The sequence below is a fragment of the Bubalus bubalis genome, chromosome 17 (assembly GCF_019923935.1).
Source record: "Bubalus bubalis isolate 160015118507 breed Murrah chromosome 17, NDDB_SH_1, whole genome shotgun sequence".
NCBI classification, from domain to species: domain Eukaryota; kingdom Metazoa; phylum Chordata; class Mammalia; order Artiodactyla; family Bovidae; genus Bubalus; species Bubalus bubalis.
Window position 1 is genome coordinate 28,866,240 of NC_059173.1, and position 121,896 is coordinate 28,988,135.

At 40.7% G+C, this 121,896-nt stretch overlaps 1 protein-coding gene across 7 annotated transcripts; it reads left to right on the top strand.

The window, feature by feature from the left end:
- The first annotated feature begins 46,673 nt into the window (after positions 1-46,673).
- Positions 46,674-112,172, top strand: GUCY1A1 (guanylate cyclase 1 soluble subunit alpha 1). Of its 7 annotated transcripts, none has more exons than XM_006078216.4 (10): positions 46,674-46,935; positions 73,926-74,069; positions 77,782-78,173; positions 84,852-84,913; positions 89,464-89,522; positions 90,851-91,560; positions 93,580-94,065; positions 97,767-97,910; positions 103,206-103,360; positions 110,294-112,172. In XM_006078216.4, the coding sequence occupies exons 3-10, from the start codon at positions 77,916-77,918 to the stop codon at positions 110,493-110,495; spliced, it is 2,076 nt and encodes a 691-aa protein (XP_006078278.2). In that variant the 5' UTR covers positions 46,674-46,935; positions 73,926-74,069; positions 77,782-77,915; the 3' UTR covers positions 110,496-112,172. The 7 variants fall into 7 exon arrangements, with proteins under 7 accessions (XP_006078278.2, XP_006078281.2, XP_006078277.2 ...); XM_006078215.4 differs by lacking the exon at positions 46,674-46,935 and adding an exon at positions 46,987-47,369; XM_006078217.4 differs by lacking the exon at positions 46,674-46,935 and adding an exon at positions 46,987-47,176.
- Positions 112,173-121,896: the final 9,724 nt, after the last annotated feature.

Sequence of the window (121,896 nt, forward strand, 5' to 3'; positions counted from 1 at the left end):
TAATTTGCTCTGCAAATATGATATGAGATCAATGAATCTTTCTGGCATTCTGATATTTTCCTTCTGGAATAGAGATAATATCACTCATTTCTGGGCATGTGGTTTTGTGGAAATTTCATCATGATAAAGAAACACTGGGCTGGAGGAAGCACAGGCTAGAATCAAGATTGCCAGGAGAAATATCCATAACTTCAGATATGCAGATGACACCACCCATATGGCAGAAAGTGAAGAAGAACTAAAGAGCCTCTTTATGAAAGTGAAAGAGGAGAGTGAAAAAGTTGGCTTAAAGCTCAACATTCAGAAAACTAAGATCATGGCATCCGGTCCCATCACTTCATGGGAAATAGATAGGGAAACAGTGGCAACAAGTGGCTGACTTTATTTTTCTGGGCTCCAAAAATCACTGCAGATGATGATTGCAGCCATAAAATTAAAAGACACTTACTCCTTGGAAGGAAAGTTATGACCAATCTAGATAGCATATTAAAAAGCAGAGATGTTACTTTGCCAACAAAGGTCTGTCTAGTCAAGGCTATGGTTTTTCCTGTGGTCATGTATGGATGTAAGAGTTGGACTATAAAGAAGCTGAGTGCAGAAGGATTGCTGCTTTTGAACTGTGGTGTTGGAGAAGACTCTTGAGAGTCCCTTGGACTGCAAAGAGATCCAACCAGTCCATTCTAAAGGAGATCAGTCCTGGGTGTTCATTGGAAGGACTGATGTTGAAGCTGAAACTCCAGTACTTTGGCCACCTCATGCAAAGAGCTGACTCACTAGAAAAGACCCTGATGCTGGGAAAGATTGAGGACAGGAGGAGAAGGGGATGACAGAGGATGAGATGATTGGATGGTATCACCGACTCAATGGACATGGGTTTGGGTGGACTCCAGGAGTTGGTAATGGACAGGGAAGCCTGGCGTGCTGCGGTTCATGGGGTCGCAAAGAGTCGGACACGACTGAGCGACTGAACTGAACTGAAACCATATTTTGAAAATGCCTACTTATTTATGTATTTTTGTCTGTGCTAGGTTTTCACTGCTGTGCGAGTGCTTTCTCTAGTTGCGGTGAGCGGGGCCTACTCTCTAGTTGTGGTATGAGGGCTTCTCGTTGCAGCAGCTTCTTTTATTGCAGAGCACAGACTTTAGGCATGTGGGCTCCATAGTTGTGGTACACAGCCTCAGTTGCCCCAAGGCATGGGGAGTGTTCCCAGACCAGTGATTGAACCCATGTTCCCTGCATTGACAGGCAGGTTCTTAATAATTAGACCAGTAGGGAAATCCTCTATATTTCTGAGAGAGTATTAAATCATAGCTAATCACTAGCTTGGAATCATACAAAATGGCAATTTTTCCTTTTTCTCCCCATTTTATTTCCTTGACCTAATTTGGTCAAATAATAGCACACTTTTAAAAATATTCAGTTCTCAGAAAATAAAAGCTCTTGAAGGATGTAAAAAAAAATGTGTCCATGCATGAAACAAACCACTCAAAGCTGGTGCACTGGGACAACCCAGAGGTATGGATGGGGAGCGAAGTGAGAGAGGGGTTCAGGATAGGGGGGACACATGTATACCCATCCTGATTCATGTCGATGTATGGCAAAAACCATTACAGTATTGTAAAGTACTTAGCCTCCAATTAAAATAAATTAATTAATTAAAAAAAACTGTGTTCAATCTCAAAATTCTTCAAAATCATATACAAGACCTTTAAGTAATTTTTTTAGTTTCAAATACATTTACAATTATGTGTGTGATCATATTCACTGCTGTGCTGTGCTTAGCTGTTCAGTAGTGTCTGACTCTTTGTGACCCCGTGGACTGTAGCCCACCAGGCTCCTCTCTGTCCATGGGGATTCTCCAGGCAAGATTACTGGAGTGGGCTGTCATGCTCTCCTCCAGGTGATCTTCCCAACCCAGGGATGAAACCCAGTTCTCCCACATTAGAGGAGGGTTCTTTACCACCTGAGCCACCAGGGAAGCCCAAGAATACTAGAATGGGTAGTCTATCCCTTCTTCAGGGGTTCTTCCCGACCCAGGAATTGAACTGGGATCTCCTGTATATCAGGCAGATTCTTTAGCAGCTGAACTACTAGGGAAGCCCATGATAGTATCAGTTCAGTTCAGTCACTCAGTTGTTTCTTTATTTTTGCAACCCCATGAACTACAGCATGCCAGGTTTCCCTGTCCATCACCAACTCCTGGAGCCTACTCAAACTCATATCCATTATGTTGGTGATGCCATCCAACCATCTCATCCTGTCGTCCCCTTCTCCCCTGCCTTCTATCTTTCCCAGCATCAGGGTCTTTTCCAAGGAGTCAGTTCTTCGCATCCGTGGCCAAAGTATTGGAGTTTCAGCTTCAGCATCAGTCCTTCCAATGAATATTCAGGAATGATTTCCTTTAGGATGGACTGGTTGGATCTCCTTGCAGTCCAAGGGACTCTCAAGAGTCTTCTCCAACACCACAGTTCAAAAGCATCAATTCTTCTGCACTCAGCTTTCTTTATAGTCCAACTCTCACATCCATACATGACTACTGGAAAAACCATAGTTTTGACTAGATGGACCTTTGTTGGCAAAGTAATGTCTCTGCTTTTTAATATGCTGTCTAGGTTGGTCACAGCTTTTCTTCCAAGGAGCAAGCATGTTTTAATTTCATGGCTGCAATCACCATCTGCAGTGATTTTGGAGTCCCCCAAAATGAAATCTCTCACTATTTCCATTGTTTCCCCATGTATTTCCCATGAAGTTATAGGACCAGATGCCATGATCTTAGTTTTCTGAATATTGAACTTTAAGCAAACTTTTTCACTCTCTTCTTTCACTTTCATCAAGAGGTTCTTTAGTTCTTCTTTGCTTTCTGCCATAAGGGTGGTGTCATCTGCATATCTGAGGTTATTGATATTTCTCCCAGGCAATCTTGATTCCAGCTTGTGCTTGATTCAGTCCAGCGATTCTCATGATGTACTCCACATATAAATTAAATAAGCAGGGTGACAATATACAGCCTTGACATACTCCTTTCCCTATTTGGAACCAGTCTGTTGTTCCATGTCCACTTCTAACTGCTGCTTCTTGACCAGCATACAGATTTCTCAGGAGGCAGGTCAGGTGGTCTGGTATTCCCATCTCTTTCAGAATTTTCCACAGTTTCTTGTGATCCACACAGTCAAAGGCTTTGGCATAGTCAATAGAGAAGTAGATGTTTTTCCAGTATTCTCTTGCTTTTTCAATGATCCAACAGATGTTGGCAATTTGATCTCTGATTCCTCTGGCTTTTCTAAATCCAGCTTGAACATCTGAAGTTCATAGTTCACATACTGTTGAAGCCTGGCTTGGAGAATTTTGAGCATTACTTTGCTAGCGTGTGAGAGGAGTGCAATTGCACAGTAGTTTGACCATTCTATGGCATTGCCTTTCTTTGGGATTGTAATGTAAACTGACCTTTTCCAGTCCTGTGGCCACTGCTGAGTTTTCCAAATCTTCTGGCATATTGAGTGAAGCATTTTAACAGCATCTTCTTTTAGGATTTGAAATAGCTCAACTGGAATTCCATCACCTCCACTAGCTTTGTTCATAGTGATGCTTCCTAAGGCCCACTTGACTTCACATTCCAGGATGTCTGGCTATAGGTGATCACACCATCATGGTTATCTGGGTCATGAAGATCTTTTTTGTATAGTTCTGTGTATTCTTGCCAGCTCTTCTTAATAGCTTTTGCTTCTGTTAGGTCCATACCATTTCTGTCCTTTATTGTGCCCATCTTTGCATGAAGTATTCCCTTAGTATCTCTAATTTTTATGAAGATATCTCTAGTCTTTCTCATTCTATTGTTTCCCTCTATTTCTTTGAATTGATCACTGAAGAAGGCTTTCTTCTTCTTCTCAGTGAAAAAGACATCTATTTTGGGTATTAGTTCTAGAGGGTCTTGTAGGTCTTCATAAAACCATTCAACTTCAGCTTCTTCAACATTACTGGTCGGGGCATAGAGTTGGATTACTGTGATATTGAATGGTTTGCCTTGGAAACAGAGATCATTCTGTTGTTTTTGAGATTGCCTCCAAGTACTGCATTTCAGACTCTTTTGTTGAGTATGATGGCTACTCCATTTCTTCTAAGGGCTTCTTGCCCACAGTAGTAGATATAATGGTCATCTGAGTTAAATTCACTCATTCCAGTCCATTTTAGTTTGCTGATTCTTAAAATGTCGATATTCACTCTTGACACCTCCCGTTTGACCACTTCCAATTTGTCTTCAACCATTGTCATGGTTCGTATGCAATATTGCTCTTTATAGCCTCAGACTTTACTTCCATCACCAGTCACATCCACAACTGGGTGTTGTTTTTGCTTTGGCTCCATCTCTTTATTCTCCACTGATCTCCAGTAGCATACTGGGGACCTATCGACCTGGGGAGTTCATCTTTCAGTGTCCTATCTTTTTGCCTTTTCATACTGTTCATGGGGTTCTCAAGGCAAGAATCCTGAAGTGGCTTGCCATTCCCTTCTCCAGTGGACCACGTTTTGTCAGCCCTCTCCACCACGACCCATTGTCTCAGGTGGCCCTACCCAGCATGGCTCACAGTTTCATTGAGTCAGACAAGGCTGTGGTCCATGTGATCAGATTGGTTAGTTTTCTGTGACTGTATTCCATGAGAGTATTTATATATATATATTAATTTAATGCCAAAAGCATCCTACTAAAAGGTGAGCATTCCATGCTAGATGCAGAGACTTTTTAATGTTAATTGGTTTAGTAAACAAAGTTCACAATTTTGTAGAGATAAAGAGATTACTACTGATTCCATCCCTGGAATTTTCTTGTAGTTAGTTGAACTATAGAAACTAGTTACATATAAGTCATATAATGAAGCTATTTTCTAAGATGCCATCATCCATTCATTTATTACCTTGCTCATCAGTATTTGTTGAGTAGTTGATATGTACTAGGGATAGAATCGGTGAAGGCAATGGCACCCCACTCCAGTACTCTTGCCTGGAAAATCCTATGGCGGAGGAGCCTGGTAGGCTGCAGTCCATGGGGTCGCTAAGAGTCGGACACGACTGAGCGACTTCACCTTCACTTTTCACTTTCATGCATTGGAGAAGGAAATGGCAACCCACTCCAGTGTTCTTGCCTGGAGAATTCCAGGGACGGGGGAGCTTGGTGGGCTGCAGTCTATGGGGTCACACAGAGTCGGACACGAACTGAAGTGACTTAGCAGTAGCAGCAGCAGGGATAGAATAGTGAGCCCATCAGACAGACTAGGGGCTCCGTAAAGCCATAGAGTCCACTCTGTGTACATGTCCATGTATGTTGACCTATTTGTTAAGAAATTAACTGAAAAAATTAATGTTCCCTTTTAGGGTTTGCCTTATTTTAGATTCTACAATTTGATCACTTTCTTTTTCATATTCCTTGGACTTTAGAGTTTCATTACTTCAAATTAATTCAAAATATATTTGAAACATAAAAGCAAACAAGTCTTTTTATGGAAATGCTAAAGCAATGTTTTATAAATTTGTTTAGAACTGTGAAATTTGCTTACCATCTCCCACATGATATGGCCCATTTATCTATGGTAACAGCAATGGAAAAAAATTAAAGCTATTCTATATTTAACCATATTGTCTCCAATGCTATATGTGACCAAAATATGATTTCTGACGGAAATATAAATGAGCTCTGCTAAAATATGTCAAGAGATCTAATCAGTACATTAAATAATACTTTTCATACACTAGGTGGGAATATTTTCCTCACGCAAGGTAGGGAGTTTTTAGATGTCAAATGTGTTTCACCATTTAAAAAGAACTGATAAAAATTACCCTCCTAAACAATAATTATCCTGCTTTCATTGATGTTTGGGTTATTTCAACAGTAAGTTAATGGCGGAAATTTTTTTTTCCTGATGAAATATAATTTATTAATATCTCAGTTGTGGTGTTGGTACAAATGAGGAAGATGATAGGAAGATAGTAGTAAAAACCCATTACATTATAACTTAATGTTTGTAACTTATTCTATTTTTTTCAGTGGCTGTAATGCTTCCATTTTCCACCCCAGTCACCCACTCCACCAACACTTTGTTACGTGTTTGTTGATCTAACCCAGCTCTGCTGTGTCTGGTTTTCTCACAGTGATATTTGAACCCCACCACTCACATATGCACATCCTCTCCATAACCACATTTGAAGACCATAATGCTTGCAAATTTCTTAAACTTGTCTGTATTATGCCCCTCTTTAATTCACTAGCTACTCATTCCTTGACCTCTACAATGAAACAACTAACCTTCCACAGACCATTGAATCTGACCCCTACAAGATCATCAAAGACTCTTCATCCTTAAACATACCTTTCCTCCATCCTTGCCACCCCCATTGCTAGGCTCCCAGAAATAATATGAAGTCACCCTGTGTGTCAGACAAGGGGCTTTGTTGCAACAGAAACTAGTGCTGGCCATCTGTATCTAGTAGGATAGAGAGGTGGTGTGCCATGATCAAGTGGAATTCATTCCAGAGATGCAGTGGTGGATGGATCTGCAAAGCAGTCATGTGATGCACCAGGTTAACAAAACAGAGAAAAAAATCATGATCATTACAAGAGATGCAGAAAAAGCATTGAACAAAATTGAGCATACATTGATGAGAAAGACTCCTAATAAAGCAGGTGTAGAGAGCAGTACCTCCACATTGTAAAGTCATTGGATGGCCAGCCCACCCAAGAGGACTGCTCTCTTGATTTCTGTGCATCTCCTGCCCAACCAGTCCATGTGCAACATCCACCCACTCATATGACTGACCTTCCCTTTAAATCATGGAGCCCAAATCAGTAACTGTCTATGTGCTTTCCCCCAACCCCTCGTCCCCAGCTAGTTATTGATCCACTATGATAGTGGATCAATGAGAAACATCCCCCGCTGTTGGTCCTTAGCATGAGGGACTGTGAGGGGCATTTTGCTCTGCTGTTTCCCTGGAAACCCCTTAGCCAACCTGATGTCAATTTCCCCTGTAACTGGGTACTTGCTTCTCCCCCAGTAGCAAAGACTGTGGCCATTTTCTGTCCTGCGCAGTGTCTGCAGCACACTGCGGGGTGTTGCTCCAGGGCCTTGCTTCAGACATGAAAGATTCCCCACCCATTAAATCATTGATGTCTCTGTCACTGACTCCAGACTCTTTCTTTGGTCTCAAGGCTGGGCTTGCAGGCATGTGGCATACAGTTCAAACTTCATATATGATGAGCCACTGTTAAGCTGTGGTTTTTCCAATAGTCATGTATGGATGTGAGAGTTGGACCATAAACAAGGCTGAGCACTGAAGAATTGATGCCTTTGAACTGTGGTGTTGGAGAAGACTCTTGAGAGTCCCTTGGACTGCAAAGAGATCAAATCAGTCAATCCTAAAGGAAATCAACCCTGAATATTCATTGGAAGGACTGATGCTGAAGCTGAAGCTCCAATACTTTGGCCACCAAAGTATTGATGCAAAGAGCTGACTCACTGGAAAAGACCCTGAAGCTGGGAAAAATTGAAGGCAGGAGGAGAAGGGGATGACAGAGGACAAGATGGTTGGATGGCATCACTGACTCAATGGGTATGAATTTGAGCAAGCTCTGGGAGTTGGTGAAGTAGAGGGAAGCCTGGTGTGTTGCAGTTCATGGGGTCATAAAGAGTTGGAAACAACTGAGAAACTGAACAACAAAAAGAAAAAAAGGAAAACATTCCTCTTTACAATTACATCCACAAAAGCAAAGCAAAATACCTAGGAATAAATTTAAGCAGGAAGTGAAAGACATTTATATTGAAAACTATAAGACATTAATGAAGGAAATTGAAGAACACACAAATAAATGGAAAGAAATTTTCTGTTCATGGGCTGAAAGAATTAATATTGTTAAAATGTCCATACTTACAAAAGCAATCTACAGACTCAATATAATTGTTATCAAAATTCCAAGAGCATTTTTCATAGAAATAGAACAAATAATTATAAAATTAGGATGAAACCAAATATTTAGTAATTAACAAATTAGTTAACAAGTTTACTAAACAAATTACTAAATTACTTAACAAATTACTAATTACTTAACAAATTATTAAAGTAACAAATTTAGTAATTAACAAATATTTAGTAATTAACATAGTATGTTATTGGCATTAAAAAAAGACACATAGATCAATAGAACAGAAAGAGATCTTGGAAATAAACCCACTCATAAGTGATCAATTAATTTATGATAAAGAAGAATATACAATGGAGAAAGGACAGTTTCTTCAATAAATTTTTTTGGGAAAACTGGACAACCACATGTAAAAAAATGAAACTCAAGCCACTATCTTATACAATACACAAGAATTAACTCAAAATGGATTTAAGACCTGATTATAAGCCCCCAAATCATGAAACTCCTAGAAGAAAACATAGAAGGAAAGCTCCTTGACATAAGCCTTACAATAATTTTTTGAATCTGACATCAAAATCAAAAGAAACAAGAGCAAAAATAAACAAGTGGGGTTGCAGAGGAAACAACAGAATGAAAAGGCAACCGACTTCATGGCAGAAAATGTTTGCAAACCATATATCTGATTAGGGCCTAATAGCCAAAAGACATAAAGAACCCATACAACTCAATAGCAACAAACAATTTGATCTTAAAATGGGCAGGAGATCTGAATAGACCTTTTTCCAAAGGCCAACAGAGAGATGGCCAACAGGTACATGAAAAGATGCTGTACATCATTAATCATCAGGAAAACGCAAATCAAAACTACAATGAAATATCACTTCACACATATTGGAATGGTTATTATCAAAAAGACAAAAAATAAAAAGTGTCGGCCAGGATGTGGAGAAAATGTAACTCTCGTGCACTGTTGGTGGACATGTAAATTGGGGGAGCCACTATGGAAAACAGTATGAAGGTTCCTCAAACAATTGCAAATGGAACTGCCATGTGATTCAGCAATTCAAATTCTGGGTATTTATCTGAAGAAAATGAAAATACTAACTCAAAAAGATACATGCATCCCCATGTTCACTGCAGCACTATTTCCAAAGTCTAAGACATGGAAGCAACCTAAGTGTCCATCAATGGAGAAGTGGATAAAGAAGATGTGGTAAATTTATACATACACATATATACATACAATGGAATATTATTCAGATATAAAAAAGAATGAAATCTTGCTATTGGTGACAACATTGAGGTCCTTATGTTAAGTGAAATAAGGCAGCAGACAGAGAGAGACAAGCACCAGTATCATAAGATCTGTCTTACATGTGGAATTTAAAAACAAACAAAACAAAATCAACACCAAACCCAAGGTCCTAGATACAGGGAACAGATTGGTGGTGGCCAGAGGCTGGGGTGGGGTAGGAGAAAAAGGTGAAGGGGATCAAAGGACAAAAAGAAATAAGAAGATAAGATAAAAAAACAGATAAATCATTCATATATGTTACTTGTAATCCACCTTAGAAGTTGCAGAAACACACCAATATATTAAGTACCACAGAAAAGTAAACAAAGAACTAATGAGTTAAAACTCAGATTATTAATTAGTCTTTTCCTAAGAAAAATAGTTTCCAGCCAGTGGGGGCCTCGTGGGCCGTGGGAAGCTGATGAGAACATGTCCTTGTGGCTGGAGCTGTTGTGCCTACACAGCAGACACCTTGCAAAGCTCAGCCTCCAAGCTTCTCCAGGAAGATGTCAGTCTCGTCTCCTCACATAAAAGCAAAATTCTCCCAGCCTACATCTTTTATCAACCCTAATGGTTCTTCTTCTTCTCATCTCTTTTTAAAAAATCTCCACTGCCTGACAGATATTTCCACTTGGATGAATTACTGTCATCCCAAATTCAATATGTTTAAACTTAAATGCATACTCTTCCCTCTCCTCTTTCCAAAGAAACCTTAATGCCACGTTATCCCAAGGACATCTGTACAGCTAGCCTTTTACCAGGCTGAAAACTGTTAGTTATTTTTAATTCTCAGTACACTCCTGTTCTGGTTCCTATGTTCTCTTCCAACTTGTCCAACTGAGATATCAGTTTATTTAATTTACTATCCATTAGTGACCTCGCGTGCAGAAAGCCTGGGCTTTGCAACAGGTCCCCTGCTAAGTTTCACTTAAAATGTCAACAATAGTAAGTCCGATGAGGTTAAAAAACTATTTGAGAAATAGTCACTGTTAATAGAAAAAAGGTAAAGAAAGAGAGAGGGAAGGAAGGAAAGAGGGAAGAAAAGAGAGAAGGAAGGAAGTAGAGAGGGAGAGAAAGAAGGAAGGAAGGAAAGGAGAAGGAAAGGAAGGAAGGAGGAAAGCAAGGGAAGAAAAGGAAAGATAAGATATGTAAATAAAAGACCACTCAATAAAACTTGGGAGAACTGGTTCTCCTTGTACTAGTTAGCTCCAGTAAACCAATAAACACTGTTGGTTTTCAGTAACTTGAGATGGGGGTGTTAGTCTGTGTGGCATGAGATCTTTCCAGTCCTGACACTTTATGACTTTTCTTCAGAAATCCCTGTTTTCTAGTTTGCAATCCTCAAGCTAGATTAAGAGAGAGCCCTGGAGTCAAGTAGAGACCTCAGCAGGCCTTGAGAGGTGCTCAGGTTACTAGGGGGGTGCCAGAGAGCATGCAATTCCCCAGTGTCCCCATCCTAAGAAATCAGGACCTACGATGCTAAGCCAGGGTCGGCTGCAGAACCTGAGAGGCTTGGTCAAGGATAAGATAGGGCATCTCTTGTCCATGGCTACTAGGTGTGGTGGAGAGAGAAGGGTAACCCAGGACAGCATCTTAGGAAGACTGAGTCAAAGCCAACCAGACCACCAAACAAATCTAAACCATCTAAAGGGCTGGGGCATCCATCCAAGACATGGAAACAACCTAAGTGCCCATTGGCAGATAAGTGAATAAAGATGTGCTGCATGTGTACAATGGGATATTACTCAGCCATAAAAAAGAAGGAAATAAGGCCACTTACAGCAACATGGACGCAACTGGAGATTATCATACTAAGTGAAGTAAGTCAGACAGAGAAAGGTAAATACCATATGATATCACTTACATGTGGAGTCTAAAATATGACACAAGTGAACTTACCTGTGAAACAGAAACAAACTTGCAGACGCAGAGAACAGACTTGTGGTTGCTAAGGGGGAAGGGGTCAGTGAGGAGTGGAGTGGGAGTTTGGGACCAGCAGTGGTAAACTATTTCATATTGCACAGACAGTGGATAAACAACAAGGTCCGACTGCATAGCATAAGGAACTATACTCATATCCTATGATAGATCATAATGGAAAAGAATATTAAGAAGTTTATTTATATAGCTGAATCACTGTACTGTACAGAAGAAATGGACACAACATAGTAAATCAACTATACTGTAATTTAAAAAACAAAGGACTTAGGCAGACAGGAGAAAAACATATTGGGTTGGTCAAAAAATTCGTTCCGGTTTTTCTGTAAGATGTTGTGGGGAAACCCAAATGAACTTTTTGGTCAATCCAATATATGAAGCAGAGAAAAATTCTAGAAATTTTCTCTCATGAGAATTTTGTCAAAGGATGATCATGTCCTCTGGCTAAAACTCTGACCTGGCTCTGTCTCTCTGTGTGTGTATATGTGTATGTGTGTGCATGTATTTCTCTGTCTCTTTGTGTCTGTGTGTGAATGCTAGTTTGAAAGGAGGATGAAAGGTTAAAGATAAAAAAGCAATTGGGCTAAAATATGAATGAGATATTATATAATGAATGTGAGTATATGTAAATTATTCTGGTAATGTTTTCAAGACATTTGATAATGAAGGAAAAATATAAGTAACAGTCAGAAGAGGGTATAGATTGAAAATAAATATTTATTGAGAATCTATTATGTCTATATGTTGCTTCTAAAGAGTCAGCAACATATTAAACAAACCTGGACCTCAAACTGTGCCATGATTTTAATGTAAAACTAAAATTACCACAATGCCAGACTTAAATTATCCTGCTTAGCATCTTCGCTAAAAACCACACAGACTAAAGAAGAAAGCATGTACACCAGACGAGTTAGGAAAGACTGTGATTTGCCAAGCCTTCTGTGAAGCTCCTGCAGGTTTGCCTGAAACTTGGTGACACCCCCGCTCCCACCTCACGCTGGTGGAGGAGGATGAACTTGCCCTTTCAGGCTGTGGAGTGGTCACTGGGTATGACCACAATGACAACGAACACATTCAGGGGATTCATGGGACAAAGATGTAGTTGAGGCTATAATATACCAATAAAACACTCCTCCCAGCTCTGTTCTTTGCAAATGTGTGAGGACAGAAAGTGAGGCCAGTATAGGTTGGAGGTCAAAGGTGGCAGGTTTTCCTCTTAGCTCTCCATCTATCACTGCAGCAAAAATCCCCAAGTACCACTGTGCTCAACAATGGCAACTCTGAAGCTGAAAACCTTCCACAGATTCATATTGATCTGTGGCAGAACCAATACAATATTGTAAAGTAATTAGCCTCCAATTAAAATAAATAAGTTTAAATTAAGAAAAAAAGATTTGCATGTGAGAACAGGTTTACTCTTTTCTGTTTTTTTTTTTTTTTTTTAAATTGAACTATAGTTGGTTTTTAGGAGAAGGTAATGGCACCCAACTCCAGTACTCTTGCCTGGAAAATCCCATGGACGGAGGAGCCTGGTAGGCTGCAGTCCACAGGGTTGCTAAGAGTTGAACATGAATGAGCGATTTCACTTTCACTTTCATGCATTGGAGAAGGAAATGGCAACCCACTCCAGTGTTCTTGCCTTGAGAATCCCAGGGACCGGGGAGTCTGGTGGGCTGCCGTCTCTGGGGTCGCACAGAGTTGGACATGACTGAAGCGACTTAGCATTAGCATTAGCATAGTTGGTTTACACTGTAGTGTTAGTTTTAGGTATACAGCAAAGTGACTCAGCTATACATACATATGTATCTATTTTTTCCAGATTCTTTTCCCTTGTTGGTTATTACATACTATTGTAGAGTTCCCTGTGTTACACAGTAGGTGTTTGTTGCCTCTCTGTTTTATATTTAGTAGTGTGTATATGTTAATCCCAAGGTCCCAATTTTTCCCTCCCCCTTTTACCCTTTGGCAATCATAATGATACAAATGAACTTATATACAAAACAGAAATAGATCCACAGATCTAGTTTACTCTTGACTACTTTTCCTCCATTTATTATTTCTCATTCATTCATACAACCTAGCTATTGTGTAAAATTTATGCTCTGCTGCTGCTGCTGCTGCTGCTAAGTCGCTTCAGTCGTGTACGACTCTGTGCGACCCCATAGACGGCAGCCCACCAGGCTTCCCAGTCCTAAGAAATAGAAATAAAGTGGTTAAAAAAAAAGAAAGGGGCCCTGGGCTCACAGAGCCTACCATCCAGGAGGAGATACAGACAATGACCAAATCATTGCAATGCAGTGAATGTTACTATTATGGGAAGTGCTATAGAAACACAAAAGGTGCACCCAGTCGAGGAGTGAGAAATCGATTTTGAAGAGAATGACACTTCAGATGAGACAATGAGTTAGCTGAAGCGAGAAGAAGACTCTTGCAGAAACATGCATCAGTGAAAGCAGGCTAAATCATGCTGACAGAGCAAAAGAGATCTGCAGGTCTCAGTGGTTTATGTGTCCCTCATGGGTTGGCTGCAACTCTGAGACAGGCTGGGACCTGGGACCCTTTGCTGTAGTGCTTGCACCTGGACAAAAATCTCCTCAAGCAACAAAATACAAAGAAACTATAAGGGACTAAAAATAACTGTCATGGGCAGTTGGGGCAAATTATGGACAGCAAGATACAAAAAAGACCAAAAAAATCCAACAGCTGCTTCTGAAGAGCCTGGAGCAAAAGGAGGAGATTGGGAGCAAAAGCAGGATACTATACAAGCTGTCTGCACTAAGCCATCCCTCCCACCTGAACCCTGGACACACCCCTCCCCTCACCCCATGTGAGGAACCAGTTTGACCCCTCTTGGGAAGTGAGCAAGGGAACTTTTACCTGTTCTTGCTCTCCCAAATGCAGCAGGGACCCCAATAAATCCTTGCCTAAATTTCTTGTCTGGCCTCTAGTCAATTTCTACTGATTTGGGAAGGGCAAGCATCCCATTTGGTATCAGCTCTGCTCTGCTCTCTACTTTCTTTCTCTAAGACATGAGTTGACAGGTCCTTCTTCATCTGGGCCATCACTTGTCTTACGGCAGAAGGCAGACATCCTGTTGAAGCACAGAGCTACTATCCCAAAGTGAGATGTGCCACTTCTGCTTACACTTCACTGGGCAAAGCAAATCATGTGGCCAAGTCCACAAGGTCAGGGTGTGTAATTCCCAAAGGGCACGGCAGGAAACCGCACTATGAACTGGACTTGGTAGTAGAAGACTGAGACCATCCATCAATGTTGTAAACAAAGGGACAGACCGGTCATTGAAGTGGTGCAGTCTCAGAGTTCACTGGTTGTCATGCTCCGTGATCTTAGATGGTGAAATGGAAAGTGACAAGGCAAGAGCTGGGACAGACAAGCTCCACAGGCCGCCTTAGAGAGAGGATTTCATCACAAACGCTCTGGGAGCCTTTGCTGGCTGCTTGGACTGTGGAAACTCTATTGGAGAGAAGTCAGATTGATGGAAGTGTGGACATTAAGCCAGGTGAAAATGTACAAAACCTGAATAAACGCAGTAGGAAAAAGATAATAGAATTTAAGGGGTGTTTGGAAAATTGAATCAGCAGTGGTTGGAGAACTCTTGTATATGAGAGATTAACACCAGAACATGAAAGGAGACAGCCAAGTTTTGTTCAATTCCCAGAAGAGGGGTCTCAAGCCCAACATAGAAACACAGAGCGGGGTCAGGCTAGGGAACAAGATGGTAAATCGCATTTGGGGACTTTTGATTCTGGCTCTTGGAAGCCATTCCAGCAAAGGTATCAGTGAGTCAGGACATATTTAGGTCTAAGGTTATGGAAGAAGAGAAATCTGAGCTAGAGGTGTACAGAGTTCATCAGGATACAGGCATGAACTGAGCTGAATGGCTGGCCTCACCCAGATGCTGTGTGAAAGAAGAGGGGAAAGGATGGAAGAAGGCAGCACAACAAAAACACCTTTCCAGCTGAGATTTTCTAGCCCTTTATTAAACACACACTTTCCAGACTTCTATTTCTCTGTCTTAGAGGAAGTGCTCTCATTCCCAAAGAAAAATTTGGGACAGGTTTTCCCACTATTCTCAACATAGCATGATCAGAAGGACAATTAAACCACAAATGAGGCAACTTGGGTTCCAATTTTCAGCTTTGCTCATAGCAACCATGTGTCTGTGTTGTTCAGTTGATAAGTTGTGTCTGACTCTTTGAGGACCCATGAACTGCAGCACATCAGGCTTCCCTGTCCTTCACTAAGTCCCAGAGTTTGCTCAAACTCAATTCGATTGAGTTAGTGATGCCATCCAACTATCTCATCCTCTGTAGTCCCCTTCTCCTCTTGACCTCAATCTTTTCCAACATCAGGATCTTTTCCAATGAGTTGGCTCTTTGCATCAGATGGCCAAAGTATTGGAGCTTCAGCTTCAGCATCAGTCCTTCCAGTGAGCATTCAGGGTTGATGTTCTTGAGGACTGACTTGGGAAATACCTTATTCAGCAGTGTCTGAACTTTCTTATCCTGAAACAAGGGTGTTAACACCTCAGCTCCCTCCTGAAGGAGCTTGTCAGGGCTGGGAAAGCTACATAGTACAGGTGAAAGCTCCTTGAAACTTGAAGTGCCTTTTAAACACAAGTTGGCGTTATACCATTCACCCGAGGAGGGGAAATTCCAAGATCTATTTTGAGATCTCATAAAATATGAAGGAAATAGAAAGTCTTTTGCCAAATCTCATAAAAGCAAAATTGACAACATTTTTGACATGACTCATTCTTCTCTTGAAAACCAACTATCAGATAAGGGTCGGCTCCTTTCAAATAGAAATTTATGGAAAACAGCACTTGTAAGAAATCTTGTTGGACTGAGATTGCTATTGTTTCACATTGCTCATTTTTGAGGTGTCTGTTATTATTTACACATGATTTAGCCTGTAGCCCTGACCACAACCCTAATATTTGTATTTTCCCCTTCAGGAAGATACATTTAAATGGTAGCAAAATATTTAAGTTTTCCAATTATGTCACCAAATTTTTAGTGATCTTTTTTTATGGAGCTCTCAGTATTAACCAAAACTTTTGAATACCCACATACTTAGATGAAGATTAATTCTAGAAGATTTCTCTAGAGATGTGAATTAGAGTGTTTCCACTGCCAACGGTCCAGTGAATGTGTTTTCTATAACTGACATTTTCAAACAGTAATTATATCCCCTTTCCAACGCTTTTTATTTATTTAGATTAGAGTAAACTTCATTGTCATTGCTTGTGTTTTGTTCTTGTAAACTCCTATTTAAATCACTGTAGTGCCTTCTATCCAAGCAGGTTATGGGAAATTTTGGACTTTTGGTTGTAGGTCAAGTGTTATTTTAAAGACTCTGTCAAGAGTGGGAGCTTGTGCTTCAGCTTACTATAGTTTTTTATTTTCACAACCAAAAAGTGTTCCAAATGTGAAAACATGATAAAATTCATCATATACCACAAGAACTATCACAATTTAGAGAGAAAAAGAATTTCACTACACATTTAATTAAGTTTCTTTAAGCTTTAAATGTTAAAAACATGCTTGGTGCATATACACAATAGAATTTGTTTGGTCCTTGAGTTAATTTGTAAGCTATAATATACAAGCTGGATGGGTAATAAATGTTAGGTATATAGAGCATTAATCACCACACTCACCCCAAACATCACTATCATTTTATATGTTCTCAGTCAGTCCTTAGAATTTTTCTCAACACGATGCTCTGGGAAACCACATCCAGTTACTTACCTGTTTGCCACCCTGAGGCCAGAAGTCTTCACAGGTGATAAATACCAATAGTCAAATGTATTTCATCCTACTTTATCTACAGTAGATGTATCTGGTATGCAAATTTTATCTTTGAATATAAAAAATCTTCCATAGAACTTAACCTATGCTATAAGCACTAAAGCTATAGGCAACTACCTATTTTTTTTTTACAGGTATTATCACTACTTATGGAATAATAAATTATGACTCTCCTACTACTACTGTCTCTGTCACTCTTTGCTACTATCCCAAATGATGAAGTATTTGCTAACTGTTAATCACTAATGACTATTTAGCAATCATTCCTACACTCATTTCAAATAAACTGTGAATTTAGAAAGGAAAGAGTAAGTTGATTTTAAATCTTATGCAAACCTTTGTTTTATCACTTCCATGACTACAGTCTATTTTCTCAAATCTCAGCTAATCTTTTCATTACTGTTTGTAAAGCAGTAGTAAAATGGACATTTATTGTGCACTAATGTGGAAAGTTATCATTATTCTTCCAGAGCACATCCTATGCCTCTTATTGAGAGGCATTTTCCTTTTTCACATTCCACTGGACTCTTCCAAATGAAAGTCCCCTAACTGCATTGTAAAATTGCACCATGTAGCTCTTGATATCATGCAGATGTGTGTTGACAAAATAGCTACTTCAAACTTTGTGCGTGGCCTTAAAAAAAGTGCTTTAATGACTAGGAAAGGAGATTTGTTCAAGAAAACAAGTTGACGGTAAGCAGCTGTTCCTGTTTTATACATTCCATCTGTTGGACCACATTTTCTATCTGTCCCCTTTTCAAGTCAAATCTTCAACAGATTCATCTTAGTCATTCATCTAATAGTAAATGTCTGGTTTGGTACAGTTTTGAGACTTGTAACAAGCTAGTTGGTGAGTTTTACCCTGTACCCCTGGTGGGGAGCCTTTGGCAACTTGACTGTAGTACACAGTTCTTACCTGACGGCATGAAATCAGTTTCCAAGTGCTAAGGAAAAGGCAATAATATATCATTGTCTATAGCACAGCAAAGAGATCTTAAAAATACAGTTTGGGTAAAAACATATCCAAAAATATTGGCTTCAGAAGTGTGTCTGGTATCAGCACATAGTATGTCTCTTTGTAGACAGCCCACACTTAAAACTCACTTTAAATCAACTGAATAAGTCTTTGATGGCTAATTATAAAAGGTTCTTTATATTAAAAAAACCTAACATAAATTGCTATTTGTTGATTTTTATTGTGTATTTGCTGGGTTTTATTATATATTTTTATTGTGTATTTTTGCTGGGGTGTAATTGTGACTGTATACTCATTAAAATATACTTAGACTGCACAAATTACTAGTCATACTACTTACATTGGATAATCTTACAGTGCCATAGAAAGTACTCTATTGCTTCAGAAAGGCTCATAATTCACGGGTTACATCACAGCATTGTCAGTCTCTCCTGAATAATCACATGTCTCAAATGAGAATTAAAATGACTTATGCTGTGATTGTGTGGCCTTGATAATTACCAAAGAGCCTAAGGGGTCTAATTTCCATGACTGAAGCATATTGATGGGGGCGGGAATGAATGTTCCTGCTCTTTGAACCAGAAATCAATGATTTGAGGTTTTCTAAATTAATTATATGACATGTTGTTAAGATTTTATTAGATAATAATAGAACTAGTGAAATGTCAGTCCATTTAAACAAAGAGCTATTTAAAATGTAAAAGTTTTAATATATTCACAGATATAGATGAGTAGACCACAGTTGACAATTTGAGTTCCTCTCAAGAATATTTTCATCAGGGGCTTCCCTGGTGGCCCAGTGGTAAAGAATCTGTCTGCCACTGCAGGAGACACAGGTTCAGTCCCTGATCTGGAAAGATCCCGCATGCCACAGATCAGATAAGCCTATGCACCAAAACTACTGAGCCTGTGCTCTAGAGCCCAGAAGCTGCAACTACTGAGCCCATGTGCCCTAGAACCCAAAAGAAGCCACTGCAAGGGGAAGCCTGCACTGAAACTAGGGAGTAACCCCTGCTCGCCACAACTAGAGAAAAGCCTGTGTAGTACAGCCAGAAATAAATAAATAAAATTTCAAAAAAGAATATTATTATCAAAAATAATAGAAAATGAATCTACTGAATGAACTTAGAACCATCTGGAATCCAATATTGGCAAAGCAGTGATCAGTAACTTGGTATTGACATGTCACATAATACTCCCACGAGGTCACAGAAACTCTGTGATCTTGAGGTAAAATGTACATTTGAAGGGCACATGTGACTGAGAGTCTGGGGGTCTTGCAACTTGACAATATTTAGCAGCTCTGAGCACCTGTAAAAAAAAGGCTTGATATCAATGCTTTGATCAGTAGTTTTGATGACAGAAAATGAGACAGTATAACCATGATATGACTCTTGACTGTATGTCAAGATTGTCCCTCAGTTTGTTAAGATTTACTCAGTTTTATTCAGAGAACTTCTAAGCCATGATTTGTCAAGATCCAGTTTTTAAAAATTTTTTTAAATAAATTATTTTATTGATGTATAGTTGATTTACAATGCTGTGCTGATTTCTACTGTAGAGCAAGGTGATTCAGTTGTACATATATGTATACATTCTTTCTCACATTCTTTTCCGTTATGGTTTATTACAGGGTATTGAATAGAGTTCCCTGTGCTATACAATAGTTCCTTGTTGTTTATACATTCTATACATAATAGTTTGCAAGTCAAGATCAGTTTTGAAGTGTTTTCAAAATTTTAGTTTTCAGCAGAGCAATCAAGAATGTGTGATTTGCTTGAAAAATAAATGATAGTAGATCCTAGAGTCAACTTTCTCCCTATAGCATTGCAGTGTTTGCTTGAGTAGAAGGTGAGGAATGACATCAGAGTGAGCATCTTAAGGCCCTGTGAGCTGGCACCCTCTCTGGTCTGAACCTCCTTCCTACTAGACTCATGACAATGAGTGGCTTGGGGCACATCATTCTCTGTGTGGGGCAGACAAAGAAAACCATCTTTACTCTGAAGAATGAATTGGACCCTCAATTTCAGACCAGTCAAGGGAGCTCAGACCTCAAAGAACTTGTAGTCAGGGAGTATGTGCATGCTAAGCCACTCAGTTGTGTCCTACTCTTTCTGATCCCATGAACTGTAGCCCCCCAGGCTCTTCTGTCCATGGGATTCTCCAGGCAAGAATACTGAAGTGGGTAGCCATTCCCTTCTCCAGGGAATCTCCCCAACCTAGGGATTGAACCTGCCTGCATTGCAGGCAGATTCTTTTACCTTCTGAGCCACCAGGGAAGCCTAAGGAGTAGACAGGTGTACACAAAATACTACAATAAAGTATCTTAAGTCTTAAAAATTCATATGAACAAAACAGACAAAACTCAAATTGCATTCAGCGTTTGGGCATGGGAAGGGAAGACCTCACACATGAGAGGAAGTGAAAGCAGGCAAGGGGAGGGGGTGGGATCTAGGACAGTGCCAACACCACTCTTGGCTTCTCTAATCTCAAGGGTAAGAAAAAATCTCCATGGAAGGGTCTGCAAGGCGCTGAGGCTGGAGCTTGCTCACAGCAGAGCCAACTTTACCTGCATCCCGGAGCTGGAGATGCCTCCTGGGGAGAATGGATGTACAGGAGAGTCTGGTGCAGCAGGGGTCCCGAACGGATACACAGACAACAGAATGTGGCCTCTGATCTCTCCCTGGACCACAGGTCAGAGACAGAGGAATTTGTTCTTGTGCATTGCCAAGGCCACCATTTCTCTACTTGGTCTTTTTAATCTATTCTTTACTTCATTCTAATCTCTTCTTTATTCCTTTCAGTCTCCACATCAGCTACACTCATCTGCTTTCAGTCCTTCAGACTTGCTGTTTCCTGTTCTCAGGGATCTCGCATATATTGTTCCTTCTGTAGGAAATCCCCTTCCTTCCCTGACACTCCATCCAGTTCCCATGCACCCTCCATATCTCAACTCCAGCTTCACTCCCTCTGACCACATCTCCACCTCTCACCTGCACCTGCAAAGATCAGATTCTCATATTTCTTTGTACTTTCCTTTTATAGCACTTGGCTTGTTTCTAACTACAGGGCTGTGGGCAAAATCTTAAACAGTTTTGCTCATCACGGTATTTTGTTAATATGTAGCTAGACTCTATTTAATAAATAAAAAGTATTATTAAATCCATCTGAAAAGGTTGTCTTTGAGAACACTCCCCTACCCTCTTGTGTTTACTTCTGTGATATCCCCCATATCTGAACCTTAGCATGAAATTCTCAACCAGATGTTTTATTCATTTTCCATTGCACCTTCTCTTCTATAATCTCAAGCATCCAAAGAAAAATAATCTTAGCTTTTTTAAGAGTAAGACTTTAGGGAAAAACCCTTAGTGTCCACTTTTCATCTTTGCTATTCTTTTGATATATCTAACTTGACAGTTATAAAAATTTTCTTCTGAGAAAGAAAAGTGCTATGAACTGCTGGCCCTTTTAATGTGGGGCATAGGAAATTTCTGTTATAAACAGAGGAAGTCAGATGTTTCCTTTTCCACAACTTCTAAGAAAATTATTATTGTTAACATCTATTCCCACCTAGGAATAAAAGGAATTTAATATAAATCCAAGAAAATTCCTCATCACAGAAATAGATTTGCTTCATCTAGAGAAACAGAGGTCAAACCACATTCTCATCAACTTGATGGGAATATTTGCAGTTGGTACACAAGACAGAGAAGCATAATTTAATTATTGATAAGAAATACCATTTGCTGGTAATGTAAGAACATGATTTTATGTTTATCAAATATTTGAATCTTGTAATAATAATAGTGAGTCTCTATAGATGAAATGATGGCCTTAAAGTCAAACACTTGTCCAAGTCAAACTGTAGCTGCCTGAGTCTTCCCATGTAACTTATAGTCTAAACCAGAATTTCTGAGAGTACAGAGGATACTACAAGTAACTGAAATTATGCAACTTTTGACATGTTTATTTTTTCGAGTAAGACAGCAGTAGTATATTATGGAGACATGCATTCAAAAAAAATGTCTATTTTCTTTTTTAAGCAACTAATTAATTAATTTTGGCTGTGCTGGGTCTTTGTTGCTGCACATGAGCTTTCTCTAGTTGTGGCAAGCAGAAACTACTCTCTGGCTGCAGGGCATGGGCTTCTCATTGCAGTGGCTTCTCTTGCTGCAGGGCGTGGGCTGTAGGACGCACAGGCTTCAGTCGTTGTGTTGTGCAGCCTCAGTAGTCACAGCACATGGGCTTGGTTGTTCCACAGCATGTGGGATCTTCCTGGACCTGAGATCATAGAGCACTCCTCCTCTCCATGTTACCACAAAACCAACAGGGCTCTTGTATAGCTGAAATTTGCTGCAAAATGCAGACTCTCTCTGAAGCCCAGAATCAAGAGATTAAAAACAAGAACACTGAAGGAATTTGAAGCCTCTTGCACCTACAGCTCAAGTAAATATCAAGAAAATCCCAATGCTTCTCATAACAAAACTTCTCAGATTAAAGGCCTATTTCCTTCCATTTCTACTAGTCAATACAAAATGTCCATCTTTCTCCAGAAAATGACAAGGCATGCCAAAAGCAAGAAGAGACATGATCTGAAGAAACAAATGAAGCATCAGAAGCAGACTCAGATATGACACAGATGTTGGAATCATCAGGCAAGGAATTTAAAGTAAGTAAAATTAGTAAGTTCAGGTCTCTAATGAAGAGAGGACAATGTGTAAGAACAGATGGGTAATGTAAGCAGAGAGATGGGAACTCTAAGACACAGTCAAAAGGGGATACAAATTAACTTATCTACAAAACAGAAATAGAGTCAAGGATGTAGAAAACATCTGTGGTTACCAAGGGTAAGCAGGGGTAAGCAGCGGGAGGGATAAATTGGGAGACTGGGGTTGACGTATACACATGTATGCATGCTCAGTCATGTCTGGCTCTGGCGACCCCATGGACTGTAGCCCTCCAGGCTTCTTTGTCCACGGGATTTTTCACGCAAGAATACTGGAGTGGGTTGCCATCTCCTCCTCCCAAGGATCTTCCTGACCCAGGGATCTAAACCATGTCTCCTGTGTTTTCCACATAGGCAGGTGAATTCCTTACCAATGAGCCACCTGGGAACCCCTGACATATACACACTACTATATATAAAATAGGTAACTAATAAGGACCTGCCGTATAGTGCAGGGAACTCAACTCAATGCTCTGTAATGACCTCTATGGGAAAAGAACTAGAAAAAGAATTGATATATGTATACATATAATTGATTCACTTTGCTATACACCTGAAAGTATACTAGCACATACTAGTGTACTGTATATAGCACACCTTTGCAAATCAACCATGCTCCAATAAAGATTTTTTAAAAAAGAAATTGTAGAAGTCAAAAAAGTACAACAGAAATGAATGCTTTTGACTAATTTTTTTTTTTTAGTAGAATATGACTCAGTCAAGGAAAGAATCAGGAAATATGAAGACACATCAGTGGGATCTTTAAAGCCAAAATGCAAAGACAAAGAAAGAACAACAACAAAAAAGAATAGAACACTTAAGAACTATGGGGAAATTTAAGAATGTAAAACATGTGTATAATTGAAGTACCAGAAGGAGAAAAAAAGAGAGCAGAGCAGAAGAAATATATAAGTAATAATGGTGGAGAACTTCCTAAAATTAATGACAGACACTAAAGCACTGATACAGAAAGTTTGGAGAACATCAGGCAGAAGAAATTCCAAAAAAGCTCCACTTAGGGCAATGGCACCCCACTCCAGTACTCTTGCCTGGAAAATCCCATGGATGGAGAAGCCTGGTAGGCTGCAGTCCATGAGGTTGCTAAGAGTTGGACATGACTGAGCGACTTCACTTTGACTTTTCACTTTCATGCATTGGAGAAGGAAATGGCAACCCACTCCAGTGTTCTTGCCTGGAGAATCCCAGGGACGCTGGAGCCTGGTGGGCTGCCATCTATGGGGTCGCGCAGAGTCGGACACAACTGAAGTGACTTAGCAGCAGCAGCAGCAGCAGCAGACACATAATACTCAAGCTGCAAAAATACAAAGAAAAAGAAAAAATCTTTAAAGACATTGGAGGAAGGGAAAAAATGCTGTCTGAAAAAGAATAAGGGTAAGAATCACATTGCACTTCTCATGAGAAACTGCAAGAAGAAACAGGAGTAAGATAACATGTTAAAAGAAAAAAAAATCCTGTAAGCTAGAATTATACATACAGCAAAATTAACTTTTGTAAGTGAAGGAAAAAGGACAAACAAAAACTGAAGATATCCACTGCAAACAGACCTGCCCAGTAAAAAATGTGAAAAGAAATTTTTCAGAAAGAAAGAAAATTCTAAGGTCAGAAACTTAGATCTACTTAAAAAAAGGAAGTGCTAGAGAAAGAATCAAGGTATTTTTCTTTTTCTTATTTTAATTTATTTAAAATACCACTGCTTTTTAAAGGAACAATAGTAGGATATATTGAGTGTTTATATCTTATGTTTAATGTTAAGTGTCATGAATGACATAATGTCATAGGGATGGGAAGGAGAATTGGAAATATTTTGTTATAAGTTACTAATACCACATATGAATCAATGTAGTATTATTTGAAGGATAACAGATTAGTTAAAAAGTAGTAAAACAAACAAACAAAAAACCCTTGAGGACGGCACTCATTTTTATAAAGACAAGTATAACTGATACACTAAGATAAGAGATAAAATGAAGTCATGTAAAAATGTTCATTAAGCCAGAGAAGACAGAAAACAGGAGAAGAAAAGAAACAATGAATGCATGCAATGAATGGAAAACAGTTACAAATTTGGTGGATATTAATCTGACTATATCAATAAACACCTTAAGTATAAATTGTATAGATATAATAAGACACACAGATTGTATAGTGGATTAAAAAAGACTCAATTATACATCATCTATGAGAAACCCACTTTAAATATAAAAAACGGATGCTAAAAACAAAGCAATGAGGAAAGAAATACCATGGTAACACCAATCAAAAGAAAACTGTAGCAGCTGAATTAATCTAAGAGCAAGCCGACTTCAGCACAAGGAAAACTATCAAGCATCTAGGGTGGATTTTGACAAGCATAAGAAAATGAATATCAAAAAGTAATGCATATTGCAATGAACTTGAAAGGAGGGAAAGTAGAGAAAATCAAATCAAAAGCTGGTCATTTGAAAATACAATTAAAATTGATAAATCTCAGTCAGCCTAATAAATAAAAAATAGAGAAGACACATATTACACATTTCAGAAATGAGAGAAGGGCTGTCATTATTGCTTTCATGGACATTAAAGAGTGATAAAAGAATGTTATGAACAACTCTATGCCCATAAATTTGATAATTTAGATGAAATTCCTTGAAAGACATAAATTACCAAAATTCACACAAGGAAAAATAGATGAGCTGAATAGACATATAGGTATCAAAGAAATCAAATTTAAAAATGAGTAACTTTCCAGAAAATAAATCACCAGACCCTGATGGTTTCACTGGTGATTTGTACCAATCATTTAAGGAATACATAATAATATTCTATATAGCTTTCTAGGAAAATAGGAGCAGAAGGAACATCTCCTAATTCATCCTATGAAGCCAATATTAACCTAATATTAAAACCAAGTAGACGTTACAAAAAAGGAAAACTACTGACTAAAGTGTGTAGTATGGAAAGGAAGAGGCTGAATGATAGGATTTTGGGGAAAAAATAAGATATCTTATAAAAACTAAGGGAATATGAATACACTATGGAATTACATAATAATTTATCAATATTGACTTACTATTGTTGTTGTTCAGTCATGTCCCACTCTTTGCGACCCTGTGGACATGCCAGCCTTTCCTGTCCTTCACTATCTCCCAAAGTTTGCTCAAACTCATGTCCATTGAGTCGGTGATGCCATCCAATCATCTCATCCTCTGTCATCCTCTTATCCTCCTGCCTTCAATCCTTCCCAGCTTCAGGGTCTTTTCCAGTGAATTGGCTCTTTGGATCAGGTGGCCAAAGTACTGGAGCTTCAGCATCAGTCCTTCCAATGAATATTCAGGCTTGATTTCCTTTGGGGTTTTTGACGTCTTTGATCTCTTTGCTGTCCAAAGGACTCTCAAGAATCTTCTCCAGCACCACAGTTTGAAAGCATCAATTTTTCAGCGTTCAGCCTTTTTTATGGTCCAACTCTCACATCCATACGTAACTACTGGAAAAACCATAGCTTTGACTGGATGAATCTTTGTCGCAAAGTGATGTCTCTGCTTTTCAATATGCTGTCTAGGTTTGTCATAGTTTTTCTTCCAAGGAACATCTTTTTTAATTTCATGGCTGCAATCTCTGTCCACAGTGATTTTAGAGCCTAAGAAAATAAAGCCTGTCACTGATTCCATAATTGGCTTATTAATTATATCAAATGTATGATATTAATGTAAGATATAAAATCATAGGAGAAACTGAATGTGGGGTATATAGAAATTCTGTGTTCTAATTTGAATTTTTCTATAAATATAAAACTTTTTAAAAATAAAAGTATTTAAAAATAAAGTTTCACTCTATAAAAGAGTATTAAGAGAATAAACAGGTGAGTATATTTACTTCTTATGACAAACATGGTTTATAACTATAAGTGAAGAAGTAAACTTTTTTAAAAAATTACATTCAACACAGAGAGTGAAGGAAAATGAAGAAACAGAGGAATGTATTTCAAATGAAAGAACAGATAAAACCTCAGAAAAAGACACTACTGAAGTGGAGATAAGTGATTTACCTGATAAATTGTTCAAAGGGTGCAAACGTCTAGTATTTACAAAATAAATGTCACAATGTATTGCAGAGTTACTATAGTTAGTGATTCTGTCTTTTGTATTTGAAAGGTGCCAAGAGAGTAAGATTTAAAAGTTCTCATCACAATTTATTTGTTATTATACAAATATTATGTTGTATAAATTGATACAGCCACTATGGAGAACAATATGGAAGTTCCTTTAAAAAAAAATAAAAATAGAGCCACCATATGACCCTGCAATTTCACTCCTGGGCATATATCCAAAGAAAAACATGATCTGAAAGCTTACATGCATCCCAGTATTCATTGCAGCACTGTTTACAGCAGCCAAGACATGGAAGTAACCTAAGTATCCATGGAGAGAGGACTGGATAAAGAAGATGTTGTACATATATACAATGGAATATTACTCACTCATTAAAAAGAATGAAATAATACAATTTGCAGCAACATGGATGGACCTAGAGAGTGTTGTACTGAGTGAAATAAGTCAGCTAGAGAAGGAGACATATTGTATGACATCTCTCATATGTGGAATCTAAAAAGAAATGATACAAATGATCTTACTTACAAAACAGAAAGAGACTCACAGACTTACAAAGCCAACTTATGGTTGCCTGAGGGGAATGGATAGTTAGGGAGTTTGGGGAAGTCATGTACACACTGGTATATTCAAAATGGAAAATCAAGAAGGACCTATTGTATAGCACATGGAACTCTACTCAATGTTATGTGCCAGCTTGGATAGGAGGGGGGCTTGTGGGAAAATGGATACATGAAAATGTATGACTGAGTTTCTTCACTGTTCATCTGAAACTATCATAACATTGTTAATTGAATATACCCCAATACAAAATAAAAAGTTTAAAGTTTGAAAAAAAAAAACAAAAGCATTATGTTGTACACCTGAAACAAATACACTGCTACATGTCAATTATGTCTCAAATGAAAAACAAAGGAGTACAATATAAATGTTACAAAGATTCTCACCAAGTTCAGGAGAACAATGGGTGAACAAAGTGAGAACTTCAACAAAGAGGTAGAAAATAAAGGAAAATACCAACTTGAAGTCCCAGAGCTGGAGAATACAATATCTGAACTGGAAAACACAGTAGAGGGCTCAACAGCAAACCAGATAAAACAGAAGGAAGGGCCAGTGAACTGGAAGACAGGGCAATGGAATTCATTCAATCAGAATGGCAGAAAAAAAAAAAAAGATTGAACGAGTGAAGATAGCATAAAGGACTTAAGTGGTGTAGCTCAAAGCCCTTGAAAATACTGAAAAAAAATTCACATAATAGGAATGTTATTTGCCTCTTTTAGGAAACAGGATTAAAATAAAATAGGTTATTGACATAAAATATGGAATAAGTATAAATTAAACTTGTTTTGTGCACACAGATATAGAAATATTTTCTAGCCTACACAAAAGGCGATCTTTACCCAGTGCTTTCTTTACTTGTGCTCAGAGAACTAGCACAAGTGCTGAAAGTGTCTGTTTCTGGGGTTTGACCCTCTTTTCTCAACCTAACTTTAATCAGGGTTAAGTTATACAAAATTAAGTATTTGAATTTAGAATTTTAATTTCTACTTAATAGATGACCCCATCCTTAAGTTTATGGAAGCATATTTCTAGCACATATGGAAGAAGTGAAAAAGAAGATTCTTTTCTGAATTTTATCCTCTCTACGATGTTAATATGATCTCAGGTTATAACAGCAAGAGTGAAAGAGATGAGCTAGGCTCATCCGCATCCCATATGGAAGGGAAGCTTAGACAGGAGATATTAGAAAGCTTATAATCTTCAAACAGATTATAACTGCTGCATGTGTGACTGCTGCATGTCAAGCTGATAACCATAAAATAGGTGTAAATAAGGGCTCACAAGGAAAATTAAGAGTTTTTTGAAAAGTCACTTCAAGCACACATTATATATTGGAAGCTAATGAGCTTCTGAGAAAGGTAATAGCCTGCAGCATTCCAAATTAGAGCAGTCTTACTACTGAAGCGTCCCTGGTGGCTCAGAGGTAAAGAATCCCGCCTGCCAATACATGAGACATGGGCTTGATCCCAGAGTCAGGAAGATCCCCTGGAGGAGGAAATGGTAACCCACTCCAGTATTGCAGTATTCTTGCCTAAGAAATCCTATGGACAGAGAAGCCTGTCAGGCTACAGTCCATGGGGCCACAAAAGAGTTGGATACAACTTAGAGACCAAACAACAACAAATACTACTGATGCAACAAAAGGAAAAATTACAATCAAGTAAAATATGTAAACTAGAAACACTGATCATATGTTAACAGTTAATCTGCTGCATGTGATTCACCAGGACTGTGTCTGCTGTTCCACTTACTCAACCACACAGCCATGTTAGTTGCTCATGTTCTTTGTTATCGCTTCCCTGATATCTATAGAAATGATTGGTATTGATAACTTCTCTTCCTTAATATTAGGGAAAAGTCGTACCCTCTCAATGTCTCTCTCTCCTTTCACTGACCCACAATTATGGCTCCAAACACACAAAAGTCCATTCTCCAGAGAATATATACTGTTCCTACTGTACATCATGACTCTGATCTTGTAAAGAGGAATAGAGGCCCCTCACGATAAAACTTGAGGGAAAACACATTGAGAAAAGATGTGCAGCAACCGACAGTGCTGAAGAGCCTATGGGTGAGGTGAGCGGAGGCTCAGTGTTCAGTAAAGTTCTTTTTACTGAGAACACATGTGTGTGTGCAGGAGGGTGGAGGGTGCAGGAGGAGCGGTCTTGATGGAGAAGGAAACAGTCAGAGACAATCTGCAAGCAGGAATTCTTGTTCCATTCTTGCTCTCCCAACATCATTATTATTAGCACACTCTCCATTCTCATAAATGATGCAGTTTAGACAATAAATCATTCTGTCAGCCTAGGATCAGTCACCAAGTCTCAGTTTTTGAGTAACTTAATGCAGCCAAGATTTTTTGTCTACTAATGATGCCTGCCTTATTTTACTACTTTCCTATACTTAAGTTTATATCAAATATGTTAAATTATTTTTCATTGTAAATTATTTCCATATTTTAGCTGACAATTCCTAACATCCTTAAAATTATCCCAATCTATGCACCAGTCTCACCTTGCATGAAGAAAGGAAAATTGAGACACAGCAACTTTACCATTATGATTCTGTTTTCCCATCTAGCAACAATGTTCTAGTATACCACATTTCTAGTTACTTTAATTTACTCATTTTAACTCCCCAGAGATTACAATCATAATGTACAGAAAGAAAGAGAGAAAGAAGGAGAGAAAGCACATAAGTAAATATAACAAGGTTCCTGCTGCTCCACTATGATGAAAATAATTAACTTGACTTGCTAACTAACTTATTAAAAGTGCCTGGACATGGCTTCTAGGCTAAAATTATTGTTATGCAAAAGCCATCAGTCTCAGAAGATTCTTATATTTTTTTTATCTTAAATTAGATTAAAAACAAACAACAAGAGCAGGTACAAAGTACTTGGGTATTCTTTATAGCGTTTGTTGAATTAGTAAAGATAATATAAAACCATTATTAAAGAGTATGAATATAGTTGTGAACTTTCTTATAAGCTTTTTTTCTTGCCTTCTTGATTCCCTTTGTTATAATTATCTAACAATTATGTGTGACCCTTTAAGCAGTTTCTGTGTGTGTGTGTGTGTCTGTGTGTGTGTGTGTGTGTGTGTTTTCACTGTCAGTATTGTTTGGTAGGTTGTTATTACAATAAGAAATTAACTTCTTTTTCTTTTAAAGTACATCATGAGTCAAAAAAGGAATCTGAATCAAGCACTAAGCTCTTTATTTTCTGAAATTTGAGAATACATACCTTAAAAAACACCAGAGAATGCAGTGATATCTTCATCTTCATTTCTCTCGACACCAAGCCACCTCTCACCCATCCACCTGCTCAGCAAACATCTGGGAGCCCTGTTCTGTGTCAGGCACTGTGCTGGGTGCCGCACGAATCTACAAGATTACCCAACCTCTCTGAGCTGCAATTTCCTAGTCCATAAAATTGGAATTGTAATTTAACTTCCACAGAAAATTACTAGACAATCTGGAAATCCCAAATTAAGCTTATCAACTATCTGAAATGACTCATGACCCTCTGTGGGTTCCTACACACCGTCCAAGTATTTCTATTATATTCTGTATATCTATTTTGCAATTATTTTTCAATGTCTTTTCAGCCCATAGACTGTAAACTCCAGGAGGGACTATAATTAGGTAACACCTCTTAAAATTCACAGCGGTTAGGTTACTAGGCAACTAAAATATTATTGAATCAAGTGAAATAATTAACTAATTGATTGAAGCATTACCTTTAAATGGCATTTGTTGTCTCATGAAATGGTAGACTATATGTTTAAATGTGTGAACTTAATTAATAAATGTGAAATGTAATTGATTGAACTAATGTAATTGATGAACTAATGTGTCTATCACTCTCAACGTCTTGAGCTTTCTCAGTCTACTAATCAGCCCAAAAGGGGACCCCCCAGAGCTGCCTTTCCTCTCACTCACCTTCCCACAGTGTTCTTCTGCAACCTGCTCTTTTTCTAATACCATCTTGCTATGGCCAAACTCAGAACTGGTGGATTTATTTACAACTTAGATGAGCAAAGTCAATATCCTATAAAATATATTGTATGTGGGAAAAGGTTAAAAACATACTGGTGTGATGTTTGCAATAATGTTTTCAAGCTATGTTGTTAGGCCAGATGTTTTGTCATCAGTCCTGCCCTTTGCTACCGTCTCTTTAGCAACACAAGCAGGGAACTTGGAAACCACGGATCTCAGAATCCTTTCCAACAGTCTTGAGATTGGATTCTGAGTTCACTGGAGGTTTAGCCAGCAGAGAGAAGGAGCGTCTCTGGTCCCCTGGGCAGCAGCGGACACAGAGGGACTTAGTCCCCCACGTGCAGGCAGCTGGCATCACCAACACCTTCCTCTGATCCCCACACTCCTCGCCAAGGTCTTCATACAGCTCTGTCTAAAATGCATCAGGTGATTTCCGTTTTCCTGAAAAGAAACAATCTGACATAGTGTTCATAATAAAACATATATTTTATACCTGAGATATTAAAACGATGGCATTGGTCAGACAGTGGCTTCTCTTCCCTCCCACCTCTCCACCCTGTGTCCATCGTCTTTCTCTGCTTTATTTTTCTCACACCACACACCACCATCTGATGACCTACATTTTTTGTTAATATTTTTAATTGTCCTTCATAGTGGAAACACCATGACAACAAAGGTCTTTGTTTTACAGATTGTTAAGTCTCCAGTTTCTAGAACAGTGCCTGCTGTGTGATTGTTTTTCTACCAAAATATTTTAATGAATGGGTGATTCTGAGGGAACACTTTTTATTCCGGAGAGAATTTGTGTTTGCTTCTACCAGGCTCCTGCAGTCTTCCCAACTCAGGATCACTTTTAAATTCAAGGTTCCACCTGCGGAGTTTCAAGCCACTGAATATGTATGAATTTCTGAGCTGAAACTGTGGACATGCAGGCTTCAGATCAGGAAAACTCAGGAGAGACTGTCTTCTCTAGGTTCTAAGCCAACACTGAGGAGAAAATGCACCCCCACCGTGCAAGACTTCTATTGTGGTATCACTTCCTATCTGTGCTTGTTCTGTCTTGTCCCCCTGTTCGAGCTCCCAGGCCCTCGCCCACAGCGTCAGGTGATGTCAGGTGATGAACTCCCAGGAACTCCTGCTACTACTGTGCTTGCTATCAGTGAGGCCCTTTTTTCCCCTCTCTGTTCCTCGCTTCAGTTTGTTACCCTTTCTAAACATCCAGCTTAAACCCTAAAATCCCATTCTAATTTTACCCAGCGTCATCAGCAGTTCTCTACCAGGGAGGGCTTCTCTGCATGTCTGCCCCCGTGTTGGAAAGGGGAGGCCCTTTTAATTGCTTGCATTATTTCTATAATCAGACCAAAATAGATCCTCTGGAAAGGAAGAAGAATCTGGTAAGACACTACTTCTCGTAGGTAATATTGTCAACTGTTTAAACACTGTATTTTATAAATATAAGAGCAGCAGCCATAACTGTCATTTTCATAAAGTGAGATTTCAACAAGTCTGCCTCTGCATAATCCGCCTTTTCTTTATGTCAAAACAGAGTTCTCTTTACTCTGAAATTCAGATCGTTTTCTTGTTTTGAACCAGGGCTCAAGATATGCCTTTGGGGCCCATCCAGCCAGATGATCCCTTAAGAGCATCTTAGTCTCCTTGGATGCCTTTTGTAGCTTTCAGATCTATGTCTTTCGTGTTTCCCAGAAGAAGAAGCAAACATTTATGAGCGAGACTCAAAGGAAACATCTTGTCTTTGCAAGTAAAGTGAAAACCAAAAGCACCAGTGATATCCATTCCTTAGATATTTCTGACATAAACTCATCAGCTCACTGGTTCAATACATCCTCAGGGTGAGGATCCTTTGTTGGAATAATGATCAAGGCATACTCCCATGAGACTGCTCAGGAAGAGGCATATTATTTTTGTCATGCCATATTTTGTGGTTTTAAATTATAAAATAAAATATAGGAAGCAGAAAAAGTTTTTAAAAATTTTTAATTAAATTTATTTTTAATTGAAGGACAATTGCTTTACAGTATTGTGTTGGTTTCTGCCAAACATCAACTTGAATCAGCCATAGGTATACATATGTCCATTCCCTCTTTAACCTCTCTCCCACCTTCCTCCCCATCCTACCCCTCTAGGTTGTCAGAGAGTCCCGGTTAGAGTTCCCTGAGTCATACCGTAAATTCCCACTGGCTATCTATTTTACATATGGTAGTGTGTATGTTTTCATATTATTCTCTCCATTTGCTCCACCCTTTCCTTTCTTCCCCTAACCCGTATCCATAAGTCATTTTCTCTATGTCTGTGTCTCCATTGCTGCTCTGCAAATAGGTTCATCAGTACCGTCTTTCTAGATGCCATATGTATGTGTTAGTGTATGCTATTTTTCTCTTTCTGACTTACTTCACTCTGTATAATAGGCTCTAGGTTCATTCACCTCATTAGAACTGACTCAAATGTGGTCCTTTTTATGGCTAAGTAATACTCCATTGTGTATGTGTACCACAGCTTATTTATCCACTCATCTGTTGATGGACTTCTAGGTTGCTTCCATGTCCTAGCTACAGTAAATAGTGCTGTAATGAATGGTGGAATACATGTGTCTTTTTCAATTTTGTTTTCCTTAGGGTATATGCCTAGGAGTGGGATTGCTGGGTCATATGATAGTTTAGTCCTAGTTTTTTAAGGAATCTCCATACTCTGAAAGCAGAGGAAATTTTATCTGTTACAATATTTGAAAGGAGACAGGGCATGTTACTGACTAGAATATTCTTTTTGTTCCTTTTACCAAAAAAGCAATGTTGAAAATGTGTTTTTCTGCATAGATGGCTCTCTTTCCTGTAGGTTAGTATGTCATATTGGTTTGGAATGTTCCTCTTAAAACTTAAGGGCTCAAATGGAGATGCAGACTTAGAGAACAGACTTATGGATGTGGGATGAGGTGGAGAGGAGAGGGTGTGATGAATGGAGAAAGTAGCATGGAAACATATACATTACCATATGTGAAATAGACAGCCAATGGGAATTTGCTGTATGACTCAGGAAACTCACACCAGGGCTCTATGACAACCCAGGGGTGGGATGGAGAGGGAAGCAGGAGGGAGTTGTAAGAGGGAGGGGACATATGTATATCTATGGCTGATTCATGTTGATGTTTGGCAGAAACCAATACAGTACTCTAAACCAATTATCCTTCAATTAAAAATAAATAAATTAAAAAAAACTGAAGGGCTCAAAGATTCTCCTGTATTCATATTTACATAAAAACCTCTTCTCATTTGGATTAAATGCATTCCTCTAAAAGTGTTATTCTTTTAAGGCTGTGATTTTTTAAAACTCCATTTCAATTCAGCTTTACAGGACCCCCTGAAATCGGGAGATGCCCAGCCTGGTAAGGAATATGCTTCACCTGTAGGAGTTGTGGGTTTTTTTTCAAAGACCACTGACCAGACATGGCAGATGCTAAGGAATTTTCAGCTTTTTGTCAAAGCCTTATTTTCTAATATGCCTTGCCATGAAAGGAAGCTGGGACAAGTCAAGCTTTGGTAACATTTGAATAATTGGGATAAGATTACCTGAGTGTGATTGCCTTAATATTTTCTTTTATAAGCAGCTTTATTAATATACTTCCAGTGCTTTGTCTACTTGTTTCAGGAATCTTCCTTTCTCTCCTTCCTCCCTCCCTCCCTCCCTTCCTTCCTTTCTTTCTTCCCTCTATGTCTGAATCAGCGTCTCCTCTCTTTCATTCTATAAATGCATAAATAAATGGAAACTCATTATTACACCAATTTAGTTAACTATTCCATTAGGACATAAAGCTTGTTAAAGATGTCTCCACAGCTCACATGCAGCTTAAACTAGCTTCAAACAAGGAAATTAAGGGAGTATAATAAACAGTTTGAAGTGCCAATGTTGAAAATCCTATTGCATAACAGTGTCGGGAATGTGTACCCACCCAGGGACTTCTTCACTAAGACATCTTTACTGCCATGAAATATTCAGTGTTTCTGATTGTGACCCTCAACAGCAGAATGATCTATAGGTGTTTGTTAAAATGTAGGTTCCTGGGACCTGCAAGTACCCAGAGAATCAGATTTCATCAGACTGAGCTGGGCTTCTTTGTCTTGCACAATTAGCAAGCTCTTTGCAAGATGGCCAGAGGGATTCACCAGAGGAGGCAATGGCACCCCACTCCAGTACTCTTGCCTGGAAAATCCCATGGATGGAGGAGCCTGATAGGCTGCAGTCCATGGGGTCACTAAGAGTCGGACACGACTGAGCGACTTCACTTTCACTTTTCACTTTCATGCATTGGAGAAGGAAATGGCAGCCCACTCCAGTGTTCTTGCCTGGAGAATCCCAGGGAAGGGGGAGCCTGGTGGGCTGCCATCTATGGGGTTGCACAGAGTCGGACAGGCCTGAAGCGACTTAGCAGCAGCAGCAGAGGGATTCACACTCTGGTTTTAGAACTAGGCCACCTGAGTCTGAGCCCTGCTTTTGCCACTTGCTACTTGTGGATTTAGGGGAAATTGGTTAATTTCCCTATACTTCAATTTTCTCGTATGTAAAGTAGATATAACAGTACTCACCTCAAAGGATTCCTGGAGGAAAAGAATGACCTAACACATAGAGTGCTTGGAACAGTGTCTAATATATAATTACATCCTACAGTGCAATCTACTATGATTCTTTCCTGACGATTAACATTTACAACCCCAGAAAATAATTCAATCATCCTTCTTTAAATAACTTTGAAAGTTGTTGATGTTGTTTTCAGCTCTCATTTTAAAGCCAGCTTTATTGAAATAAGTGTGTGTGCGTGCTAAGTCACTTCAGTCATGTGCAATTCTTTGTGACCCTATGGACTGTAGCCACCCATGCTCCTCTGTCCAGGGGATTCTCCAGGCAAGAATGCTGGAGTGGGTTGCTGTGCTCCTCCAGGGGAATCTTCCAGACTCAGCGACTGAACCCACATCTCTTACATCTCCTGCATTGGCAGGTAGTTTCTTTACTACTAGCACCACGTGTACATATAATAAAACACCCATTTTTAGTGCAAAGTTCAATGAATTTTGATAAATACATACACCCTCATCTTCTCCACCACAATCATGATGTGGAACATTTCCATCAGCCAGAAAGTACCTTCTGCCCCTTTATTGGCAATTCCCAACCCTGGGTCTAGGCAACCAGGGTCTGCCCTCTGTCTCTATAGATTGGTTTTACCTTTCCTAGAATTTCATATAAATGGAAACATGACACATGTACTCTTTTTTGCCTGTTTTTCTTCTTTTTTCCTCAGCCTCGTTTCTGTGATTCATCTGTGTTGCTGTCTAGATTAGTAGTTTCTTTTCTGCTACTGAGCTGTGTTTTATTTTATGGATGTACTGTAAGTTGCTCATCCACCCATTTGTTACTGGGCATTTGAGTTGTTTCCTATTTGGGGTTACTATAAGTAACTCAAGTAACCCTTTTGTTGGCAGCTAGTTTCATTTTTCTATTTAAAAATGACTAAAGTCAAGGACTCAGAAAATATTCTGTCTTCACATGATCAATTTTGGAAAACCTTGAAGACTTGTAAGAGCAGGGTGTGGTGTGAGGGACTAAGCTGGGAAAGAAAGAGCAATGTGGAAAACTAAGTGTTAATTTTTTTTTTTTTTTTTTAATTTATGTGGCCACATCATGCAGCATGTGGGATCTTAGTTCTCCAAGCAGGGATCAAACCCAGTCTCTTGGCCATGAAAGGGTAGAGTCCTAACCACTTGAATTTCCCTAAGTGTATTTTTTAACTAAGTTAGAATAAAAGCTTTACCTTAGCTGTGGACTCCTTTTTTCTTTATGGACAACATATCTTTGTGTGACTGAACTATTCTTTTTAAATCTGTCAAGTTTTGCTCATATGAAATATCTTTTACTTATTTTTTACAAATATCTTTACATAACACGTGCTGTGCTTAGTTGCTTAGTCATGTCTGACTCTTTGCAATCCAACATAGTTACACTCAATAAATACCTTTGAACTAGTTTGCCAAAGTTTATTTTGCAGTATTCATTAGCCCATTTATCTTAGGACCTTTTTCTGTCACTGTTTCTATCTTATGTTTTCCTCTCAGTTTCCTGTGCAGTGGTAAGTTATTCCTGTGAGGGAAGCATTTTAAAAGCAGCATTAAATATGTTGAGATCCATAAAAGAACATTTTGGCCTCCTTTTGGAGCACAAACAATTTATGAATAGCAGTGTTATGTAATGATATCAGAGCTAAAAGAGTCAATATAATTAATACTCTGGGACATAAAATTAAAATACAGGGATCTGTTGTGTTAATACATTTAGCAGATTTTTCAAATATGAGAATTAACGAAACCTCTCAGGATTGCCAAAGCACGAGGACATCACTGTTTACCTAGAAGAGAATGGCGTGGTATCCAGATAAGCTTAGGATTTCCCAAATCACCAAGTCCTGGTTCCTTTCTGCTTAATGGTTCTTCCTTTAAGTGGTCTCTTTCCTTTCACATTTTCCAATAAGCAGCAAGAGAAACCAGCCTGTTCCTTCAACACATTGCTTAGAAATTGCCTTTGGTGAATATCCAAATTCATTGGTGCCACATAAACTGCAGCCGACAATGCTGCTGACGTCTGCCACTGTATAAGGATTTCCTTTCCTCCATTTTCTGATAACGGGTTCATTTCCATCTGTGCCTTCCCTGGCAGTACTTTTGCCAGCAGATTATTCATGATGTGCTAGGAATTCTCTCAGATTATGGAGGCTTTCTCTGCCCTGCTTCTGACTCCTCACTAGCAGAGTTAACAGTCATATGTTTACTAACAGTACTGTAAGCTTAAAAATATTCACAGCCTAAGACAGAATTATACTGTATTCAACAGAAATTTTTAGGGCTTGAGCCTGGGAGGCAGCATCTCAAGAAACCCTGAAAGAACTTCTCTGAGGAGGCAAGGGGAGGAACCAGGTTATACAGAGGTTTGGCAACAAAGCGCAGGTAGTCTGAACATCAAAAGATTATTGCTAATTAAAGAAAATCAGATATCCCAAGTCAAGGGATTTAGTGCTTTTCTATGTATGGGAAGATGCAAGAGCCTGGGTTCACTGAAATCATTCAGTGAACCGTCTAGGGCACCTCAGCTGTCTGGGGCCTATGTCCTGTGCTTTCCTCTGGGCTCACCAGCTATGGTGGCTGCAATCACTGAGGATTGTGACATCCTTTGTTTACTGACATTCCAGGAAATATTCCACTTCTCAAGACATTCCAAGCAACCTAGGCTTTTTAAAAAATCATGCTCCACAAAATTCTTCCCGTCTTGCCCTACTCCAAAGCTACTTTACATTTTGGGGATTTGTTACAGCAGGATCCCAATCCTGCTGGGACCAAAATCGGTATTAGTTTCCCGTTGCTACTATAATGAAAAGCCACAAATCTAGTTATTTAAAAGAATGGGCATGCATTACCTAATATTTCTGGAAGTCAGAAGTCTGAAACGGGTCTCACTGGGCTAGAATCAAAGTGTGTATGTGGCTGCTGCTTCTCTGGAGGCTCTTGGGGAGAAAGGGTTTTCCAGCTTCATCCTTGTCCAGAGGCTGGACACATCTGTTGGCTACTCACGCCTCTCCATCTACAAAGCCAGTCATTCTGGTCAAGAGTTTCTCATGCTGCTTCCCTCTGACTCTTTCTGATGAGGACACTGACACATTTGCCTCTATCTTTCATTTGTAAGGACCCTTGTGATTATACTAGGCTCACACAGATCATCTGGGATGATTTCCCATCTCAAGGTCAGTTGGTTACAATCCTAATTCTATGTGCAACCTTAGGGAGAAGGGGGCGGCAGAGGATGAGATGGTTAGATAGCATCTCCTCCATAATGGACATGAATCTGAGCAAATTGGGGAGCTAGTGAAGGAGAGGGGAGACTGGCAGGCTGCAGTCTATGGATTCACACGAGTTGGACATGACTTAGTGACTGAACAACAGCAACAAAACTCCCCCTTGCCACGTGCCGTAATCTATTCACAGGGTTCAGGGATCAGGAGGTGGCATTTTGGGGCCAAGACCAGAGTGACAGGTATGGGGTGCATTATTCTGCTGACCAGACTACTCTAATGTTAACAAACATCATTGTTTTGAGAAAGTAGAATGAACAATATTTCTGTCATCCTTGAAGATCCCCTGGAGTAGGAAATGGCAACGCACTCCAGTATCCTAGACTGGAGAATTCCATGGACAGAATTCTACAGACCATGGGGTCACAAAGAGTCAGAGGCAACTGAGAGACTGCTGCTGCTGCTGCCACTTCAGTCGTGTCTGACTCTGTGCGACCCCATAGACGGCAGCACACCAGGTTCCCCCATCCCTGGGATTCTCTAGGCAAGAACACTGGAGTGGGTTGCCATTTCCTTCTCCAATGCATGAAAGTGAAAAGTGAAAGTGAAGTCATTCAGTCGTGCCCAACCCTCAGCGACCCTATGGACTGCAGCCTACCAGTCTCCTCCGTCCAGGGGATTTTCCAGGCAAGAGTACTGGAGTGGGGTGCCATTGCCTTCTCTGCCTAAGAGACTAACACTTTCATTTTTTAACTTTTGGAATCCCCAAACCCACATTGCTTCATGAATGTCTATAACAGGGCCAGAAATTTAGGGACTCTGACCTCATGCTGTTCCACTTTCTTTAATTAAAACCTCACATTGCAAAAGTTACATGGATGCTAACATGGTCCCAACCATCACAAGTTACCTGGTATCTAACCAGGTGCATTTCAAACACATTGAAGGTAAAGGACCTTAAGGAGGAAAAAAGAATAATAGAGAGGAAAAAATATAATGAAGTTTGACAATTTACCTTGATAAACGGTACAGCCAGTGCTTTGCTTGCTAAAAAATAAAGAGAAGTTCTGCTTCTGAAATATTTTTAAAAAGTACATGTGCACTAGTACCCAGTTTCCTCACATTTCTCCCTCCTGCCCCCACCTGCTTTTCTCTAAATCCCCCTTGGCTTGTGAACTTGTGGTTCTGGTTTATGAACTAGACCAAGAAGCCAAAGAGATGAATTCTTCAGTCGCAGTACTGTTAATTTGAACTGAATGGTAATATAATGTCCCAGATAAAAAGGAAAAACACTGGTTATAAAAATCCCCAGGTTTAAACAGATTCATAAAACCCATTTCCAGGTCGAGCACACTTAATGAGCTGACTGCAGACCAGTGCTTCCAAAACTGTAATATGCATATGAGTTAACTAGGATTTGTTCAATAAAAGTTCTGATTCAGGTTTGGGGTGAGACCTGAGAACTATATTTCTTTTCTGTTGTTTGTTTTAGTCAAGTTTTATTTTATCTATTTTTGAATATTTATTTATTCATTTATTTATTTGGCTGCACTGAGTCTTAGTTGTGGCATATGGGATCTAGTTCCCTGGCCAGGGATTGACCCTAGGCCCCTTCATTGACAGAGTGGACTCAGCCTCTGGATCACCAGGGAAGTCCCTGAAGCCTGTATTTCTGACAAGATCACAGGTCATGGTGTGGCTGCTGATTCACAGACCACGCTCTGAGTAGCAAGGAGTTAGACGGCATCTGACTATCATTGTCATTTGCAAGTGTGAAAAGAATACACAGTTGAATGCTTGTGTGCTGTTGCCAATTGTGCAAACAGGGGAAACAAAGCATCTTGAGAAGAAAATTTTGATCTTTTCTGCCTGAGAGACAGTTACCCGGAAGTTGTTTTAAATCGAATACTTGTCCTTGTTAATATTTTGATGAAGTTGTCATGACGACTTTCCTGTGCTCAATAAAGTGAAAACAAGTAGGTTTTAAACTACACATCATCTATAAGAAAGAACTGATCTCAAAGATGATGAAATAGTCAGGTGTTAATTTATCCACTTAAGGATAATTTTACTGAACCCCTACTGCAAATCATGTTCATTTCTGGGCACTTAGGCTGGAAAGATGTCTTCCCTAACATCAAGGAATTCTTGGTAAGTTTTCAGGGCACATCAGTCATTCAGATTAGAGAATGTCTTTCATCAGCCTTCAGTGGTTCCTGTACCTTTTGCTTTTTCACACACCCCACAGAGAATAGGGCCACAAGCAGACTTCCTTTTATTACACTTCCCTTTATTGCATTTTTTTCTACAGCTTGAAGTTTTGTGACAACTCTGCATCAAGCAAGTCCATCTGAGCCATTTCCCCAACAGTATTTACTCATTTCATGTCTGTGTCACATTTTGGTAATTTCAAAGATTTTCCTGATTATTTTATTTGATATGTGATTTTTTAAAAGATATTTTTTATGTGAACCATTTTGAAAATCTTTATTGAACTTGTTACAGTATTGCTTCTGATTTATATTTTGATTTTTTGGCCCTAAAGCATGTGGGATTTTGGCCCCAGAGCTCCCTGGCTAAGGATGGAACCCCTACCCCCTGCACTGGAAGAAGTCTTAACTGCTGGGCTGCCAGGGAAGTCCTTCAGTGATCTTTGATTTTACTACTAAGACTTGCAGAAGACTGACAGATGGTTGGCATTTTTTAGCAACAAAGCATTTTTTTAGTCAAGGCAGATACATTGTGTTTAGACATATTGCTATTGCACACCTCATAGACTACTGTGTAGTGTACACCTAGCTTTTATATGCACGGTTGTTCAGTCATTCAGTCGTGTCCAACTCTCTGTAACCCTGTGAACTGCAGCATGCCAGGCTTCCCTGTTCTTCACTATCTCCCTGAGTTTGCTCAAACTCATGTCCACTGAGTCAGTGATACCATCCAACCATCTCATCCTTTGATGCCCCCTTCTCCTCTTGCCCTCAGTCTTTTCCAGCATCAGGATCTTTTCCGGTAAGTTGGCTCTTTGCATCAGGTGGCCAAAGTATTGGAGCTTCAGCTTCAGCATCAGTCCTTCCTATGAACATTCAGGATTCACTTCTGTTAGGATTGGCTGGTTTGATCTCCTTGCAGCCCAAGGGACTCTCAAGAGTCTTCTCCAGCACCACAATTCAAAAGCATCAGTTCTTCAGTGCTCAACCTTCTTTATGGTCCAACTCTCACATCCCTACATGACTACTGGAAAAACCATAGCTTTGACTATAAGAAACTTTGTTGGCAAAGGGATGTCTCTGCTTTTTAATACACTGTCTAAATTTGTCATAGCTTTTCTTCCAAGAAGCAAGCGTCTTTTAATTTTCATGGCTGTGGTCACCATTTGCAGTGATTTTGGAGACCAAGAAAATAAAGTCTGCCATCGTTTCCATTGTTTCCCTATCTATTTGCCATAAAGTGATGGAACTGGATTCATGATTTTCGTTTTTTGAATGTTGAGTTTTAGGCCAGCTTTTTCACTCTCCTCTTTCAACTTCATCAAGAGGCTCTTTAGTTCCTCTTCACTTTCTGCTGTTAAAATGGTATCATCTGCATATCTGAGGTTGCTGATATTTCTCTGGGCAAACTTGATTCCAGCTTGTGCTTCATCCAACCCAGCATTTCACATGATGTACTCTGCATATAAGTTAAATAAGCAGGGTGACAATATACAGCCTTGACATACTCCTTCCCCAATTTGGAACCAGCCAGTTGTTCTGTGTCTGGTTCTAACTGTTGCTTCTTAATCCGCATACAGGTTTATCAGGAGGCAGGTAAAGTGAAAGTGAAAGTCACTCAGTCATGTCCGACTCTGTGATCCCATTCTCCCTGCCAGAATACTGGAGTGGGTAGCCTATCCCTTCTCCAGCTGATCTTCCCAACCTAGGAATCGAACCAGAGTCTCCTGCATTGCAGGCAGATTCTTTACCAACTGAGCTATTTAGGGAAGGTGGTCTGGTAGTCCCATCTCTTCAAGAATATTCCAGTTTATTGTGATCTACATAGTCAAAGGCTTTCGCATAGTCAATGAAGCAGAAGTAGATTAAAAAAAATTATTTTGCTTTTTCTATGATCCAGCAGATATTGGTAATTTGATCTCTGGTTCCTCTGCCTTTTCTAAATCCAGTTTGTGTATTTATTTGGAAGTTCTTGGTTCATGTACTGCTGAAGCCTAGCTTGAAGGATTTTGAGCATAATCTTGCTAGCATGTGCAATGAGTGCAACTGTACAGTAATTTGAACATTCTTTGGCATTACTTTTCTTTGGGATTGGAATGAGCACTGACATTTTCCAGTCCTGTGGCCACTGCTGAGTTTTGCTGGCATACCGAGTGCAGCACTTTAACAGCATCATATTTTATATGCACTAGGAAAAAAATTCATGTGACTCGCCTTATTGTGATATTTGCTTTATTTTGGTGGCCTGGAACTGAATCTAGAATGTCTGAGGAACTGCCTGCACAGGACCCTCTCTAGCTGAGAGCTAACTTTGGTGAAACTGAGTAGGTCCTGGTAGAAAGGACTGAGGTAAATGTAATCCTTCCTAAAGAGTTTGTGTCTTAGGATGGTAAAGGCACAAGTGAATGAGTTAAGCAAGTCATAATCCAAGATGCAGAGGCATTACTTTGCAAATAAAGGTCCATCTAGTCAAAGCTATGATTTTTCCAGTATTCATGTATGGATGTGAGAGTTGGACTATAAAGAAAGCTGAGTGCTGAAGAATTGATGCTTTTGAACTGTGGTGTTGGAGAAGACTCTTCAGAGTCCCTTGGACTGCAAGGAGATCCAACCAGTCCATTCTGAAGATCAGCCCTGGGATTTCTTTGGAAGGAATGATGCTAAAGCTGAAACTCCAATCTTTGGCCACCTGATGCAAAGAACTGACTCATTGGAAAAGACCCTGATGCTGGGAAAGATTGAAGGCAGGAGGAGAAGGATATGACAGAGGATGAGATGGTTGGATGGCATCACCAACTCGATGGAGTTTGAGCAAGCTCGGGAGTTGGTGATGGAAAGGGAAGCCTGGCATGCTGCAGTCCATGGGGTCGCAAAGAGTCCGATACGACTGAGCAACTGAACTGAACTGAATCCAAGATGAAGGCATGTTGAGAAGAGTAATGCCAGTAGAAGAAAACAAACAACAACAACAAACAATAGGTTTTATACAACCCTACAATGTATGACAACTAGAGATGGACAAATGAGACCATCTGAACTCAACTTATTCTTCTACCTCATTTGCCTATACTTTCTCTCTTTTTCTTTCTTTCTTTTTTTTTTTTTTTTTTTTGATGTACTCTGGAAATGGCACCACTTCCTTTTTATTTAAAAATTTTTTTTAAATTGAAGTTGGTTTACAATGTTGTGTTAATTTCTGCTATACAGCAAAGTGATTCAGTTTTATATGTACATAGTGGCTCAGATGGTAAAGAATCTGCCTGCAATGTGGGAGACCTGGAGAAGATCCCCTGGAGAAGGGAATGGCAACCCACTCTGGTGTTGCCTAGAGAATTCCACGGACAGAGGAGCCTAGCCGGCTACAGTCCATAGAGTCACAAAATGTTGGACACAACTGAGGAACTAACACTTTGACTTTTTTCACATATATATATAATATTATGTTTTTTCATATTCTTTTCCATGATGGTTTATCACAGGATACTGAATATAGTTCCCTGTGCTAAAGAGTTGGACCTTGGTGTTTATCCATTCTACATGTAATAGTTTGTATATGCTTGCTAATCCCCAACTCCCAGTCCATCCTTTCCCTCTCCCCCACCTTTGGCAATCACAAGTCTGTTTTCTATGTCCTTGAGTCTGTTTGTGTTTCACAGATAAGTTCATTTGTGTCATATTTTAGATTCCACATATAAGTGATATCATGTGGTATTTATCTTTCTCTGTTTGACTTACTTCACTTAGTATGATAATCTCTAGTTGCATCCATGTTGCTGCAAATGGCATTATTTCATTCTTTTTTATGGCTGAGTAATATCCTACTGTATATATGTACCACATCTTCCTTATCCACTCATCTACAACATCTAGGTTGTTTCCCTGTCTTGGCTATTGTAAACAGCGCTGCATTGAACACTGGGGTGCACGTATCTTTTTGAATTATAGTTTTGTTTGGATATATGCCCAGGAATGGAATAGCTGGATCATATAGTAGTTCTATTTTTAGTTTTTTAGGGAAACTCCATATGGAGTTTGTTCTTCAAAGTGGCTCTACCAATTTATATTCCCACCAACAGTGTAGGAGGATTCCCTTTTCTCTACACCCTCTCCAGCATTTATTATTTATAGACTTTTTAAATGATGGCCGTTCTGGCCAGTGTGTTCATTGATCTCTTTTTGAACATCAGGGTCCTATCTTCCCACCGCCAGGCCTTCACTCACAAGTTTGCCTCTGCCTGAAAAACAGAAAAGACAAAACTTTCTTTATCTTTTCTCAAATATGACCTACCCTGTAGGGCCTATCTCTAATAGTGTTCTGTTGCAAAGTATTTCTCCTGTCAGAAGATCTCTCTTCTTCCTCTGAGTTTTCAAATCATTAACTTTATATTTCCTAAAATAGCATGAGCTCCCCTTTCAACTATGTGTTACTGGGTATTTCTTCTTGTGTTTCCTCCTAGGTCTTAAATTCTAAGTACTCTTGGACAAAAGCTATTTTGACCCAAGAGATTATCAAGTATTGCAAGTAGAGAAATAGAAGGTTCCAGAGACAGCAGAACCAAAAAACACAAACTTACAGGTCTGGACTTTTCCCCAATACTAAGACAAATTTTAGTTAAATGCATTTTTTCTAATTTAAATGTCTTCTTAGTTTGACTGATGTTTGCCATGAGAACAGCATAGTTGTCAAGGTTGGGAGATGAGTCTAAAATGAACGGACTAGGTGGGTAAGTTTGGGGAGAAATATTAATATAAGAACTGGAGATAACCATAAACAATCTATCTTAGAGTTCCTGGGTTTGAAGAAAGATCGCATAATAATCATGATTAATTATGAATTCAAAATGAAACAGCATAATGAGTTTTTCTTTTAGTCAGAAAGGTGACTAAAAACATTTATATAAGAACTTATTTTTCTGTGTTGGAATACATACACACACACACACACCCTGCACACCCACCAAACAGAACTAAATGTACCAAACCAAGCAGAATCAGGACCTTACTGGAAAGATGTAAATACTCTGCAACAGTAGAACTGCATTTGCAAAGGAGTCGATCGGCGTTAACCTGAGAACCAGGGCACGAAAACCATCCACGCAGACATCAATTTCCAGCAGAAATGCTGGAGTTTCTAACTACGGAGAACTACAGTTTTTCCGGCCCAGTGCACAGCATAAAATATATATTTTTAAGTGGGCCAAATTTTCCTTGCGTTCCCTCCCTCTTTTTCCTTTCTCCTCGTTTGTCCCCAACCCCTAGTGTCTGTCACTACACAGGAACTGCTGGGAAAGCTATTGGGCGGCTGGAGGACTCAGTTCCCCGGCCCTAGTCGGGTCGTCGTGGTGGGTGGGACTCAGTACGGAGCTGATTTTCCACGATCTGGTTTCACTGCAGTTTTTCTCCACTCTGGCTGCTAGACTCCGGGCAAAAAGCAGGGAGTCGCCTTGGGGAACCCTCCCACCCCACCCCTCAAGGCGACCGACCGACTCCTGCGAGGAGGGCGCGCCGCGAGCGGACAGAGGCCTCGAGTGACCTCACCATGGTGCGTTTCAGCCTCTACTTTCTTTTTCAGTCTTTCGTTGCAGGGAAGGGGAGGGGTTCCAAAAAGAAGTCAAAGGCAGCAGGGAGAGGCTGTAAGGGATCCTTGGGGCGGGGGGAGAGAGAGAGAGAAAGAGATGGAGACGCTGGGAGAGACCCAGGCTGGAGCTGGCTGAGCGTGGGCGCAGCGCGGGAACCGGGTCTGCAGCGCTTTGCGCCTGCCCCGCCTGTTGAGCAGGAGCCGAGTAAGCGCTGGCTGTGGGGAAATCGGTGCAGGGACCCGCAGGTGCCGCCGCCGGGTCTCATCTCCCGCCCACCGCCCCCTCACCCCCCACCCCTGCCGCCCACTCTCCTGCGTTGGCAGCGAGGATCTGCTAGGTGCGCCCGGGAGCTACCGGCGATCCCAGAACGCAGCCCCGAGGTCTGGGACGCAGCCGAGTAAGTGGTCGCCGTGTGCCCGCGCGGGTCAGGGCTGCCAGGGGAGCGGCCCTCTCCGCGGCCCCCGGCCCAGGCCTATCCCCCTACCCTTTGGGAAGACTTCCTGAGCTCCCAGCTGTCTAGCCCTGGGGCCGGCCGGGTTCCCACGCCAAGGAGGAGCGAGGGCGCAAAGAAGACGGCGCCCGGGGCAGCTCAGGGCCCGGGGGACCCGCGGCGGCCGAGGGCGGAAGGCCAGCTGTGGGTGGGCGCCGGGCCTCGCCGAACTGGCGGCTGCGCTCCAGGGGCCCTGGCGTGAGAACGCCGGGAGCCGGGAGCCGCTCTCCCACGGCCCGGGCGCCGGGGGATCGGAGCCCTCAGAGTGAGGCCGCGCTGCGCGGGTGCGCGGTTCGCGCTCCTACGGGGCGGGAAGCTGCGATCCGGTATAGCTTAGCGGGGCCGCCCTCAAACTTCCACGGGGGCTGCCGGGGCTCCACCGAGGAGTGAATGTGCGTGCGCGCGTGTGTGTCTGTGCATGTTTGTCGGGGTGTGTGTTCGCGTGTGTTTGTGAGCGCGCGTGTCTGTGTCGGGGTGCCCGCTCGCGCGTGTGTTAATTGCTGCTTGGGGTGTGTGATTTCCACTGTGATTTGGGGGAGCAGTGAGCAGGGGTCTGCGTCTCCGTGCCCGGAGCCCGTCTTGGATGGGCTGAGCAGCCTCGCGGGGGCACTTGTGCGGAGGCTGCTTTGCACTGTGGTCACGTGGTTTCAGGCTATGGATTCCCTGCGTCTTCTTTTGCTCCCTCACTTCACAGGGTTGTGCCTTCCTTTTACACTTGGTTAACAGTGTGTATCTTCCGAAGTAAACCAGAAGGTTGAACGTGTCGCTTAATTGCGGCAGTGCATCTTGGTTTCCAACATATTGAACCCCTTAGGAATTTTAAGAAGAACAGGTCATAAAACATAGTTCTAAATTAGAGCTTCATTTATAACGTATCAGAGTCTGTTGTGTGATGGTGATTTTATTAAATGTTTACCTCTTCACTAGAACTGCTCTTAGGAGGAACATCTTTGATCCTCTGATGACACATGGGTAAGCGTTGGAGTCTTCAAGTGATGGATATAGATTTTTATATCTTGGTTCATAGTGTAATACTAATCTGTTGCTTTTCCTAAAACGGCTGTTTTTGTTTTGTTTCTTCAGGAGTTGTCATTTCCGGTACTATATTATGAAGAGTGGTAAAAGTCAATAATGGCAACAATATAACAAAAATATGAATGTCTAAAATTTCAAAGCAAATCTTAACTTGTCAAAAAGCCATGCAAACTTTATTAGGCATTTGGGGAGGTTGCCGGTGTAGTCTGCACTCTGTTCAGTTATTACACAGCTTGGTTTGTGGATTGCTTCCCGGGGTCTAGAAATTTTACTTAAACATTTGAGTCGCTGCATTTTAAGGGAGATAACCCGGGGTTCTCAGGTAATTTAAAGTGATTTTCGACCCAATAGAAAAATAAAAACCATAGAGTTAAATAAGCTATTCTTTTCATGTTAAAACAGCAGGCTTTTTGCATAAAGCCTGTGTAGGAAAATTCTAGAATAATTAAATATTGTTACAGTAATTAAGCATCTCACATAAAACAGACACACTTGTATATTTTAAAATGTATCTGTTAGGAAACTTAAGTAGCTTAAGTTTATTTAATAGAAATTTGTAATTAATAGATGGCTACCTTCTGCTGCTTCTTGTGCTGTAAGATCTTTTTTTCAGTGCATGACAGAGAAAAAAGGAATTTTATTTTTCTCTCATTGAAACCCAACACAAATATAATGGAAAGTACTTATGCATGGTACAGTGTTTTATAATGTATGAATATAAGAAGCACCTTAAAGGTCTGCTACAAGGTACCTGGGTATAAAATAACATGTTCAAGGTACTTTTTTGTCATTCTTGAGAACATAGAAGGAGATGCAGCTTCACAAGGCTTGGTCCTCATATCTCTTATAACTACGGTTTATTAAGTGATCTTATGTTAAGACATTATTTTGAAAAACTTTAAATCAATCAAGATTGGATTAAAAATATCGGATTAAAATTGGATTAATTAATTGGAATTAATTGGATTAATTAAAATTGGATTTAATCCAATATTAGATTAATAAGTAAAGAAGTAAGTGAATTCAAATTGTTATTTCCCTTATGAATGTCAGATTTGCCAGGAAGTTGCTTAGCTTCCTTTTATTTGCTAGGAAATAAAACTTTTATGTCATTGATTTTTATACCACTTAATTATAAATATTTACCCAAGCAACTTTTGTTAAATGTTACTATTTATTACTTTTTTGCGTATTTGTGGAAACATATTTTTCTTTCTAAAATATCAGTGGTTTCACTGGTTTTTCATCTCTAGCCTTCTAGATGTTTTCAGTAAGCATTTGTTAGGTGGCTGGGCAGTAGTTTTGGTTAGGTCTCTCCCTCTTGATACAAGAAGAGTTTTTTTTGGCATTTTTAGGTCTTTAGATGAATAAATTTAGCCACTCATAGACTAGTTGACTCATCTGACACTAGAGTAATCTTTTGGCTTTCCTGACTTACATATGCTTCTTCTGTTTTTCTCAAACAGTTTGGAAGTGTCTGACCTAGTTTGTTTCTCTGTCCCCTGAGTGTAGGCCAATAGGCTTGCGCTTCCCATAGCCTTGAGGCTTATAGAGTATGAACAGAAGTATTTGCTAGGAGTGAGGGGTTTTAGGCCAGTCACCACCAGCAGCAGTAGTTTATAAAACTGGAGGGACGCTGGGCCAGGTACCCCTGTGGGCACACCCCCTCACCTGGCACCCCCCCACACAAATGTGATTGTCAACTGCTTGTAGTTGCTTTCCTGGAATTCTTTCTGTTAATAATCTTTTGTTATTATTATTATTAAAATAAACCCTCCCTTGCAGAAAATCAAAGGCAACTCAAGTTAATTCACTCACCACCTCCTCCTTCTCACCACAGTAGGAATTAGTAAGAAGCCCAAAGAAGACAATGGCTTTGGGAGCGAGCACTCTGGGAGAGGGGTCTGGGCAGACCAAGGAAAGCTTCTTCATTCTGAATTTTTTCCAGGTCTGACATAATTCTATTTGCCTTTTCGCTGTGTTGCCTTACATCAAAAATACCCATTCAGACAGGTAACCAGACAGAGAAAGACATTTATCATGTGATGTCACTTATATGTGGAATCTAAAAAGCTGATACAAAGGAACTTATTTACAAACCAGAAATAGGCCCACAGACACAGAAAACAAACCTATGGTTACCAAAGCAGAGAAGGGAAAGGATAAATTAGGGGTTTAGGATTAAAATATAAAACTACTACATATATATTATATATATATATAATATATATATAAAGTAGGTAAACAATGGAGACCTACTGTATAGCACAGGGAATTATACTCAATGTTTTGTAATAAATTATAAGGGGAAAAGTGTCTGAAAAAGAATATACCTACATATATGTGTGTGTGTGTGTCTGTGTATAACTGATCACTGTGCTGTACACCTGAAACTGAGACAGCTTTGCAAATAAACTATACTCCAATTTAAAAAAATACCTGTTTATATATCTGCATCACTACCAAACTCAAATCACTCTCAGGCTATTCATCCTTGGATTCAAGATGCCTGGCACATGGTGGGTGCCTAATAAGCTTAATTGTGTTATCTTCATAATTATTTTTTCTTCTTCATAGTTATCGATTCAAGTTTTTTGATGCGTTGGTGCTGTGGGTATTTGGTTTGGGAATACTGTCTCTGGATTAGCATCTGTCTTGTGAGGAGCCTGCAGGAAAGAACACTGCTATGCTTTTTTCCCATGGGGCTTGCAGCTGGTTCAGAGCTGCTTGTAACTGCTCATTCACCACTGCCCAACTACCTTTTGTCTTTCTAAGTTTACACCATTTACCCTCTCCCCATGACCTGTGCTTATTGACTTCCTGAACATTCCACTTTCCTTGGGAATCTACACTAACTGAGGATTTGTTTTCTAAACTTTGACCAAATGTGATCGCCTATAACTTAATTCAGCATCTAAGCATTGGATCCACAGGACTGCAGTCCACCTCCCTGGGCCTTTCTGCCCAGCTGAAGAAGCTGAGCATTTCATATTCTTTTTCTGACCTCAACCCCTTGTCCTTCCGATAAGCCCTTTTACTCAAAACCACTTACACCCTCCTCTCCGGTGACTATTCCTTAGCCATTTCCAATTTTCTCAGGTTTTTCTGTCTTTACTCAGTGCAATGATTTTGGCAAGAAATGTCAGCTGTGCTCCATTCCTCTGCTTTCTTGCTGCTAGACCTCTTAGCTCTTGATTCCCACCAACTTCAGCTTCAGGGGTGATTAATAGCTCTAGGCAGTTATTTTATTCTTTCTTGGATAATTCCTATCAATTTCTCCATGAGACATGTGGCAGAGTTTTCCAGTCCAAATTATCTTTAGTTTTTTCATTCTTAGCAGGTAACCTTATTTCCAAATTCAAGGTGAATATTAAGATTGATTTAGCAAGCTCCTTATGAAGATTTATCTTGAATGTGGAAGGCATTCCTTTATTTGACCTGTTCTGAGCATAATAATTCTTTTCTTATATTGAGCTATACTATTTGCCTTTATAATATTCATATCCAAATTTTTACCTTTTAGAGTACTTATACAGAAAGCTTTCATATATAATATTTGAGACATGTATGGCTTCCCTGGTAACTCAGTTGGTAAAGAATCCACCTGCAATGCAGAAGACCCTGGTTCAATTCATGGGCCAGGAAGATCTGCTGGAGAAGGGATAGGCTACCCACTCCAGTATTCTTGGACTTCCCTGATGGCTCAGATGGCAAAAGAATCCACCTGAAATATGGGAGACCTGGGTTTGATCCCTGGGTTGGGAAGATCCCCTGGAGAAGGGAACAGTATTCTGGCCTGGAGCATTCCATGGATTGTATAGTCCATGGGATCACAAAGAGTTGGACATGAGATCTCTATGGTAATGTTCATTTTCTTCAACTCACCCTTAATTGGCATAGTTTGAGTATCTTATTATCATCAGGGAATTTCTCCTTTGGGTGCATTCCTGTTTTTCTGAAAGTGTGGTCCTGAGAGCTGAAGCAAGATGAAAGGACTAACATAATTAATCTCTTCTAAATACCATATGGTAAATCATACTAAAATCAAATCTGCTGTCTCTTCCCCTGTATTTTTTGCATCCATACTACACTGTTTAATTAGGCATCTTTTTGCATTCTCCTCTGCACGTATACTTCTTTTCCTCAGTTTGCACATTTGGCCACTAAATGTGGGACTTTAAAAAATAGTTACTGCAACTAAATACAATCTTTACCTTTAGTTAGCCTATTGTTCCAGAGGGTCAGGATATTTTTGGATTTTAATTCAATGAGACAGGCTAGCTATTCTTCTTCATTTAGAGGCATGAGCAGATTTAATCAGGATACAATTAATACCTTCTTCCAATACCTGTACAGAATGGAGAACGGGCAGAACATTTAGCCCCAGATGCCTCTCCTCACGAGTGCCTGAATTAATCAGCCATCTTTAGAAGGCTGTTCATGTTGTGTTATGGTCAAGTAACTCATTCATCAGAGTTTACAGTCCTTTGTGTGGCCCGAGTGGGTATATTCTGTGACAGACTTGATCAGATTCCTTGCTGGTGTGCATTTCCACTTTCTGCAGACTAGCTGTCAAGTAAACCTGTAAAAACAGGAGGAAATAACCCCTAGGCTCCTCTGTAATGATGGGTTCCTTTGTCTCCCTAGCTGGTAGGTAGCAATGCTTCACATTTTGGGTGTGTACAGACCATAATGTTGAGAATCTCCTGGGAGTAGAGCCTGGAATCAGTGTCAAGTGCTCTTGGCTATAAAGTTGGTGGAATCCGCCTTCTGTATTTTGAGAATTGAGACCATGGCCAGATTCCTTGCTCTCTATCAACCCTTCCTTCATCATAATGTTTTAAAAGATGATTTTAACTGTTCCCTTATCACATCCACACACGCTTTCAGTACTTTGTGGTGAGATTTTTCCAAATTAATGGATTTAAACTCTTTCGGAATATTTAACTTCATACTCTTGCTTGGACCTTAAATTTGTTACTTTGATTTTTGTCTTGCTTTTGCCAGGATGATGATATTTTCTTGAAGAGCTGAGATGAAACCATACCAGCATCCGGTAGTTCTGCCTGTCAGTCAGGTCGCATCGTTTGAATATCTTTGCCGCCAGCAATCAGTGTGCTCTTCCTACAGCTAAAGAACACGGTTAGCACTTCTGTATCTGGCAATAAGAATGAGAATTGAAAGAACATTTTTTGAATTTGTGATTTTTCACAACACATGATTTTTCGAAAGCTTCAGCTTACTTTATGTTTTAGGACACACTTTTCTGAGGTTAGTCCCTTTTTCGTACCTCATGATGAAGTGTATTATGGATTATGTATGTTACTGAGGAAGATGCAAAGTTTATGACAGTCCTGCCTGACAGAAGTTAAAGTCCATGTATGAAAGATACCAGCACCAGAACAGTTTCAGAATTACACAGCAGCACTTGACCGGGAGACTGATACTTGTGCTGCAGTTGTGTAAGTCCTCAAGAACCTCAGAAGCCGTAGTCCCACAGGAGGGAGGTGCTGAAGAAGGCTTTCTGCGGAAGATCTGGTGCTTAGGGGAGGTTTTACAGCAGGACGAGGTTGCTGGATGTTGCAGGACCTGTGGGGTATAAATATATGGGAGGGCGGAGAGTGTCGGAGGCAGACGAAAGGAAGGGGCCGTGCAGGAGGCAGCTGGGTGTGTAGGTGTGAGAGGTGTGCAAGTGTGTGTGAGTGTGTGAGGGTATGTGTGGATGAGAGTGTGTGAAGGTATGTGTGTATGTGAGGATATATGAGGGTGAGAGTCTGTGAGGGTGTGAGAGAATGTTAGGGCGAGAGTGTGTGAGTGTGAGAGGGTGTGTGAGGCTGTGAATGTGAATGTGTGAAACCATTTATGGACAGAGAACTGCATGGGCAGTTCTTCACACCCCGCAGCTCTGTAGTGCCCTTTTGCAGGAGACGGGATGACATCCCATCCTTTTCTAGATTCCCTGCCCCTCTCTGGGTTTCAGGGGAGCTGGTACCTCCTCAGCCTTTACATCTCAATCTGGGCTCTGCTTCCCAGAACCTTAGTTGCTCTTCCACATCTGCAAGAGCTTGTTATGTTTCTCTGCACCTCCCTGTTCATCCCCCATCCTATTATTATTCTCTGCTATAATTTATTTATTGGACTATAGTTGATTTACATGTTGTGTTAATTTCAGGTATATAGCAAAGTGAATCGGTTATACATATACATATATCTATTCTTTTCAGATTCTTCACCCTTATACATTATTACAAAATATTGAATATAGTTCCCTGCGCTATACAGTAGGTCCTTGTTTATCTATTTTATATATAATAGTGTGTATATGTTCATCCCAAACTCCTGATTTATCTCTCCCTCCCTTTCCCCTTTGGTAGCCATAAGTTTGTTTTCTGTGTCTGTGGGTCTGTTTCTGTTTTGTAAACAAGTTCATTTGTACCATTTTTAGATTTCATGTATAAACAATATCATATGGTATTTGTGTTTCTCTGTCTTATCCTCTGCTGTAATCACTTCCTGAATTGTCTGCAATGAGAGGAGGTACCATCTCAGGTTAGTTCCCATTCTGTTCACAGACATGGAATAGAAGTGCTCCAGAAATCATGAGCATTCGATTGAAATTGTATGATGTGAAATGGGCAGCTGGGAGCAGTGAGTGTTGGAGACTATTGGTAAAAAGATTTACAGTAAAATGGGGTTAGGTTACAAGATCGGGATGGCCACTGAACCTTTCTTTATTAGGTTATGTGAAACCATTTTGTTTTTTTGATTTTTGAGGAAGGGCTGTGTGGCTTAGGCACCACTTTTAATTAGACTTTCATGCATCAGGTTGAACACTTCAGAGTTTGGGATGCATCTCTAGACGTAACAAGGAAATTGTGTGGCTCCTCACCTTGCATCAGGTGTTTCCATCCATGAGGTTGACAAAGCTTAGAACTTTAATACTCTGTCTTTTAAAAAGATTTGTTTACTTACTTGGCTGCATCAGACCTTTTGTTGTAGCGCACACTCTCTAACTGTGGCGCATGGGCTTAGTTGCTTCTCAGCATAGGGGCTCCTCATTTCCCAACAAGGGATCAAACCTGTGTCCCCTGCAAGGCGGGGACTGCAAGGCGGATTCTTAACCCCTGGACCACCAGCAAAGTTCCAATGCTGTGTATTTTTATTAGATATGTTGCATTACTAGTCTAATTTTATATGTATGCACTGGAATTGTCAGCTCCTTATTTTCAATTTTCAACCATTTTGCAACTTCAGATATGCTCAATTATAACTAGTTAAATGATATGTGGCTCATATGATTAAGTTAAGTAAATATGGGACACAATTTCACTGTTTCATTAGTATAATATGAACTTTTAAGTTGTGTATTTGTGAATATAAAGCTGAACATAGGTTAATTCTTCACCATGGATGAAGAATTTAGAGGATTACAAATATAATGTGGAAGACACTTGGATAAACATACTAACATTATTGAGACTTGATGTGTCAAGATTTGAAGCAACAGATTTTTATGCTGGATTAGCACTGTATGTTTCCAAGTGTGATCAGCAAAAGGCAGTCCTCCCCATGAAAATTCTGGGTGAAAAATGCATTTTTTTCAATGTCTTAAAATATTTGCAGTCACTAATGATAATTAACATTCTTCTTTGTTCATCTCCACAGCAAATAACAGTTTAATATGCCACAGCCTCTATTTCTGGGTCTTTTTTGTGGGGACTGTTTAGAATAATGTTCTTAAGCTCTTACTGTGTCATCTTAGGCTAAAGAATTTTCCCAGTGGAGCAGGATGTGATAGTTTTGGATAGAGTCTGAGGGTAGCAGGTCATCCTAGCTGAAGGCACTGTCTCTCCCCACCTCTGTCCTAGTTTATCTTACTTAGGCTGGATTATCCCTGCAACTCACTTGACGGCTTTGTCCAGGAACGAGAAGGCCGGGTATCACAGGTGCCATAAGGTTACTCTCTACAAGTTTCTCTTCCATTGGTCCTGCCCCACGGTCACATCTTTTGGATTGATCCATTCCTTTGGAGTGGACACGGGGTAGCTGTTCTATATCTTTCTTCCCTATTAGTTTTCTTCTTTGCTGACGAAGCAATGTCTTAACCGGAGGTGGCTAGAACATTTTTGCTCACCTGCCTTGATTATCTATCTAAATCAAACCAAGTAAAATCTGTTTAGTTTTTCTTGTCTTAATATTGGCTCTGTTTCAGTGTGTGGTGGATGTTGGGAGCTGGGGTGCTGTCAATCTGTTTTACACACAGTAAAATGGCATTTGGCTATGTTTTTTTTTTTTTTGCAGTAGCTGTCCTTGATAAAAAAGCATTGGTCTTTGTGTGAGTACCAAGAATTGTTGCTGCATGCTAGGTGTCACACACCCTTTTAAGTGGTGTAGAAACCCCGTGGTGCTCACAGCATCAAGTGGATAATCTGACAGCATACTTTATGACTAACTCTGGTCCCATGTTTCAGTCATGCTCCTGCTTGAATGCTGTGTTACAGCTATATTGTCTTGGCTGCGTTTGTCACCAGACTCTTTCTTGTTTTGCCTTTTTCCTTTGCACAAATTTTTCTGCTCCTTGGAATCCTTTTTCTTGTTTCCTATGCTTTGTTGTTCTTACTTATTCAACAAGGCTCATCTTAAGTCATTTATTTGAGGAAGCACTTACTAAAGTACTGTGTCAGGGTTAAAACAGGTTTTCTGTGTCCCCATGACACAGAACACCTCATAATGGAGCACACTTCACTAAATTTGTGTGTTTTTATTCTGTCCATACACTGACTCCTACATGAGACTCTCCTTTATGGTCTAGTGTTGTCTTGTTTTCGTTTGGTTTTGTTTTTAATTCCTGAAACTTCGTCCCTTAGAATGCAGTAATAGGTGCTTAATAAATAACTTGCAGGATGTATGAACAAATGAATAAATGAATGGTTGGATGGATGGGTAAATCCAGGAGTTTAGAGAGACAGAAAGATTAAAGATTTTACGTAGGTAGAATAATTATAAAGAAAGGCCTTAAAGAAAGCATGGGCTCCCCAGGGGGCTCAGTAGTAACGAATCTGCCTGCCAAAGCAGGAGATCCAAGAGACGCAGGTTTGTTCCCTGGGTCTGGAAGATCCCCTAGAGTAGGAAAAGGCAACCCACTCCAGTATTCTTGCCTGGAAAATCCTATGGACAGAGGAGCCTGGTGGGCTACAGTCCATAGGGCCGCAAAGAGTTGGACACAACTGAATGAACACAAAGAAAGCACTTGTGATGAATTCCAGGGCAGAATATGAGCTTTAAGAGGAAAGTTATAGTCTTGTCCAGGATTGTAGAGAAGCATGCATCCTTGGTCAATGGAGAGTGAGTGTAAGAGGAGGGTAAAGCGGTGTTGTAGCCACACAGTCAGTGAGACTTAAAGTTTTTCATCTGTGAGCAGTAACTATGCATTTGGTAAAATAACTCACAATCAGTATATAATTGTTTGAAATAAAAAGGAATATATTTTCAATATTTAACACATTCAAGTTGTTCCAGTTGAAGTGTATGAAAAAATCCAGCTTTACCCTGAAGCACAATTGAAAAGAGAGGAGTGGTTTCATGTGTCTTAATACAGCTATAGATATTCTTTTGGTATAAAAATTTTGAAATTTGAGGAATGATCATTTCATAAAGATTGCTTGCCATATAGGATCTGAAGCCATTAAAATCCATCCTTCTGTGAATGGAGCCTTTATTCCTGCATAAGTTTGGAACATCATGGTCACTGGAAAATTCTGGTCCCCTTGTTTTGCAGCTCTTCCAGATGTTGACAAACTACACTTTATTATAGAATAGGAGGATAATCACATTAATTAACATCACCATGATCTCATCAAGAAAACTTGAAGTATTGGGAAGCTGTCCAACTACCATGGTAGATGTACATGGTGCAGCTGTGGGTTGAGAAAGTTTTCCAGTTCCCTCTTTTCAAGCCAAAAACCTGTCCTTAAATAGAAGAAAACTATAAATAAATTATTCTTTAAATTAGAATAAATATTATTAAATTTTAAAATAATAACTGTTAAGCTGAAAATTTCAAATTAAGAAGAGTTACTATAATTTAATGTCACTGCAAAACAAAACCCACAAGAGTGGTTACTTCTTGTGTTTACATGTAGGTGTAAGAACAACTTGGAAATTTCAGAATAATGATTTATTGGACCATAATGAAGTTAACAGAGATCAGGGCAAGTACAACCAATGATAGGGAGAAGGAGCACAGTAGAAGTTTTGAGAACAAACAGAGTTTACCTCCCCCAAATACATACATTTATAACATTCATACCCTAAAGCTCCTACCCTAGAAAAATCTACACAGGCAGCATTTCGTTAGTTGTAGGATGATGACATCGCGGCCGTCATGTGACTTCCAGGAAGCTGCACAGTGCCCTTGGGAGAGAATGAGAATGGGAAGGACACAGGGCATCTGAGCGCTGGCATGAAGGCGGCTCTGACCTTGCACGTCCTGTGAGTGACTCTTGAGACATCCCTCAGGGTATGCAGAACTTTGCACACTTTGACAACTACTGCTTTGGTAACCAAGCCTTGAACAAAGAAACATCAAGGGGCTAGAAAGATATAAACCTAATTTCAGGCAATAATAGTCAACATTCATTAAGTACATACTATATTCCAAGCACTGGTAAAACCGAATTACCCTTCTTAACCCCCCCGGGAATTGTTTTACCTTCATCATTTAATTTAAGATACGGAAGCAAAGTCAAGAGCAGAAAAGTAATTTGCCTAAATATCATACATCAAATTAGTGGTGGAACCAGTCTTTTTAGCCAAGCATCTTCTAAAAACTATGTTTACCACCTTAACCACTTACATATAAGTGTTTCTGATGGGTTGCATATAATCAATAGTGTTTTTAAAATAGTCAGATTAGACTCTGTAGCATAATGAGCTTTAGAGTTAGGTTTTGACGGTCTATGAACTTCCAAATAAAACACATAAGACAAGAAAAATTAATACATTTAGTACAAATGATAGAAATATAGTTTAATTAAAAGTATCATTAAATTCTCCACCAGTCTAAAGTTATGACTGTGATGTTTAGGAAATTGTTTTCATATTAACTCTTAAAGAATATTTTGTTGGATTTACAACTTAAGGTAAAGAGAGTTTTTTTCTTCTTTCAGCCCATACATTTTTGTTGCACTATCTGCTAGTCTTTATTGCTTTAGTGAAAAGTAAGTACAGATCATATCATTTCCTCTCTGTTTCTTTTTCTTTAACCTCTGGATATTTTTTAAAAAGTTTTCTTTTTATCTTTGAATTTCAAAGGTCTGATAACATTATGCCTAGGTGTAGTTTTCTTTGTGTTTATCATGTGTGGGTTTTAATGAACTTCTTGGATCTGTGTTTGATACTATCATCAAATAGAGAATGTTTCCAGCCATTATTTGTTCAAATATTTTTCTACTTCCATTTCCTCTCTTTTTTTTTCTGGACTCTAAATGCATATACGTTAGGCTTTTAGGTGTTGTCCTACAGATTTCAGATCTATTTGATCACTCTTTGTTCTCTTTGTGGCTTTGTTGGAGTTATTTCTGTTAACTTGACTTCATGTTCACCCATCCTTTCCTCTGATGTTAAATGGAATTCTTTATTTCTGTTGCTGTGATTTTTAGCATTTCCAATTGTTTCTTTTTCTTTGCATTCTGTTTCTTAATGGAAACCCCCTCTTATGGCTGCTATTCAACTATACCACTGGATTCTAATGTATATTTCTCATGGTTGTTTTAAAGTTCTGTCTGATGACAGCATCTGGGCCATTTCTTGGTCTCTTTCTGTTGACTGTTTTCTCTTGATTGTGGGTCACTTTTTTCTTCCTCTCCTGATGTCATATATCGGGTGTGTGTGTCATATGCATCTTAGCTGAGGGGTTCTTGGTGTTCTGGTCTCTCCTGCAGCTGTTAAAAGTCTGATAAAAAGACTCTGACCTGTGGGAGGTTTTGCATCTTCTACCACTTCTTCTGGGATGAAAATAGCACAGGTCTCATGTCTCCTGGGGCTTCTTGTCTATTTACTTTGGAATTTAGTTCATTTAGGTTTCTTGTAGTCCTCCACTGAGTTTTTTTCCCTTAAACTTGGCTAAGGTACAACATATATTAATAAAAACAACCTCAAATACAAAAACAGACAATAATTAGATAAGATTTGACAGCTGTACACACGCATGAAACCACCACCACAATCCAGATAAAAATCACTTCTGTCATTTCTCCAGTGTCCTTTCCAATCAGCACCCTCTTCTCTATTTGCATAAAATTGTTGTCTGTAGGTATAGGTTTGCTTGCAGTGCTTAGATTTTATACAAAGTAATATTTCAGTGTGGACTCATGTGTGCAGTCCCATTCATTCACATAATGGTTTTGAGATTTGTCTTTGTTGCATGTGTCTGCTGGATAGTAGTCCTTTGCACTGCATGGCTATTCAGCATCTTTTTCATTCATTCCCATGATTCAGGACATCTCAATTGTTTCCAGTTTTTGACTATTACAAGTAAAGCTGATTCATGAATATCTGTGTTCAAGCTTTTGTTTATATATATATTTACCTTCCTCATGAATAATTACCTAGAAATGGAATAGCTGGGTGGTATGACAGGTTATGTCAGCATTTTCAGAAACAACCAAACTGCTTTCCAAAGTGATTGTTCATTTTTTCATTCCCACCAGCAGTTATGAAAAATTCCAGTTATTTCTTATCATCATAAAGTCTTGACATTGTCGCTTTTAAATTTTAGGCATTCTAAAGGGTTTTTGTCTCATGACTAATATTATTGACATAAAGATGTTTATTGGTTAGTATTAGGTTTAGGTGAGATCATAGGGTGGAAGTGATATCAAGTGCAAGCTCATATAGCTTGCTGCATGACAGGTCAATAAATCCAGCGATGAGTTGTTGGGACAAGGAATATTGGCTTTATTCAGAAAGCAACCAGATCAAGAAGATGGTGGATTTGTGTTCCAAAGAACCATCTTCCCTGGGTTTGGATTCTAGTTTCTTTTGTAAAGCAAAGAATAAAAGGTGATTTTGTTGTTGTTGTTGTTGTTCAATTTCTCAGTCATGTCCTACTCTTTGCGACCTCATGGATTGCAGCATGCCAGGTTTCCCTATCCTTCACCATCTCCTGGAGTTTTCTCCAATGTGGCTGTTGAGTCCATGATGCCATCCAACCATCTCATCCTCTGTCATCCCTTTCTTTTCCTGCCTTCAATCTTTCCAAGCATCAAGGTCTATTCTAATAGATTAGAATAGAATAAGTCTGTGGCCAAAGTATTGGAGCTTCAGCTTCAGCATCAGCATCAATCCTTCCAATGAATATTCAGGATTGGTTTCCTTTAGGATTGTTTGGTTTGATCTCCTTGCGGTCCAAAGGACTCTCAAAAGTCTTCTCCAACACCACAGTTTGCAAGCATCAATTCTTTGGTGCTCAGCCTTCTTTGTGGTCTAACTCTCACATCCATACATGATTACTAGAAAAACCATAGCTTTGACTATATGAACCTTTGTTGGCAAAGTAATGTCTCTGCTTTTTAATACACTGTCTGAATTTGTCATAGCTTTTCTTCCAAGAAACAAGTATCTTTTAATTTCATGGCTGCAGTCACCATCTGCAGTGATTTTGGAGCCCAAGAAAATAAAGTCTGTCACTGTTTCCATTGTTTCTCCATCTATTCGCCATGAAGTGATGCGACCAGATGCCATGATCTTAGTTTTCTGAATGTTGAGTTTTAAGCCAGCTTTTTTACTCTCCTCTTTCACCTTCATCAAGAGGCTCTTAATAAATTATTGCAAATATTTTGTGGTTCCAGCCATACCCTGGAGAAGATGGGTTAACTTTTTCTTTTTTGCAGCCATTCACAGGTGGGCCTCCTCAGAATGTTTCTTGTGAGCTGAACAAAGGTATTTTAACTTAATGCTCAGGCATGGGAAGCATTGTTCCCAGAGACAGTCCATTTTGTACACTTCCAGTTATTGGAATAGATATTCCAGCTATTGTACACTTGCGTCCCTTTAGTAATTCATTTGTAGCAAAAGCAATAGAACACAAAAGGTAGAGAAAAAGAAGCAGTTCCAATATGGAGTCAGATGTGTTCTTCCCTGTTACAGTAACTTGTGATGGGGTTGGTGCCCTTTTAACAAGAGACACCCGAGAATTATCATTCTCTCTCTCTCTCTTTCTTTCCCCTTCTTGTGAAGGCACTGTGAGAAGGTAGGCATCTGCAAGCCAAAAAGACAGCTTTCACCAAAACTCATCCATGCTCACGCCATGACATTGGTCTCCCACCTGTAGAACCTAAGAAAATGCATTAATATTGCTCAGGCCACCTGGTTACCCAGTATGGTGCTGTGTTATGGCAGCCTGTCTGACCACCATATGGTGACTGCCTTCAGACTCCCAACAAACAACTCTTTTTGAATAGTGCCCTCTTCTTTTTCCTTCTCAGCACACTTTTCTTATTTCTGCTTCTCCATCTGAACCATAACACCCTTAAGTATGAATATTCCCCAGAATCTTCCTTTTGGCTCTTTCTATTTCTTTTGTTGCCCTTTAACATTGAACAGTTTGAGTTAAAGTCCTGATTTGAATGACTTCCTGTATGTGGAGAGCCACAGATTCATATCTCTAATCTGTTTTATGCTATTTAATTAAAGACTTGAATTTTTAGATGTATCTCTATCCATATGTCCCACTTAACAGTTCACGATCCATGTGTACAAAACACAGTGGACCATCCTTCTCTCAACCTGGCTTCTGCTGCCAGTTTCTATTCATGGCACATCATCCTCCCAGGCAGAACTTGAGTCATCCTGCTCCTCGGACCTAGTCAGTTGCCACTGATGCCAACTTTAATTTTGGACTATCTCTGGCACCATCCTTTCCTACACTCCCCACAACTTCCTGTATCCCCTCCGTTCACCCACACTGTCCTTCTTTCACGGCATGCCCTTCTGCTCATGACTTCACGTCCAATCTCTCGTCATTTTCAAATGACCTTAGTGAACTTCATGCATTTCTATGTGCAATGAGATTTTTTTCCCTTCCCCAAAAGGTAAACATTAAATAATAAAATGGAAAAGGAAGATAGTTGACAAATATAATAAAAATGAATAGGACAGCTCATACAAAACAATAAAAGAGAACAGGAAAATATATAGGAAAATATTTTCAAAATGATTTCTTCTCTAGTTGTTACATATTTGTGTTCGTGTTGCATGTGCAGAAGGACCTAGGGAAAATAAAGGGAAAAGATGGAGTGACCCATATAATAAGGACTTAATACCTCTATATCCTTTCCATGTTTATACCAGATGACTCCAAGCTGATAGTCTTGTCTTTTAATTTCAGCATAAAATAACTTACTAGAAGCCTACAGCTGGATAAATTGTGACCTGCACTGGCTTGTTAGATTAAGGCTGGAAACATACTTAACTTTCAATTAAGTGGCAGAGACAGGGTAATGAATAAGTCAGGCTATTTAGAAAATATGTTTGGAGAATTAAAGAAAGACTAAAGATAGCTTCTTGAGAAAGTGCAAAAGGTGATGAGAAAATCATGAAAAAGAGCCTGGGGAAATGTTTTAGAAGCTGTAGATGCCAAAACAGTTTTATAATGTGCGTTCATATTGGTGTGGTATGAAGATGAAGTGTAGCATGTACAGTAACTTTCAGGTGTGAAACTTGAGCTCAGAGTACCAAGTGTCAAGTTCTTGAAGCCATTTCAGCTGCGGTGGGGGGCCCACAGAAAGCGGGGGCTTCCCAGCCTTTCAGTTGAGGAGGCGATCAGAGTGCATGGGAGTGAACTCTGGACTCCAGGTCAAATGGCCTCCCTTTCAGAGTAACCTCTGACCCTCAGCAGCTTTGGGTTTGGGCCAAGTCACAAGAATCTGGATTTCTGTTCTGCCATCTGTGAGTGGGAAGGATTGCAGTAAATAATCTCTAATGTCTCTTCAGGCTCTGAGCTCGTGTTATGTAAATGCTGTGTCTTTGTGTAAACTATACTGAAATGAAGGAGAAGCATTGTTTGTGTTCACTGTGAACAGGAAGGTTTCTTGGAACTTTCCCTGTTTCCAGGCAGTTAGAGATGAGAAGGCCTTAAAACAATGTTGTTGTGGTTTTAGATTTAATGGGAAAGGACTCACTCTCTCAACATGTCCTTTGTGGTATCCAGATATATACCTGCAAACCCATGCTCAGAAGCCAAGTGTCATTTCTGGTAATTATTTCTTTTGAACCAATGTGGCTCAGATGGTAAAGAATCTGCCTGCAATGCAGGAGACCCGGGTTCGATCCCTGGGTCAGGAAGATCTCCTGGAGGAGGGCATGGCAAGCCACTCCAGTATTCTTGCCTGGAGAATCCCATGGATGGATGAGCCTGGTGGGCTATAGTCCATGGGGTCTCAAAGAGTCGGACACAGCTGAGCTGTCTAACACTTTCAATCATAATGTAAAAATTCAGAAAGAATTGAATTTCAGTTGGAATTTGCTGCATTTCTTTGGCTGACCTGGTTCCAGCATAAGCTTCAAGCATTGTGTGTCAGTGTCAATGACAAAAGACTGTTTTCTATCTCAAGAATAAGAAAGAGCTAAACAGAACACTTGAGAAGGCCCCTTCCTGCCCAGTGGCCTCTAAATGGTCGGTGGCCTGTGCCCCGTGGACCTACCAGAGAGACTCTCCTCCGGTGTTGCCAGGACGGAGCCCTGGTTGAATGGTAGGGGAGGGGAGGGAGTCTTACTCAAAATCTCTCTTCTGTGTCAGCGTTACTCCAATGCACCTCTATTTTTTCACCTTTGTTAGTCTTTTCCTTGGGATTTTAAAGGAAAATTTCTCAGAAAAATATACTTTCCCATAATTTATTCCTCTGCTTTACTATAAAGACCCCTTGAGTGTGTCAGAGACACAGACTTTCTAGTTGTCTTCTGACAATACTTGCTTCCCCAAACCATAGAGATAAAAGTAAAATTTTGCACAAGGGGGTCTCATGAGAGTTCACGGGGTCCTGAGAGGGCATCTCACACCTGCATTTCTGGGATGTCCTGGCTTCATTCCTTCAGTCCACAGGCCCAATGGCAGGTATGTACTGGTGGAGACTGTATGTACTGGTGGAGGAATTTGAGGAATAATCCCTATGATATAGAAAAGGTCCCCCGTTTATCAAAGGCACCCTAGCACATTGGGTTTATAATCAGATGGGCCTGGGTTCACTTCCTGTTTCTGCCAGTCACTAGCAATGATCAAGGACAAATAATCTATGTTTTAGATTCTTTTTATGTAAAAGATATAAATACACACCCCTCATAGGCTGGCAGTGATGATTCAAGGAGATAATGTATATAATGTTTTATAAGATCAGCAAACTGATTCTATAAAGGATCAGACAGTAAATAGTGTAGGCTTTGGTGGCCTTGGGGGTCTCTCGCAATTACTTGGTTCTGCCACTGTTGTTCCAAAGCTGCAGCTTTAGGCCATGTATAAATGAATGAACTTGTAAACATGAAAACCCCTGTTTTCCCTATATTATCGGTACTTCACTTCCAACACCAAATGTGTGCGTTTCCTCTCCCCAGAAATTGCGACACCAGCTGGGTGTCCTACAGTTTAATTCAGTTCTGAGACCATATCCCTAGAGTTAGTGTCAGATCCCTTAGATTGTGGGCACAGTCCCATAAGACTGCCCTGGCTTCAGATCCTAATCTCACATTCATGCCTCTGGTGCTTCTTACCAACTAACCATGAATGAAAGGTCCGCACATCTCCCCTCTTTGTGTTCCATAATAGCCAGATGAGCTTACAGAATTCAGGAAAATAGCTTGCTTACTGTATATGCATTTATTATAAAAGGATACAATTCAAGAACAGTCAGATGGAAGAGACACACAGGGAAGGTGTGGGGAAGGACCTGGAACTTCATGGGCTCTGGGCGCCCCACCCTCCTAGCACCTCCATATGTTCCCCAGCGTGGGAGCTTGCCACCATAGTTGGGGTTTTCTATGGAGGCTTCATTATGTAGGCATGATGGTTAAATCATTGGTCATCATTTGCAGAGATGTGGATGGACTTAGAGACTCACACAGAGTGAAATAAGTCAGAGTAAAACAAATATGATGTAATATCACTTACACATGGGATCTAGAACAATGGTGCAAATGAACCTTTTTGCAAAGCAGAAAGAGAGACACGTGTGGATACCAAGGGGGTAGGGGTGGGTGGGATGAATTGGGAGATTGAGATTGACATATACACACTACTATGTATAGAATAAATAACAAATGGGAACCTACTGTATAGCGGGAACTCTACTCAGTGCTCTGCGGTGACCTAAATGGGAAGCAAATCCAAAAAAGGGGGATGTATGTATACATATGGCTGATTCACTTTGCTGTACAGCAGAAACTAACAAAACATTGTAAAGCAACTACACCCCAATAAAAATTAATCAAAAAAATAAAAGCGCAAAAAAAGAAAAATCATTGGCTATTAGTGATTAACTCAAACTTCAGCCTCACCTTCCCCTACCCACCAGAGATCTGGATGGGATGTAAAGTTCCAACCCTCTAACCCCAGGTTGCTTGCTGTGTCCTAGGCGACCCAGAGGCCCCGGCCACCAGCTACCTCATTAGCATTAAAAAAAGACCATCACTCTGGAGATTCCAAGGGTTTCGGGAGCTGTGTGCCAGGAAACTGAAAAGAGCAAGAGTGGGCAGAGACCAGATATATATTTCTTATTATGGCACAACATGGCCGTGTTCCAGTGAGACTGTATTTATGGACATGGAAATTTGAATTTCATGTTGTGCTCATTTATCATGAAATATTCTTTTGGTTTTCCTTCACTTCATCATATGAAGACCATTCTCAGCACACGGGCTGGGCAAAAACAGGCAGCAGGCTGGATTTGACCCACAGGCCATGGTCTGCCAGCCCCCTGAGTTTCCGGGTCTTCCTCGGGGCTGGTTTACCTTCCTCTGACCCTCCCACTATTCCAGGACCAGCATCTCTTCCACCACCCACGCCTCCGTCATGATGCATTTCTTCCTGGTCTCCTTGTTTTGCTCTTTGCTGGTTTCCATGTGGCCAGGCCTATATGTCTTGCTTAATTTGCTCTTGGTTAGGCTGGACAAGGTTCCGTCTCCAGCAGAGCTTACAAGTCTTAGGTTTTTATGACTCTATTAGTTTGTGGTCCTTTTTTCTCAAGGATCTTGGTAAAAATTCCAAGGGCTGGACTAGAAGAATCAAGACTCACTATTGTATCTTCTTCCAGAATTTTCCTTCCAAATCTTATAGGTTAGAGCTCAGATAATTTGACTTTCTTCCACTGTAGAGTGAGTCCATGCTCATGAGGTCACCCTTCTTTCCCATCAAGGAGAAGTCACTTGGATGCCTCCTCATTGTTCAAAATATTAAATCAGATGCTCCACAGATGTGACAGTCAATACCAGAATTGACTTTACTCTTCTCACAAACCTATTTTAGTCAGATGTTGGGTGACTTATCTTGATTTCACAAGTATCTTAAACATTTGCCTAAGTGTCTCACCTCTCCCTCCTCATCACCTAAACCTTTCTACAAAATAAACCAACTTTGAGAGGTAAATAGATAAAAGGGTTACCACTGAATCAATTTTGAGAAGAACAGGTAACTTATAAAAGCAAAAGCTGGAGATAAGATTCTTTGTATAATAAACACAAACCATTTGTCAATCTAGCATTCTAGGAAAAGAAAATCAGATACCATGGGATTCCTGTTTTAGCTTGGTTTTAATTTTAAAATGTTCCACATTGGAAATAATTTGGATTTATTGAAAGCAGTATGCACTGCAATGACATAAGATTTGCTTGACTGATATAACAAGTTTGGTTTAATGAGTGGAAAAAGAGATTTAAAATCTAGCATAGTTCTTCAATGTTTATTCTAATATTTTATTAAAGAAATTTGGCATGCAACTTATTAGTTAATAGAATTACATAAGATGAAACCAAAATAGAATCTTAATGCTCTGGGTTATGCTGTATACTCCATTATTTTGTAATTCAATAAACAGAACCCTAACTATTGACATAGATACGACTTTCTTGGTATGCTGTAATGTTCTTCAAGTGGAGAATGTTTTCTGTATTTGTGGTACACTAAGCACCTGCTATGGAGAAGGCAATGGCACCCCACTCCAGTACTCTTGCCTGGAAAATCCCATGGACGGAGGAGCCTGGTAGGCTGCAGTCCATGGGGTCTCTAAGAGTCGGACACGACTGAGCGACTTCATTTTCACTTTTCACTTTCATGCATTGGAGGAGAAAATGGCAACCCACTCCAGTGTTCTTGCTTGGAGAATCCCAGGGACGGGGGGATCCTGGTGGGCTGCCGTCTATGGGGTCACACAGAGTCGGACATGACTGAAGCGACGCAGCAGCAGCAGCAGCAGCAAGCATCTGTTATAAATGAGGTTACTTGGCTTTGAAAAGTGATGATTAAAAGTGGCATAGGTTTAACATATTACCTGTCTTTTTGAGAAGATAGAATACATTTGTCAGTCATTTATTTAGTTACTTCTGTGAGCCTGACTATCCTGTGGAATGCCTTTGCATAACTTTTCCCTAATCATTCATATATCCCTGTTTCCTCATTATTTTTTGGGCAAGGTAACAGAAGCTCAGTGAAGTTAAGAAAATGATTCAATATCACCCTATTGCGAGAAGTATTTGGGATGGTTGACTTCACAGCACATGTAGGAAATAGTTATTAGGATACCTATTTCCATATGGAGAGAGTTGGGGTGAATTAGCTTAGGAATTTTGGAGAAGGCAATGGCACCCCACTCCAGTACTCTTGCCTGGAAAATCCCATGGATGGAGAAGCCTGGAAGGCTGCAGTCCACGGGGTCACTGAGGGTCAGACACGACTGAGCAACTTCACTTTCACTTTCATGCATTGGAGAAGGAAATGGCAACCCACTCCAGTGTTCTTGCCTGGAGAATCCCAGGGACGGGGCATCCTGGTGGGCTGTTGTCTATGGGGTCACACAGAGTCAGACATGACTGAAGTGATTCAGCAGCAGCAGCAGCAGCAGCTTAGGAATTTGACTAAAATCACAGAGTTGATAAAGGGTAGAGTCAAGAAGTAATCACACAGCCTTTGGTGTCAGAACCTAACTCAGCCTTTGGTCCTGGAACCTGACTTGGGTCCGCACACCTGGTCCGTTTTGAAAGTTTCATCAGTGTTTACTACCTGAATAGTAATGAAATCTATAGCCTTAGAGAATGTGACTTTATTGTTTTTTTCCCTAAGTAATTAACTAGGATTTCACCTTACTTGTAAATTTCAATCAAACACTGTTGAAATACAGGCATTTCTCATACAACATGATACAAGTGTTCCTAAAAATCTCTGTATGCTGCAAAATTATGCACTAAAAATAAATGGACTTATGGGAAGAAAATGTGTTGAAGTGAAACCAATCAACACTTACGGCACTAGCTAAAGCTATAACAGTCCTAACAAACATACAAGCTTAGTTAAAAAGACAAGCTGAATTCTGATGAATACCGCACTATAGTAATTATAGGACTGGTTTAAGGGGAAGAGGTAGCTTGATGGGAAGAAACTATAGGAAAGTGAAGAGCCTGATGAGTTATTGAGAAAGGGAACTAAACAAGGAAACTGTAACAAGACAGGGTGTATATTCAAGCTGAGCTGAGGGGACTTGCAGGGGTGAATGGGGGTCTAGTTGACCCCTATTTTACACTGACATTATCCCCCATTAATGAATATGAGCCAAACCACATCACAGAAATACACAGTATTTATCTGCAAGTAGATGAAAACAAAATGGCTTTTTATAGGGTATAAAGGAATCACTTATCTCTTGTAACTCTGCAGAAGAATCACCATATTTTCTGTAAATATATTCATAAAAAGATGAAGTCATCGTAAGGAACTATTTGAGCAGTATAAGTATGATGTGGATTCTAGGAAGAGCTGGAAAGTATTCCACATATTTCTGGAACAAAATATTGAAACATTTATCTGATTTCCTTGTGATCTGCCATTAAGAGGGTATGATATTTAATTTGAAGAGATACTAACTGTATGTACTCAGATTTCAGTGATAATCCTGGTAGAGAGGTTTAAAAGCGGATATTTAGAATTTATAGTCCCCAAAGTTTTGCTCTTTAATTAGCCATAAAGCATCCTGTAACAGTTTGCTATAAAAATTGAGAATTAAAAAGTGATAATTCTTAAAGTTAAAATCTCCCAGCTCTAGAGTATCAACATTGCTCTTATTTCAAAGTTGTCACTGGATTGCCTGCTGAATCTAAGAAAGGTATGGATCACGCCCACCTTATTTTTAAGAAAGAATTAATGTAGTGTGCTAAGCATTTGTGTACAGTGCTGTAGCTTTAGCAAAGCAGTTATTTTCAGGGAAAGGAGAGTTCTTGTGTTTTGGGTCCCCAGGACCCATGGGTTGCCATGACCTTTAGAGGTAACTTCCTTGTTCTGCGGAGGGTGACCAGCATGGGCTCTTAGTAACAAAAATTTAAACTAAGCATCTTCCGCTTGTGCAGAGAGCTGGAACTGCCTTGCACTGTGGAGGTCAGTAGCCGGCCTGGAATCTGAACTGCTATTGGCTTGCCCATGTCTGGGCTTTGGAATAAGAAGGAGCTGCTTCCCTAAAGAAGGCTTCAGAGGAGAATTGGAGCAGCCCAGTCCCCATAAATGGTCATGTAATATTGCAAACCCCACATCTGGGCTTGGTTATGACTGAATAACCTGGTCTTGGGAAGTGAGCTGTGGACAACTTTAAAGGGTGCTCTTCTGGATCCTGGTCTCCCCTGGGCTATGGCTTATTGATAAGGTGAGTTGGGAGCCTATGGGCTCCCTTGCCTTCAGCCCCACGTCCTACCAGGAGACGAAGCCTGTGGGTTCTCTCTAGGAGATGCTTCGGGATTGATCTGCTTTTTATCCGCAGGGCCACTCTCTGATCCAACACAGATCAGCCGCCTGTCCAACTCTGACCTGTCCCTCATCCTGCATTTCAGATAATCTCTTGAAAATACAATGATATTCTCACTTCTTAGTCACCTAGCCTTTAGAAGAGAGTGGTGGCTTAGGTAGCATGGTTTACACGCCCCCACCCCCACCCCCACCATCTGTATGTCCTCACCACCACTGACTGGCTCATCTGCATCACCCTCCCCAGGTTCTCCCTGGCTGCACGCTTCGGCTGGGCTGGGCCCGTTCATTTCCTGGGATGTGCCCTGGTCTGTCCCCGCCTCCAAGCATGCTCGCTGTTTTCTCTGGGGCTCACTTCTCTCGGCTCACGGTCACCATTCAGCTTGGTTGTCTCTTCCTCCTGGGACTGGATTGGGATCCCTGGTGTCACTCCTGGAGTGCGGTGTGCACCCCCTTTGATAGCACATGTCACACTTGGAGCTGCGTGTCAGAAGTAGTTTTCCTAAAGGAATCCTCTTACACTGTTGCTAGGAATTTCAACTGGGACACCACTATGGACAGCCACTATGAACAGTGTAGAGATGCTTCCTTTAAAAACTAAAAATAGAAGTACCATGTGATCTAGCAACCCCACTTCTGGGCATATATCTGGGGAAAACCATAATTCAAAAAGATCATGCATCCCAGTGTTCACAGCAGCACTATTTACAATAGCCAGGACATGGAAACAACCTAAATGTCCATCAACCAAAGAGTGGATAAAGGAAATATGGTGCTTTTATACAATGGCATACTACTTGGCCATAAAAAGGAATGAGATAATTTCATTTGCAGCAACGTGGATGGACCTAGATATGATGATACTAAGTGAAGTAAGTCAGAGAAAGACAACTACCATATGATATCACTTATATGTGGAACCTACAATAGATACAAATGAGCTTTTTTGCAAAGCAGCAACAGACTCACAGACATAGAGAACAGACTTATTGCTGCCACAGGGGAAAAAGGATGGGAGGGGGGATAAATTAGGAGTAAAAAATTAAAAATAGTCTAGTCTTCCTGCTAGATTGTAAGCTCCCCCTGACTATGATGACTTTTGCCCATGGCTCTGCCCTTGCACCTGGAAGAATGTCCCACATATAGTAGGCCACTCATAAATGCTTGTTGAGTAGACTGGAACGTGAACAAATGAAGGGATGAAGCAGGAAGCAAGACGCAAGCCAGTGCATCAGAGAATCTGTGGGAATGGAGCTTACGAAAAGCAAAATGCCAGGGGAAGGTCAGGTGTGTTTGGAGGTCTAACTTTCAGGAGCTCATGGCTGAATTTAGCAAGGAGGTTTGGGTGACACGGTGAAAGCAAAGCCAGAGCCTGGTCGGTGGAAGAATAAATCTTGTGTAAACGGGCTGAGTGCTGCACGGGGCTGTGACTGGAAAAAGAAGCAGAGCTGGCATTGGAGCTGGGAGCAGGGGCGTCATGAAGGAAGCCGGCTCTCCCTTGCTCTTTCCCTCCAGTCAGGGAGGCACAGTTTTTCAACTACTTTGTCCAGCTTCCCTGGTCTGTCACAGGGGACTGTTCTGTAAATATTGCTTCCTGCCAAGTGAAAAGAAACACATTTTGAAGGCCTGATTTTTGAAATTTTATTGAACAATTTTTCAGCTTTGGAGGAATGAAAACGTTCGATGTTCTGAATGTTAAGCTGCCTTCTTGACATTTGTTTATGAAGATGGTTGTTACAATTTGGGTGGGGCATGCACACTTTATCCTTACTGAGGGAGTTTGTTTTGAAGGTCTCTCTTCTTTCAGCTACTCTTCTATATCTGGACTTTGGAGTTTAATCTTAAAACACATATTTCTTGAATCACAGATTTCGGTATGGCTGGGTGCTAAGCCTGGCATGTGACCTGCTACTGTAAAACAAGCTTTCTGTGTGAGAGAGTACGTGTGAGGTGCTTCCCCCACCGCATTCCCCACCCCTCCGGGTTTTTCACATGTGGAAAACAAGAGTTTGTGCTTAATTCTTTCCTTAGAGGTTAATGATGGAGTATCTCATTACCTACACAGCAATGCATCCTGGTTATTTAAAAAAATTATATTGGAGTATAGTTGATTTATAATGCTGTGTTAGTTTCAGGTGTACAGCCAGTGAACAGTTATACATATACATATATATACTGTTTTTGCATCCTGGATATTGATATGAGGTCAATAGACAGGTCTTTATTGTCACTCAAGAGGAATTAATCACTTACCAGTAAAGGGAGAAAGCATTCAGTCAATTTGGAGGCTGTTTAATCATCAGCCTGGGGGATGGCAAATACCTCTTTGAATTTCTGAGAATCTCTCTCCCACTGCCTGCCAAGGCCTTGTCACCAAATTTATCACTTCAATTCACTTGTTTTTTTTTTCCCTCCCATGTCACTACCACATCTACACCCAGCTCTGTACTGCATTCAGGAACTGACCCAACCATTTCTGAAGTTGCTGCTGATGTTATACGAAAGAATCATCACTGGTTCCCTTGAAGAGTGTAGTCTGTCTTCCTGGCAACCTGGCAAATGACTGACAAACACGAGTCTCCAAGGTATTGGCACTGGCTGCATCTGTTCGTAGTGTAATTTCATCAGCTGCACAGATGAGGGATGCTAATTAGTTTGTTGATACATATGTGATTTAATGAGACTAAACACTTAACTGATCTTGAAGTAAGCACAATTTGTTTCCTGTTGCTGTTTTTACTTTAATTAAAAAAAAAAATGTTAGGCACATTGGCTGGAAATTAGAGCACTGTGTCATATTGGAGAAAAAAGAATTTCCAGGAAGTCTGACTGGCCAGTTGCGTCCTGCTCTAATGAGATTGAAGAGAAGAGGATAAAATATTGGGTTTGAGAACAAGGGTTGAAATCCAATTTAAATAGAAGATTAAGCATAATGGAAGAATTTTCATAAACTACATTATGTCGGAATCCTCCGTCCAATACTAAAATTGTAATATGTACCAGAATAACTGATTTTAGGAAGAAATTCCAGACTCGCATCAGCGCCAACATATAATCTATTTTTATGGCCTTTTTTTAAGTGCCCTCTTTTCTAGTTATTGTATTATATTTTTATGTAACTGAAACTATGACATTCAATTAATAAAATTTTTCTTCCTAAAAATTCACATAAAATAATGGTATTTTGATTTTTATTAATAAATATTTATTTAGAATTATCTACTAGACTCTTCTTAATTACTTTCAAGTTGTGCAAAACCGAATCCAGAGAGGTTCTCTATTTTGGGACTGGGAAGAGGTGATGAGGAAGTAACTCTAACCCCATGGTTAAAATTATATTTGTATTAAAACGCTTCATCTAAGTTGCTTAGTTTTTTGCAAACATGAGTCAGTACTATGGTCTGTGCAGCCTGTTTTCATGGGACCATGTCCATGCTCTCTCCTCTGTGTATCTGCTGCAGTGGCAGAGTTGAGGCATTGACCACAAGCTGAAGTCACCCTCTCTGCCTTTATGGGGAGGTTGGACCCCTGATCTACACCATGCTGGAGGACAGGAGTTAATAAGCAGTAATAGGTGGCGCTCCTGCCAATACAGGAAACATATGAGACGTGGGTTTGATCCCTGGATGGGAAGATCCCCTCAAGTAGGAAATGGCAATCGACTCCAGTATTCTTGGCTGGAGAATCCCAAAGACAAAGAAGCCTGGCGGGCTACAGTCCATAGGGTCACAAAGACTCGGACAGGACTGAAGTGACTTAGCATGCATACTCAATAGTGTTGTTGAGAAACATTAAAGACTCAGAAACAGCTACTTGTAAAACTGAATCTTAAACAGATCTTGGTGGAGAGCTGTAGATCTGCAGGTCTTTCAGAATCCAGTAACCGGTCCTCCATCACCAGATCACCTCTAGGCACCCAGCAGCCTCTGAGACAGACCATGCCCTCTTCTCTGCTGGCAGAATATGGTTTCTGCTCCTTAATGCTGAAAGGATCTCCCTTTGTACCTTCCTGAAGATTCATAAATTATGTGTGAACACAGATTTGGGGTTTGACTTTAAGAAACAGAGCCACGTATGTGAAATCTTTGAAAATGACACAAATGAACTTATTTACAAAACAGAAACAGACTCACAGACATAGAAAACAAACTTATGGTTACCAAATGGTAAAGGGGGAGGGATAAATTAGGAGTTTGGATTAAATGTATACCTATGGCTGATTCATGTTGAGATTTGACAAAAAACAACAAAATTCTGTAAAGCATCTATGCTTCAATTAAAAAAATAAAAAAAAAGATACACACTAAGGGAAAAGAATCTGAAAAAGAATAGATATATGTATATGTAAAACTGAACTATTTTGCTGTACACTTGAAACTAACACAACATTGTGAATCAATCATACTCCAATATAAAATAAAAATTAAAAAATAAAAAGAAGCAGAGAGTTCCAGCTGTTTCTTCTGGCCTGTCAGCATCCGTCATCTTCCCCAAAGCTGATAACCCAGCAACACCCCAGGGGCTGTCAGATGTGAATTCAGCTTCCTTGTTTGTCCCAGTTTGGGAAATGAATTGTCCATTGTTCTAAGCCTATCAGTAATTTATCTGTGACAAATTATAAGCTGATGTTATATACATTAGGAACATACTAAGAGCACTGAGGTGCATAGACAAGACACAAAGTAATTGAACTCCAATTCCAAAGACTGAAGTATAATCCTTTATCTGGAAGATTCAAGTACCACCAGCCAGCAAGCAGGATAATTACGTTCTTATTTGCTTTCTAATATAAACTTATAAACCATATCTTCAAGATAAATTAATTCCAGTGTATAAACTAAGCCTGATTGTTTAGAAACAAGTGTAACTTGTTAATATATGAGTTTGAGTTAATGGAAACCCATTGGCTGTGGAATCAGATGGACCTATGTTTGAATCATAGCTCTTGCACTTTCTAGCATTTCAAATCAAAGATGACACAAACGTTGAGCCTCTGACCCACAGGTGATAAGAATACCTGTTTCAAGTGGTTGCTGTGAAGCTTTAAATGTAAATACAGGGTTCTTAGCACTGTACCAGACCATGTATTCTTTTTCCCTCTTTTTTGAGTTTTTTGATTTTCCAAGTATTGAAATACCTGGTGGACTCAGTTAATCAACATCACTGTATTGTTGACAAGCTGAATTTACAACCAGATGGTTCCACTGAAAAGTTAATGAGACATGGGTTGTGAATTGTGTGGAGACTCCATTACAACATCAACAAAAACAAAAGTACAGGGGAAAATTGGCCAGAAGGGTCATGCTCCTGACTTTGGGGACTCCTAGAAAGAGAGGCCTTCTTGGATTACTCCAGTGTCATCTGGATTTGGATTCAAAGTCTCCTGTAAATCCAATGGCCTATTCTTAGGAATCAGGAGTCTTTTGAAAAAATATTATTTGTTTTTCATTTTGGTGATATTTTAAAAATATTTTACTATTTATAGAGATAAGTCTCTTTGTCAGGAATCATTTCAATTAATTTTTTTCATGTAAAAGACAATATTTCAGATCTAACAACGTATACTTGGGCATCATTATATACATTTTTTTCTTTGGGTATGTTTAGGAGACATTATGCATGCTATTCTGATTTTTTAGAAAATACAGACTAATGAGAATTTAGTAGTATGAACAGTGATATGACATAGTTTGAGACCCAGCTTCTGTCATGCTGCCAAGTCGCTTCAGTCGTGTCCGACTCTGTGCAACCCCATGGACTGCAGCCTACCAGGCTTCTTTGTCCATGGGATTCTCCAGGCAAGAACACTGGAGTGGGTTGCCATTTCCTTCTCCACTGCATGAAAGTGGAAAGTGAAAGTGAAGTCACTCAGTCATGTCTGACTCTTAGCGACCCCATGGACTGCAGCCCACCAGGCTCCTCCATCCATGGGATTTTCCAGGCAACAGTACTGGAGTGGGGTGCCATTGCCTTCTCCCGCTTCTGTCATAAAACCACAATATTTCACCCTTGTGGAATCAAATGAGACCAAATGGGCTGTAAAAATGGGAATCAGTAGTTTGTGCTAAAGACATTTTGGAGAAAATTATATTCCATTTGAAAAATATTAAAATACTAAAAGCAAGTATTTTTCTAGTATACTAGAATGCACACATAGGAAATAAGATCTTTACCAAATGTTCCATCCATTTTATAATGGACATTTGCACCAGATTTTTTTTTTTTTTTTTAACTTGAAAATGACATAGGACTGTATGGTCTTCACTTTTTCATACCTGTATTTTTCTCTTTCCATAGGAATACAGAGTCATTCCTCTTTCTCCTCTGACCTTCCGCAGCCCCTGGACTCCCTGGTCATCAGCATCTCTGGTCCACTAGTGGCGTCTGTGTGTCCATCCTGGTAAGAAGAACCAAGCCCAGGAGCAATCACCATGTTCTGCGCGAAGCTGAAGGACCTGCAGATCACAGGGGACTGCCCTTTCTCCCTGCTGGCCCCGGGGCAGGTCCCCAGAGAGCCCTTGGGGGAAGCCACAGGGAGTGGGCCAGCAGCCACCCCAGGGCAGCCAGGCATCTGTCCAGGTGTCCCTGACAAGAACCCTCCTGGAAGGCTTCCCCTGAGGAAGACCAGCCGCAGCCGGGTCTATCTTCACACTTTGGCAGAGAGTATTTGCAAACTGATTTTCCCAGAGGTGAGTGCCTGCCCTTTCAAGATCTTACTGACATTTTGAAAATGGTAATAGGGTGTTTTCCTAAGGAAAATGTGAACACTCGCTTTCTCACTTTCAAGGCTATAGTAGATGTAGACAATTTGACAATTTTCTGAAAACATTTAAAAACATTTTAAAAAAGCAATCATTTTCTTAAATTGTGTTTAATCTTAAAATGTTTACAGTCTTGCATTCTTTTCCAAAGCATCCTGCACTCTGACAAGCTTTATGACTTTGAGCAGCTGTTTCATCCTCTTGGCCTCAGCATCCTTATCTGAAAATAGACATGCTCACAGTCCCGGGTCCCTAGAGTTTGCACAAGCATTAGGTGAAATAATCCACAGCTTTCACCACCCACCAGGACCCATTAGTTACTTATGGATGGCAAGCTATTTTTTTTTTATGGATTCATTAGCTATTTTTATAGAGCTAAATTCCTTGGAGAATAACTTATTCTCTGCTGGGTTTCCCTCATCTAATTCCTAAGAGCATCATCTGTTCCCGCCAACTTGCTGAGGTGGGAAGACCCACCCTTGTCCTGCTGGGTTGGACAGGGTCACAGGCCTATTCATGACACCTCTGTCACCAGTTTGGACATGTCTTGGTGTAGGTCTGTGGGCGGCACAGCCTAATGCTGTTTTGAGATCTGGAGCACCCCTCTTAAAGGGATTCAGGAAAGACACTGTATGGTCTCATATGTGGAATATTAAAAAACAACAATAACTCATAGAAAAAGAGATGATACATGTGGTCCCCAGAGGCAGAGTGTGGGGAAGGAGATTAGAGGAAGGTGATCCAGAGATGCTGGAAGATAAGATAAATGAGTACCATGGGTGTAACTCATGGTGACCCTGCCATCCTGTGTGGTGTGTAGGAAGGTTATCTGGGTTCTCATCATAAAGAGAAAGTTTTTTGTTTTCCTTTCTTTTCTTTGTTCTGCATCTGTATGAGAAGATGGATGTTAGTTGAGCCTATTGGGGCCATCATTTCACACTATATGTAAATCAAGGTGTCATGCTGTATGCATAAACTTAAACAGTGATGTATGTCAATTATTTCTCAATAAAACTGAGGGAAAAAGAGAAAACAGGGAACGCTGGTGACAGGCCATAGACCTAATTAGGTAAAATATGTTTGGAATAGACAGGGCATGTGGAGAGCTCCTTACCCCATGGGCCTAAAGAGAGGAGCCACTGAAAGTCTTCATGGCGTGTCTTCCTCCTTCTATCAGTGTTCACAGTTTTATGCAGATTCACTTAGCCTAGGAGATTGGGCATTGAAAAAATCAGATTCTGGCTCTCATAATTTATTGATGATTTTTAATTGACTCCACACCAACCCTTTGCCTTGTGAGAAACACTGAAGGACCACAGGCTGCTAACTTTTAGGACTGGAAGGAACTTCAGAGGTAACCTTGTTTCATTCCCAAGAAGGACCTGAGAGGCTAAGTGACTTGACCAAAATCACACAGCTTTTGAAAGATATAGCAATTACTGCTGTCAGCAATATGGGCTCAACGGGCAAAGAAGAGACTTGAAGTTTGAAAAATGGATAAATTAGAATTGGCAGGAAGTTGAGGGAACTTATTTCAAATATAAGATAAGTAGTAGACTGGCTAGTGGCCTTTGAGATGGAAATATTTAATTACTGCCTCCCCGCTCCAGTCACCAGCAGCCAGCGTTGGCTAGGATGAGGGATGCAGCTCTTCCCAGGCAGTTGGTTGGTGTCAGTCTGGGAAGCGGTTGGCACCCTCATTTCCAAGGGCAGAGCACGGGGATGAGCAGATGGTGAGGTTGGGAAGCTGGAGAACGGCCATGCTTTCCCCAGGTCCTGTCATTACCCTGTTGGCTTTATTATTTTGTTTGATAAATTCTGAATTCCTACAATGGAAGTCATGCACATATTGGAATCTCTTTTAAAAACATTCAGAATATCAAATATATGTGTTCTTATTTTCCTTTGTTTAGGATAGTCTGTGTCGTTTGTTTGCGGGCTCATAGCTTTGAGTGTGCGCTCATGTAGTAGAGAAAGCCATGCTGAGGACTTCCAGGAAGCAAGAGGTCTGCCCTTGACCTGAAGAACCAGGACTCTTTCCCACAACTGAGGCCATTTTCATTCACATTTTAGTGAACATCCCAGGGCTGGATACATTCATGCTGAATAGCAACCAAACTAGATTACTTCATCAGCTATTCAAACATCTAGGTGTCTTTGATTAAATAGGGCTTTTTAAAAAACTGATCTTTTTTAAGTGGACAGATTTAATGCTTAGCTTACTGTTCAGTTTCAGTCCCATCAGTAAACCCAAAGAAGAGACTCCAGATAGCATTTGATGGCATCCTCGTTCTTGTTTTTGATAATTAGATGTAAACTGTAGTTATGTTTTATGGGGGACAAGTATTATAGTTCATTATCCTTAGAAGATTTAGAGTGGGAGATGGCATTCCAGAGTCATGGAATTGTAGGTTACAAAGGTCTTATAGCTCATCTAGTGCAAACTTTTCATTTGTTTGAACAAATTAAGACACATAAAAGTTAGATCACTTGCTTTAAGATAACTAGGGAAGATGGAAAGGTCTCTGCACCTCATTCATAATCTGTTGCTCTTCTATTTTATTATTAGCTGATTTTTCATGGAAATTCTCCCCGATAATCCTGTAAGCTCCTCAAGCAGAGTGTTTTTAAAATAACTGCATCATGATCTTAGCCACAGTTGTAGCAAATCAGAACCCATTCCCTGAACTAAATCGAGTCACATATGCTTATATGAAGGCTTCTCAGGTGGCACTAGTTATACAGAACCCACCTGCTGGTGCAGGAGACATAAGAGATGCGGGTTTGGTCCCTGGGTTGGGAAGATCCCCTGGAGGAGAACATGGCTAACCCACTCCAGTGTTCTTGCCTGGAGAATCCCATGGACAGAGGAGCCTGATGGGCTACAGTTCATAGGGTCGCAAAGAGTCAGACACGGGGCTGAAGCGACAGCACAACACACAGCAGCACACGCTTCTATTAGGATATTATCCCAAATCACACACCTTGTGAGATTAAGGGGGTCTGAACGAACTCCTGAAGTCTCTGAAGGTGTTGTGGAATATTGGGTTGCAAGAAGAAAAAAAGAAGTAGTATTCCATTATGTTTATGAGCTAAAATTTCCTTGGTCTAGAAGAACATGAAGAACTATAGAAAACATTCCATCCCAGGTCCTGCCATACTCAAAACCTTTCAATGACTTTTCTTTGCTCTTACTTAAAAATAAGCTTTCTTAATGTAGCCTCTAGGCAAAAAGAAAAAATGCAGAAAAGTTAAAAATCATCTGAAGTAGCCACTAATCCATAAACCAGACCTATGAAATTCCATTCAGAGTGTTCCCAGCAAAACTGGATCAAATGGCAGTTGTACCTGAAGTGTTAATATACTGGTATCCTCCAGGGCCATCCTGCAGTCATTGATTCTGTATCCTAAGGCGTGAGATCTCAGGGATGTTGAGTCCTGCTCCTGACTTTCTTGTGATCTACATCATCTCAGGGTGTAGGCTCAGGATGTGTTCGAGAAGCCTTAGCACTAAGGTAGGAAGCTCTAGGCACCAGCAGCCTTTACCAATAAATGTTTTGTCTGAAAAACTTGTGGGTTTTGTTTTGTCTTATTTTGAATTTATAACAGTTTCCAGAGGAGCAATGGTGTATGATGAAAGCAGACACCAAAGCCTGTTAAGCTGTAATATCACTAACTTATGCGGCTACAGCTTGGCTAGGACCTCAGAACTTTTTACTTAAAAAAAGCAAATTCTTTTTTAAAAAAAGTTTTATTGGAGTAGAGTTGACTTACAATGTTGTGCTAGTTGCAGGTGTACAGAAAAGTGAGTCAATTATACATATACTTATATTCATTCTTTTTTCAGATTCTTTCCCCTTATAGACTATTACAGAATATTGAGTAGAGGGCCCTAAGCTATACAGTGGGTCCTAAGTTCTGATTCAGCATAGAAAGTCAGGAAGACACCTGTTCTAGGAAGTCCAGCAATGAGAGAGGGACCATTTGTCCTTTCTTACAATGACAGCATATATGTTAGGAGGAAAGGACAAGAAAAAGAAGTTTCTGGTGGCAGTGGGAAGGAAATGAAAGACCAGGAAGAATACAGACTGAGAATGGTAAAAACGTGTCCTAGTGTTTAACCAAAAGGTCAAGAGGAGAGAGGATGGTGATATTTCCACTAGTACTCGAGGTGAGGAAGGAGAAAGTCTTCAGGGGCAGAAATGGATGGGTTTTCTTTCCTTGTTGCCCATCCCAACTTCCTGGTCAGAGCAATAAATCATGTATAAGCAAATGTAATTCAAATTATTTTAACTTGAAATAATATAAATTGTGTTTTTGAGCAAGCTGCAATGGTAACATCTCTGTACTGAGTTATATTGCTTCACTGATACACATGTTACAGACTAAGCCTTCAGGACTTGGAATGGCTGACAGGGGAGATGATGTGCATTCATTCCTTTCTTCCTTCATTCCATCAGTATGTAGGTAGCATCTCCTGTGACCAGGTACTTTCTAGGTGCCCGACATGCGGTGGTGAGCTAAACAGATCTTCCCTGCCCTTTTGGAGTCTCTATTCTAGTGGAGAAGACAGAAAATAAGAAAAAAAAATGTCAGGTTGCAAATGCTTGAAGGACAACCAAGATCTTCTGTGCAGGCAGTGACCAGCATGTCACTGATGACCCCTCTTCCAGGTGGCTCAGTTGTAAAAAATCTGCCTGCCAACATGAGAGTTGTGGGAGACGCAGCTTCTGGCCCTGGGTGGGGAAGACCCCCTGGAGGAGGAAATGGCAACCCACTCCAGTATTCTTTCTTGGGAAATCTCATGGACAGAGGAACCTGCCAGGCTACAGTCTGTCGGGTCGCAAAGAGTCAGACGTGACTGACCATGCACGCACGCACACACTTTCTGTCTGAATAGGTTTTAGAGAAGGGCAAAACTCCCAGCAACCCAGAGTTTCATGGGTTTTCATCCACAAAGACTTGCTGGTGTTCGTGATTCCAGAGTCACTCTCTATGAAGTCAAAGACCCTTGATGGGGTGAGGCTGACACTGGCAGGCTTATATATAAAAGTGGCTACAAACTCTTATGAAATTGATCTGGAAAGAGCTACTGAAAATCCATAGATTTTAAGGATTCCAATTAAAAGAATATAACCTACAGAAATAAAAAGCAATACATAAGAATAAGAAAAAAACAGCAAAAAAATGCCCTTGAGATATTGAAGCCTTCTTAAGCAGCCTAGGCTGTCTGCTCCTGCTTCCTTTAGGGTCTCAAGTCTAATGTTTCCTTCTTCCTTCCCTGATTTAAAAGAACATGCCTGCATTTCCTTTCCCAAACCTGCTCTCTGCCTGCCAAGCAATCACACTTTGCCACAGGGTGCTGGGCCCTTGCTCAGAATCTGCCTGCTGGCCCTGCACCCTCCAGCCCTTCTTTCTCTTGCTCCTTATCTAAACCATCAGAAAAATTGTTATATGGGTAAATTTAAGTTCTATTTTATTTCTTTTCAGCACTTGTATTGTCTTTCAAGAAATTTCACATTTAAGTTCTACTAATATATGCTCTTTAGAAACCAAAAGTTCTTGTCATAATTTCATTAAAACAGAATCTTGGTCGATTTTGCTTGACTGTACTGTCTCACTTGACCAGTGGAAAGTCCAAGAGGGATATAAATAGTTCTTAAGGAAAAAGGAATTTCACAACTTGGCACAGAGCCAGAGAATTCTCCACTGTCCTCTGGATAGACTACAGAAGGCGGCTGTATACACATGCAGATACATAGAATTTTTTTTTTTTTTTATGGAATGTAAAGAAGTTACCAATGATTTACTTTCCACTTATTAACTGGTTAGGGAGAGCAAGCTGCTAAGAGATATTAATTATCAACCAGTATTTAAAACTATGCAGGCTTACATACAAGTATTTTGCAATCTAGGAAGATTCATGAGATACTCAGAAATCAGTAAAAGAGAAGAACACTGTTAAGTATTTTGTGAAGATTGTTTGTTCAAGGAAAAGAAATGAGTACAAGTTTGGGGAAATCCAAGATTTGTTTCAGTCAGTAATCAACTGAACTCGGTGACAGATTGGATTTAAGGGATAAAAGAAAGGGAAGAGACAGATGCTTGGAGTTTCTAGAGAAGGAAGAGACAGGAATGATACATGAGCAGAATGTGAGATTGTGGGAGGGTGGAGGATCTCAGTGTAGGGTAGGGGGCTGCTATGGGTCTGTGGAAGGAAAGAGGGTCTCCTGGCTTGAGCCCCGTTGAGACTGAAGTCCTGGCTGCACGTCCAAGGGATTTCCTGACCTGGAGGAAGGGGTGCCTGACTTCACCAAACTGAGTCTCTTGTGTGATTCCAGCTCGGTGGCTGTTGGAGCCACCCACCAGGGACACAGCTCACATCCAGATTCAAGTCAGTCTGAGTGGTTGGCTTCTTCCCAAATGTGAGAGCTGTTGAAAATCAGTCCTCTTTTCCACAGGGGTAGTTCAACTACTCTTGTCTTTAACGTAGCAATGCTTCTGCTTCTTCCTGACAAGCTCTCAGAAGAAATTTTTGTGAAGTACGTGTCTTCAAGAAAATGATTATTTAAGGGGGTGTTTAAAACTTTTCTTTTCAATTTTCAGTTTGAGCGTCTGAACCTTGCCCTTCAGAGAACATTGGCAAAACACAAAATAAAGGAAAACAGGTAAACTGAATCATTTCAGTTGCATGAATCTCCTGTTACAATCACTGTCACGGCTGCTAATAACCAGCGCTTAGTGGTGTCTCGCATATATGAATCACTTTGGTATGTAGGAACTGGGCTAAGCGTTTGAGCTGCCACTAATCTGAAAGGAAGTGTGTTCATTTTTCACAGTTCATATGTCACTAAGCTCAGGTTTCTATAAAATGTCTAGAAATTTATAGCTGTTTACGAAATGGCAAAATAGAGTTTCAAGCCTGGGTTTTTCAGAGCCCATGATTTTAACCATGTTACCCTGTGCTTCTCCATTTAGTAAACTCCCAAAAGGCCTATTCTTTTCTGCTAGGGTGTAATTTCTGAAATATTTAACAAAGTTAAGGCATAGATCAGAGCAGACTCCTGCTTGAAGAACAAGTGCCAAGAATCTGGGGCTAGGTCCCAGTGCAGCCTGCCTGTCCCCTTGCCCCAGCCTGAGCCACAATTTTTTAAAATTAATTAATTTATTTTAATTGGAGGCTGATTATTTTACAATATTGCACAGGTTAAATTTTTAGCTCCCACATCAGCAGGGAAGGGTGTGGGAGCAAGAGGTGGACAACTCAGGAGTGGGGCAGCAGCTGGATCAGTCCTTAGGGAGGTGTTTTGGTATTTTCCTAACTAGCTTGGTTATACTGATTATACTGATATTCAAATACCTATTCCATTTGTACTCTTTCTTCTATTTTGTCTTTGAAACTTTCTTTAAGAAAGCTTTCTGTAGCAGTTTCATATATAAGGTGAATTAAAAAAAAACAAACAAACCCTGATTTTTAGAGTTCATTTTACAAATACATCTTGGCACATTTACTGCTGGTGGAAAACTTGATTTGGCTTTGTTTTGGTTTCCCAGAAATTGAAGGATTATTTGCTGTGTAAATACTACAATAAACACTTGCATTGAAATTTCAGAATTGAATTTGCAACTTTTGCAAACCAGTACCTTTGTCGGGAATATTTTATACATTTATCCATCTGCTGCTCAGGAGGGGATCATCTGCTCTGTGCATTTTCTGGGCTTAATTTCACTCGCTGACTAACTGGTCCCAGGCTTCAGGCAGCAGGCAAGCCAAGAAGGGGTCAGAGACAGGTCCAAAAAGAGAGTGTGAATCTATGTATCTGACAGAAGCTGTGTTTGCAGAGTGATATGGACAGCATTCCAAAAGCCTCTGACCTTAATTCTCAGTCCGGCTGATAAGATAGCCAGCAAGTCCTGGAGCTGTGCTACTGTGTCTGTCTGCCTGAGGCCTTGGCAGCCAGTTGACTAAGAATTTATTCCCAGGGCTTGGTGTTCTGAAATGTGCCTAAGCTCGATGCTGATATTCAATTAGGATGTGTTCCCAGAGATGGAGCTCTTTAAAAAAAAAAAAAAAAAAAAAAAAAAAAAAACCCTCAAAACTTAAAAAAATGATTTTATTTGAAATTTTGAAAAATCTTTTTACCTCTTCTTTGACTTCTTAAAGCATTATCATACTGTTAAACTGTCCTAATGATTATACCACTGTTGAAATAAGAAGAGGGACTTTTTCTCTTATGAGACTGCTGATAATGCCAAATGGCTTCTCTCTGCTTTGTTTCTTTAGTTCTTGGCTATGTTGGGCCTTTTCCCCCATCTTTCTGGCAGGTTGGCTGCCATTTCTATTGAGGGCACTGTGCTGACTGCTGAGGGGAACTTCACTTTCCCACCCACCACCATTTTTAAAATTTTAAATTTATTTATCTTTAAATTGAAGGATAACTGCTTTACAGAATTGTGTTGGTTTCTGCCAAACATCAACATGTATCAGCCATAGGTATATATATGTCCCCTCTGTCTTGAACCTCCCTCCCATCTTCCTCCCTCTCCCACCGCTTTAAGTTGTTACAGAGCCCTGATTTGAGTTCCCTGAGTCATACAGCACACCCACCATCATTTTTAAGTGAATGAGTTTTATACAGTCATTATGATACCCTTTTGGGTTGGTTTTGAGCTTTTGCTTTTATCTTTTCCTAGGACCTTTTGATCACATCATGTGTGAATTCATGGCTGGTGTATGTGTGCCTGTGTGTATAACATACATTTGCTGGTGTACATGCAGACATATACCTTATTTTTAAATTTTTTGAAGGTAAAGTTAAGGAACTTTTTTTTTTTTTTTTAAAGGAACTTATTTTGAATGGCACTGTGTGATGTCCATGGGGTTGCTACAAGTCGGACACGACTGAGCGACTTCACTTTCACTTTTCACTTTCATGCATTGGAGGAGGAAATGGCAACTCACTCCAGAATTCTTGCCTGGAGAATCCCAGGGACGGAGGAGCCTGGTGGGCTGCCGTCTATGGGGTCGCACAGAGTCGGACACGACTGAAGCGACTTAGCAGCAGCAGCAGCAGCAGTGTGATATTTGACTTAGCTAAGCTTTGCTGGGAATTGGCAGAAGAGTCCTCTGAGCAGCTTTAGGCTAATTCTTCAAAAAAAAAAAAAAAAAAGAAGTTGCTTAAATGAGAAGAAGGAACAAATCTGGAGACTAACTAATATAGTATATAACAAGGGGTTGGGGGTATCTAATTCAAACTAGATGTAATATAATAGCCTGATCCCCAAGTTATTTAGATAAGAATATATTTCTGACTGTTGTTGTTCAGTTGCTAAGTCATGTCCAACTCTCTGTGACCCCATGGACTGAAGCACTTCCCTCTCCCTATCTCCCAGACTTTGCTCAAACTCATGTCCATTGAGTCGGTGATGCCATCCAACCATCTCATCCTTTGTTGCCCACCTTCTCCTCCTGCCCTCAATCTTTCCCAGCATCAGGGTCTTATTCCAATGAGTTGGCTCTTTGCATCAGGTGGCCAAAGTATTGGAGCTTCAGCATCAGTCCTTCCAATGAATGTCCAAGGTTGATTTCCTTTAGGATTGACTGGTTTGATCTTGTAGTCCAAGGGACTCTCAAGAATCTTCTCCAGCATCACAATTTGAATGCATCAATTATTTGGTGCTCAGCCTTCTTTATGGTGAAACTATCATATCCAAACATGACTACTGGAAAAACCATAGCTTTGACCAGATGGATCTTTGTCCACAAAGTGATGTCTCTGCTTTTTAGCATATTGTCTAGGTTTGTCATAACTTTTCTTTCAAGGAGCAAGCATCCTTTAATTTCTTGGCTGCAGTCACTGTCTGCAGTGATTTTGGAGCCCAAGAAAATAAAATTTGCCATTGTTTTCACTTTTCCCCCATCTATTTGCCATGAAGTGATGGAACCAGATGCTATGATCTTAGTTTTTTGAATGTTGAGTTTTAAGCCAGATTTTTCACTCTCCTCTTTCACCCTAATCAAGAGGCTCTTTAGTTCCTCTTTACTTTCTGCCATAGAGTGGTATCATTTGCATATTGGAGGTTGTTAATATTTCTCCCAGCAGTCTTGATTCCAGCTTGTGATTCATCCAGCCCAGCATTTCACATGTTGTACTCTACACATAAGTTAAATAAGCAGGGTGACAACATACAGCCTTGACATACTTGTTTCCCAATTTTGAACAGTCTGTTGTCACATGTTGTAAGCAGTATACCTTTATGTGATCAAGTAGCCAGTGGGGTGATTTTCCTTGTCAAGAATTTTTTCTTTTGAAGTTTCTCTACATGTATCATGCTTTATTGAAATCTGTTTGATATAGTATTTTCAACTTATGCCTATTTGTGATCTTGGCTTGTCTAATAGCAAACTGAACCACAAAATAACTTGGGTATCTTTTAATATGCTTTAGTAGTTTTGTAAATTTGATTTTAATCAGTTATCACTATCAGAACTCATCAAAAAAACAATTAAGCAAACATGAATCAACAAGTTGTCCTGTTGAAATTACAAAATCCTATCAGTCAAAATGTATGCTATTATCATATATCATTAATCATATATATTAAATTATATGAATTATTATTAATATATAAGTATATTATAAACGTGTTACTTAAAGCAGTTCAGTAATTTAATAAGGAATAAATTTATTTAGTTACTAATTTTATATTAGATCAAGGATAAAAGTTTAATGTGATGATTCCTGATAGTTAAATATATAGAACCTAAAACCTAAAAGTAGCACATACTGTGTATTTGCTTTAAAAAATAAATAAGGACTTACTTAGAAGTGAAGTCCATCAGTAGGTAGATTTTTCTTCTTGGTTGTTTTATCAGAAAAGCCCATTCTGATTTATTATCATCCTTGGCCATTTTGTACCATTGGGTTTTCTGCCAGTACAAACCTCTGTACTATTAGCTTATATGAAGTTAGTTTCAAAGGTAGATATACTTTATGAAAAGTGATGAAATAGTCTAGGTCATGTATATTTGGGGGTTTTCCAACATTGATTTGGTTTGTATGTGTCACTGCTCCTATCCTTTAAACTCGACAGTCAAGATTTGCCTCTACAAAGAAGGTAATTTAAATTATTTTCTGTCATCATTTCTGTATGTTATAATCTGAAATTTTAGCATTCATTTGTCAGTTTATAATTTAAGATATTGAAATAATTTCAGGAAATCTTTGGAAAGAGAAGACTTTGAAAAAATAATTGTGGACCAAGCAATTGCAGCAGGTAATAGAATTAAATATATGAAATTAGAAAATAATTTGCTTATAGAACTATTTTACCTGTAAAGTAAAATTTTCTATTCCTAGAAAATATTTACCTGGAGAACTAATATTTTCTTTAAAATATTCATGTTTATTTGTTGGTAACATCCAATGTGAAATGTTAAATATCATGTTTTGTGTTAATGTAAAGAATTACTCTTTTTCATACTTATACCTTTGTTTGACCTCAAACGTTTCCTCTTCTTACAATGTTTATTTGCTGAGAAGTAGATAAAGCTGCCTGGCAGGCTGATTCATAGACATTCATATGCTTTGGTCTTGAACTTAGTAACTAAGTGTCCTTCATTTATGCATGAAAAGTTCTACTCAGCATAGTAACATAAGTAAGTTTTTAAAGGTTGGAAGCAATTATGAGAAATATATGAGCAGTGCTTACATATTAATACTTAGTTTGGCAGAATCAAGCAGATGAGTGACTTTGTCATACTGTCCTTTTCAAAGTTTGAGTATGTGGACCAACTGGTGAGGTTTTTTTTTTGAAGTAGATTTGAAGAATTTGCTTCTGCTGCTGCTGCTGATGACTGACTTGCACTGAACCCTCTCTCTGGGTCGGGCACAGTTCTAACATGGCCCACAAACACCACAGCAGTGCTGTGAACAGGGCATCCACGTTTCCCCTACGTTATAGATGAGAAGAGTGTGCTACAAAGAGTTTAAAGAATAAAGCAGACTAGTGAAGGAAAAGTTGTGGAAAGTAAATGATATATTCCCAACACATTTTTATTCAGGTAACATTAAACAACAAGAATGCTATTTTGCTCAAAAATAATAGTAATAATATTTACTACTATTATAATATATTAGTTTATATCATCTCAGGAAAAATGACAAAATTGAATTTCACCACCAGTGATATAAATTAATTCTATATCTGATGCTTATATTCCAAGGGGGCTAGCTAGTACCCCTTCACAACATGTGCCACTGTTTCTGATGTTAACAAGGTGGGAAAACTTCTTTTGAAAGAGACTTAACCCTGTGATTCCAATTGCTCTTTTATAGTTAAGTTTCAGGGTGATAAAAAGTCATATACTCAATTGATCATTCTTTCATAATTAACCAATTTGGGTGTGTATTTGGAGTTACTTGAATTTTAGAAATGAATTTATGCAGACAATTTGAACAAAAATGATTAATTTTGGTTGGAACTCTTATAGCAGATATAAAGCAAGCTAAATTGTCAGATAAGGTGGTATTAAAAATAGTAAAAATACAGCTCTGCCAAGATGATGCATATGATATGGCAGAAAATGTGTTCTATGCTTTCAGGAGTTCCAGTGGAGATCATCAAAGAATCTCTTGGTGAGGAGCTTTTTAAAATATGTTATGAAGAAGATGAATACATCCTAGGTGTGGTTGGAGGAACCCTGAAAGATTTTTTAAATAGCTTCAGCACCCTCCTGAAACAGAGCAGCCACTGCCAAGAAGCAGAAAAGAAGGGCAGGTTTGAGGACGCATCCATCTTATGCCTGGATAAAGATCCTGATGTCTTATATGTTTACTATTTCTTCCCCAAGAGGATCACTTCCCTGATTCTCCCTGGCATCATTAAGGCAGCTGCTCGCATACTGTATGAGACGGAAGTGGAGGTTTCCTCGACGCCTTCTCGCTTCCACCAGGACTGCCGTGAGTTCGTGGACCAGCCCTGCGAGCTCTACTCCGTCCACATCAGGAGCGCCCGGCCGCACCCGCCCCCTGGGAAACCTGTGTCCTCGCTGGTCATCCCCGCCTCGCTCTTCTGCAAGACCTTTCCTTTCCACTTCATGCTTGACAGAGATATGAGCATCCTGCAGCTCGGCCACGGCATCAGGCGGCTGATGAGCAGGAGAGACGTACAAGGGAAGCCTCATTTTGATGAGTACTTTGAGATCCTGACCCCCAAAATCAGCCAGACGTTCAGCGGCATTATGACCATGCTGAACATGCAGTTCCTGGTGCGAGTGAGGAGGTGGGACAACTCCGTGAAGAAATCTTCCAGGGTAAGAAGAAAAGTTGTCCTGTTGTGATATGGATTCAATGATTTCACTTTTAAAGACTGGGTGTGAAAAATGTAAAAATATACCGTATCACTTCACAATATTTTAAACATTTTTTAATGTGGACCATTTTTAAAGTCTTTATTGAATTTGTTACAGTGTTGCTTCTACTTTTTGTTTTTTGGCTTTTTGGGTGAAGGGAATGTGGGATCTTAGTTCCCTGACCAGGGGTCAAATTTGCAGAGTCTTAACCACTGGACTGCCAGGGAAGTCTCCAGAATTTTTAATAAAATATTTCTGTTTAAAATAATTCTAAAATACTTTCAAGGCTTAAAACAAGATTCTTTGTGCATTCATTTGCTTGCTTACTTAAGGCATTACTTCACAAATATTTTTTGAATGCAGTCTACCTTTTAAAATCTTTGTGTGCTGTGCTGTGCTAAGTCATTTCAGTCGTGTCGGACTCTTTGCAACCATATAGACTGTAGCGTTCCAGACTCCTCTCTCCATGGGATTCTCCAAGCGAGAGTATTGGAGTGGGTTGCCGTGCCCTCCTCCAACGGGATCTTCCCGGCCCAGGGATGGAACCCATGTCTCTTACATCTCCTGTATTGGCAGGTTGGTTTTTTACCACTAGCGTCACCTGGAAAATATTTATGGAGTATTTTATAGCTGAATTACAAAAATACTTATGTAAAAATATGGCTTTGATCATCACAAAATAGCTGACTTAATTTGGATAATAAGAGGAATTCTGCAACAAAGAAACAAAAAATGACTTGTTTCTTAGAGGAGGCAACTAAATGGATTCTTAAGGCAATATTTAATAGACATGGAAAAAGTCAATAACTTGTTTGATTAACTGTTAGAAAATGTGGGAGAAAGTGTTCTGCTCTCATCTCATAGTAGAGAACCATGCATGATTTAGAAAAGAAGCTTGGAAACCACAGTCAATAGTATACCTGAGCTCATAGAAAGGCTCACAACGCACCTCTCTTCTGGACAAGTTAACCCAGAAGACAAACTATCTGTCCTCCCAGATGGAAACAGCTTCATTACTTTTTATCATAAACACAGTACAACTAAATGTTTAAAAATAGGTACTACTTTTAAGATGTCCATTGCAAAATCAAAAACATTATGTACATTTTTGTTTAAAACAAAAAAGCTACTTTTTCCAGTTCTTTTTTAATCAGTAAATGATATCTGTGTGTATTCTTCCATGTCATTAGACACTGGTCTCTTTCATGATGGGATAGGCCGTGTCGTATCCCATTGTGTGGTCGTCCTGTACTTTGGTTAACCATTCACTGGTTGAAGGACGTCCAGGCTGCTTCTGTGGCTCTGTTTCGTTAACACATATGTACACATCTGTCTCCTTCACACATGTGAGCTTGTGACCCGGAATGAAAACGTGAAGCCCCCTCCCCAAGGGGTCCTGTGCACCCTTCTGCTGATGGCTGCTGCTGAGAGAATGTTGGAGCAGAAGCATCAGTGTAGCACGCAGTGAGAAAGCCTTGAAGCAAGAATTTGGGGCATTGTTGATTGAAAAATCATATTTTCTGTGTAATCTATGATACTGGGAGAGATTGAGGGCAGGAGGAGAAGGGGGCAACAGAGGATGAGATGGTTGGAAGGCATCACCAACTCAGTAGACATGAGTTTGAGCAAACTCTAGGACAGTAGAGGACAAGGAAGCCTGGTGTGCTGCAGTTCATGGGGTCACAAAGAGTTGGACATGACTTAGCAACTGAACAGCAACAATTCTCCAGTATATTCTCCAGATGTATGCATGCATTTTAGAGCTCATAGTAAATTGAAACCGTAAGAGAGCCTATTGTTTTTGTCAACAAGTAGAAAAAGCTCAAGTTTAAAAACAAAGGTGGGGTGGAGGGACTAATATCCTGCAAGGTGTGTGACTTGTTCAAAAAAAAAGAAGGGATTATCACTGTTCCTGTTTCCTCACTTTTTGTCTGTTGGGAGCATGAATAAGCCACAAAGCTTGGTCCTCCTTTTACACAGGTGATGGACCTCAAAGGCCAGATGATCTACATGGTGGAGTCCAGCTCCATCCTGTTCCTGGGCTCGCCCTGCGTGGACAGACTGGAAGACTTCACGGGCCGAGGGCTGTACCTCTCCGACATCCCCATTCACAACGCGCTGCGGGATGTGGTGCTGATTGGGGAGCAGGCCAGGGCCCAGGATGGCCTGAAGAAGAGGCTGGGCAAGCTGAAGGCCACGCTGGAGCAGGCCCACCAGGCCCTGGAGGAGGAGAAGCGGAAGACAGTGGACTTGCTGTGTTCCATCTTCCCAAGCGAGGTGGCGCGGCAGCTGTGGCAGGGCCACGCTGTGCAGGCCAAGCGCTTCGGCAATGTCACCATGCTCTTCTCGGACATCGTGGGGTTCACAGCCATCTGTTCCCAGTGCTCCCCGCTACAGGTCATCACCATGCTCAACGCACTCTACACCCGCTTTGACCGGCAGTGTGGAGAGCTGGATGTCTACAAGGTAGGGGGCCAGGCCCTGGATGGGGAGAGTTGGGCGTTGGGCCAGGAGCCTGTCCTGGGTGCAGACATTCTGCCTTCGTTGTATGGGTGTCTTCTGGCTCTGAATCTGCTCAGAGATGATTATTCCAGAAAGGACAGCCACTGTGTCTTTTCACAGAATTCAGGGTGACAGCGAGAGAGTGGGCTGCCAGACCCTCAGAAAGGTGACGTTTTAAAGTCAGTGAGCCTGACACTTGGACTGTGAAAGCTGAGATGAATTGGTTTGGTTTTGTTTTCTGTTTGTTTTTTTTTTTTAGTATTGATTATTTTTTTTTGGCTGCTCTGGGTCTTATTTGCAGAATGTGGGATCTAGTTCCTTGATCAGGGATTGAACCTGGGCCCCCTGGATTGGGAGCTTGGAGTTATAGCCACTGGACCACCAGGGAAATACCAAGACAGACTGTTAAGCCTGAGATGTTTCAAAGAGGGAGGATATAGCCTTTCCATCTGCAAAAGTAAAGAAGCAGGAGGATTACATGAATTGTCTTCCAACAGATTCATTCAGTATAGAGTAACAGGATGCTTTTAATGGCCAGGGAACAGAAACTCAAATCACCTGCTTGTCTGGTGACCAAGGGCAGGAGATGGCCTGTCTTCAAATCTCGTTTTCTGCCTTGTTTGCTTTGTAAGCAGAGAAAGTTAAACAACCTTTCCCATTTCTGAAACAGAGGATATAATATCCATGCACAGAGTTAATATGCATGAATAACATGCTTTATGTCCTGTAATCTTCATGAACGGAGCTCTTATAAAGATTACGGTAAAAAAAATATCTGTTATTCATCAGCCAGCAGGGTTGACTGAGTGCCTGCAGGGTACCAGGCATCATTCTAGGCTCTGGGGATGTAAAGAGATTGTCCCAGAAACATAATAAACTATTTTTAATGTGACTATTGTTAATAAGGGGCTTCCCAGATGGCACTAGTGGTAAAGAACCTACTTGCCAATGCAGGAGACATAAGAGATGTGGGTTTGATCCCTGGGTTGGGAAGATCCTCTGGAGGAGGAAATGGCAACACACTCTAGTATTCTTGCCTGGAGAATCCCATAGACAGAGGAACCTGGCAGGCTATAGTCCATGGGGTCGCACAGAGTTGGACTCGACTGAAATGACTTAGCACTCATTATTAATAAGAGAACCAATGAAGAGATTCTGACTGTTTCTTTAGAAGTAAAACATTTTCTTACTGATTTAATGTTTCTTACATAGTTCTCAGCATTGGCTTGAAGAATAAAGCATGCTTCTCATTTATGTGGCTTGAATCATGTTTTAATTTGCCACATAAAAAACTGACATTTCAGAGCTTAACCTGACATGAAATAAATAAATGATTAAAGAGGAAACAAAAATTATTTATGGGACAACGTAAGCCCTGCTTGGTTCCAGTCTAGATGCTCACGGTGAAACTTTCTCTTTAAAACATTTCTAACAGGAAATTCCAGACAGAGCTGTGTTTCCCTTGGGAAAAAAGAGGTCCATGTATAATTACAGATAAAATAATTGGCTTCAGTTAGGTTAAGCTGGATGGCCTCTTGTGGAATTCACTGTATTTATTTGTAGACAGCTGATGTCTTGAGAAGGTCTCCTCTCAGAACTGTGAGGAGGTCTCGCTCTCCTCTGCAAACTGTCCAGCTGTTCACAGAAGCCGCCCACTGCTGCACGGCGCTCCCTGCTGAAATGTTTAACGCTGTTGTCACTCCTCTCTAGTGTTCAGAGCCTTACTCCTCGTGGCGAGGATGGGGCGCAGAGTCCCCTGGGGACCCAGCTGCTGTCCCAGCCAGTGAGTCTATGTCCTCGTTTCACCTGCTGTTCACGTCAACGCTGTGTGGAAACACTGGAGATGCTGTGAATAAACGGGGAGGGGGCCTCCCCTCAGAATACGCTTAGGATACAGAGTGTGTTCCCATCACCGGCTCACCTGTGCCTGGCTGGCTTCTGGGGAACAGCAAGGCTTGTTTATCCCGGCCCCGAATTGGACCAGGACTCCGTTCAGTTTCATTTTCTTTCTTTCATTCTTTTGGTCATTTTCCTGCTTGTTTGATTATTTATCTAGTGGTTTAGAATATCCTTACTGGTCCTCCAGAGTTTGCCAGCGTGGTGGGGGGTGGAGTCCAGTCCCTGTGATAAGAGCCCCAGAGCAGGGAGGGGGCCAGGGAGGGACACACAGATAGAGGGCAGGATAGATTCCCTGTGGCACTGGGGACGTCATGCCACTCTTGCCAGTGCAGGGGCTCCAGCAGGGCTGAGGGGGCCTCTCCCCCTACGGAGTAGCTCTTTGAGCCCTGTGACAGGTTAGCCCCTAGGCTGAGTGCATCTTGGTGTGCATGGCCAAGGTGATACTGTCGGATGCTAGGCTCGCTCACTGGTGAATATCCTGGGCCCCAGTGGTGGAGGAGTTGATGAGACAGCAGACTCAGGGAGCTTGCTTTCCACCAGGAAAACAGACAACAAAGGCGTGAATTCACAGCACCCTAGTTGGTGTGCTCTCTCTGGAAGGAAATAGAGCAGGTGCAGGGGAGCCAGGGATTTCACGGAAGTGGCCGGAATCACCTTCCTTGCAAGGTGAGTTTTAGCAGAGCCTGAGGAAACCAAGGACGTGCCTAGTGGTCACCTGCAGGTATACTGATCTAGACAAAGGAATAACAAATGTTTGCTATGTTTGAGGGAAAACAGGAGGCCAGCAGCTTGGGACAAAGTGAGCAAGAAAGAGAATAAGGAGAAGGATCAAGATCAGGGGCAGTAGAAAGGCAGGACAGGAACTTTGGGGGCAGCTTAAGGGCTCTGGCATTTATTCTGAGTGAAATAAGCAATTGCTGATGCTGTCCCCCTTTCTCTTCTCTCTCACCTTCACCCCTCCAGATTGCCAGCTTTGGATCAGAACAGTGATATGATCTAGGTTACAATAAGAATTTGGAGGAGAAAAATACACCTATTACAATTTGGTAGCTAATTTGTGGATTTAAATGAACTGTTAGTTTTCTATATTCAGCATGACAACTGAAAATCAATCGTAACAACAGCAATCATGACAATGATAATAACTGATCAATACATGAAATTCACAGAAGAGATTGATTTCCGATAGCTTTCCAATCACCATCGTCTCTGCCTCCCGTTTGACATCTTAGTCTCTGTACTTTATGATTAATACTCATGTAGACAGTTTATCATTGCTATGACAGCATTGAAAGTTCTTTGAAAAGTTGCAATGTCAGTTTTAACCTTAACTATATTCATAGGACCTTGATTCAGTAGTGACTTTGTTCAAAGCACTGTATTTTATGCTGAGAGGATATATCACCCAATATCTCAAACATATTATAATAGATTCAAAGTAAGTCATTTGCTTCTACAAAGTCCATTTTACATGGTGCGGGAAGAAAGAGGTGCAGTGATATGGGGGAATCAGTGGCAAGTTTGGGAGCAGACACCCCTCCTGACACTGTATTCGCAGCAGGGTACTGCCTTTCAGCTTAGAAACCTTGTGAGTTTCCTGGAAAGAAAAACCAAGAATCTGTGATTGACTCTGATGTTCCATTGGCCCATGAAGCTGAGATTTCTGCTTCATGATGTAATTTCTGCTCTATGATGTACACTGTGATGCTTCCTGGGTTTTTGTTTTTTGTTTTTTTTTTGTAATGTGGAGAATCTGTTGTGCATAGGTGGAGACGATTGGCGATGCGTACTGTGTGGCTGGGGGCTTACACAAAGAGAGTGACACCCACGCTGTTCAGATCGCACTGATGGCCCTCAAGATGATGGAACTCTCTCATGAAGTCGTGTCTCCCCACGGAGAACCCATCAAGGTGAGCCTGCTCACGTGTTGTTCAGGAGATGTCATGAGAGTAAATGCTGGTTAGTTAGTCTTGCTGTATCTCACTGTTCTCTGAACCCTGGGTAGGCAAGGTGCCAGCGGGGAAGCTGGAAGAAAAGTCAAGGAGCTGTAGGAACTGCAGACATGTTTATTCTTTCCTGACTGGCACAGCAGCCGTAGCAGCAGACAAGCTGTATTTTCTCATGGTTGACCCAGCGGACACAGCCATAACCGTGGCCATAACGCAGCCTCAAGGGCTTTTCAGGTGGAACTTCTATATGTTTATAGAACAGAAGTGGCCTGTGCCCAAGTGGGTACATTGTGACATGCATACACAGTGCTATAAGTTAGCTCAGCTGTTACATAACCATGTATTTACAACATGTGGGGCCAGAGTGAGAGGCCATGGGGTGAGAGAGCCTGACCACCACCAGCTTGGCTAATTAGCCTTTTCCCTACAGTTAGTTATCAGTAGAATGGTGCATCCATCAGGGTTTAGTTGCATAGAGTAGATCTCCAGCTTGTTGAAGCAGCAGAAAATCTGTAAGTGGCTTACAGATCACTAGGACCAAGGAAGCCATCCATGACTTGTGCTCTCAAAGAGTGGATCCTAAAGCCATGCTTCAGAACCATGGCTTCCTCTGTGATCTGGAAGCTGGTTCTAGAACCACACAGCCACAGCCAGGCAGGAAACCATTGTGCTCAGAAAGTAGCTGTCTCCACTACTGGCTGCACAGCAGAGTTGCACCCACTGTAATTGCATCAGCAACGTGGAAATCCTGCATCATGACTCACAAATTGAATGACTAGAAACCGGGCTCCCTGCTAAGCCTGGGAGAGGGAGCACGAAGTCTTCTGCTGTGCTCACAAGGGAAGCTGTAGGCAGAAATCCAGATTCCCAGAGCTCATGCAAGGGCGTCTGATTCACTAAAACCTCAGTACATCTAGAAACTTCGAGGGAGTTTTAAAAATGTAGTTTTGGGTTTTTTGAGCCCTGCAGGGGAGGAATTTAACTAGAATGAATGTGGACTGGGTAATCTAGTAATATTTTCCAGGACACATAAAATTCCAAAATTTCTAAATAAGCCAGATCCCAGAATAAGAATGTCTTATTGCAGATGATAAAATTAACGTGCCTGGCATAGATTTAATAGATAACACATGAACAGATATCTTTATTTGTCCTACTTGAAGTGAATCTGCCACTTAATTTTTATAGAACAGTCCTCAATTGATGACCTTCAGAAATGGGCCTTTGAAATAATATGGAATCCTATCTGGCATGATATAAAATACAGAGAGAAGGAGGAAAAAGAAGGTTAGCCAGAGCTCTGGCTTATGCCATAAAGAACCTGCCTGCAATTCAGTAGACCCAGGTTCAGTCCCTTGGTTGGGAAGATCCTCTGGAGAAGGGAACAGCTACCCACTCCAGCATCGTGCCTGGAGAATGCTATGGACAGAGGAGCCTGGCAGGCTACAGTCCATGGGGTCACAAAGAGTCAGACATGACTGAGCCATTAACTTTCACTTTCTTTTTCTCTCCAATGTTAATATCAATAGAAGCTGTATGTGTAAGCCTTCACAACTATTTTTTAAGAGAATAGTCATCCCAGTTATATACTGATGTGTGACATGCTTCCCTAAAGTTAGTGGTATAAAACCACAGAGCTTTTGTGATGCATTGATTCTGGGCAGTGGAATTTGGATGAGGCACGAGTGCCTTGTCATTTCTCACAGTATCTGGTACCTCCACTGGGAATTCTCAGTGGTTGAGGGTATGCAGAGTAGCTGGGATTACATCACTTGAACCAGAGGACCATTTCAAGATGCCGCCTATCTCACCTGCCTGGTTGTGGTTGGGCATGGCAGAGGGTGGACCCAGTTAGGACTGTCAGCCCAGTGATTACATGTCCTGCTCCAGCTGGGCAGCCTTGGGATAGTCACACTTCTTACCTGGGGGTGGGTGTCCGCTGAACAAAGTCGGTATCTGCTGCATGGCCTTTTACACCTTGGCCTTAGGAGATACACGGTGACATGTCCATTGTATTGGTCAAAGCAACCTTAAGCCTGCCCAGAAGGGAGAGGACATAGATGCCAGGTCACAACAGGAAGAGTGTGAAACAATTCTCCACTGTGTTTTAAAAGCATCACAGTGTCTGACTTTTCCAGATGGTTAATTTCTATAATTTTTTAGAAGATAATTATATTTTGTTTTGTTTTTTTTGATGAGGAATCTCATAGCATCAAAGTGAATACATAAAATATCCGGATTAATAATAAACCCAGTGATCTCCACTTAAATGGATTCTATAATTAAGATGTGTGTGTTTGGGGAAGGGGGTTAGTGCCATGATTTTTGACATTTGTAGAAATGTACTTTTACAGTTTTGCAATTGCAAGAATTATTTATAGCTGCTTTCAAAGATGGTTACCCAGGTGATAATAATTTAGCTTTGCTGCTGCTGCTGCTGCTAAGTCACTTCAGTCATGTCCGACTCTGAGCGACCCCATAGACAGTAGCCCATCAGGCTCCTATGTCCCTGGGATTCTCCAGGCAAGTTTTACTGACCTATAAATTCAGGTTTAAACATGCCTTTTTATTTGTACTGACCTAGGAAATTTCTGATGGCCTTAGGGGTTACTCATGAATTACCAAAAGTGCAGACTATTTTTAGTAGTGAGAAAAAAACACTAATGTGTGTCACGGGAGCAGTTGTGACTTAAACATCATTTTACTTAGTATATATGTAGTATATTTAATGTATAATATAATTGAGCCACATTGTAGAGGAATCCACAATTCAGTGATGGACAAGGGCAATCAAGACTCTACTGGATTTGAAGCTGTGTGTTTCTGGGTGCAAAGCCCAGGCTTTTACGACTTCTTACCCTCCTTCCCCATGAAATGGAATCACAGTGAAAGAATAGGAAATATTTTTGTTTTCAAACTCTATGATCTTTCTCCAACGTGTCATGTGTACTAACTGTCTACTGGTTATTCTACCAATTTCCTTACCAACACCCATCCACTGAGGCTTGGAAGACTGCAGGTGAATTCTGTCTTAGGATGGAGACTTTGACCAGGCTGAGAAGCACAGCGGGAGTCAGGAAGTGCAGAGTGCATGCTCTGGGAGCCTCCCTCCCAGCCCAGCAGCCAGTGTGTGGAAGGGCTATGTCTAAAGTGGCCCTGATTGGGAGACTCCCCAGCAGATTTCCACTTGGGGCATGATGGGCACCTCAAACTTTGGACCATTTTTGTGCTTGTAAATTTACAAAGATCTCTGATAAAGCTTTGGAGTCAAGAGTGCAATTCAGGGCTAGGGGAGGGAGGGAGGGGAGAAAGCAAAGGACCTTGGCCTTGTCTGTGTTGTTTGGATGTTTACAAGGAGGATGTATTTCTATATTAATTATGCAATAGAAACATTAAAACACTCTGATGAACTTGTCCTGTTAAAAGCTAGAATAACTAGGTACAAGGGAGAAACTGGTTTAATAAGAATGCCCAAAGAAAATAAAAACTTATGAAAGTATGCCTGGTATTTATAAGCAGAAGATAGCCTTTTGTCACCTTTTCTTGGTTTGTTTAAATTGTTCTTTGTTAATTGTTTATGTATAGAACCCTATTCTCCTAAGGAAGAAAAAGCTGGATGCAATAGAAATTTATGTTTTTGTGCTTAAAGTAAAACTGATGAAGAGGCTTTAAAAGTAATCCAATCCTGAATTTTTTAGGTGAGGAAAGAGTACAAGGGAGATATGGAGATTTAGAGAAAGTCAGACAACCAGACGCAGAGAACAAGCCAGTGGTCACCAGTGAGAAGCAGGTAGAGGGGGAGGGCAGGGAGTGGGGGTCAGAGATACAGACCACTAGGTATGAAATAAGTAAGTTACAGGATGTGATGTACAGTGCAAGAAAAAGAGCTAATATTCTATAATAACTTTGTGTAGGGCATGATCTGTAAAATATTGAACAATTGTACGTCTGAAAATAATATCGTAAGTCAAGTATACTTCAATTAAAAAAGTCAGACTGCCAGCTATTAGCAGAATTTTGGTTTCTAATACAAATCCCTTGATTCATGATGTAGTGCTTTTGTTTAAAAATGTTGCAGAATTCATGGTTTAACAAATGATTCTCAGAAGTTTCTAGAAGAGGTCTGAAATTAGCCATAAAATTTGGGAAGTCTGGGGTCTCCTGTATTCTAAATTACAGCTAGGTGACTAGGTCCTTAGCCTCTGTGTACAATACAGGGATCTGATGGAACTTGTTTTAAGTGGTCAACTGAACATAGAATTTGAAAATAGCAAACGTGGTGTCTGATTGTCATCTTAAACACCCTTACTCTCACTTGCTTCGTTGTAGCAGTGATTTAAAAATCTGTGCCTCCCCTAAGATCAGCCAGTTTTCAGTCTAAAAGATCCCAGTTTAAAACATTGCCTTAAAGTGAAGTCGCTCAGTCGTGTCCGACCCTCAGCGACCCCATGGACTGCAGCCTTTCAGGCTCCACTATCCATGGGATTTTCCAGGCAGGAGTACTGGAGTGGGTGCCATTGCCTTCTCCGAAACATTGCCTTAACTCCTTAACTGCTCTCCAAATTATCAATTGCTTTCAGAATTCCTAAACATTCACCTCAGTGTATTCTGACTGCCTCTTATACCCAGATATGGCACGACTCTTGTTTTCCATGGGTCCAGATGTTGACTGAAGTGTTTATAGTCGCTGCGATCCAGGCTCAGCAATGCCAGCTTTCTGCTTCCTCCGTCATTTTCTGCTTCAATATTACAATTCTTTTTCTCCCCGGGTTGGCCATTTGAATAGTGAGGTAGTGTCTGGCATAAAGTTCTTGTGAGCAAAATACCTAAACACCCACACTTTATATCCTGAGAAGTGACCGTGTTTTGGGAAACAGCTTCTGGGCTCCAGAAGTCCTGTCTCTCTCACCCAACGGACAGAGGATGTTCACATAGCCTGCAGAGACTTCGTCTGGTCACCATGGCGACTGTGGTAGGTTCGTGGGGGGGCTTTGATTCAGATAGGAAAGACGAGTGAAATACACATTGTGTGATAAACCCAAGTGCATCCATGAGAAGTGAAGAGGGGTGACTGATGCCCCACTAGTGGTTCTTCCTTGGAAGGGAGGAGTAGAGGAACATTGGCTGGAGGTTTGGAGGAAGGAGGAGGTGTGGGAAGAGCGAAGAGTATAATAATTTCAACAGGTCCACAAACAGCACTGACAAGCAGGAGTGTTTTTCCAATGGCGAGAACACTGACTGACTTTTCGCTTTCAGATGCGCATTGGGCTGCATTCTGGGTCAGTTTTTGCTGGAGTTGTTGGAGTTAAAATGCCTCGTTACTGCCTTTTTGGAAACAATGTCACCCTGGCTAACAAATTTGAATCGTGCAGTATCCCCCGGAAAATCAACGTCAGCCCAACCACTTACAGGTATGACCCCACTGAGCGCCTGAAATGTACTCTTTTATATGCAGTTGTCATTTTTGTTCATTGATTTGTCTCATTCTTCATAACATTTTCTTGCTTAGATAATATTAGAGAAAAGTCATAATGGAGTCATCCTCATTTTAACTCTTTTAAAACTACTTGTTAGTCTATGGGAATGACCCTCCTGAGATACCTGTAGCCTGGCTGTCATCCTCAATGTATATCCTGTCTCCCCCATTATTACCCTTTAAGCAAAGGGTAATAATGTATTCCTTCTCACAGGCTTGGGAGGTATTCTAACACTGACCAGAGTTACAGAGACTACACAAATTGATGGGCATGGTCCCCGAAAAGAACACCCTTAATTCATGTGCCAGGTGTATATACAGTTTATCTGCTTTGAAAAATCAAATTATAATGGAAATCCTTGAAGAACAAAAAGGTTTTCCAGATCTAAGCAAATGAACTGCTATGATGGTTTCATAGCATCTTCTTTCTACTCCAAACAACTTTCCTTTCCAGCCCTGATTCTAAGTTGAAAACCTTGCTTTGTTTTGCCCAAGAAAGGTTGAAACCTGCTAAGACCCGCTCCAGCTTCATGCTCAGATCCAGTGCACCTGGCTCCCTGGCATTCTTGACTGTGTGTGGTTCCTGTCCTGGGGACCAACAGCCCTGCTCTGGATTTGCTGTCCTTTCAAACGTTTTCTTTTGAAAATATCAGCCTTGTGTATGATCAGTTCCTCCAATGAAATGATTCTTCCCATTAAAATACAGCCATATCTGTTTACTTACCTCTTTAAAGGTAACATCTTTGTTTTGTTTCCAAGACTGTCTCTGCTGTCTCCTTGCATTCCTGCTCCTTTTCCAGAAAAAGTCTGCACACAGGTCGTCTATGCTCAGGGCCTCCCCTTGCTCTTCAGCTCACTCTGGTCGGTGTTTGTCCCTCACAGGCCACTCCAATGGCTCCCAGCAGGGTCATGGGCGCCCCTTGCTAAACTCAGGGTCAGTTCTCTCTCCTTATCTTCCTCACCATCTCAGGATGTTTTGAATATCTTCTTCTTCAGGCTTTTGTGACAATGGATTCACCAGGGTCCCTTGTGGCTGCTCCTTCTCCTTGTCTTGGTTGCTGCTGTCTCCACAAAACCGTTCCCCACCAGGTTATTGCAATCCTTAATCAGTAGAAACTGACTAGAGGCCAGATAGAAACTTTAGGCAAGGCTTTATTGGGGCCCCTGCTGCCTGGAAAATCCCATGGATGGAGGAGCCTGGTAGGCTGCAGTCCATGGGGTCGTGAAGAGTTGGACACGACTGAGCGACTTCACTTTCACTTTTCACTTTCATGCATTGGAGAAGGAAATGGCAACCCACTCCAGTGTTATTGCCTGGAGACTCCCAGGGATGGGGGAGCCTGGTGGGCTGCCATCTCTGGGGTCGCACAGAGTCGGACACGACTGAAGCGACTTAGCAGCAGCAGCTGCAACAGGAGGGAGTGAGAACAAGTAGCAACAAGTTTCCCTTGCTTGCTCGTGGAGTGGAGGATAAGCTAGTTGCTTTTATGGGGTGAGGGTAGGGTGTGTCCAGGGGTCTGGCTGAAGGGGTGGCTTAGGTGGATTCTGCATCCCTCTGGTGGTGTTGAGTGCAGGGGGCATGTGCAGTACCCTACTTTTGCTTCCAATCCCCTACTTTTGCTCCTCAGAAGTGGCAGTTGGGTTTTCGGTCTTTTTGTATTTTTTGGTCCAAAATTTGCTCCAGCTGCATATGCACATAGTTATTTTTACTCCCACAGTTTCTTTGTATTTTGTTGCTGGAGGGAAAGATTGTCCAGGTGCAAGCATTGCAGCAAAGGATCCCCAGGTCCCAGGCTGTCTCAAAACCACTAAACTTTGGAAAATTGTCCTGCCCAGAGCCATGTCTGTGTTCTCATGTTTCTGAAATGTTATGATTTACCACTTTTATCTCTAGCCTGACCCATGATTCTCTACTGAGCTCGACTCATATAATTCTGTCCTGTATTTCTACTTGGATGACTAATTGACCTATTAGATGGCTAATGTGATCATGTTAGAACAACTGATTTCCAATTCCCCACCCCCATGTGGATAAAATCTACTTCCCACCCAGCGAAACTCCATCAGTCTCTTTAAAGAGCAGCAGTGTCTACCTAGTTACTCAAACCAGGGACCTCAGAGTGATCTCTCCCTTCTCCCCATCATGCCCCACCCCTGCCTCCACACGTGTGTCCTGCACATAGCCTTTCTCACCTCCTTCAGTGCCACCACCCCAGCCAAGCATCATCCTCACTCTTGTATCTCGTGTGCCTCCTCCTTGGCTCATCCTCCACACAAGAGCCAAGTTCTCTTCCTAAACCATAAGCAGATCTGTCATCCCTGCCCTACAAGCCCTCCAGTGGCCTCCACTGCAACCAGAATAAAATCAGACTTGTAACCACAGACTCAAGTGGTGTCTCTGGTCATAGTCACATCAGCTCTTACCACCTCATTTTCTTCCACTTTCTCCTCATTTCATGGATCTCCTGCAACCCCAGCCTCGTTTTTATTCATCAGACTTGCTAAACTGATTCCTGAATCTGCTTTCCCTTTCTCTCCTGGGTCATCTCCTGTTTTCCTCCTTCTCGTGATCTGACCTTAAGTCAAATGTCATCTCCTCAGGGACACATTCCTCACCTGCCCTAGATACACCCTCACGTGGTCATCTTAGCTCATCCCTGTGCCTGAAATGGTTAAGTTCAGGACAAGGGTAGATTTTATGAGAATTCATGCAGATATAAAAGGTGATTGTTTCTTTGCAGAGCTTTAATGAAAGAACGTTAAATCCTGGAATGGTATTTCTCAACAAAATAATATTAGGAAGCTTACCTTCCTTGATATATTTATGAAACATGTACATTTAGGACACAGACTACATCCCCACACCCAAAAATATCCACTACTTTCAAACTTCTGTTTCCAAATTCTAATCAGTAATTTAGAAAGTAGCAATGTAATAGCAGTTATACATTCCTTTTTTTTAAAGGCCTTGAGGAGTTTTATTCTCGGGGACAATTTTCTGCATTTTTATTTGTTTGTACTGAACTGCAGAGAACTCACAGAGACTAGGTTCGGTACTGTTTGAGTGTTGGATCAGTGGATTGAGGAGAAGGGTGTGTGATGATCCAAGATCATTAAAGACAAAACTGGGGCATAATGGAGCATAATGGAGCCACCCCTGTGGGTGGGAAGGTTGACCTAGGAACTCCTGAGGTGACACAGAAGCAGGACTTGGATTCTGTGAGGGAACAAGGAGCGTAAAGGGCAGATGACAGAATTAGGAGAGTTGATGCAGCCGCTTGGAGGACATGGTGTCCAGTCCGGGGGAGTAAGAAAACCGCCTTCCGCGTGTGAGCATCCGCCCTGGGACTGTTGCTGCTAATCTCGGATCTTTCTCTCCTCAAGCTTTCATCTAAATGGTTTTATATTTCCAACCTGTTTTTCTTATAAATTTGGATTTTTTAAAAAAGATTTAATGAACATTTCTAATTCCATGACACTGTGTTTATCTGTAAGTTTCTTTAAAAAGCATGGGATTTGTAGTCAGAAGACATGTCTTATGGGTCCCCAGTACAGGGCTTACCAGCTGTGTGATCTTAAGAAAAGCTCTTAATACATTCTAATGATTTACTTTAAAACCACTTCTAAATGGGCTAGATACAAAAATAAAACCAGAGAAAAATAAACTCCCACTCAACCTGTCCATATTCTTTTGCAACTTGCCTTGAATCCATTCAATATTATGTTTTTGAGATTTTTTTCTTGATAAAGTATAAATCCAGTTCATATAAATCTAGTTCATTTAGTTAAAGTATTCCAAATGCAGTGGTAAGCTGGTCAACCAGCTTGGGGATTGAAGTAGATACTCCCTGACTTCTAGCATTTACCATTTCTAAAGTGTAAACACTACACTGTGGCTGGTTTCAGCCTATCCATGGTTTAATTGGCTTGAAGATTCCTGAGTATTTAACAGTTGGTTCTCCCAGGCAGGTCAGAGATAAATCTAACATGTCACCAGATGTGCCTATGATGTAATATGTATTCTAGGATATAAGTAAGCCACTCTGTCTTCTGTCCATGGTTAATTTCAGGATAGCCAGTTTTTCATTATTATGCAAACTGATTTGATAAATATACTTATATACATGTCTCTAGATAACATACCTATGAATGACATTCCCAGATCATGAGCTTCATTACTCAGTTTCAGCTTTACTCAGCATCACTCAGCTGTCCAAACCCATCTGTGTTCCATTGTGTCTGAAGGTTTCTATTTCCCAATGCCTGATATTATCAAACTTATTGTTACCAATATGGCAGGTGTTGTGTGACATCCAATTGATGATTAATGAATCTTGTTTAAACAATTTATTTAATCTTCATAACTGTCCTAAGAGACCTGTATTATTATGAAAGTGAAAGTGTTAGTCGCTCAGTCGTGTTTGACTCTTTGCGACCCCATGGATGGTAGCCTGCCAGGCTCCTCTGTCCATAGAATTATCCAGGCAAGAATACTGGAGTGGGTTGCCATGCCCTTCTCCAAAGGATGGAAGAAAGGAAGCTAGAGATGGGGTTCCATCTCCAGGGGATCTTCTCAACCCAGGGATCGAACCCAGGTCTCCTGCATTGCAGGCAAATTCTTTACCATTTGAGCCATGAGGGAAGCCCTGTGTATTATTATAGTTTCCTTTTAAAGGCTAGAAATCTGACATCTTTGCTGTTATTCAAACTTAGATGTACCACACTTTGAAGCTTACACTTTCAATACTGTGGAATTCTGTAATTTTTCACTATATATTACCAACTACTATGCCTTGGCTATGGTTTTTCCTGTGGTCATGTATGGATGTGAGAGTTGGACTGTGAAGAAGGCTGAGTGCCGAAGAATTGATGCTTTTGAACTGTGGTGTTGGAGAAGACTCTTGAGAGTCCCTTGGACTGCAAGGAGATCCAACCAGTCCATTCTGAAGGAGATCAGCCCTGGGATTTCTTTGGAGGGAATGATGCTAAAGCTGAAACTCCAGTACTTTGGCCACCTCACGAGAAGAGTTGACTCATTGGAAAGGACTCTGATGCTGGGAGGGATTGGGGGCAAGAGGAGAAGGGGACAACAGAGGATGAGATGGCTGGATGGCATCACTGACTCGATGGACGTGAGTCTGAGTGAACTCTGGGAGTTGGTGATGGACAGGGAGGCCTGGTGTGCTGCGATTCATGGGGTCGCAAAGAGTCGGACACGACTGAGCGACTGATCTGATCTGATGCCTTATAAATAATAGGTACTTGAAATATTTACAAATCCATGACTAAAACATCATTTCACTTGTTTTATTCTTTTGCAGACTAAATATTTATTGATGCGCTTATAAAATTAGTTAATTGAACACTCTTGTGTATTCTGTCTGAGGTCTGTAATCCTTGAGACCTTCATGTCTATATAGCAGTTTCCTCAGTACATATAGAGCATCACAGTTCTGAACTTTAGCACGATATCATCACTCTTTTCATTTAGATGTCCCATTGCAGGGGAGTGGAAGGGACGGTATGAGTAATTTTCTGTAGAAGCTGGTTTAGAGCTTGTTCTCATCCATGGCCTGAATAATAGATCAGAGAGATGCTTATTAAGTTTGCATTTGACAGAGACCTCGGGAAGCAAATGGGAAGAGGAGCCAGTAACTTAATCAGTGTGATTAGAATTTAAAATGAGTTTATCCTCATGGACCAATGAAGCAAATAATAAAAGCTGGTAGAACATCTGAATTTAGGAGGAAATTTAATTCTTAAGAATTTAAGAAGAAAACATATTGCAAATATCAGATAGTAAGTAGAGTATACATATATACAACTAAACCTCACTTTAGTCCTACTAACCTAGAATTCATAAAAACTTTATCCAAAGAGATCCCAAAGTTATTTCCCCATTTTGTGTGTGCACTCAGTTGCTTTGGTTGTGCCTGACTCTTTGTGACTCCGTGGACCGTAGCCCACCAGGCTCCTCTCTCCATGGAATTTTCCTGGCAGGAATACTGGAGTGGGTTGCCATGCCCTCCTCCAAGGGATCTTCCCAGTCCAAGGACTGAACCTGCATCTCCTGCATTGCAGGCAGATTCTTTACCACTGAGTCACTGAGAAAGCCCCATTCTCACATTATATGTGTCTGTCTGTCTGTGTGTGTGTGTGTATATATATATATATATATATATGGCTTCCCTGGTAGCTAAGCTGGTAAAGAATCTGCCTGCAGTGCAGGAGATCCTGGTTCAATTTGTGGGTTGGGAAGATCCCCTGGAGAAGGGAACAGCTACCTGCTCCAGTATTCTGGCTTGGAAAATTCCATGGACTGTATAGTTCATGGGATCACAAAGAGGTGGACACGACTGAGCGACTTTCACTTTCACATATATATGTGTGTGTATATATTATGTAGAACTTTTCTTTCAAAAGTTCTTGCCCATGATTATTTCTCAGTAATATTTACAAAATGAATGGATATAGTGTCTTATATCTTTCAACTCCTTCAGTTCTATAATATTATTTTCTTATATTATTAAACTTTGTATCATTTGGGTTTTTTCCACCACTATGAATTGCACTATTGTATAGATTATGGATGATATCTTTACAAAAATATTTTATAGTTATTTTTCCTAATATGAGTGAAATCCATTATCTGGTGGAACTTTCTGTTATTGTGAATTGATTCTTCATTGTTCTTCTGTGAAGAACAATGTGTTTGTAAACATCATTAGGATTTTTCTGTCAATCACACTGAAGATGGTGGGTTTATCAACATTCTCAGGAATGTTCCCTTAGTTATGTTGCCTTTTCTTGACTAGACAGTTATGTCAATGTTGTTTCATGATCAATATCTGCCTTTTAATCTTTCCAGATTACTCAAGGACTGTCCTGGTTTTGTGTTTACACCTCGATCAAGGGAAGAACTTCCACCAAACTTTCCTAGTGACATTCCTGGGATCTGTCATTTTCTGGAAGCGTATCAACAAGGAACAACTTCAAAGCCATGGTTCCAGAAAAAAGATGTTGAGGAAGCCAATGCCAATTTTTTAGGCAAAGCATCAGGAATAGATTAACCAAACACACACCTGATTGTTAGCCTTTGGGGTTTGACTCCTTGGAACGTGAGTGGACCCTCTGAGAGCACACTGGCATGGTGGTGAGCTGACGATCAGTATTAACATTTCAGGAGCCAAGTCACCATCTACTTTTCCTTCCACTTAACATGACAAAAATGTATTCACTTCAATATTCAATTTTTCAGTGAAAAACAAAGAAACCTCAAAAAGTGACTTTGAGGGGATATAATATACTTATTACCTGTACTCAAAACTCAGCACCTTGTACATAGATCAGGTAATGTAGTGACCTGTAGCACCTGGTGAGCTGTCTGCGTATCCTGCCCTGGCCCAATGCCCTGGTTATCCAAGTGCTTGTGGCAGTGTTGGTTGCCTTAAAAACGCTTGTTGAATAGAAACAATAGTCTTGATACCATAAGCTCTTTGAATCTTTCAACTGTACATTTTGTTACGTTTCCTCATTTAACAGTTAGCATATATAATAAGATAGACTGAGTTTTTTTTTTCCTGTTGCACTTTTTTCTTTTCCCTTTTCTTAAAGAAAATAAGCCATTATGGGTTAGATGCAATATGAATCTAAAGTAGTTCTCCTGTAAATATCAAGATGATTTTATAAAAATATTCTCTACAACATAATATGTCATAAAAATAAGTATTTCCTTTTTTGACATTTGTAAAAGTCTATACATGGTAAAGGCTATTTTAATTCATAATAGCAATTTCATTTCTATTAATTCATTTTTGTGTCATCTTCAGGGTAAAAGAGGGTTATGGCCTATATTAAAATGCAATAATATCATTATGATTTACTTTAATTGAAGCAACATGGAGTAAAGGCAGCATTCAGGGAGTGAGCCATAAAGTCAGAAGTAAAGTACTTACACACACCGAAGTAATTTGGACCTATTTCAGCAGACACCCTCCATTGCCAGGCTGAGCCACAGAAAGTTGCATGAGGAAAATCTAAGTTCAGAAGTCGGAAATAAGACTTGTTCTTTTTGCTGATAGCTTACTTTTAAGTATTTGTGTTGAGCACTTTGGTGTGTATATATGTCCTCAGAATCAAGCTTTTGTCTTAAGTACACATCTGTGAATATTGTATTCTAGTGAAATAATGATATTTTTAAAGGGAATGTTAATGTTGATGAAGAAAATGATGCTGTGATTTTATTCTGGAACTTTCAAAACATTTTTCTGGAACATAAACTTTTATTTTTAGTGATGTTAGTCTAAGATCTCTGCTGAACTAAATAACATACAGAGTTTGGTTGGAGATAAGATCTGATTTTTAAATGAATACAGCTTCAAAGCTACAGAAAGAGGGACATACAAGTGTTTAAGTCACTATTAGCAGAGCTATAGATACAGCAAACTTATTTGTGGATCTGAGAAGTAATTCAGCTTAAAAATTTAAAAATTATCTCCATTGGTCCCCAGGCTAGTCCATGGTGACCTCAGGAATACCAGTAATTTCTGATAGGTCTCTTAGCATCCCTGTGTATTATTATATATATTACAATAATTATTATTTACTCAGTAATGATCCTGTGTCTTGAAGCACTGATGTGGCTCATTAAATGCCAATCCTATTACTGGGGACTACCACAGGACTTGGAAAAATATAGTTATAATCTTACAAGCATATGAAGTTAATAAAAGAATTTAAAAGTAAAATCAAGACTTAAATATATTTTTCTTTCTGGAACTGAGCCCTTATTACAAGGAAAATATTAGAAATTAAGGAAAATTAAAAAGCATAAAATGTGTTATTTATCACCTGTTTAAGCAGACACAAATTTGCTAATAATTTACGTTCCAAAAGTTGTAAGTTAATTGGAATTCAAAAAATATTCTCTCTCTGTGTGTATAAACACATGTACACACACAGAACCAGTGAAGGAAAATATAAACAATCTGTTGTTCAGTCGCTAAGTCATGTCCAACTCTTTACAGCCCCATGGACTGCAACATGCCATGTTCCTCTGTCCTCCACTATCTCCTGGAATTTGCTCAAATTCATGTTCATTGAGTCAGTGATGCTCTCCAATCATCTCATCCTCTGCTGCCCTCTTCTCCTTTCGCCTTCAGACTTTCCCAGCATTAGGTCTTTTCCAATGAGTCGGCTTATTGCATCAGGTGGCCAAAGTATTGGAGCTTCAGCTTCAGCTTCAGCATCATAGCTTTGAACTTTCTTTGGCATTGCCTTTCTTTGGGATTGGAAATGAGAACTGACCTTTTCCAGTCCTGTGGCTACTGCTGAGTTTTCCAAATTTACTGACATATTGAGCACAGCATTTTCACAGCATCATCTTTTAGGATTTGAAATCGTTCAGCTGGAATTCCATCACCTCTACCAGCTTTGTTCGTACTATTACTTCCTAAGTCCCACTTGACTTCACAGTCCAGGATGTCTGACACTAGGTGAGTGACCACACCATCATGGTTATCTGAGTCATTAAGATGATCTTTTTTTTTTTTTTAATAGTTTTCCTGTGTATTTTTGCCACCTCTTCTTAATCTCTTATGCTTCTGTTAGGTCCTTACTGTTTCTGTCTTTTATTGTGCCCATCCTTGCATGAAATGTTTCCTTGATATCTCTCATTTTCTTGAAGAGATCTCTAGTCTTTCCTACTCTATTGTTTTCCTCTATTTCTTTGCATTGTTCATTTAAATAGGCCTTCTTATCTCTCCTTGCTATTCTCTGAAACTCTGCATTCAGTTGGGTATATCTTTCCCTTTCTCCCTTGCTATTTGCTTCTCTTGTTTCCTCAGCTATTTTTGTAAAGAATCCTCAGACAACCACTTTGTCTGCTTGCATTTCCTTTTCTTTGGGATGATTTTGGTCACTGCCTCCTCTACAACGTTATGAACTTCCATCCACAGTTCTTTAGGCACTCTGTCTACCAGGTCTAATCTCTTAAATCTATTCATCACCTCCACTGTATCATCATAAAGGATTTGATTTAGGTCATACCTGAATGTCTTAGTGGTTTTCCCTACTTTCTTCAGTTTAAGACTGAATTTTGCAATATGGAGCTCATGATCTGAGCCACAGTCAGCCCAAGGTCTTTCTTGTCTTTGCTGACCGTTATAGAGCTTCTCCATCTTTGGCTGCAAAGAATATACTCAATCTGATTTCAGTATTGACCATCTAGTGATGTCTAGGTGTAGAGTTGGCTCTTGTGTTGTTGGACGAGGGTATTTGCTATGACCAGCATGTTCTGTTGACCAGACTCTGTTGAAAACAATCTGAGGGAAATGTAAGCAATCTGAGTCAAAGCTACATGGGAATTCCTTGTACTATTCCTGCAGTCTTTCCATAAGTTTGATATTTTATCCAAAGAAAAAGTTACTAAAATGTGTTTTCTTAAAACTATTCAGTCACCTGTTATAGATTACCTGGCCCAGTGTGCAAAGGCTCCTTAACTGTGGGATGCTGCGTAGCCAGATGGACACACAGCATTTCTGTGATGGAATGCACTCAAAATCTGCAACTTGGATGCTCAAAACTTGGAGGAATCCCTTTCTCATCTCTGCCTTATCAATTCTAGAGTATGTACTTGTCAGAGACACATTCAAGTCTGGATCACTGAAGGTGCCCAGGGACAGAGCCTGAGGGTGAGTTCACAAGGAAAGTGAAGGACCAAGACAGAGGCTTGAGACTGGCGTGGAGTTGAGAATGGAGAAAGAGTGGACACAAAGGGTCTCTGACAGGGTTGAGGGCTGAATCTTACCGCCAAGTCAACTGTTCTATAATACAATTTGAGTCCCCAGATGCCTATTCCTCCTGAGAATTCCATGAGCTGTTCTTCTGTTCTGTTGTTTCCATGACTTCTTGTCCCATTATTTTGTGTCCAGTACACAGAATAAACTTGCTTGTCACATATCGTTCTCAAGTGAGCATAGAGTTCCCTTGAAGTCTCCCAGAGATAGCTGCAAAGTGAAATACATAGAGTTCAAAGATCTTTTCCCATTTTTCCTTCTCTTTCTACTTCCATCTGGACTTCATAAGAAAACACAAAGGTTTTGAACCTAGCACTGAAGAAACTCATTTCATGTATTTGTTCATCTTTTACTGAATGACTACTATGTGCCAGAAACATATAATGCTGTTTTTGGAATTCCAAGTAAGGCCTCTTTCATCAAGAAAGAAAATTGGAAGGTGAACATAAGAAAAATAATCACAAAATGCCATGGAACCCAAAGGAGGAGGAGACTCAGTGCCTGCAGAAGGGTCTTAGTCTTCGAGGAAGCAGCTCATCAGGCCAAGGGGAAGGGCTGCCGGGCAAGTGCACATGTGCACATGGACACAGAGGCTTGGGTGCAGGGTGCACTCTGCATCCTCAGGTGCCTGGAATGAGCGGTGGAGGGGGGAGGAGAAAAAGGACAGAAAGTCCATTTGTCAGAGCGACTATGATTGTTAATCATTGTTATTATTAGTTATTATTCATGTCCATGGAGCCCTTTGTTCAAAATGGCTTATAAAGAAAAGAAAGAAGCAAAACAAGCAGACCATTGGCTGCTGCCTCTCTCCCCAACAGTTTTCAAGCCACTTCAAGCGCAAAAGGAAGGAATGTGATGCTGAGATGTGAGTCTGTGCAAGCATGCCATGAGCAGCATGGATGAGGATGGAATTTACCTGCGCAGATGACTAAATGAGCATCCATCTGTATCTCAGAAGAAAATGATGCAGGACCATAAGTATGGACACAAAGCTGGGATGCCTGGCCTGGAAATTTCATGTCACTCTCACTTGTCCTTCACACCCTTTGGTGGGAAAGAAGGAATGGTTGCTACAGTAGTTTGTTTGTTTGTTTTTACTACTAATCTTTTCTCCAAATTACTCGTCCGTGACTTGGCCAGACCCTCCAGGGCAGCTATGGTGAGGTGAGGAGCAGTTGTGGACACAGCAGGCTGCTGGGCAAGGTAAGGGGGAGTGAAGGGAGGAGTGACTGGGGGGCACGCACGCCCCCATCCCACCCTGAGAGCTCCAGAGCAAAGCCCGAATGCTGTCTAGGCTGTGTAATGCTGGAAAGCCACGCTCACATCTCTGCTAAAGTGACAGGTAGTCGTCCCAAAGAGAATGGGTTAGTGGATTATCCTGGCTATAAGTGCATGGGTTTTACCTGGATGAGTCATTATTCCTCAGAGGAAAGGACTCTCTCATGGGTATTTGTCAGGGTGGCATCATAGGGCGCTGCCCTTCCCTGAACCATGAAACAAGGAGCTTGTCTGTGCCTGATTGTGGGCCTGGGTGCTTTTCCCTCGGGGACAGTTAGGTAAAGGAGGGTTCGAAGAGTAAAGGATGGCAGATGTGGCACACGTGAAGGGGGAGGGCGGTGGATGGGGGGAGTCTGGCCAGAGGCCTTGCAAAGCCTGTCAAGAAGGACTTATCATCTGCAAAACCAAACCTGCAGAGACTGCCGCAGAGATGCTAGGGAAGTGCAGTCCCCTGGGTCTAAACACAGGCTAAAAGCAGGGACAGCTTGCTTTATTCAGCAGACTTTATAGTGTCGCAGTGTACAGTCTCTGTTGGAATTCGGCTCCAATCCTGGGAAAACTGTTCTCTCCTGAGGGGGAGGATCCCTCCCAGTGTGAGAGGCGGGGAGCTTCTGGAAGTGATTAGCCCTTTGCAGTCCGGTTGCCTTCAGTTTCCTTCTGCTCTTTGCGTGTTTGGTTCCAGATTGTAGGCGAAGTGTGGCTCCCTTTAAATGCTTCTTTTATGGTGTTGGTGATGTGCACTGACTTGGTGACGTGCACTCTTGGAACATTCTACACTTTAGTGCCACCTATATTTCTCCTGAAGCAGCTTTGCCCTTGACCTGTCACACATGCATCTGTTTTGACCAGCTTACACAATCCACACACTTTTACCTCTAAAACTATTAATATTCTTCCTGCATTCAGTACCTTCAAAAAAAAATAGGTTTCATAAATGCATAGATTCCAAATTAAAAAAAAAAAACCTAACCAAAAGATAAAAAAAAATGATAACCTAAAAGCCAGGCTTCTTTTATTATCAATGCAAATTCTTTTTCATCATAATAAATTTAGTGTCAGGAAGATGGGATAGAAATTGAGATGACATATAAGTTGCAGATCTAGGACTTAATCTCAGAAATTTTGGTAGAAGATTTGCAATAAAGGTCTGCTGCCTTTCAGTTTTTCCAAGTATTTCATGTCAAAACATTAAATTGCAACTAAACCTTATAGATTGAGAAGAAAATCACTTGGCAGAAAAGGACTTTGCATAATGCCCAAATCTTAAACTGTTAGCTAAGATGTTTGTTTAGTCTGAAATGTTGCCAAACCCATCTGTACTGAAGAAAGAGCAATGAGGTAGTCTTGGGGGAAACTAAAACAAAGCAAAGCACAACAAAGATGCTGTTGCAGAAGTTGGACACTCCAACACATTACATACCCAAGAAGAAGGTAAAGCTGAGGGCTTTTGGGAAGTCACAGAGACGAGGCTCAAGAAACTCTGTGCCTTTGGAAGCACTGGTGGCCGGTGAAGTTGTTCAATCACAGTGAGCTGCCTGCTTCCTCAAATAAATTGTATCTTGGAAAATTGAAGTGGATAAAAATATATTAGTATTTGAGAATGTTCTGTTCCTTCACCTCCTCCCACATGTAAGTTAAAGATGCCCTGCAGAATCCTATGACACAGCTTGATAATCACTAATTTCAAGCAGCATTCTCCAACTTTTTGGATTCTGCACACCATTAGTATTAATAAAATTTTTAGTAAACTGACAATATATTATGAATCCATAAAAATGCATGTTATCATATATGTATTATTAATATTTATGATTAATATAATATGCTGTTCTCAATCTGATATATTACAATATAGTAAGAAGCTTATCTTTAAGAGAGCATGAAAATAAATAGAAATTATAGTATTTTCTTCACTTACCCTAGTGAATTGTCTTTATATTTTACTCTGGTAACTGTTACAACAGGCTGGTGGGCCTCCACTTTGATTGAGTCACAAATCACTTTGAGAACTGGATAAAAGATAACAGATAAGACCATCACCCTCCCAAGCATGTGGGCATGCTCTTATACCCCAAGACTGATATGAATTTCCAGAGGTTTGGGGATTCCTTGGAATCTACTCCTGGGCCACCCCAGTGGGGTAGCAGAGACCCTCAAACCAAGAACTTATTATCTAGAAGGGAGAAAATAGCAAGTCCTATTTGGAATGAAAGGAGAATGAAGAACCAGAAGAAGTCTGTGAATTTTGGCTTAGATATGACCAGTTGATTTTTGAAGCACAAAGGGAGTAAGTTCTTCCACTCCTGGTTCTGTGGAATGATTCATGGGGCTTCACATACGAGCAACTAAAGTTTTCTTTTTAGCAAATATTAAACATATCTCTCAGTGTATTTTCTCAAGCTTTTGGTAACTGTGCATTGCTCTAAGTATCTAGTAATTTTTTTCTGGTTTAAGTATTTCTTTTCATTGTTCCTCTATGTGAAATAGGAGAGCCACTGAGCCTTGCACTGAAAACCTCCTTAATACTAACAACACTTCTTTTATTATTACTTTAACAGTTGTTTTAAATAACACATTTATTTTGAGTTCTACTTCTGGCAGAGTTGCAAAATCTATCAGAAATTTATCCTGTGTCTCAGAAGCTTGTTAAATATTGCTGCCACATAAATATTGTAATAAAAGTATTAAATAAAAATCTTAAAATGTTAAATGAGTTCTGTTTAAAAAGAAAATGAACTGTTGACTTAAGCAAAAACAACACTGAATATTTTGTTTTCTTGTGGGTCTTGCCGTTTCAGACAGAGGAAACCCCCATACTACTAGTATGACTGAAATATATTTCTTTAGGTATGTAAAACTCCTATTTCTGACAAAACTCATATTCAAGTTTTTCAAATCACAAATAAAATCTTTTTTTAAAAGAGAAAAACCTTAAATTTAAGACTAGAACTGTGCTCAGCTTATCCGAGTGCAATGTAATGGTTAGTAGTACCAGCTCTGGGTCAGTTTGTCCTGGTCGCATGCTGCTAGATGTTTTTCCATCACTCTCTTGCATTTTGTAGAGAAATAGGAGGACTGACTGCCTTCGTTCTACGTGATCTTTTCAAGGATGTTTGCACAAGCGCCCTTAGAAAATAGCAATAATGCCTTCCTGCAGAGCAAAAGGCAGGCACAGTTACTACCCATTATAAAACGTTTGTGTTCCTAAGCTGGGGGTTTCTGTCCTATAACTCAAACCACTGTATGCAGAGATCACATTGTCTTGTGGAAATGGGGTTGGGGGCAGGAAGCCAGTACAAGACACTCTGATTCTCTTTGTCTGCTGGCATCACTGTGAGCCACGAAGTCTTCTGTCCCTGACCCAGAGAATGCATGTGTCTTCTTCCAGAATTCATGAAACCATGACAGTTTAACCTGTTAACTCACGAGTAGAGTAAAATCTCACTCTTTGTAGTCTTGACAGTTTGGCAGTGAGGATGGGAAGCTGATGGAAAAGGTGGCTTCCTGGAAGAGGGTAGGTGAGGGTCTTGTGGGCTGATCAATGGGACTTGAAGGGAGAGTCCATGCGATGTGGTAGCAATGATGGTGATCAAGTTGTATGTCCCACAGGGTGATAGTGTTTGTCTGTTTGTCAGCTAGTGAGGAAGGCTCAGGGGGAGTTTCATGTCAATTACCAGGCAGGAGGTTCCAGTTCAGTTGTCTCAACAGTGACTTGGTTGTTGCAACACTCCTCTGGGTGAGAACTTTCTCCCCAGTCAGGCTGCCAGCTCAAATCCACATTGTCACCATAACCAGTACTAAGAACAGTCCTGGACTAGAGCAAGGTTCCAGACTCTTCAGACCACATTCGCGGAAATGGACGTTCACACTCAACACAAAGGAAGACCATCCACATACCCTGTGAGCTGAAACCAGATGAATCACTGAAACACTGGCTAGTTCACTTGTGAGGTGCGTGTGCTACGTTGGAAGCATCGTGCCTGTTAGGGAAGAATGCAACTCCTGGGAACTCTTAGGCTTAGCTCTCCTGACAGACTTTCACGTGAACCTCAGATCTTTGCAGAAATGACAGTCAGGCATCGATGAAATTTTTCAGTAGTCCTGGCTGCCATAAGTGAGCTTGGTTCTTTGAGGGAGATTTCCCTGAGAAATCTCATGGAAACCACACAAACTCGCATGGAAACCACCGAGAAGGCATTGCTGTGGGGTGAACTGTGTCCCCCCAAAATCCATATGTTGAAGTCCCTGGTCCCTATTTGGGAATAGGGTCAGAGCAGGTGTAATTAGTTGTGATGAGGTCACATGGGGCAGATAGACTAGACCCCTAATTCAACATGACTGGTGTTCTTAGAGAAAGGAGAAATCTGGACAGAGAGACACTAGGAGAACCCATATGAGTATGAAAGCAGAGATCGAAGTGATGCTTTTACAAGTCAAAGAATACAAATTATTGCCAGAATCACCAGAGGCTATGTGAGAGGCACCGAACAGGTAGTTCTCACGGCTGTCAGCAGGAACCAAGCTGCTGACACCTTGGTCTTGGACGTCTCATCTCCTGGGCTGGGAGACAGTAAATTTCTGCTGTTAAGCACCTGGATACTTGTTTCAGCAGCAGCCCCAGAAAACTCATGTAGGCTTGGTTGTGTATTTGAACCTTTTGGGCCCTCAATTGGTTTACAGTGCTGATTAATGTGACTGGAGAGACTGACACCAACAAGTGATGGAAGGGACACCCACACCCTGGAAGACACCCTAGGCCTCACTTGTCAGCTGGGAAAGAATTTAAGGATATTTTCTTGGAAACAGGGCAACACATGCCCCAGATTAAAGTAATCTCCTTAAAAAGAAGTTGCTGCCTTGCAAGTGGAGCTCTCATCAGCTGGAGTGAGTGAGTTCCACACCCCCAGCTGGAATTCAGTGTTGCAAAGGCTGCCGAGCCCATGGTCCCCAGGCTGAGATGGATGGTGTGAGCCCAAGGACCCCAACTTCTGCTCCAGGGTGTTGGGCCCCAACATTGGACGTTCACTTTGCTGAACCATGAGCTGCCTCCAAGTTAAATGTGAAGGCTCCTCACTTAGCCGATGGAGCCATCTCCCACCTGCCCCCAACCCTGCATTCCCTGACCTCTCCTACTCAGGCCTCAGCGGCTTTAAGGAGAAAGACAGGGATGAGGTCAAGGTCTCTCTGCCCTGGGATGGGATCACAGGTCATGAGCACTCACCTGAATATTGGGTAGGAGGAGTGGGAAGGGAGGAGGGAACTGAAATGTTATGACTTATGTTTACAAGTCACGTCCTAGCTCATTCCCTAGTGACATGCGGCATGTGAATTACGTTAATGGGATTTAGGCTAGGTGGCGCTAGTGGTAAAGAACCCACCTGCCAATGCAGGAGATATGGGAGACATAGGTTTGATCCCTGGGTTGGGAAGATCCTCTGGAGGAGGGCATGGCAACCCACTCCAGTATTCTTGCCTGGAGAATCCCATGGCCAGAGGAGCCTGATGGGCTACAGCCCTCAGGGTCGCAAAGAGTTGGACGTGACAGCGATTTAGCACACACACATGCACATAGTGGACAAGGGAAGCAGTATGTTTGGGACCTTTTAGGCTAATCCACTACTGTTGTTACAGCTCTGAGTGTCCACTTGGAAGTGACCTTTCTGTTTTCCTGCTTCCTTGATTCCTGGTGTCTGAGGAGATGCTCCTGACCAAACAAGTGCCCACGACCCGAGGAGCTGAAGTCATCAGGCTGCAGGACTCTGGTCTGATCATTTTGGTGACTAGAGCCCCTTGCAGAGGGAATCAGCCTTCACCAGAGGTCCCTCTTGGGGTTTAGACCTGTCACCTCCCTCACAGCGATGAAAACCTCCTCCTGCCCGCCCCCACCCCGCCACCGTCTAGCCTAACTGGCTGCTCTGAGGCTTTGGTCAAAACCAAATGCCTGACCAGAAGGACTGTGCTGGTCTCTCCGGCCTGCTCTTCCATCTGGGGACAGCTTGACTCAGTCTCAATGATTAACAAGGTGGGAAGCTCCCACAGCCTCACACAGTAAGTGGAAATGGTTTGTTTAAGAATGCAGTAGCCTAACCCTGCAGCATCTCAGCTTCATAGGAAAAGGCAGCAGCTGTAGAATTGGGAGGCATCATTATTCTCCCCAAAGCTACTGGCTCAGTGGAGCCCTTGGTGCACAGAGACCTCTAACTTGTCTGGGCCTGGTTTGCTGACAGATTGGCTGAGCTGAAACCCAGAGTCCTACTCTATTTTTGCTTATTCTTGAGTTATACTACTGTCCTACGTCCTTCAAAAACTATACACCCACAGGCTAAAGGCTCCTTTATTTGGGGTCCTGACTGTGGAAATGAATCACAAGTGTTGATGTTCATGTAAATACCTACAC

Coding starts and splice junctions, on each gene's coding strand:
- GUCY1A1 (XM_006078216.4), top strand. CDS start 77,916: ATGTTCTGCGCGAAGCTGAAGGACCTGCAGATCACAGGGGACTGCCCT. Junction 91,561..93,579: donor CCGTGAAGAAATCTTCCAGG/GTAAGAAGAAAA, acceptor CCTTTTACACAG/GTGATGGACCTCAAAGGCCA. Junction 103,361..110,293: donor GTCAGCCCAACCACTTACAG/GTATGACCCCAC, acceptor TAATCTTTCCAG/ATTACTCAAGGACTGTCCTG.